We start from the raw sequence: 144,179 nt of genomic DNA on the forward strand, positions 1-144,179 counted from the left end.
CACCGGAGCCGCCGGAATCTCCTCCCATCACCGCCGAGCCGTCTACACCGGAGCCGCCGGAATCTCCTCCATTCTCCTCCCGTCACCGCCGAGCCGTCTACAGAGGAGCCGCCGGAATCTCCTTCATTTTCCTCCCGTCACCGCCGAGCCGTCTACACCGGAGCCGCCGGAATCTCCTCCATTCTCCTCCCGTCACCGCCGAGCCGTCTACACCGGAGCCGCCGGAATCTCCTCCAATCTCCTCCCGTCACCGCCGAGCCGTCTACACCGGGGCCGCCGGAATCTCCTCCGATCTCCTCCCGTCACCGCGAGAGCCGTCTACACCGGAGCCGCCGGAATCTCCTCTATTGTCCTCCCGTCACCGCCGAGCCGTCTACACCAGAGCTGCCGGAATCTCCTCCATTCTCCTCCCGTCACCGCCGAGCCGTCTACAACAGAGCCGCCGAAATCTCCTCCATTCTCCTCCCGTCACCGCCGAGCCGTCTACACCGGAGCTGCCAGTATCTCCTCCATTCTCCTCCCGTCACCGCCGAGCCGCCTACACTGGAGCCGCCGGAATCTCCTCCATTCTCCTCCCGTCACCGCCGAGCCGTCTACACCAGAGCTGCCGGAATCTCCTCCATTCTCCTTCCGTCACCGCCGAGCCGTCTACACCAGAGCCGCCGGAATCTCCTCCATTCTCCTCCCGTCACCGCCGAGCCGTCTACACCGGAGCTGCCGGAATCTCCTCCGTTCTCCTCCTATCACCGCCGAGCCGACTACACCGGAGCCGCCGGAATCTCCTCCATTCTCCTTCCGTCACCGCCGAGCCATCTACACCGGAGCCGCCGGAATCTCCTCCATTCTCCTCCAGTCACCGCCGAGCCACCTACACCGGAGCTGCCGGAATCTCTTCCATTCTCCTCACGTCACCGCCGAGCCGTCTACACCGGAGCCGCCGGAATCTCCTCCATTATCCTTCCGTCACCGCCGAGCCGCCGGAATCTCCTCCATTCTCCTACCGTCACCGCTGAGCCATCTACACCGGAGCCGCCGGAATCTCCTCCCGTCACCGCCGAGCCGCCTACACCGGAGCCGCCGGAATCTCCTCCATTATCCTCCCGTCACCGCCGAGCCGTCTACACCGGAGCCGCCGGAATCTCCTCCGTTCTCCTCCCTTCACCGCCTACACCGGAGCTGCCGGAATCTCCTCCGTTCTCCTCCCGTCACCGCCGAGCCGCCTACACCGGAGCCGCCAGAATCTCCTCCATTCTCCCGTCACCGCCGAGCCGCCTACACCGGAGCCGCCAGAATCTCCTCCATTCTCCTCTCGTCGCCGCCGAGCCGTCTACACCGGAGCCGCCGGAATCTCCTCCATTCTCCTTCCGTCACCGCCGAGCCGTCTACACCGGAGCTGCCGGAATCTACTCCATTCTCTTCCCATCACCGCCGAGCCGCCTACACCGGAGCCGCCGGAATCTCCTCCATTCTCCTCCCGTCACCGCTGAGCCGTCTACACCGGAGCTGCCGGAATCTCCTCCCATCACCGCCGAGCCGTCTACACCGGAGCCGCCGGAATCTCCTCCATTCTCCTCCCGTCACCGCCGAGCCGTCTACACCGGAGCCGCCGGAATCTCCTCCATTCTCCTTCCGTCACCGCCGAGCCGTCTACACCAGAGCCGCCGGAATCTCCTCCATTCTCCTTCCGTCACCGCCGAGCCGTCTACACCGGAGCCGCCGGAATCTCCTCCATTCTCCTCCTATCACCGCCGAGCCGTCTACACCGGAGCCGCCGGAATCTCCTCCATTCTCCTCCCGTCACCGCCGAGCCGTCTACACCGGAGCCGCCGTAATCTCCTCCATTCTCCTCCCGTCACCGCCGAGCCGTCTACATCGGAGCCGCCGGAATCTCCTCCATTCTCCTCCCGTCACCGCCGAGCCGCCTACACCGGAGCCGCCGGAATTTCCTCCATTCTCTTCCCGTCACCGCCGAGCCGTCTACACCGGAGCCGCCGGAATTTCCTCCATTCTCTTCCCGTCACCGCCGAGCCGCCTACACCGGAGCTGCCGGAATCTCCTCCATTCTCCTCCCGTCACCGCCGAGCCGTCTACACCGGAGCCGCCGGAATCTCCTCCATTCTCTTCCCGTCACCGCCGAGCCGTCTACACCGGAGCCGCCGGAATCTCCTCCATTCTCCTCCCGTCACCGCCGAGCCGTCTACACCGGAGCCGCCGGAATCTCCTCCATTCTCCTCCCGTCACCGCCGAGCCGTCTACACCGGAGCCGCCGGAATCTCCTCCATTCTCTTCCCGTCACCGCCGAGCCGTCTACACCGGAGCCGCCGGAATCTCCTCCATTCTCTTCCCGTCACCGCCGAGCCGTCTACACCGGAGCCGCCGGAATCTCCTCCATTCTCCTCCCGTCACCGCCGAGCCGTCTACACCGGAGCCGCCGGAATCTCCTCCATTCTCCTCCCGTCACCGCCGAGCCGTCTACACCGGAGCCGCCGGAATCTCCTCCATTCTCCTCCCTTCACCGCCGAGCCGTCTACACCGGAGCCGCCGGAATCTCCTCCATTCTCCTCCCGTCACCGCCGAGCCGTCTACACCGGAGCCGCCGGAATCTCCTCCATTCTCTTCCCGTCACCGCCGAGCCGTCTACACCGGAGCCGCCGGAATCTCCTCCATTCTCCTTCCGTCACCGCCGAGCCGTCTACACCGGAGCCGCCGGAATCTCCTCCATTCTCCTCCTGTCACCGCCGAGCCGCCTACACCGGAGCCGCCGGAATCTCCTCCATTCTCCTCCCGTCACCGCCGAGCCGCCTACACCGGAGCCGCCGGAATCTCCTCCATTCTCCTCCAGTCACCGCCGAGCCGCCTACACCGGAGCCGCCGGAATCTCACAGGAGACAGAACAAGATGGAAATGTCTGCTGCACTGCGAGGAGGGGGAGGAGCACAGGTGACGTCACCAGAGGTCAATAACGACTTCTCTCCTGAGCCCCGCCCCCTGATCACATGACGATGACGTCACCACAGGTCCTTCACCTCCTTTCTCCTGAGCTCCACCCCCTGATCACATGACGATGACGTCACCACAGGTCCTTCACCTCTTCTCTCCTGAGCCCCGCCCCCCTGATCACATGACGGTGACGTCACCACAGGTCCTCCCGCGCTCAGTGCAGCCGCTCCGTCCCGGGTGTGCGCAGCTCGTGTTCTCTGGGGTCAGCCAGCAGCAGATTTCCGGTTCCCGCCATTCCGGTGAGATGACAGGAGGGTTTGTGGTGAATCTGTGAGAGGAGAGTGTGGGGGGAGATCAGAGCTGTTCCTGTGGAGGCTCCTGCTCCATGTGACTGCGGCTCCTCAGTGTTGGGGACGGGCAGCATTGTATGGGGGATGTGCAGCGTCTCCTCCTCACCTCACGGCCCCCGCTGGAGGTGTAGTTGCCACGGTGACCGTCCCCCGCTGGAGGTGTAGTTACCACGGTGACCGTCCTCCGCTGGAAGTGTAGTTACCACGGTGACCGTCCCCCGCTGGAGGTATAGTTACCACGGTGACCGTCCCCCGCTGGTGGTGTAGTTGCCACGGTGACCGTCCCCCGCTGGCGGTGTAGTTACCACGGTGACCGTCCCCCGCTGGAGGTGTAGTTACCACGGTGACCGTCCCCCGCTGGCGGTGTAGTTACCACGGTGACCGTCCCCCGCTGGCGGTGTAGTTGCCACGGTGACCGTCCTCCGCTGGAGGTGTAGTTACCACGGTGATCGTCCCCCGCTGGAGGTGTAGTTACCACGGTGACCGTCCCCCGCTGGTGGTGTAGTTGCCACGGTGACCGTCCTCCGCTGGAGGTGTAGTTACCACGGTGACCGTCCCCCGCTGGAGGTGTAGTTACCACGGTGACCGTCCCCCGCTGGCGGTGTAGTTACCACGGTGACCGTCCCCCGCTGGCGGTGTAGTTACCACGGTGACCGTCCCCCGCTGGTGGTGTAGTTACCCCGGTGACCGTCCCCCGCTGGAGTTACCACGGTGACCGTCCCCCGCTGGAGCTGTAGTTACCACGGTGACCGTCCCCCGCTGGAGCTGTAGTTACCACGGTGACCGTCCCCCGCTGGAGCTGTAGTTACCACGGTGACCGTCCCCCCGCTGGAGGTGTAGTTACCACGGTGACCGTCCCCCGCTGGAGGTGTAGTTACCACGGTGACCGTCCCCCGCTGGTGGTGTAGTTACCACGGTGACCGTCCCCCGCTGGAGCTGTAGTTACCACGGTGACCGTCCCCCCGCTGGAGGTGTAGTTACCACGGTGACCGTCCCCCGCTGGAGGTGTAGTTACCACGGTGACCGTCCCCCGCTGGTGGTGTAGTTACCACGGTGACCGTCCCCCGCTGGTGGTGTAGTTACCCCGGTGACCGTCCCCCGCTGGCGGTGTAGTTACCACGGTGACCGTCCCCCGCTGGTGTTGTAGTTACCCCGGTGACCGTCCCCCGCTGGAGTTACCACGGTGACCGTCCCCCGCTGGAGCTATAGTTACCACGGTGACCGTCCCCCGCTGGAGCTGTAGTTACCACGGTGACCGTCCCCCCGCTGGAGGTGTAGTTACCACGGTGACCGTCCCCCCGCTGGAGGTGTAGTTACCACGGTGACCGTCCCCCGCTGGTGGTGTAGTTACCACGGTGACCGTCCCCCGCTGGTGGTGTAGTTACCACGGTGACCGTCCCCCGCTGGTGGTGTAGTTACCCCGGTGACCGTCCCCCGCTGGAACTGTAGTTACCACGGTGACCGTCCCCCGCTGGAGCTGTAGTTACCACGGTGACCGTCCCCCGCTGGAGCTGTAGTTGCCACGGTGACCGTCCCCCCGCTGGAGGTGTAGTTACCACGGTGACCGTCCCCCGCCTACGAGGCTGATAATGAGCGGTCAGATCGGCAGAGGAGGCCACGGTGGAGTTTTTTGGCTTTTCCTACAGATTCTTCCTGATAAATGTTTATATTTGGGCAGAATTTAGTGATTGTCGTTCTCTCGTCCCCTGTGATTTCCATCTTCCCCTCCATCATGAAGACGCCGGCAGGACGAGATCCCTCCAGCTGATCCAGTGCTCATCCCTCCTCTCCTGAATGACCCCCGAGGATGGACGAGGACAGGAATGAGACCACCAGGAGATTATTCCACTGCGCCCTGGAGATCATCTCCCTGTTGAGCGGAGAGGTAACTCCTCTACATTTCTATCAGCTTTATTGTGTGATGTGACGAGTCCGACACCGGGAGGAGGAAATCCAGAATAGGAGAGAAGGATTCTCTACTGTAAGAGCAGGGATTCTGTGGAGCTCTCTGCCCGGAGGAGTTGTCATGGGGATTCCCTATAAGAGCTGTAGAGGGGCCGGGATGTCTGTCCGGAGTGTAATAATATTCCCGGTTATGGCCCCAGATTACTGGAGACGGTTATTGATCCCGGGATTTCTACTGATTGTCAGATCTGAAGTCGGGAAGGAATTCTTCTCCCTAAGTGTCTCTCTCCATACACAGGATTACACAATAGTGAGGAAGACACCGGGGGACTGTGTGACTCCCATCATCCATCTCCAGGAGTCAGGAGGGCGGAGCCCGGGCCCCATCACAGAGCCTCCCCCGCACTCCCCGATACATGAGAGGAACAAGAAGATCCTGGAGCTCAGCAACAAGATGATCGAGCTGCTGAGCGGAGAGGTGACTGCTGGGACATTATACAGGACTGGAGGATTCTGGGTGATGAGCGGAGAGGTGACTGCTGGGACATTATACAGGATGGCACTGGAGGATTCTGGGTGATGAGCGGAGAGGTGACTGCTGGGACATTATACAGGACGGCACTGGAGGATTCTGGGTGATGAGCGGAGAGGTGACTGCTGGGACATTATACAGGACGGCACTGGAGGATTCTGGGTGAGGAGAGGTGACTGCTGGGACATTATACAGGACGGCACAGGAGGATTCTGGGTGAGGAGAGGTGACTGCTGGGACATTATACAGGACGGCAATGGAGGATTCTGGGTGATGAGCGGAGAGGTGACTGCTGGGACATTATACAGGACGGCACTGGAGGATTCTGGGTGATGAGCGGAGAGGTGACTGCTGGGACATTATACAGGACGGCACTGGAGGATTCTCGTGAGGAGAGGTGACTGCTGGGACATTATACAGGACGGCATTGGAGGATTCTGGGTGATGAGCAGAGAGGTGACTGCTGGGACATTATACAGGACGGGACTGGAGGATTCTGGGTGATGAGGGGAGAGGTGACTGCTGGGACATTATACAGGACGGCACTGGAGGATTCTGGGTGAAGAGCGGAGAGGTGACTGCTGGGACATTATACAGGACAGCACTGGAGGATTCTGGGTGATGAGCGGAGAGGTGACTGCTGGGACATTATACAGGACGGCACTGGAGGATTCTGGGTGATGAGCGGAGAGGTGACTGCTGGGACATGATACAGGACGGCACTGGAGGATTCTGGGTGAGGAGAGGTGACTGCTGGGACATTATACAGGACGGCACTGGAGGATTCTGTGTGTTGAGGGGAGAGGTGACTGCTGGGACATGATACAGGACGGCACTGGAGGATTCTGGGTGAGGAGAGGTGACTGCTGGGACATTATACAGGACGGCACTGGAGGATTCTGGGTGATGAGAGGAGAGGTGACTGCTGGGACATTATACAGGACGGCACTGGAGGATTCTGGGTGATGAGCGGAGAGGTGACTGCTGGGACATTATACAGGACGGCACTGGAGGATTCTGGGTGATGAGCGGAGAGGTGACTGCTGGGACATTATACAGGACGGCACTGGAGGATTCTGGGTGATGAGCGGAGAGGTGACTGCTGGGACATTATACAGGACGGCACTGGAGGATTCTCGTGAGGAGAGGTGACTGCTGGGACATTATACAGGACGGCATTGGAGGATTCTGGGTGATGAGCAGAGAGGTGACTGCTGGGACATTATACAGGACGGGACTGGAGGATTCTGGGTGATGAGGGGAGAGGTGACTGCTGGGACATTATACAGGACGGCACTGGAGGATTCTGGGTGATGAGCGTAGAGGTGACTGCTGGGACATTATACAGGACGGCACTGGAGGATTCTGGGTGATGAGCGGAGAGGTGACTGCTGGGACATGATACAGGACGGCACTGGAGGATTCTGGGTGATGAGCGGAGAGGTGACTGCTGGGACATTATACAGCACTGGAGGATTCTGGGTGATGAGCGGAGAGGTGACTGCTGGAACATTATACAGGACGGCACTGGAGGATTCTAGTTGAGGAGAGGTGACTGCTGGGACATTATACAGGACGGCACTGGAGGATTCTGGGTGAGGAGAGGTGACTGCTGGGACATTATACAGGACGGCACTGGAGGATTCTGGGTGAGGAGAGGTGACTGCTGGGACATTATACAGGACGGCACTGGAGGATTCTGGGTGAGGAGAGGTGACTGCTGGGACATTATACAGGAGGGCACTGGAGGATTCTGGGTGATGAGCGGAGAGGTGACTGCTGGGTCATGATACAGGACGGCACTGGAGGATTCTGGGTGAGGAGAGGTGACTGCTGGGACATTATACAGGACGGCACTGGAGGATTCTGGGTGATGAGCGGAGAGGTGACTGCTGGGACATTATACAGGACGGCACTGGAGGATTCTGGGTGATGAGCGGAGAGGTGACTGCTGGGACATTATACAGGACTTCTCTGGAGGATTCTGGGTGATGAGCGGAGAGGTGACTGCTGGGACATTATACAGGACGGCACTGGAGGATTCTGGGTGATGAGCGGAGAGGTGACTGCTGGGACATTATGCAGGACGGCTCTGGAGGATTCTGGGTGATGAGCGGAGAGGTGACTGCTGGGACATTATACAGGACGGCTCTGGAGGATTCTGGGTGATGAGCGGAGAGGTGACTGCTGGGACATTATACAGGACGGCACTGGAGGATTCTGGGTGATGAGAGGAGAGGTGACTGCTGGGACATTATACAGGACAGCACTGGAGGATTCTGCGTGATGAGAGGAGAGGTGACTGCTGGGACATTATACAGGACGGCACTGGAGGATTCTGGGTGATGAGCGGAGAGGTGACTGCTGGGACATTATACAGGACGGCACTGGAGGATTCTTGGTGATGAGCGGAGAGGAGAATGCTGGGACATTATACAGGACGGCACTGGAGGATTCTGGGTGATGAGAGGAGAGGTGACTACTGGGACATTATACAGGACGGCACTGGAGGATTCTGGGTGATGAGCGGAGAGGTGACTGCTGGGACATTATACAGGACGGCACTGGAGGGTTCTGAGTGATGAGCGGAGAGGTGACTGCTGGGACATTATACAGGACGGCACTGGAGGATTCTGAGTGATGAGAGGAGAGGTGACTGCTGGGACATTATACAGGAGGGCACTGGAGGATTCTGGGTGATGAGCAGAGAGGTGACTGCTGGGACATTATACAGGACGGCACTGGAGGATTCTGGGTGATGAGCGGAGAGGTGACTGCTGGGACATTATACAGGAGGGCACTGGAGGATTCTGGGTGATGAGCAGAGAGGTGACTGCTGGGACATTATACAGGACGGCACTGGAGGATTCTGGGTGATGAGAGGAGAGGTGACTGCTGGGACATTATACAGGACGGCACTGGAGGATTCTAGGTGATGAGCGGAGAGGTGACTGCTGGGACATTATACAGGAGGGCACTGGAGGATTCTGGGTGATGAGCAGAGAGGTGACTGCTGGGACATTATACAGGACGGCACTGGAGGATTCTGGGTGATGAGAGGAGAGGTGACTGCTGGGACATTATACAGGACGGCACTGGAGGATTCTAGGTGATGAGCGGAGAGGTGACTGCTGGGACATTATACAGGACGGCACTGGAGGATTCTAGGTGATGAGCAGAGAGGTGACTGCTGGGACATTATACAGGACGGCACTGGAGGATTCTGGGTGATGAGCAGAGAGGTGACTGCTGGGACATTATACGGGACGGCACTGGAGGATTCTGAGTGATGAGCGGAGAGGTGACTGCTGGGACATTATACAGGACGGCACTGGAGGATTCTGGGTGATGAGCAGAGAGGTGACTGCTGGGACATTATACAGGACGGCACTGGAGGATTCTGGGTGATGAGCGGAGAGGTGACTGCTGGGACATTATACAGGACGGCACTGGAGGATTCTGGGTGATGAGCAGAGAGGTGACTGCTGGGACATTATACAGGACGGCACTGGAGGATTCTGGGTGATGAGCGGAGAGGTGACTGCTGGGAAATTATACAGGACGGCACTGGAGGATTCTGAGTGATGAGAGGAGAGGTGACTGCTGGGACATTATACAGGACGGCACTGGAGGATTCTGGGTGATGAGAGGAGAGGTGACTGCTGGGACATTATACAGTACGGCTCTGGAGGATTCTGAGTGATGAGAGGAGAGGTGACTGCTGGGACATTATACAGGAGGGCACTGGAGGATTCTGGGTGATGAGCGGAGAGGTGACTGCTGGGACATTATACAGGACGGCACTGGAGGATTCTGAGTGATGAGAGGAGAGGTGACTGCTGGGACATTATACAGGACGGCACTGGAGGATTCTGGGTGATGAGCGGAGAGGTGACTGCTGGGACATTATACAGGACGGCACTGGAGGATTCTGAGTGATGAGAGGAGAGGTGACTGCTGGGACATTATACAGGACGGCACTGGAGGATTCTGGGTGATGAGCGGAGAGGTGACTGCTGGGACATTATACAGGACGGCACTGGAGGATTCTGAGTGATGAGCGGAGAGGTGACTGCTGGGACATTATACAGGACGGCACTGGAGGATTCTGGGTGATGAGCGGAGAGGTGACTGCTGGGACATTATACAGGACGGGACTGGAGGATTCTGGGTGATGAGGGGAGAGGTGACTGCTGGGACATTATACAGGACGGCACTGGAGGATTCTGGGTGATGAGCGGAGAGGTGACTGCTGGGACATTATACAGGACGGCACTGGAGGATTCTGGGTGATGAGCGGAGAGGTGACTGCTGGGACATGATACAGGACGGCACTGGAGGATTCTAGTTGAGGAGAGGTGACTGCTGGGACATTATACAGGACGGCACTGGAGGATTCTGGGTGAGGAGAGGTGACTGCTGGGACATTATACAGGACGGCACTGGAGGATTCTGGGTGAGGAGAGGTGACTGCTGGGACATTATACAGGAGGGCACTGGAGGATTCTGGGTGATGAGCGGAGAGGTGACTGCTGGGACATGATACAGGACGGCACTGGAGGATTCTGGGTGAGGAGAGGTGACTGCTGGGACATTATACAGGACGGCACTGGAGGATTCTGGGTGATGAGCGGAGAGGTGACTGCTGGGACATTATACAGGACGGCACTGGAGGATTCTGGGTGATGAGCGGAGAGGTGACTGCTGGGACATTATACAGGACTTCTCTGGAGGATTCTGGGTGATGAGCGGAGAGGTGACTGCTGGGACATTATACAGGACGGCACTGGAGGATTCTGGGTGATGAGCGGAGAGGTGACTGCTGGGACATTATGCAGGACGGCTCTGGAGGATTCTGGGTGATGAGCGGAGAGGTGACTGCTGGGACATTATACAGGACGGCACTGGAGGATTCTGGGTGATGAGAGGAGAGGTGACTGCTGGGACATTATACAGGACAGCACTGGAGGATTCTGTGTGATGAGAGGAGAGGTGACTGCTGGGACATTATACAGGACGGCACTGGAGGATTCTGGGTGATGAGCGGAGAGGTGACTGCTGGGACATTATACAGGACGGCACTGGAGGATTCTTGGTGATGAGCGGAGAGGAGAATGCTGGGACATTATACAGGACGGCACTGGAGGATTCTGGGTGATGAGAGGAGAGGTGACTACTTGGACATTATACAGGACGGCACTGGAGGATTCTGGGTGATGAGCGGAGAGGTGACTGCTGGGACATTATACAGGACGGCACTGGAGGATTCTGGGTGATGAGCGGAGAGGTGACTGCTGGGACATTATACAGGAGGGCACTGGAGGATTCTGGGTGATGAGCAGAGAGGTGACTGCTGGGACATTATACAGGACGGCACTGGAGGATTATAGGTGATGAGCGGAGAGGTGACTGCTGGGACATTATACAGGACGGCACTGGAGGATTCTGGGTGATGAGCGGAGAGGTGACTGCTGGGAAATTATACAGGACGGCACTGGAGGATTCTGAGTGATGAGAGGAGAGGTGACTGCTGGGACATTATACAGGACGGCACTGGAGGATTCTGGGTGATGAGCGGAGAGGTGACTGCTGGGACATTATACAGGATGGCACTGGAGTATTCTGAGTGATGAGCGGAGAGGTGACTGCTGGGACATTATACAGGAGAGCACTGGAGGATTCTGAGTGATGAGAGGAGAGGTGACTGCTGGGACATTATACAGGACGGCACTGGAGGATTCTGGGTGATGAGCGGAGAGGTGACTGCTGGGACATTATACAGGACGGCACTGGAGGATTCTGAGTGATGAGAGGAGAGGTGACTGCTGGGACATTATACAGGACGGCACTGGAGGATTCTGGGTGATGAGCGGAGAGGTGACTGCTGGGACATTATACAGGACAGCACTGGAGGATTCTGGGTGATGAGAGGAGAGGTGACTGCTGGGACATTATACAGGACGGCACTGGAGGATTCTGGGTGATGAGCGGAGAGGTGACTGCTGGGACATTATACAGGACAGCACTGGAGGATTCTGGGTGATGAGCGGAGAGGTGACTGCTGGGACATTATACAGGAGGGCTCTGGAGGATTCTGAGTGATGAGAGGAGAGGTGACTGCTGGGACATTATACAGGACAGCACTGGAGGATTCTGGGTGATGAGCGGAGAGGTGACTGCTGGGACATTATACAGGACGGCACTGGAGGATTCTGAGTGATGAGAGGAGAGGTGACTGCTGGGACATTATACAGGACAGCACTGGAGGATTCTGAGTGATGAGAGGAGAGGTGACTGCTGGGACATTATACAGGACGGCACTGGAGGATTCTGAGTGATGAGAGGAGAGGTGACTGCTGGGACATTATACAGGACGGCACTGGAGGATTCTGAGTGATGAGAGGAGAGGTGACTGCTGGGACATTATACAGGACAGCACTGGAGGATTCTGGGTGATGAGCGGAGAGGTGACTGCTGGGACATTATACAGGACGGCACTGGAGGATTCTGAGTGATGAGCGGAGAGGAGACTGCTGGGACATTATACAGGACGGCACTGGAGGGTTCTGAGTGATGAGCGGAGAGGTGACTGCTGGGACATTATACAGGACGGCACTGGAGGATTCTGGGTGATGAGCGGAGAGGTGACTGCTGGGACATTATACAGGACGGCACTGGAGGATTCTGGGTGATGAGCGGAGAGGTGACTGCTGGGACATTATACAGGACGGCACTGGAGGATTCTGGGTGATGAGCGGAGAGGTGACTGCTGGGACATTATACAGGACGGCACTGGAGGATTCTGGGTGATGAGAGGAGAGGAGAATGCTGGGACATTATACAGGACGGCACTGGAGGATTCTGGGTGATGAGAGGAGAGGAGACTGCTGGAACATTATACAGGACGGCACTGGAGGATTCTGAGTGATGAGCGGAGAGGAGACTGCTGGGACATTATACAGGACGGCACTTGAGGATTCTGGGTGATGAGCGGAGAGGTGACTGCTGGGACATTATACAGGACGGCACTGGAGGATTCTGGGTGATGAGAGGAGAGGAGACTGCTGGGACATTATACAGGACGGCACTTGAGGATTCTGGGTGATGAGCGGAGAGGTGACTGCTGGGACATTATACAGGACGGCACTTGAGGATTCTGGGTGATGAGAGGAGAGGAGACTGCTGGAACATTATACAGGACGGCACTGGAGGATTCTGAGTGATGAGCGGAGAGGAGACTGCTGGGACATTATACAGGACGGCACTTGAGGATTCTGGGTGATGAGCGGAGAGGAGACTGCTGGGACATTATACAGGAGGGCACTGGAGGATTCTGGGTGATGAGCGGAGAGGTGACTGCTGGGACATTATACAGGACGGCACTGGAGGATTCTGGGTGATGAGAGGAGAGGAGACTGCTGGGACATTATACAGGACGGCACTGGAGGATTCTGAGTGATGAGCGGAGAGGTGACTGCTGGGACATTATACAGGACGGCACTGGAGGATTCTGGGTGATGAGCGGAGAGGTGACTGCTGGGACATTATACAGGACGGCACTGGAGGATTCTGAGTGATGAGCAGAGAGGTGACTGCTGGGACATTATACAGGACGGCACTGGAGGATTCTGGGTGATGAGAGGAGAGGTGACTGCTGGGACATTATACAGGACGGCACTGGAGGATTCTGAGTGATGAGAGGAGAGGAGAATGCTGGGACATTATACAGGACGGCACTGGAGGATTCTGAGTGATGAGAGGAGAGGAGAATGCTGGGACATTATACAGGACGGCACTGGAGGATTCTGAGTGATGAGCAGAGAGGTGACTGCTGGGACATTATACAGGACGGCACTGGAGGATTCTGGGTGATGAGAGGAGAGGTGACTGCTGGGACATTATACAGGACGGCACTGGAGGATTCTGGGTGATGAGAGGAGAGGAGAATGCTGGGACATTATACAGGACGCACTGGAGGATTCTGAGTGATGAGAGGAGAGGAGAATGCTGGGACATTATACAGGACGGCACTGGAGGATTCTGGGTGATGAGCGGAGAGGTGACTGCTGGGACATTATACAGGACGGCTCTGGAGGATTCTAGGGGATGAGCGGAGAGGTGACTGCTGGGAGATTATACAGGATGGCACTGGAGGATTCTGGGTGATGAGGGGAGAGGTGACTGCTGGGACATTATACAGGACGGCACTGGAGGATTCTGGGTGATGAGCGGAGAGATGACTGCTGGGACATTATACAGGACGGCTCTGGAGGATTCTGGGTGATGAGCGGAGAGGTGACTGCTGGGACATTATACAGGACGGCACTGGAGGATTCTGGGTGATGAGCGGAGAGGTGACTGCTGGGACATTATACAGGAGGGCACTGGAGGATTCTGGGTGATGAGCGGAGAGGTGACTGCTGGGACATTATACAGGACGGCACTGGAGGATTCTGGGTGATGAGCGGAGAGGTGACTGCTGGGACATTATACAGGACGGCACTGGAGGATTCTGAGTGATGAGAGGAGAGGTGACTGCTGGGACATTATACAGGACGGCACTGGAGGATTCTGGGTGATGAGCGGAGAGGTGACTGCTGGGACATTATACAGGACGGCACTGGAGGATTCTGGGTGATGAGCGGAGAGGTGACTGCTGGGACATTATACAGGACGCACTGGAGGATTCTGGGTGATGAGCGGAGAGGACACTGCTGGGACATTATACAGGACGGTACTGGAGGATTCTGAGTGATGAGAGGAGAGGTGACTGCTGGGACATTATACAGGACGGCACTGGAGGATTCTGGGTGATGAGCGGAGAGGTGAATGCTGGGACATTATACAGGACGGCACTGGAGGATTCTGGGTGATGAGCGGAGAGGTGACTGCTGGGACATTATACAGGACGCACTGGAGGATTGTGGGTGATGACCGGAGAGATGACTGCTGGGACATTTAACAGGACGGCATTGGAGGATTCTGGGTGATGAGCGGAGAGGTGACTGCTGGGACATTATACAGGACGGCACTGGAGGATTCTGGGTGATGAGCGGAGAGGTGACTGCTGGGACATTATACAGGACGGCACTGGAGGATTCTGGGTGATGAGCGGAGAGGTGACTGCTGGGACATTATACAGGACGCACTGGAGGATTCTGGGTGATGAGCGGAGAGGAGACTGCTGGGACATTATACAGGACGGTACTGGAGGATTCTGAGTCATGAGAGGAGAGGTGACTGCTGGGACATTATACAGGACGGCACTGGAGGATTCTGGGTGATGAGCGGAGAGGTGACTGCTGGGACATTATACAGGATGGCACTGGAGGATTCTGGGTGATGAGCGGAGAGGTGACTGCTGGGACATTATACAGGACGCACTGGAGGATTGTGGGTGATGACCGGAGAGATGACTGCTGGGACATTTAACAGGACGGCACTGGAGGATTCTGGGTGATGAGCGGAGAGGTGACTGCTGGGACATTATACAGGACGGCACTGGAGGATTCTGGGTGATGAGCGGAGAGGTGACTGCTGGGACATTATACAGGACGGCACTGGAGGATTCTGGGTGATGAGCGGAGAGGTGACTGCTGGGACATTATACAGGACGGCACTGGAGGATTCTGGGTGATGAGCGGAGAGGTGACTGCTGGGACATTATACAGGACGGCACTGGAGGATTCTGGGTGATGAGCGGAGAGGTGACTGCTGGGACATTATACAGGACGGCACTGGAGGATTCTGAGTGAGCGGAGAGGTGACTGCTGGGACATTATACAGGACGGCACTGGAGGATTCTGGGTGATGAGCGGAGAGGAGAATGCTGGGACATTATACAGGATGGCACTGGAGGATTCTGGGTGATGAGCGGAGAGGTGACTGCTGTGACATTATACAGGACGGCACTGGAGGATTCTGGGTGATGAGCGGAGAGGTGACTGCTGGGACATTATACAGGACGGAACTGGAGGATTCTGGGTGATGAGCGGAGAGGTGACTGCTGGGACATTATACAGGACGGAACTGGAGGATTCTGGGTGATGAGCGGAGAGGAGACTGCTGGGACATTATACAGGACGGCACTGGAGGATTCTGGGTGATGAGCGGAGAGGAGAATGCTGGGACATTATACAGGACGGCACTGGAGGATTCTGGGTGATGAGCGGAGAGGAGAATGCTGGGACATTATACGGGACGGCACTGGAGGATTCTGGGTGATGAGAGGAGAGGTGACTGCTGGGACATTATACAGGACGGCACTGGAGGATTCTGGGTGATGAGCGGAGAGGAGACTGCTTGGACATTATACAGGACGGCACTGGAGGATTCTGGGTGATGAGAGGAGAGGTGACTGCTGGGACATTATACAGGACGACACTGGAGGATTCTGAGTGATGAGGGGAGAGGAGACTGCTTGGACATTATACAGGACGGCACTGGAGGATTCTGGGTGATGAGCGGAGAGGTGACTGCTGGGACATTATACAGGACGGCACTGGAGGATTCTGAGTGATGAGAGGAGAGGTGACTGCTGGGACATTATACAGGACGGCACTGGAGGATTCTGGGTGATGAGCGGAGAGGAGAATGCTGGGACATTATACAGGACGGCACTGGAGGATTCTGGGTGATGAGCGGAGAGGTGACTGCTGGGACATTATACAGGACGGCACTGGAGGATTCTGGGTGATGAGCGGAGAGGAGAATGCTGGGACATTATACAGGACGGCACTAGAGGATTCTGGGTGATGAGAGGAGAGGTGACTGCTGGGACATTATACAGGACGGCACTGGAGGATTCTGGGTGATGAGCGGAGAGGAGACTGCTTGGACATTATACAGGACGGCACTGGAGGATTCTGGGTGATGAGAGGAGAGGTGACTGCTGGGACATTATACAGGACGGCACTGGAGGATTCTGGGTGATGAGCGGAGAGGAGAATGCTGGGACATTATACAGGACGGCACTAGAGGATTCTGAGTGATGAGCGGAGAGGTGACTGCTGGGACATTATACAGGACGGCACTGGAGGATTCTGGGTGATGAGCGGAGAGGTGACTGCTGGGACATTATACAGGACGGCACTGGAGGATTCTGAGTGATGAGAGGAGAGGTGACTGCTGGGACATTATACAGGACGGCACTAGAGGATTCTGAGTGATGAGCGGAGAGGTGACTGCTGGGACATTATACAGGACAGCACTGGAGGATTCTGGGTGATGAGCGGAGAGGTGACTGCTGGGACATTATACAGGACAGCACTAGAGGATTCTGGGTGATGAGCGGAGAGGTGACTGCTGGGACATTATACAGGACGGCACTGGAGGTTTCTGAGTGAGCGGAGAGGTGACTGCTGGGACATTATACAGGACGGCACTGGAGGATTTTGGGTGATGAGCGGAGAGGTGACTGCTGGGACATTATACAGGATGGCACTGGAGGATTCTGGGTGATGAGCGGAGAGGTGACTGCTGTGACATTATACAGGACAGCACTGGAGGATTCTGGGTGATGAGCGGAGAGGTGACTGCTGTGACATTATACAGGACAGCACTGGAGGATTCTGGGTGATGAGCGGAGAGGTGACTGCTGGGACATTATACAGGACGGAACTGGAGGATTCTGGGTGATGAGCGGAGAGGAGAATGCTGGGACATTATACAGGACGGCACTGGAGGATTCTGAGTGATGAGAGGAGAGGTGACTGCTGGGACATTATACAGGACGGCACTGGAGGATTCTGGGTGATGAGCGGAGAGGTGATTGCTGGGACATTATACAGGACGGCACTGGAGGATTCTGAGTGATGAGCGGAGAGGAGAATGCTGGGACATTATACAGGACGGCACTGGAGGATTCTGAGTGATGAGAGGAGAGGTGACTGCTGGGACATTATACAGGACGGCACTGGAGGATTCTGGGTGATGAGCGGAGAGGTGACTGCTGGGACATTATACAGGACGGCACTGGAGGATTCTGGGTGATGAGCGGAGAGGTGACTGCTGGGACATTATACAGGACGGCACTGGAGGATTCTGGGTGATGAGAGGAGAGGAGACTGCTGGGACATTATACAGGACGGCACTGGAGGATTCTGGGTGATGAGCGGAGAGGAGAATGCTGGGACATTATACAGGACGGCACTGGAGGATTCTGGGTGATGAGAGGAGAGGTGACTGCTGGGACATTATACAGGACGGCACTGGAGGATTCTGAGTGATGAGAGGAGAGGTGACTGCTGGGACATTATACAGGATGGCACTGGAGGATTCTGGGTGATGAGCGGAGAGGAGAATGCTGGGACATTATACAGGACGGCACTGGAGGATTCTGGGTGATGAGAGGAGAGGTGACTGCTGGGACATTATACAGGACGGCACTGGAGGATTCTGAGTGATGAGAGGAGAGGTGACTGCTGGGACATTATACAGGACGGCACTGGAGGATTCTGGGTGATGAGCGGAGAGGAGAATGCTGGGACATTATACAGGACGGCACTGGAGGATTCTGAGTGATGAGAGGAGAGGTGACTGCTGGGACATTATACAGGACGGCACTGGAGGATTCTGAGTGATGAGAGGAGAGGTGACTGCTGGGACATTATACAGGACGGCACTGGAGGATTCTGGGTGATGAGCGGAGAGGTGACTGCTGGGACATTATACAGGACGGCACTGGAGGATTCTGGGTGATGAGAGGAGAGGTGACTGCTGGGACATTATACAGGACGGCACTGGAGGATTCTGGGTGATGAGCGGAGAGGTGACTGCTGGGACATTATACAGGACGGCACTGGAGGATTCTGGGTGATGAGAGGAGAGGTGACTGCTGGGACATTATACAGGACGGCACTGGAGGATTCTGAGTGATGAGAGGAGAGGTGACTGCTGGGACATTATACAGAACGGCACTGGAGGATTCTGGGTGATGAGCGGAGAGGTGACTGCTGGGACATTATACAGGACGGCACTGGAGGATTCTGGGTGATGAGCGGAGAGGTGGCTGCTGGGACATTATACAGGACGGGACTGGAGGATTCTGGGTGATGAGCGGAGAGGTGACTGCTGGGACATTATACAGGACGGCACTGGAGGATTCTGAGTGATGAGCGGAGAGGAGACTGCTGGGACATTATACAGGACGGCACTGGAGGATTCTGGGTGATGAGCGGAGAGGTGACTTCTGGGACATTATACAGGACTGCACCGGAGGATTCTGGGTGATGAGCGGAGAGGTGACTGCTGGGTCATTATACAGGACGGCACTGGAGGATTCTGAGTGATGAGCGGAGAGGAGACTGCTGGGACATTATACAGGACGGCACTGGAGGATTCTGGGTGATGAGCGGAGAGGTGACTGCTGGGACATTATACAGGACGGCACTGGAGGATTCTGAGTGATGAGCGGAGAGGAGACTGCTGGGACATTATACAGGAGGGCACTGGAGGATTCTGAGTGATGAGCGGAGAGGTGACTGCTGGGACATTATACAGGACGGCACTGGAGGATTCTGAGTGATGAGCGGAGAGGTGACTGCTGGGACATTATACAGGACGGCACTGGAGGATTCTGGGTGATGAGCAGAGAGGTGACTGCTGGGACATTATACAGGAGAGCACTGGAGGATTCTGAGTGATGAGAGGAGAGGTGACTGCTGGGACATTATACAGGACGGCACTGGAGGATTCTGAGTGATGAGAGGAGAGGTGACTGCTGGGACATTATACAGGACGGCACTGGAGGATTCTGGGTGAGGAGTGGAGAGGTGACTGCTGGGACATTATACAGGACGGCACTGGAGGATTCTGAGTGATGAGAGGAGAGGTGACTGCTGGGACATTATACAGGACGGCACTGGAGGATTCTGGGTGAGGAGTGGAGAGGTGACTGCTGGGACATTATACAGGAGAGCACTGGAGGATTCTGGGTGATGAGTGGAGAGGTGACTGCTGGGACATTATACAGGACGGCACTGGAGGATTCTGAGTGATGAGAGGAGAGGTGACTGCTGGGACATTATACAGGACGGCACTGGAGGATTCTGAGTGATGAGAGGAGAGGTGACTGCTGGGACATTATACAGGAGAGCACTGGAGGATTCTGGGTGAGGAGTGGAGAGGTGACTGCTGGGACATTATACAGGAGAGCACTGGAGGATTCTGAGTGATGAGAGGAGAGGTGACTGCTGGGACATTATACAGGAGAGCACTGGAGGATTCTGGGTGATGAGTGGAGAGGTGACTGCTGGGACATTATACAGGACGGCACTGGAGGATTCTGAGTGATGAGAGGAGAGGTGACTGCTGGGACATTATACAGGACGGCACTGGAGGATTCTGGGTGAGGAGTGGAGAGGTGACTGCTGGGACATTATACAGGAGAGCACTGGAGGATTCTGAGTGATGAGAGGAGAGGTGACTGCTGGGACATTATACAGGAGAGCACTGGAGGATTCTGGGTGATGAGCAGAGAGGTGACTGCTGGGACATTATACAGGAGAGCACTGGAGGATTCTGAGTGATGAGAGGAGAGGTGACTGCTGGGACATTATACAGGACGGCACTGGAGGATTCTGAGTGATGAGAGGAGAGGTGACTGCTGGGACATTATACAGGACGGCACTGGAGGATTCTGGGTGAGGAGTGGAGAGGTGACTGCTGGGACATTATACAGGACGGCACTGGAGGATTCTGAGTGATGAGAGGAGAGGTGACTGCTGGGACATTATACAGGACGGCACTGGAGGATTCTGGGTGAGGAGTGGAGAGGTGACTGCTGGGACATTATACAGGAGAGCACTGGAGGATTCTGGGTGATGAGTGGAGAGGTGACTGCTGGGACATTATACAGGACGGCACTGGAGGATTCTGAGTGATGAGAGGAGAGGTGACTGCTGGGACATTATACAGGACGGCACTGGAGGATTCTGAGTGATGAGAGGAGAGGTGACTGCTGGGACATTATACAGGACGGCAGTGGAGGATTCTGGGTGAGGAGTGGAGAGGTGACTGCTGGGACATTATACAGGACGGCACTGGAGGATTCTGAGTGATGAGAGGAGAGGTGACTGCTGGGACATTATACAGGACGGCACTGGAGGATTCTGGGTGAGGAGTGGAGAGGTGACTGCTGGGACATTATACAGGAGAGCACTGGAGGATTCTGGGTGATGAGTGGAGAGGTGACTGCTGGGACATTATACAGGACGGCACTGGAGGATTCTGAGTGATGAGAGGAGAGGTGACTGCTGGGACATTATACAGGACGGCACTGGAGGATTCTGAGTGATGAGAGGAGAGGTGACTGCTGGGACATTATACAGGACGGCACTGGAGGATTCTGAGTGATGAGTGGAGAGGTGACTGCTGGGACATTATACAGGACGGCACTGGAGGATTCTGAGTGATGAGAGGAGAGGTGACTGCTGGGACATTATACAGGACGGCACTGGAGGATTCTGGGTGATGAGCGGAGAGGTGACTGCTGGGACATTATACAGGACGGCACTGGAGGATTCTGAGTGATGAGAGGAGAGGTGACTGCTGGGACATTATACAGGACGGCACTGGAGGATTCTGAGTGATGAGAGGAGAGGTGACTGCTGGGACATTATACAGGACGGCACTGGAGGATTCTGGGTGAGGAGTGGAGAGGTGACTGCTGGGACATTATACAGGAGAGCACTGGAGGATTCTGGGTGATGAGTGGAGAGGTGACTGCTGGGACATTATACAGGACGGCACTGGAGGATTCTGAGTGATGAGAGGAGAGGTGACTGCTGGGACATTATACAGGATGGCACTGGAGGATTCTGAGTGATGAGTGGAGAGGTGACTGCTGGGACATTATACAGGAGAGCACTGGAGGATTCTGGGTGAGGAGCGGAGAGGTGACTGCTGGGATATTATACAGGACGACACTGGAGGATTCTGGGTGATGAGCGGAGAGGTGACTGCTGGGACATTATACAGGACGGCACTGGAGGATTCTGGGTGATGAGCGGAGAGGAGACTGCTGGGACATTATACAGGACGGCACTGGAGGATTCTGGGTGATGAGCGAAGAGGTGACTGCTGGGACATTATACAGGACGGCACTGGAGGATTCTGGGTGATGAGCGGAGAGGTGACTGCTGGGACATTATACAGGACGGCACTGGAGGATTCTGAGTGATGAGCGGAGAGGTGACTGCTGGGACATTATACAGGACGGCACTGGAGGATTCTGAGTGATGAGCGGAGAGGTGACTGCTGGGACATTATACAGGACGGCACTGGAGGATTCTGGGTGATGAGCGGAGAGGTGACTGCTGGGACATTATTCAGGACGGCTCTGGAGGATTCTGGGTGATGAGCGGAGAGGTGACTGCTGGGACATTATACAGGACGGCACTGGAGGATTCTGGGTGATGAGCGGAGAGGTGACTGCTGGGACATTATACAGGACGGCACTGGAGGATTCTGAGTGATGAGCGGAGAGGTGACTGCTGGGACATTATACAGGACGGCACTGGAGGATTCTGGGTGATGAGCGGAGAGGTGACTGCTGGGACATTATACAGGACGGCACTGGAGGATTCTGAGTGATGAGCGGAGAGGAGACTGCTGGGACATTATACAGGAGAGCACTGGAGGATTCTGGGTGATGAGAGGAGAGGTGACTGCTGGGACATTATACAGGACGGCTCTGGAGGATTCTGGGTGATGAGCGGAGAGGTGACTGCTGGGACATTATACAGCACTGGAGGATTCTGGGTGATGAGCGGAGAGGTGACTGCTGGGACATTATACAGCACTGGAGGATTCTGGGTGATGAGCGGAGAGGTGACTGCTGGGACATTATACAGGATGGCACTGGAGGATTCTGGGTGATGAGCGGAGAGGTGACTGCTGGGACATTATACAGGACGGCACTGGAGGATTCTGGGTGATGAGCGGAGAGGTGACTGCTGGGACATTATACAGGACGGCACTGGAGGATTCTGGGAGAGGAGAGGTGACTGCTGGGACATTATACAGGACGGCACAGGAGGATTCTGGGTGAGGAGAGGTGACTGCTGGGACATTATACAGGACGGCACTGGAGGATTCTGGGTGATGAGCGGAGAGGTGACTGCTGGGACATTATACAGGACGGCACTGGAGGATTCTGGGTGATGAGCGGAGAGGTGACTGCTGGGACATTATACAGGACGGCACTGGAGGATTCTCGTGAGGAGAGGTGACTGCTGGGACATTATACAGGACGGCATTGGAGGATTCTGGGTGATGAGCATAGAGGTGACTGCTGGGACATTATACAGGACGGGACTGGAGGATTCTGGGTGATGAGGGGAGAGTTGACTGCTGGGACATTATACAGGACGGCACTGGAGGATTCTGGGTGATGAGCGGAGAGGTGACTGCTGGGACATTATACAGGACGGCACTGGAGGATTCTGGGTGATGAGCGGAGAGGTGACTGCTGGGACATGATACAGGACGGCACTGGAGGATTCTGGGTGAGGAGAGGTGACTGCTGGGACATTATACAGGACGGCACTGGAGGATTCTGTGTGTTGAGGGGAGAGGTGACTGCTGGGACATTATACAGGACGGCACTGGAGGATTCTGGGTGATGAGCGGAGAGGTGACTGCTGGGACATTATACAGGACGGCACTGGAGGATTCTGGGTGATGAGCGGAGAGGTGACTGCTGGGACATTATACAGGACGGCACTGGAGGATTCTCGTGAGGAGAGGTGACTGCTGGGACATTATACAGGACGGCACTGGAGGATTCTCGTGAGGAGAGGTGACTGCTGGGACATTATACAGGACGGCATTGGAGGATTCTGGGTGATGAGCAGAGAGGTGACTGCTGGGACATTATACAGGACGGGACTGGAGGATTCTGGGTGATGAGGGGAGAGGTGACTGCTGGGACATTATACTGGACGGCACTGGAGGATTCTGGGTGATGAGCGGAGAGGTGACTGCTGGGACATTATACAGGACAGCACTGGAGGATTCTGGGTGATGAGCGGAGAGGTGACTGCTGGGACATTATACAGGACGGCACTGGAGGATTCTGGGTGATGAGCGGAGAGGTGACTGCTGGGACATGATACAGGACGGCACTGGAGGATTCTGGGTGAGGAGAGGTGACTGCTGGGACATTATACAGGACGGCACTGGAGGATTCTGGGTGATGAGAGGAGAGGTGACTGCTGGGACATTATACAGGACGGCACTGGAGGATTCTGGGTGATGAGCGGAGAGGTGACTGCTGGGACATTATACAGGACGGCACTGGAGGATTCTGGGTGATGAGAGGAGAGGTGACTGCTGGGACATTATACAGGACGGCACTGGAGGATTCTGGGTGATGAGCGGAGAGGTGACTGCTGGGACATTATACAGGACGGCACTGGAGGATTCTCGTGAGGAGAGGTGACTGCTGGGACATTATACAGGACGGCATTGGAGGATTCTGGGTGATGAGCAGAGAGGTGACTGCTGGGACATTATACAGGACGGGACTGGAGGATTCTGGGTGATGAGGGGAGAGGTGACTGCTGGGACATTATACAGGACGGCACTGGAGGATTCTGGGTGATGAGCGGAGAGGTGACTGCTGGGACATTATACAGGACAGCACTGGAGGATTCTGGGTGATGAGCGGAGAGGTGACTGCTGGGACATTATACAGGACGGCACTGGAGGATTCTGGGTGATGAGCGGAGAGGTGACTGCTGGGACATGATACAGGACGGCACTGGAGGATTCTGGGTGAGGAGAGGTGACTGCTGGGACATTATACAGGACGGCACTGGAGGATTCTGTGTGTTGAGGGGAGAGGTGACTGCTGGGACATGATACAGGACGGCATTGGAGGATTCTGGGTGAGGAGAGGTGACTGCTGGGACATTATACAGGACGGCACTGGAGGATTCTGGGTGATGAGAGGAGAGGTGACTGCTGGGACATTATACAGGACGGCACTGGAGGATTCTGGGTGATGAGCGGAGAGGTGACTGCTGGGACATTATACAGGACGGCACTGGAGGATTCTGGGTTATGAGCGGAGAGGTGACTGCTGGGACATTATACAGGACGGCACTGGAGGATTCTGGGTGATGAGCGGAGAGGTGACTGCTGGGACATTATACAGGACGGCACTGGAGGATTCTCGTGAGGAGAGGTGACTGCTGGGACATTATACAGGACGGCATTGGAGGATTCTGGGTGATGAGCAGAGAGGTGACTGCTGGGACATTATACAGGACGGGACTGGAGGATTCTGGGTGATGAGGGGAGAGGTGACTGCTGGGACATTATACAGGACGGCACTGGAGGATTCTGGGTGATGAGCGTAGAGGTGACTGCTGGGACATTATACAGGACGGCACTGGAGGATTCTGGGTGATGAGCGGAGAGGTGACTGCTGGGACATGATACAGGACGGCACTGGAGGATTCTGGGTGATGAGCGGAGAGGTGACTGCTGGGACATTATACAGCACTGGAGGATTCTGGGTGATGAGCGGAGAGGTGACTGCTGGAACATTATACAGGACGGCACTGGAGGATTCTAGTTGAGGAGAGGTGACTGCTGGGACATTATACAGGACGGCACTGGAGGATTCTGGGTGAGGAGAGGTGACTGCTGGGACATTATACAGGACGGCACTGGAGGATTCTGGGTGAGGAGAGGTGACTGCTGGGACATTATACAGGACGGCACTGGAGGATTCTGGGTGAGGAGAGGTGACTGCTGGGACATTATACAGGAGGGCACTGGAGGATTCTGGGTGATGAGCGGAGAGGTGACTGCTGGGACATGATACAGGACGGCACTGGAGGATTCTGGGTGAGGAGAGGTGACTGCTGGGACATTATACAGGACGGCACTGGAGGATTCTGGGTGATGAGCGGAGAGGTGACTGCTGGGACATTATACAGGACGGCACTGGAGGATTCTGGGTGATGAGCGGAGAGGTGACTGCTGGGACATTATACAGGACTTCTCTGGAGGATTCTGGGTGATGAGCGGAGAGGTGACTGCTGGGACATTATACAGGACGGCACTGGAGGATTCTGGGTGATGAGCGGAGAGGTGACTGCTGGGACATTATGCAGGACGGCTCTGGAGGATTCTGGGTGATGAGCGGAGAGGTGACTGCTGGGACATTATACAGGACGGCTCTGGAGGATTCTGGGTCATGAGCGGAGAGGTGACTGCTGGGACATTATACAGGACGGCACTGGAGGATTCTGGGTGATGAGAGGAGAGGTGACTGCTGGGACATTATACAGGACAGCACTGGAGGATTCTGCGTGATGAGAGGAGAGGTGACTGCTGGGACATTATACTGGACGGCACTGGAGGATTCTGGGTGATGAGCGGAGAGGTGACTGCTGGGACATTATACAGGACGGCACTGGAGGATTCTGGGTGATGAGCGGATAGGTGACTGCTGGGACATTATACAGGACGGCACTGGAGGATTCTTGGTGATGAGCAGAGAGGAGAATGCTGGGACATTATACAGGACGGCACTGGAGGATTCTGGGTGATGAGAGGAGAGGTGACTACTGGGACATTATACAGGACGGCACTGGAGGATTCTGGGTGATGAGCGGAGAGGTGACTGCTGGGACATTATACAGTACGGCACTGGGGGATTCTGGGTGATGAGCGGAGAGGTGACTACTGGGACATTATACAGGACGGCACTGGAGGATTCTTGGTGATGAGCGGAGAGGTGACTGCTGGGATATTATACAGGACAGCACTGGAGAATTCTGGGTGATGAGCGGAGAGGTGACTACTGGGACATTATACAGGACGGCACTGGAGGATTCTGGGTGATGAGCGCAGAGGTGACTGCTGGGACATTATACAGGACGGCACTGGAGGATTCTGGGTGATGAGCGGAGAGGTGACTGCTGGGACATTATACAGGAGGGCACTGGAGGATTCTGGGTGATGAGCAGAGAGGTGACTGCTGGGACATTATACAGGACGGCACTGGAGGATTCTAGGTGATGAGCGGAGAGGTGACTGCTGGGACATTATACAGGAGAGCACTGGAGGATTCTAGGTGATGAGTGGAGAGGTGACTGCTGGGACATTATACAGGACGGCACTGGAGGATTCTAGGTGATGAGCAGAGAGGTGACTGCTGGGACATTATACAGGACGGCACTGGAGGATTCTGGGTGATGAGCAGAGAGGTGACTGCTGGGACATTATACGGGACGGCACTGGAGGATTCTGAGTGATGAGCGGAGAGGTGACTGCTGGGACATTATACAGGACGGCACTGGAGGATTCTGGGTGATGAGCGGAGAGGTGACTGCTGGGACATTATACAGGACGGCACTGGAGGATTCTGGGTGATGAGCAGAGAGGTGACTGCTGGGACATTATACAGGACGGCACTGGAGGATTCTGGGTGATGAGCGGAGAGGTGACTGCTGGGAAATTATACAGGACGGCACTGGAGGATTCTGAGTGATGAGAGGAGAGGTGACTGCTGGGACATTATACAGTACGGCTCTGGAGGATTCTGAGTGATGAGCGGAGAGGTGACTGCTGGGACATTATACAGGAGGGCACTGGAGGATTCTGGGTGATGAGCGGAGAGGTGACTGCTGGGACATTATACAGGAGGGCACTGGAGGATTCTGGGTGATGAGCGGAGAGGTGACTGCTGGGACATTATACAGGACGGCACTGGAGGATTCTGAGTGATGAGAGGAGAGGTGACTGCTGGGACATTATACAGGACGGCACTGGAGGATTCTGGGTGATGAGCGGAGAGGTGACTGCTGGGACATTATACAGGACGGCACTGGAGGATTCTGAGTGATGAGCGGAGAGGTGACTGCTGGGACATTATACAGGACGGCACTGGAGGATTCTGAGTGATGAGAGGAGAGGTGACTGCTGGGACATTATACAGGACGGCACTGGAGGATTCTGGGTGATGAGCGGAGAGGTGACTGCTGGGACATTATACAGGACGGCACTGGAGGATTCTGAGTGATGAGCGGAGAGGTGACTGCTGGGACATTATACAGGACGGCACTGGAGGATTCTGGGTGATGAGCGGAGAGGTGACTGCTGGGACATTATACAGGACGGGACTGGAGGATTCTGGGTGATGAGGGGAGAGGTGACTGCTGGGACATTATACAGGACGGCACTGGAGGATTCTGGGTGATGAGCGGAGAGGTGACTGCTGGGACATTATACAGGACGGCACTGGAGGATTCTGGGTGATGAGCGGAGAGGTGACTGCTGGGACATGATACAGGACGGCACTGGAGGATTCTAGTTGAGGAGAGGTGACTGCTGGGACATTATACAGGACGGCACTGGAGGATTCTGGGTGAGGAGAGGTGACTGCTGGGACATTATACAGGACGGCACTGGAGGATTCTGGGTGAGGAGAGGTGACTGCTGGGACATTATACAGGACGGCACTGGAGGATTCTGGGTGAGGAGAGGTGACTGCTGGGACATTATACAGGAGGGCACTGGAGGATTCTGGGTGATGAGCGGAGAGGTGACTGCTGGGACATGATACAGGACGGCACTGGAGGATTCTGGGTGAGGAGAGGTGACTGCTGGGACATTATACAGGACGACACTGGAGGATTCTGGGTGATGAGCGGAGAGGTGACTGCTGGGACATTATACAGGACGGCACTGGAGGATTCTGGGTGATGAGCGGAGAGGTGACTGCTGGGACATTATACAGGACTTCTCTGGAGGATTCTGGGTGATGAGCGGAGAGGTGACTGCTGGGACATTATACAGGACGGCACTGGAGGATTCTGGGTGATGAGCGGAGAGGTGACTGCTGGGACATTATGCAGGACGGCTCTGGAGGATTCTGGGTGATGAGCGGAGAGGTGACTGCTGGGACATTATACAGGACGGCTCTGGAGGATTCTGGGTGATGAGCGGAGAGGTGACTGCTGGGACATTATACAGGACGGCACTGGAGGATTCTGTGTGATGAGAGGAGAGGTGACTGCTGGGACATTATACAGGACGGCACTGGAGGATTCTGGGTGATGAGCGGAGAGGTGACTGCTGGGACATTATACAGGACGGCACTGGAGGATTCTTGGTGATGAGCGGAGAGGAGAATGCTGGGACATTATACAGGACGGCACTGGAGGATTCTGGGTGATGAGAGGAGAGGTGACTACTTGGACATTATACAGGACGGCACTGGAGGATTCTGGGTGATGAGCGGAGAGGTGACTGCTGGGACATTATACAGGACGGCACTGGAGGATTCTGGGTGATGAGCGGAGAGGTGACTGCTGGGACATTATACAGGAGGGCACTGGAGGATTCTGGGTGATGAGCAGAGAGGTGACTGCTGGGACATTATACAGGACGGCACTGGAGGATTATAGGTGATGAGCGGAGAGGTGACTGCTGGGACATTATACAGGACGGCACTGGAGGATTCTGGGTGATGAGCGGAGAGGTGACTGCTGGGACATTATACAGGACAGCACTGGAGGATTCTGGGTGATGAGCGGAGAGGTGACTGCTGGGACATTATACAGGACGGCACTGGAGGATTCTGGGTGATGAGCAGAGAGGTGACTGCTGGGACATTATACAGGACGGCACTGGAGGATTCTGGGTGATGAGCGGAGAGGTGACTGCTGGGAAATTATACAGGACGGCACTGGAGGATTCTGAGTGATGAGAGGAGAGGTGACTGCTGGGACATTATACAGGACGGCACTGGAGGATTCTGAGTGATGAGAGGAGAGGTGACTGCTGGGACATTATACAGGACGGCACTGGAGGATTCTGGGTGATGAGCGGAGAGGTGACTGCTGGGACATTATACAGGACGGCACTGGAGGATTCTGGGTGATGAGCGGAGAGGTGACTGCTGGGACATTATACAGGACGGCACTGGAGGATTCTGGGTGATGAGAGGAGAGGTGACTGCTGGGACATTATACAGGACGGCACTGGAGGATTCTGGGTGATGAGCGGAGAGGTGACTGCTGGGACATTATACAGGACGGCACTGGAGGATTCTGGGTGATGAGCAGAGAGGTGACTGCTGGGACATTATACAGGACGGCACTGGAGGATTCTGGGTGATGAGCGGAGAGGTGACTGCTGGGAAATTATACAGGACGGCACTGGAGGATTCTGGGTGATGAGAGGAGAGGTGACTGCTGGGACATTATACAGGACGGCACTGGAGGATTCTGAGTGATGAGAGGAGAGGTGACTGCTGGGACATTATACAGGACGGCACTGGAGGATTCTGGGTGATGAGCGGAGAGGTGACTGCTGGGACATTATACAGGACGGCACTGGAGGATTCTGAGTGATGAGCGGAGAGGAGACTGCTGGGACATTATACAGGACGGCACTGGAGGATTCTGGGTGATGAGCGGAGAGGTGACTGCTGGGACATTATACAGGACGGCACTGGAGGATTCTGGGTGATGAGCGGAGAGGTGACTGCTGGGACATTATACAGGACGGCACTTGAGGATTCTGGGTGATGAGCGGAGAGGTGACTGCTGGGACATTATACAGGACGGCACTGGAGGATTCTGGGTGATGAGAGGAGAGGAGACTGCTGGGACATTATACAGGACGGCACTGGAGGATTCTGAGTGATGAGCGGAGAGGTGACTGCTGGGACATTATACAGGACGGCACTGGAGGATTCTGGGTGATGAGCGGAGAGGTGACTGCTGGGACATTATACAGGACGGCACTGGAGGATTCTGAGTGATGAGCAGAGAGGTGACTGCTGGGACATTATACAGGACGGCACTGGAGGATTCTGGGTGATGAGAGGAGAGGTGACTGCTGGGACATTATACAGGACGGCACTGGAGGATTCTGAGTGATGAGAGGAGAGGAGAATGCTGGGACATTATACAGGACGGCACTGGAGGATTCTGAGTGATGAGAGGAGAGGAGAATGCTGGGACATTATACAGGACGGCACTGGAGGATTCTGAGTGATGAGCAGAGAGGTGACTGCTGGGACATTATACAGGACGGCACTGGAGGATTCTGGGTGATGAGAGGAGAGGTGACTGCTGGGACATTATACAGGACGGCACTGGAGGATTCTGGGTGATGAGAGGAGAGGAGAATGCTGGGACATTATACAGGACGCACTGGAGGATTCTGAGTGATGAGAGGAGAGGAGAATGCTGGGACATTATACAGGACGGCACTGGAGGATTCTGGGTGATGAGCGGAGAGGTGACTGCTGGGACATTATACAGGACGGCACTGGAGGATTCTGGGTGATGAGCGGAGAGGTGACTGCTGGGACATTATACAGGACGGCTCTGGAGGATTCTGGGTGATGAGCGGAGAGGTGACTGCTGGGACATTATACAGGACGGCACTGGAGGATTCTGGGTGATGAGCGGAGAGGTGACTGCTGGGACATTATACAGGAGGGCACTGGAGGATTCTGGGTGATGAGCGGAGAGGTGACTGCTGGGACATTATACAGGACGGCACTGGAGGATTCTGGGTGATGAGCGGAGAGGTGACTGCTGGGACATTATACAGGACGGCACTGGAGGATTCTGAGTGATGAGAGGAGAGGTGACTGCTGGGACATTATACAGGACGGCACTGGAGGATTCTAGGGGATGAGCGGAGAGGTGACTGCTGGGAGATTATACAGGATGGCACTGGAGGATTCTGGGTGATGAGGGGAGAGGTGACTGCTGGGACATTATACAGGACGGCACTGGAGGATTCTGGGTGATGAGTGGAGAGGTGACTGCTGGGACATTATACAGGACGGCTCTGGAGGATTCTGGGTGATGAGCGGAGAGGTGACTGCTGGGACATTATACAGGACGGCACTGGAGGATTCTGGGTGATGAGCGGAGAGGTGAATGTTGGGACATTATACAGGACGGCACTGGAGGATTCTGGGTGATGAGCGGAGAGGTGACTGCTGGGACATTATACAGGACGCACTGGAGGATTGTGGGTGATGACCGGAGAGATGACTGCTGGGACATTTAACAGGACGGCACTGGAGGATTCTGGGTGATTAGCGGAGAGGTGACTGCTGGGACATTATACAGGACGGCACTGGAGGATTCTGGGTGATGAGCGGAGAGGTGACTGCTGGGACATTATACAGGACGGCACTGGAGGATTCTGGGTGATGAGAGGAGAGGTGACTGCTGGGACATTATACAGGACGGCACTGGAGGATTCTGGGTGATGAGCGAAGAGGTGACTGCTGGGACATTATACAGGACGGCACTGGAGGATTCTGAGTGAGCGGAGAGGTGACTGCTGGGACATTATACAGGACGGCACTGGAGGATTCTGGGTGATGAGCGGAGAGGAGAATGCTGGGACATTATACAGGATGGCACTGGAGGATTCTGGGTGATGAGCGGAGAGGTGACTGCTGTGACATTATACAGGACAGCACTGGAGGATTCTGGGTGATGAGCGGAGAGGTGACTGCTGGGACATTATACAGGACGGAACTGGAGGATTCTGGGTGATGAGCGGAGAGGAGACTGCTGGGACATTATACAGGACGGCACTGGAGGATTCTGGGTGATGAGCGGAGAGGAGAATGCTGGGACATTATACAGGACGGCACTGGAGGATTCTGGGTGATGAGCGGAGAGGAGAATGCTGGGACATTATACAGGACGGCACTGGAGGATTCTGGGTGATGAGAGGAGAGGTGACTGCTGGGACATTATACAGGACGGCACTGGAGGATTCTGGGTGATGAGCGGAGAGGAGACTGCTTGGACATTATACAGGATGGCACTGGAGGATTCTGGGTGATGAGAGGAGAGGTGACTGCTGGGACATTATACAGGACGACACTGGAGGATTCTGAGTGATGAGGGGAGAGGAGACTGCTTGGACATTATACAGGACGGCACTGGAGGATTCTGGGTGATGAGCGGAGAGGTGACTGCTGGGACATTATACAGGACGGCACTGGAGGATTCTGAGTGATGAGAGGAGAGGTGACTGCTGGGACATTATACAGGACGGCACTGGAGGATTCTGGGTGATGAGCGGAGAGGAGAATGCTGGGACATTATACAGGACGGCACTGGAGGATTCTGGGTGATGAGCGGAGAGGTGACTGCTGGGACATTATACAGGACGGCACTGGAGGATTCTGGGCGATGAGCGGAGAGGAGAATGCTGGGACATTATACAGGACGGCACTAGAGGATTCTGGGTGATGAGAGGAGAGGTGACTGCTGGGACATTATACAGGACGGTACTGGAGGATTCTGGGTGATGAGCGGAGAGGAGACTGCTTGGACATTATACAGGACGGCACTGGAGGATTCTGGGTGATGAGAGGAGAGGTGACTGCTGGGACATTATACAGGACGGCACTGGAGGATTCTGGGTGATGAGCGGAGAGGTGACTGCTGGGACATTATACAGGACGGCACTAGAGGATTCTGAGTGATGAGCGGAGAGGTGACTGCTGGGACATTATACAGGACAGCACTGGAGGATTCTGGGTGATGAGCGGAGAGGTGACTGCTGGGACATTATACAGGACAGCACTAGAGGATTCTGGGTGATGAGCGGAGAGGTGACTGCTGGGACATTATACAGGACGGCACTGGAGGTTTCTGAGTGAGCGGAGAGGTGACTGCTGGGACATTATACAGGACGGCACTGGAGGATTTTGGGTGATGAGCGGAGAGGTGACTGCTGGGACATTATACAGGATGGCACTGGAGGATTCTGGGTGATGAGCGGAGAGGTGACTGCTGTGACATTATACAGGACAGCACTGGAGGATTCTGGGTGATGAGCGGAGAGGTGACTGCTGTGACATTATACAGGACAGCACTGGAGGATTCTGGGTGATGAGCGGAGAGGTGACTGCTGGGACATTATACAGGACGGAACTGGAGGATTCTGGGTGATGAGCGGAGAGGAGAATGCTGGGACATTATACAGGACGGCACTGGAGGATTCTGAGTGATGAGAGGAGAGGTGACTGCTGGGACATTATACAGGACTGCACTGGAGGATTCTGGGTGATGAGCGGAGAGGTGATTGCTGGGACATTATACAGGACGGCACTGGAGGATTCTGAGTGATGAGCGGAGAGGAGAATGCTGGGACATTATACAGGACGGCACTGGAGGATTCTGAGTGATGAGAGGAGAGGTGACTGCTGGGACATTATACAGGACGGCACTGGAGGATTCTGGGTGATGAGCGGAGAGGTGACTGCTGGGACATTATACAGGACGGCACTGGAGGATTCTGGGTGATGAGCGGAGAGGTGACTGCTGGGACATTATACAGGACGGCACTGGAGGATTCTGGGTGATGAGAGGAGAGGAGACTGCTGGGACATTATACAGGATGGCACTGGAGGATTCTGGGTGATGAGCGGAGAGGAGAATGCTGGGACATTATACAGGACGGCACTGGAGGATTCTGGGTGATGAGAGGAGAGGTGACTGCTGGGACATTATACAGGACGGCACTGGAGGATTCTGGGTGATGAGCGGAGAGGAGACTGCTTGGACATTATACAGGACGGCACTGGAGGATTCTGGGTGATGAGAGGAGAGGTGACTGCTGGGACATTATACAGGACGGCACTGGAGGATTCTGGGTGATGAGCGGAGAGGAGACTGCTTGGACATTATACAGGACGGCACTGGAGGATTCTGGGTGATGAGAGGAGAGGTGACTGCTGGGACATTATACAGGACGGCACTGGAGGATTCTGGGTGATGAGCGGAGAGGTGACTGCTGGGACATTATACAGGACGGCACTAGAGGATTCTGAGTGATGAGCGGAGAGGTGACTGCTGGGACATTATACAGGACAGCACTGGAGGATTCTGGGTGATGAGCGGAGAGGTGACTGCTGGGACATTATACAGGACAGCACTAGAGGATTCTGGGTGATGAGCGGAGAGGTGACTGCTGGGACATTATACAGGACGGCACTGGAGGTTTCTGAGTGAGCGGAGAGGTGACTGCTGGGACATTATACAGGACGGCACTGGAGGATTTTGGGTGATGAGCGGAGAGGTGACTGCTGGGACATTATACAGGATGGCACTGGAGGATTCTGGGTGATGAGCGGAGAGGTGACTGCTGTGACATTATACAGGACAGCACTGGAGGATTCTGGGTGATGAGCGGAGAGGTGACTGCTGTGACATTATACAGGACAGCACTGGAGGATTCTGGGTGATGAGCGGAGAGGTGACTGCTGGGACATTATACAGGACGCAACTGGAGGATTCTGGGTGATGAGCGGAGAGGAGAATGCTGGGACATTATACAGGACGGCACTGGAGGATTCTGAGTGATGAGAGGAGAGGTGACTGCTGGGACATTATACAGGACGGCACTGGAGGATTCTGGGTGATGAGCGGAGAGGTGATTGCTGGGACATTATACAGGACGGCACTGGAGGATTCTGAGTGATGAGCGGAGAGGAGAATGCTGGGACATTATACAGGACGGCACTGGAGGATTCTGAGTGATGAGAGGAGAGGTGACTGCTGGGACATTATACAGGACGGCACTGGAGGATTCTGGGTGATGAGCGGAGAGGTGACTGCTGGGACATTATACAGGACGGCACTGGAGGATTCTGGGTGATGAGCGGAGAGGTGACTGCTGGGACATTATACAGGACGGCACTGGAGGATTCTGGGTGATGAGAGGAGAGGAGACTGCTGGGACATTATACAGGATGGCACTGGAGGATTCTGGGTGATGAGCGGAGAGGAGAATGCTGGGACATTATACAGGACGGCACTGGAGGATTCTGGGTGATGAGAGGAGAGGTGACTGCTGGGACATTATACAGGACGGCACTGGAGGATTCTGAGTGATGAGAGGAGAGGTGACTGCTGGGACATTATACAGGACGGCACTGGAGGATTCTGGGTGATGAGCGGAGAGGAGAATGCTGGGACATTATACAGGACGGCACTGGAGGATTCTGGGTGATGAGAGGAGAGGTGACTGCTGGGACATTATACAGGACGGCACTGGAGGATTCTGAGTGATGAGAGGAGAGGTGACTGCTGGGACATTATACAGGACGGCACTGGAGGATTCTGGGTGATGAGCGGAGAGGAGAATGCTGGGACATTATACAGGACGGCACTGGAGGATTCTGAGTGATGAGAGGAGAGGTGACTGCTGGGACATTATACAGGACGGCACTGGAGGATTCTGAGTGATGAGAGGAGAGGTGACTGCTGGGACATTATACAGGACGGCACTGGAGGATTCTGGGTGATGAGCGGAGAGGTGACTGCTGGGACATTATACAGGACGGCACTGGAGGATTCTGGGTGATGAGAGGAGAGGTGACTGCTGGGACATTATACAGGACGGCACTGGAGGATTCTGGGTGATGAGCGGAGAGGTGACTGCTGGGACATTATACAGGACGGCACTGGAGGATTCTGGGTGATGAGAGGAGAGGTGACTGCTGGGACATTATACAGGACGGCACTGGAGGATTCTGAGTGATGAGAGGAGAGGTGACTGCTGGGACATTATACAGAACGGCACTGGAGGATTCTGGGTGATGAGCGGAGAGGTGACTGCTGGGACATTATACAGGACGGCACTGGAGGATTCTGGGTGATGAGCGGAGAGGTGGCTGCTGGGACATTATACAGGACGGGACTGGAGGATTCTGGGTGATGAGCGGAGAGGTGACTGCTGGGACATTATACAGGACGGCACTGGAGGATTCTGAGTGATGAGCGGAGAGGAGACTGCTGGGACATTATACAGGACGGCACTGGAGGATTCTGGGTGATGAGCGGAGAGGTGACTTCTGGGACATTATACAGGACGGCACCGGAGGATTCTGGGTGATGAGCGGAGAGGTGACTGCTGGGTCATTATACAGGACGGCACTGGAGGATTCTGAGTGATGAGCGGAGAGGTGACTGCTGGGACATTATACAGGACGGCACTGGAGGATTCTGAGTGATGAGCGGAGAGGAGACTGCTGGGACATTATACAGGAGGGCACTGGAGGATTCTGAGTGATGAGCGGAGAGGTGACTGCTGGGACATTATACAGGACGGCACTGGAGGATTCTGAGTGATGAGCGGAGAGGTGACTGCTGGGACATTATACAGGACGGCACTGGAGGATTCTGAGTGATGAGCGGAGAGGTGACTGCTGGGACATTATACAGGACGGCACTGGAGGATTCTGAGTGATGAGCGGAGAGGTGACTGCTGGGACATTATACAGGAGGGCACTGGAGGATTCTGAGTGATGAGCGGAGAGGTGACTGCTGGGACATTATACAGGAGGGCACTGGAGGATTCTGGGTGATGAGCGGAGAGGTGACTGCTGGGACATTATACAGGAGGGCACTGGAGGATTCTGGGTGATGAGCGGAGAGGTGACTGCTGGGACATTATACAGGACGCCACTGGAGGATTCTGAGTGATGAGCGGAGAGGTGACTGCTGGGACATTATACAGGACGGCACTGGAGGATTCTGAGTGATGAGCGGAGAGGTGACTGCTTGGACATTATACAGGAGGGCACTGGAGGATTCTGGGTGATGAGCGGAGAGGAGACTGCTGGGACATTATACAGGACGGCACTGGAGGATTCTGAGTGATGAGCGGAGAGGTGACTGCTGGGACATTATACAGGAGGGCACTGGAGGATTCTGGGTGATGAGCGGAGAGGTGACTGCTGGGACATTATACAGGAGGGCACTGGAGGATTCTGGGTGATGAGCGGAGAGGTGACTGCTGGGACATTATACAGGACGCCACTGGAGGATTCTGGGTGATGAGCGGAGAGGTGACTGCTGGGACATTATACAGGACGGCACTGGAGGATTCTGGGTGATGAGCGGAGAGGTGACTGCTGGGACATTATACAGGATGGCACTGGAGGATTCTGAGTGATGAGCGGAGAGGTGACTGCTGGGACATTATACAGGACGGCACTGGAGGATTCTGGGTGATGAGCGGAGAGGTGACTGCTGGGACATTATACAGGACGGCACTGGAGGATTCTGGGTGATGAGCGGAGAGGTGACTGCTGGGACATTATACAGGACGGCACTGGGGGATTCTGGGTGATGAGCGGAGAGGTGACTGCTGTGACATTATACAGGACGGCACTGGAGGATTCTGGGTGATGAGCGGAGAGGTGACTGCTGGGACATTATACAGGACGGCACTGGAGGATTCTGGGTGATGAGCGGAGAGGTGACTGCTGGGACATTATACAGGACGGCACTGGAGGATTCTGAGTGATGAGCGGAGAGGTGACTGCTGGGACATTATACAGGACGGCACTGGGGGATTCTGGGTGATGAGCGGAGAGGTGACTGCTGGGACATTATACAGGACGGCACTGGAGGATTCTGGGTGATGAGCGGAGAGGTGACTGCTGGGACATTATACAGGACGCCACTGGAGGATTCTGGGTGATGAGCGGAGAGGTGACTGCTGGGATATTATACAGGACGGCACTGGAGGATTCTGAGTGATGAGTGGAGAGGTGACTGCTGGGACATTATACAGGAGAGCACTGGAGGATTCTGGGTGATGAGTGGAGAGGTGACTGCTGGGACATTATACAGGACGGCACTGGAGGATTCTGAGTGATGAGTGGAGAGGTGACTGCTGGGACATTATACAGGACGGCACTGGAGGATTCTGGGTGAGGAGCGGAGAGGTGACTGCTGGGATATTATACAGGACGACACTGGAGGATTCTGGGTGATGAGCGGAGAGGTGACTGCTGGGACATTATACAGGACGGCACTGGAGGATTCTGAGTGATGAGCGGAGAGGTGACTGCTGGGACATTATACAGGAGAGCACTGGAGGATTCTGGGTGATGAGCAGAGAGGTGACTGCTGGGACATTATACAGGACGACACTGGAGGATTCTGGGTGATGAGCGGAGAGGTGACTGCTGGGACATTATACAGGACGGCACTGGAGGATTCTGAGTGATGAGTGGAGAGGTGACTGCTGGGACATTATACAGGACGGCACTGGAGGATTCTGAGTGATGAGCGGAGAGGTGACTGCTGGGACATTATACAGGACGGCACTGGAGGATTCTGAGTGATGAGAGGAGAGGTGACTGCTGGGACATTATACAGGACGGCACTGGAGGATTCTGGGTGAGGAGTGGAGAGGTGACTGCTGGGACATTATACAGGAGAGCACTGGAGGATTCTGGGTGATGAGTGGAGAGGTGACTGCTGGGACATTATACAGGACGGCACTGGAGGATTCTGAGTGATGAGAGGAGAGGTGACTGCTGGGACATTATACAGGATGGCACTGGAGGATTCTGAGTGATGAGTGGAGAGGTGACTGCTGGGACATTATACAGGAGAGCACTGGAGGATTCTGGGTGAGGAGCGGAGAGGTGACTGCTGGGATATTATACAGGACGACACTGGAGGATTCTGGGTGATGAGCGGAGAGGTGACTGCTGGGACATTATACAGGACGGCACTGGAGGATTCTGGGTGATGAGCGGAGAGGAGACTGCTGGGACATTATACAGGACGGCACTGGAGGATTCTGGGTGATGAGCGAAGAGGTGACTGCTGGGACATTATACAGGACGGCACTGGAGGATTCTGGGTGATGAGCGGAGAGGTGACTGCTGGGACATTATACAGGACGGCACTGGAGGATTCTGAGTGATGAGCGGAGAGGTGACTGCTGGGACATTATACAGGACGGCACTGGAGGATTCTGAGTGATGAGCGGAGAGGTGACTGCTGGGACATTATACAGGACGGCACTGGAGGATTCTGGGTGATGAGCGGAGAGGTGACTGCTGGGACATTATTCAGGACGGCTCTGGAGGATTCTGGGTGATGAGCGGAGAGGTGACTGCTGGGACATTATACAGGACGGCACTGGAGGATTCTGGGTGATGAGCGGAGAGGTGACTGCTGGGACATTATACAGGACGGCACTGGAGGATTCTGAGTGATGAGCGGAGAGGTGACTGCTGGGACATTATACAGGACGGCACTGGAGGATTCTGGGTGATGAGCGGAGAGGTGACTGCTGGGACATTATACAGGACGGCACTGGAGGATTCTGAGTGATGAGCGGAGAGGAGACTGCTGGGACATTATACAGGAGAGCACTGGAGGATTCTGGGTGATGAGAGGAGAGGTGACTGCTGGGACATTATACAGGACGGCTCTGGAGGATTCTGGGTGATGAGCGGAGAGGTGACTGCTGGGACATTATACAGCACTGGAGGATTCTGGGTGATGAGCGGAGAGGTGACTGCTGGGACATTATACAGCACTGGAGGATTCTGGGTGATGAGCGGAGAGGTGACTGCTGGGACATTATACAGGACGGCACTGGAGGATTCTGGGTGATGAGCGGAGAGGTGACTGCTGGGACATTATACAGGACGGCACTGGAGGATTCTGGGTGATGAGCGGAGAGGTGACTGCTGGGACATTATACAGCACTGGAGGATTCTGGGTGATTAGCGGAGAGGTGACTGCTGGGACATTATACAGGAGAGCACTGGAGGATTCTGGGTGATGAGCGGAGAGGTGACTGCTGGGACATTATACAGGACGGCACTGGAGGATTCTGGGTGATGAGCGGAGAGGTGACTGCTGGGACATTATACAGGACTGCTCTGGAGGATTCTGGGTGATGAACGGAGAGGTGACTGCTGGGACATTATACAGGACGGCTCTGGAGGATTCTGGGTGATGAGCGGAGAGGTGACTGCTGGGACATTATACAGGACGGCACTGGAGGATTCTGGGTGATGAACGGAGAGGTGACTGCTGGGACATTATACAGGACGGCTCTGGAGGATTCTGGGTGATGAGCGGAGAGGTGACTGCTGGGACATTATACAGGACGGCTCTGGAGGATTCTGGGTGATGAGCGGAGAGGTGACTGCTGGGACATTATACAGGACGGCACTGGAGGATTCTGGGTGATGAGCGGAGAGGTGACTGCTGGGACATTATACAGGACGGCTCTGGAGGATTCTGGGTGATGAGCGAAGAGGTGACTGCTGGGACATTATACAGGACGGCACTGGAGGATTCTGGGTGATGAGCGGAGAGGTGACTGCTGGGACATTATACAGGACGGCTCTGGAGGATTCTGGGTGATGAGCGAAGAGGTGACTGCTGGGACATTATACAGGACGGCACTGGAGGATTCTGGGTGATGAGCGGAGAGGTGACTGCTGGGACATTATTCAGGACGGCTCTGGAGGATTCTGGGTGATGAGCGGAGAGGTGACTGCTGGGACATTATACAGGACGGCACTGGAGGATTCTGGGTGATGAGCGGAGAGGTGACTGCTGGGACATTATTCAGGACGGCTCTGGAGGATTCTGGGTGATGAGCGGAGAGGTGACTGCTGGGACATTATACAGGACGGCTCTGGAGGATTCTGGGTGATGAGCGGAGAGGTGACTGCTGGGACATTATACAGGACGGCACTGGAGGATTCTGGGTGATGAGCGGAGAGGTGACTGCTGGGACATTATTCAGGACGGCTCTGGAGGATTCTGGGTGATGAGCGGAGAGGTGACTGCTGGGACATTATACAGGACGGCACTGGAGGATTCTGGGTGATGAGCGGAGAGGTGACTGCTGGGACATTATACAGGACGGCACTGGAGGATTCTGAGTGATGAGCGGAGAGGTGACTGCTGGGACATTATACAGGACGGCACTGGAGGATTCTGGGTGATGAGCGGAGAGGTGACTGCTGGGACATTATACAGGACGGCACTGGAGGATTCTGAGTGATGAGCGGAGAGGAGACTGCTGGGACATTATACAGGAGAGCACTGGAGGATTCTGGGTGATGAGAGGAGAGGTGACTGCTGGGACATTATACAGGACGGCTCTGGAGGATTCTGGGTGATGAGCGGAGAGGTGACTGCTGGGACATTATACAGCACTGGAGGATTCTGGGTGATGAGCGGAGAGGTGACTGCTGGGACATTATACAGCACTGGAGGATTCTGGGTGATGAGCGGAGAGGTGACTGCTGGGACATTATACAGGACGGCACTGGAGGATTCTGGGTGATGAGCGGAGAGGTGACTGCTGGGACATTATACAGGACGGCACTGGAGGATTCTGGGTGATGAGCGGAGAGGTGACTGCTGGGACATTATACAGCACTGGAGGATTCTGGGTGATTAGCGGAGAGGTGACTGCTGGGACATTATACAGGAGAGCACTGGAGGATTCTGGGTGATGAGCGAAGAGGTGACTGCTGGGACATTATACAGGACGGCACTGGAGGATTCTGGGTGATGAGCGGAGAGGTGACTGCTGGGACATTATACAGGACGGCACTGGAGGATTCTGAGTGATGAGAGGAGAGGTGACTGCTGGGACATTATACAGGACGGCACTGGAGGATTCTGGGTGATGAGCGAAGAGGTGACTGCTGGGACATTATACAGGACGGCACTGGAGGATTCTGGGTGATGAGCGGAGAGGTGACTGCTGGGACATTATACAGGACGGCACTGGAGGATTCTGGGTGATGAGCGGAGAGGTGACTGCTGGGACATTATACAGGACGGCTCTGGAGGATTCTGGGTGATGAGCGGAGAGGTGACTGCTGGGACATTATACAGGACGGCACTGGAGGATTCTGAGTGATGAGCGGAGAGGTGACTGCTGGGACATTATACAGGACGGCTCTGGAGGATTCTGGGTGATGAGCGGAGAGGTGACTGCTGGGACATTATACAGGACGGCTCTGGAGGATTCTGGGTGATGAGCGGAGAGGTGACTGCTGGGACATTATACAGGACGGCTCTGGAGGATTCTGGGTGATGAGCGGAGAGGAGACTGCTGGGACATTATACAGGACGGCACTGGAGGATTCTGGGAGATGAGCGGAAAGGTGACTGCTGGGACATTATACAGGACGGCACTGGAGGATTCTGGGTGATGAGCGGAGAGGTGACTGCTGGGACATTATACAGGACGGCACTGGAGGATTCTGGGTGATGAGCGGAGAGGTGACTGCTGGGACATTATACAGGACGGCACTGGAGGATTCTGGTTGATGAGCGGAGAGGTGACTGCTGGGACATTATACAGGACGGCACTGGAGGATTCTGGGTGATGAGCGGAGAGGTGACTGCTGGGACATTATACAGGACGGCACTGGAGGATTCTGGGTGATGAGCGGAGAGGTGACTGCTGGGACATTATACAGGACGGCACTGGAGGATTCTGGGTGATGAGCGAAGAGGTGACTGCTGGGACATTATACAGGACGGCACTGGAGGATTCTGGGTGATGAGCGGAGAGGTAACTGCTGGGACATTATACAGGACGGCACTGGAGGATTCTGGGTGATGAGCGGAGAGGTGACTGCTGGGACATTATACAGGACGGCACTGGAGGATTCTGGGTGATGAGCGGAGAGGTGACTGCTGGGACATTATACAGGACGGCACTGGAGGATTCTGGGTGATGAGCGGAGAGGTGACTGCTGGGACATTATACAGGACGGCACTTTAGGATTCTGGGTGATGAGAGGAGAGGTGACTGCTGGGACATTATACAGGACGGCACTTTAGGATTCTGGGTGATGAGAGGAGAGGTGACTGCTGGGACATTATACAGGACGGCACTGGAGGATTCTGGGTGATGAGCGGAGAGGTGACTGCTGGGACATTATACAGGACGGCACTTTAGGATTCTGGGTGATGAGAGGAGAGGTGACTGCTGGGACATTATACAGGACGGCACTGGAGGATTCTGGGTGATGAGCGGAGAGGTGACTGCTGGGACATTATACAGGACGGCACTGGAGGATTCTGGGTGATGAGCGGAGAGGTGACTGCTGGGACATTATACAGGACGGCTCTGGAGGATTCTGGGTGATGAGCGAAGAGGTGACTGCTGGGACATTATACAGGACGGCACTGGAGGATTCTGGGTGATAAGCGGAGAGGAGACTGCTGGGACATTATACAGGACAGCACTGTAGGATTCTGGGTGATGAGCGAAGAGGTGACTGCTGGGACATTATACAGGACGGCACTGGAGGATTCTGGGTGATAAGCGGAGAGGAGACTGCTGGGACATTATACAGGACAGCACTGGAGGATTCTGGGTGATGAGCGAAGAGGTGACTGCTGGGACATTATACAGGACGGCTCTGGAGGATTCTGGGTGATGAGCGGAGAGGTGACTGCTGGGACATTATATAGGACGGCTCTGGAGGATTGACAGAATAACAGATCTGCAGGTGGTCGGGCATCTAGGAAATAGCGACCAGAATATTGTACATTGTCACTTGTGTTTCGCTAGGGGGACTTGTCAGGGAGTCACAAAAACACTGAACTTTAGGAAGGCAAAGTCTCACCAGCTTAGAGATGCCCTTAATCTGGTGACTGGGACAATGTCCTCAGAAATAAGAATACAGATAATAAATGGGAATGTGTAAGAACATCCTTAACCCCTTCACCCCCAAGGGTGGTTTGCACATTCATGACCGGGCCAATTTTTACAATTCTGACCACTGTACCTTTATGAGGTCATAACTCTGGAACGCTTTCATGGATCCCGGTGATTCTGACATTGTTTTCTCGTGACATATTGTCCTTCATGTTAGTGGTAAAATTTCATTCAAATAACTTGCGTTTATTTGTGAAAAAAATGGAAATTTGGCAAAAATTTTGAAAATTTCGCAATTTTCCAACTTTGAATTTTTATGCCCTTAAATCACAGAGATACGGCACACAAAAAACTTTATAACTAACATTTCCCACATGTTTACTTTACATCAGCACAATTTTGGAACCAAAATTTTTTTTTGTTAGGAATTTATAAGGTTTAAAAGTTGACCAGCGATTTCTCATTTTTACAACACCATTTTATTTTTAGGACCACATCACATTTGAAGCCACTTTGAGGGGTCTATATGATAGAAAATACCCAAAAGTGACACCATTCTAAAAACTGAACCCCTTAAGGTGCTCAAAACCACATTCAAGAAGTTTATTAACCCGTTAGGTGCGTCACAGGAATTTTTTTGAATATTTAAAAAGAAATGAGCATCTAACTTTTTTTCACAAAAAAAATACTTCAGGTTCATTTTTTTTTATTTTACCAAGGGTAACAGGAGAAATTGGACTGCAAAAGTTATTGTGTAATTTGTCCTGAGTACGCTGATACCTGATTTGTGGGGGGGAACGACTGTTTCGGCGCATGGCAGAGCTCGGAAGGGAAGGAGCGCCGTTTGACTTTTTCAATGCAAAATTGGCTGGAATTCAGATCGGACGCCATGTCACGTTTGGAGAGTCCCTGATGTACCTAAACAGTGGAAACCCCCTACAAGTGACCCCATTTTGGAAACTAGACCCCCCAAGGAACTCATCTAGATATGTGGTGAGAACTTTGAACCCCCATGGGCTTCACAGAAGTTTATAACATACAGCCATACAATTAAAAAATCATATTTTTTCCACAAAAATGATCTTTTCACCCTCAATTCTTATTTTTCCAAGGGTAACAGGAACGTAAAAGTTATTGTGCAATTTGTTCTGAGTACGCTGATACCCCACATGTGGGGGTAAACCACTATTTGGGCGCATGGCAGAGCTCGGAAGGGAAGCAGCGCCATTTGACGTTTTTGGCTGGAATTGAGATCGGACACCATGTCGCGTTTGGAAAACTCCTGATGTACCAAAACAGTGGAAACCCCCCACAAATGACACCATTTTGGAAACTAGACCCCCTAAGGAACTTATCTAGATGTGTGGTGAGCACTTTGACCCCCCCAGTGCTTCACAGAAGTTTATAATGCCCGGGCGTCAAAATAAATAATTCGTATTTTTTCCACAAACATGATCTTTTAGTCACCATTTTTTTATTTTCCCAAGGGTACCAGGAGAAATTGGACCCCAAAAGTTGTTGTCCAATTTGTCCTGAGTATGCTAATACCCCATATGTGGGAGAAAACTACTGTATGGGCACACGTCGGGGCTCGGAAGGGAAGTAGTGACGTTTTGGAATGCAGACTTTGATGGAATGGTCTGCGAGTGTCATGTTGCCTTTGGAGAGCCCCTAATGTACCTAAACAGTGGAAACCCCCCACAAATGACCCCATTTTGAAAACTAGACCCACTAAGGAACTTATCTAGATGTGAGGTGAGCACTTTGAACCCCCAAGGGCTTCACAGAAGTTTATAATGCCAGGGCATGAAAATAAAAAAATCGTATTTTTTCCAGAAACATGATCAATTAGTCCCCAATTTTTTCATTTTCCCAAGGGTAACAGGAGAAATTGGACCCCAAAAGTTGTTGTCCAATTTGGCCTGAGTACGCTGACACCCCATATGTGGGAGAAAACTACTGTATGGAAACACGTTGGGGCTCGGAAGGGAAGCAGTGACGTTTTGGAATGCAGACTTTGATGGAATGGTCTGCGGGTGTCGTGCGTTTGGAGAGCCCCTGATGTACCTAAACTATTGAAACTCCCCACAAGTGACCCCATTTTGGACACTAGACCCCCCACGGAACTTATCTAGATGTGTGGTGAGCACTTTGAACCCTCAAGTGCTTCACAGAAGTTTATAACACTCGGACGTGAAAATAAAAAAATAATTTTTTTCCACAAAAATGATATTTTTGCCCCCAATTTTTTATTTTCCTAAGGGTAACAGGAGAAATTGGACCCCAAAAATTGTTTTGCAATTTGTCCTGAGTAGGCTGATACCCTACATGTGGGGGTAAAACACTGTTTGGGCGCATGGCAGAGCTTGGAAGGGAAGGAGCACCATTTGACTTTTTCAACTCAGAATTGGCTGGAATTGAGATCAGACGCCATGTTGCATTTGGAGAGCCCCTGATGTGCCCAAACAGTGGAAACCCCCAATTATAACTCCAACCCTAACCCCAACACACCCCTAACCCGAGCCCTAACCCTAGCCCTAACCCTAAGGCTGTGTGCACACGCTGCGGATTTTGCTGCGGTTCCGCAGCGGTTTTGGCTGCTGCGGACCCCAGTACCATGATTCCCTATGGGAATCAAAAACCGCAGTGCAGACGGTGCGGAATTTTCCGCGCGGATTATTTGCGGTTTTCAATCCACAGAAAGAATTGACATGTCAATTCTTTCTGCGGATTCTCCTGCGGTTTGCCATCTCCTCTAATGAGGAGATGAAAAACCGCAGGACAAAACCGCAGAGCAATCTGCAGGTAAAACCGCAGGTCTTTTGACTTGCGGTTTCACCTGCGGATTTTACAGAATCCGCACCTAATCCGCAGCGTGTGCACACAGCCTTACCCTAACGGGAAAATGGAGATAAATACTTTTTTTTTAGTTTTATTATTTTTCCCTAACTAAGGGGGTGATAACGGGGGGTTTGATTTACTATTTATGGCGGTTTTTATGTTTGGCGGCTGTCACACGCTAAAAGACGCTTTTTATTGTAAAATAGTTTTTGCATCACCACATTTTGAGAGCTATAATTTTTCCGTATTTTGACCCACTGAGTCATGTGAGGTCTTATTTTTTGCGGGACGAGTTGACGTTTTTATTGGTACCAATTTCGGGCACGTGACATTTTTTGATCGCTTTTTATTCCTAATTTTGGTACGCAGAATGAACAAAAACCAGCGTTTCATGAATTTCTTTTGGGGGGGTGCGTTTACACCATTCCGCGTGCGGTAAAATCGATAAAGCGGTTTTATTCTTCGGGTCAGTACGGTTACAGCGATACCTCATTTAGGTAGTTTTTTTATGTTTTTGTCGGTTTTATGCAATGAAAACTATTTTATATAAAAAATAATTATTTTTGCATCGCTTTATTCTGCGAGCTATAACTTTTTTATTTTTTCGCTGATGATGCTGTGTGGCGGCTCGTTTTTTGCGGGACAAGATGACGTTTTCAGCGGTACCATGGATATTTATATGCGTCTTTTTGATCGCGCGTTATTGCACTTTTTGTTTGGCGGTATGATAATAAATCATTATTTTTTGCTTCGTTTTTTATTTTTATTTTTTAAGGGGTTCGCTAAAAGGGTTAACTAATGGGACAGTTTTATAGGGCGGGTCATTACGGACGCGGCGATACCTAATATGTGTACTTTTATTGTTTTTTTTTTTTTTATTTTCAAAAAATGAATTTATTGGGGAATATTTTTTTTTTTTTTCTTTACTAATTTATTTGGCGATTTTTTTTTTTTTTTTAATTTATTTTTACATTTTTTTTTAATTTTTTTTTTTACTTTATTACATAGTCCCAGGTGGGACATCACTGTCCTGTGACAGATCGCTGATCTGTCACATGACAGATCACTGTGACAGATCAGCAATCTGTCACAGGCATTGAAGAAGACTTCCTCTTGCCTGCGCTTTGCAGGCACTGAGGAAGCCAGCTTCCTCAGGTCCCCGAAGACCCCCGTCGCCATCTTGGATTCGGGGGCCTGGAGGATAGGAGCCCCCCGCAGCAGCGCTGTACATTGCGCTGCCGTGGGGGGCTCAGGGAAGCACGGAGGGAGCCCCCTCCCTGCCGATGCTTCCCTTTAACTCCCGGTACACCGCGATCATGTTTGATCGCGGTGTGCAAGGGGTTAACGTTTTGGGGGGCGGTCCGTGACCGCCCCTGACACATAGTGCCGGGTGTCAGCTGTGATAATCAGCTGACACCCGGCCGCGATTAGCGGCGCTCACCACGTGGGCGCCGCTGATCGCGGTAGACGTACTATCCCGTCCATGGGCATAGGGGCCCGGGCCCCATGGACGGGATAGTACGTCTGATGTCAGGAAGGGGTTAATAGGCGCTGTAAGCGGTTTATACCTTGTGGGAATAAAAGGACAAGAAATAGGAAAAACCCAATGTGGCCAAACAAAGAAGTAAGAGGGGCGATTACCAGTAACAAGAAAGCATTTACACTACTAAAGCAGGATGGCCCCGCTGTAGATCTAAAAAACTATAAGGAGAAAAATTCTCTATCTAAAAAAATAATTAAAGCTGCCAAAAAGGAAACAGAGAAGCACAAAGGAGAGTAACACTAATCCCAAGCTGTTCCTCAACTATATCATAGAATCGTAGAGTTGGAAGGGACCTCCTGGGCCATCTGGTCCAACCCCCTGCTCAAAGCAGGATTCGCTAAATCATCCCAGTCAGAAGTCTGTCCAGCCTCTGTAGACTTCCATTGAAGGAGAACTCACCACTTCTCGTGGCAGCCTGTTCCACTCATTGATCACTCTAACTGTCAAAAAGTTTTTTCTAATATCTAATCTGTGTCTCCTCCCATTCAGTTTCATCCCATTGCTTCTAGTCTTTCCTTGTGCAAATGAGAATAAAGTTGATCCTTCTACAATGTGACAGCCCTTTAGATATTTGTAGACAGCAATTAAGTCTCCTCTCAGTCTTCTCTTTTGCAAACTAAACATTCCCAAATCCTGCAACCTTTCCTCATAAGACAGGGTTTGCAGACCGGTCACCATTCTGGTCGCTCTTTTCTGAACTTGCTCCAGTTTGTTGATGTCTTTTTTAAAATGTGGTGCCCAAAACTGGACACAATATTCCAGATGAGGTCTGACCAAAGAGGAGTAGAGGGAAATAATGACTTCACGTGATCTAGACTGTATGCTTCTGTTAATACATCCTAGAACTGCATTTGCCTTTTTTGCTGCTGCATCACACTGTTGACTCATATTCAGTCTGTGATCTATTAGTATACCCAAGTCTTTTTCACATGTGCTGTTGCTTAGCCCTATTCCTCCCATTCTGTATATGCTTTTTTCATTTTTATTGCCCAGATGTAGTACTTTGCATTTCTCCCTGTTAAAAACCATTCTGTTAGTTACTGCCCACTTCTCCAGTTTATTTAAATCTTTTTGAATCCTCTCTCTCTCTTCTCTAGTATTAGCTATCCCTCCTAGCTTTGTGTCATCAGCAAATTTAATCAGTTTACCCTCAATTCCTTCATCTAAATCGTTGATAAAGATGTTGAACAATACAGGGCCCAGGACAGAGCCCTGTGGTACCCCACTTGAGACATTCTTCCAACTGGATGTGCAGCCATTTACGACCACTCTTTGGGTCCGATCACTAAGCCAGCTATGAATCCACCTAACAGTTGCCTTGTCCATTCCATACTTAGTCATTTTTTCAATAAGGATTGTATGAGAGACTTTGTCAAATGCTTTGCTGAAGTCAAGATATACTATATCTACAGCATTTCCTTGATCCACCCAATCAGTGATACCGTCATAGAAGGAAATTAAGTTAGTCTGACATGACTTATTAGTTACAAACCCATGCTGACTCTGTTTGATCACTTCATTCTTATCCAGGTATTGACTTACATGTTGTTTAATAATTTGGTCAAATAATTTGTTGTTTAATAATTTGTTCAAATATCAATAGTAACAGAATCATAAGTGACAGTGTAGGCCCATTAAACCTTGTGAGGAAAGAATGGTTGTAGATGACGAGGAAAAAGCGAATATATTACCCACCTTCTTCTTCACGGTGGAAAATGAAATGCCGAGAGACAAAGAAAACCCGATATTAATGGTCACCAATCTAACCCAAGAAGAGGGGCGAAACCGGCTAAATAAGATTACAATAGATAAATCTCCGGGTCCGGATGGCATACACCCACGAGTACTAAGAGAACTAAGTAATGTAATAGACAAACCATTATTTCTTATATTTAGAGACTCTATAGCGACGGGGTCTGTTTCACAGGACTGGCGCATAGCAAATGTGGTACCAACATTCAAAAAGACTCTAAAAGTGAACCTGGGAATTATAGGCCAGTAAGTCTAACCTATATTGTTGGTGAGATATTTGAAGGGTTTCTGAGGGATGTTATTCTGGATGATCTCACTGAGAATAACTGTGTAACGCCATATCAGCATGGGTTTATGAGGAATCGCTCCTGTCACCCCAATCTAATCAGTTTTTATGAAGAGGTAAGCTATAGACTGGACCAAGGTGAGTCATTGGACGTGGTAGATCTTGATTTTTCCAAAGCGTTTGATACTGTGCCGCACAAGAGGTTGGTACACAAAATGAGAATGCTGGGTCTGGGGGAAAATGTGTGTAAATGGGTAAGTAACTGGCTTAGTGATAGAAAGCAGAGGGGGGTTATAGATGGTATATTCTCTAACTGGGTCACTGTGACCAGTGGGGACCGCAGGGGTCGGTGTTGGGACCTCTTCTCTACAACATATTTATTAACGATCTGGTAGAAGGTTTGCACAGTAAAATATCGATATTGGCAGATGATACAAAACTATGTAAAGCAGTCAGTACAAGAGAAGATGGTATTCTGCTACAGATGGATCTGGATAAGATGGGAACTTGGGCTGAAAGGAGGCAGATGCGGTGTAACAATGATAAATGTAAGGTTATACTCATGGGAAGAAGGAATCCATATCACCATTACACACTGAACGGTAAACCACTGGGTAAATCTGACCTGGAGAAGGACTTGGGGATCCTAGTTAATGATAAACTTACCTGGAGAAGCCAGTGCCAGGCAGCGGCTGCCAAGCCATACAGGATCATGGGGTGCATTAAAAGAGGTCTGGATACACATGATGAGAGCATTATTGTCATGATCCACACTGGATATGACAGGTTTTGAATAAGTTACCTTTTTTTTTTCCTTTGAGCTGGTTGCTTGGAGTTGGTTTTGCCCCCGGTGGTCATTGGGGTTCTTGCACAGTGGTATCTTTTGTTCTAGTTTTCCCCCGGTGGTGGTGAGCGTTATTGCACGGGAATCTCTTAACAGGTGTGAGACTTTGGCTTCTAACTATAAAGGTGTGTCAGGTGTTCTCACTCACTGTTGGTGATATTGGTGTTTTCCAACCATCCTTGGTGAAGGAAGGAACTTGAGAAGAGTCCCGGGCAGCCCAGTCAGAATCCTGGAGTGGCAGGTATGGTGTCTATGGTGAAAGCTGCACTCAGATGCTGGACTCTGTTGCTGGAAGAGAGCTGCACTCAGATGCTGGACTCTGTTGCTGGAAAGCTGCACTCAGGTGTTGGATCCGGTTGGAGGAAAAGATGCACTCAGGTGTTGGACTCTGTTGCTTGGAGCATTAGCAACAGAGCAAAGCTAAGTGGTGTTTCCCTGTTTGTCACTTTCCTCAATGTGTGTTTTAGTGCAGTGGTGGGATTAGTTTCTGCACCGTCCACTTCACTAGTAAGGGATTGCTTCAGGGCGAGTTAGGGATTTCAGGTATCCTGATCGGCGCCCGGTGCGGAACCGGCCTAGGGATCATTAGGAGTGTAGAGACACTGACTCAGGGGAGTGCAGGAGGTCTCCACGTCCCTGTTCCCTATCGCAGGGCCACCATTGTAATTGTTTTCCTGGTTTTCCCCTTTATTCTGAAATTCGCCCTGCTGGAGGCGGTGTATCCGGCTGCACATTTTATTATTTAAATTCGCCCAGCTGGAGGCGGTGTATGCAGGTTCAAGCGTGTCATATAAATTGGCCCTGCTGGAGGCGGTGTGTCCAGTCACACGTGACCATGACATTTACACTGCCTGTGTACAAATCTCTGGTTAGACTGCACATGGAGTACTGTGTACAGTTTTGGGCACCAGTGCTCAGGAAGGATATAATGGAACTAGAGCGGGTACAAAGGAGGGCAACAAAATTAATGAAGGGGATGGGGGAACTACAATACCCAGAGAGATTAGCAAAATTAGGATTATTTAGTCTAGAAAAAAGACGACTGAGTGGAGATCTAATAACCATGTATAAGTATATAAGGGGACAATACAAATATCTCTCCGAGGATCTGTTTATACCAAGGAAGGTGACGGTCACAAGGCGGCATTCTCTGCGTCTGGAGGAGAGAAGGTTTCTCCACCAACATAGAAGAGGATTCTTTACTGTTAGGGCAGTGAGAATCTGGAATTCCCTGCCTGAGGAGGTGGTGATGGCGAACTCAGCCGAGGGGTTCAGGAGAGGCCGGGATGTCTTCCTGGAGCGTAACAATATTGTATCTTACAGTTATTGTTAGGTTCTTTAAAAGGACGTAGATCTCGGGATTTATTCTGACGGAATATAGGCTGAGCTGGATGGACTAATGTCTTTTTTCGGCCTTACTAACTATGTTACTATGATTCTGGGTGATGAGCGGAGAGGTGACTGCTGGGACATTATTCACGACGGCACTGGAGGATTCTGGGTGATGACCGGAGAGGTGACTGCTGGGGCATATACAGGATGGCACTGGAGGATTCTGGGTGATGAGCAGAGAGGTGACTGCTGGGACATTATACAGGAGGGCACTGGAGGATTCTGGGTGATGAGCGGAGAGGTGACTGCTGGGACATTATACAGGACAGCACAGGAGGATTCTGGGTGATGAGCGGAGAGGTGACTGCTGGGACATTATACTGGACGGCACTGGAGGATTCTGGGTGATGACCGGAGAGGTGACTGCTGGGACATTATACAGGATGGCACTGGAGGATTCTGGGTGATGAGCGGAGAGGTGACTGCTGGGATATTATTCAGCACTAGAGGATTCTAGGTGATGACCGTGTTGTTGTTGTCAGGTTCCTATAAGGTGTCAGGACGTCGCTGTCTATCTCTCCATGGAGGAGTGGGAGTATCTAGAAGGACACCAGGATCGGTACCAGGAGGTGATGATTGAGGAGCTCTGGCCTCTTACACCACGAGGTGAGAGGACCCTTCTGACATCAGATCGTCTCGTCAGCGTTGGTCGGTTGCTATTAGTGATGTGTCCTCAGATATTTCCGTGATCGTTTTCTCTCAGGGATGAATCTTTTCTATGACTCCTGATTGGACCTCACATTCGGGTTGTGCTGATGTTTCTCTGCTGCTGATGGAGATTTTATTTGTCACCTCAGTGGTTTTCTTTCCTAGAGAAAAGGAAATTTGGAGGATGAAACGTCCTTATTGTAGGTTCTTTATCTGATGGCGCCACAGACTGCAAAATGCCATCAACCTGCCAGACATATTCAGCTCAGCACAAGTGGTAGTGAGGACCACAACAATGACTCTTGGGCCCTGTTAAAAAAAAAAAACATAGAGCTAATGGTGTTAAGAGACATGTAAGAGAGAGTCAGTCAACAAGGTTGTGTCTCCACAGATGGGTCCAAGAGGAGAAATCCACCAGAGAGATGTCCCCGTCCTCTGTATCCCCAGGACTGTCTAGAGGAGAATCACAACATCCCAGAGGATCATCAGGTAGATGACACTGAAGCCCCCACAACATCTGACCATGAAGTGATGGGACCTGAGCTCATCTTACATTTTACTTTTTAGGATGAAGATCTGATTGATATTAAGGTTGAGGTTATAGATGACGCAGAAGAGACGATGGATGAATGGGCCGATCAGCAGGGTGAGGAGGGGAGACTGTCATGTCTGTTCTGTGGTCACCTACTACTACTCCCGTCATCTCATCATCACATGACACAATCTATTTCATCACTGTGTGTTTTTTTACAGATGGATCCAGGAGGAGAAATCCACCAGAGAGATGTCCCCGCCCTCTGTATTCCCAGGACTGTCCAGAGGAGAATCACAACATCCCGGAGGATCATCAGGTAGACGGCGTTGAGCCCTGTACCGGATCTGTTTATGGGGGAACATTTCTGATCGAGGTCATGAAAGTCACAGATTTTGGTGGTTTCTTGTATTTTGCTGATTGTTGCATCTGATATATCAGGAGGAAGATCCGACTAAGAATAAAGTGAAGGATGACACAGAAGAAGAAGAGATGACGAGGGGGGATCAGCCGTGTGTGAGTGACGGGAAGGAGGAGTTTGTGGGAGATGTTTGCACAGGTATTTAACAATGACCGGTGTGTGACGATGATGAAGATGACCGGTGTGTGATATCGTGTGAAGTCTCTGGTGCAGTGAAGCCTTATCCACTGTCCACATCACAGCAGTAGTGTCCGGTGATGGCGCGGCTGCTCCTGTACAGAGTCCGGCGGTGCACCGATGAATAACAGGGCCGCCTTCACACCTCTTCTTAATCATTTAGGAAGCACAGATTTAGTTTTCCTTTACCTTTGTGAATATTACTTCCATCCTTTCCATCCATATTTTTCCTCCACAAGTCCCGTGCTGTGTTATAAATGACTGAGCTTGTGTTACAGGTTATGAATCGCCCCGTCCTATGGATCTCAGTGATGTAGCAGCCTCTGCCTGGTGCTGACGAGTGACGACACATCACATGTAGAGTCGTCCTACCTGTCCCCTCTGTTTGCCTCCCACTGTCTCCTACACTGAGGTCAGCATTCTTGTTCTTCTACATCCAGGCCGGCCGCCCGGTGGTATGAAGAGCCCTGTGGTAAATCGGTATGTCCCTCTGACACTATAGAGGCCATCTTGGATGTAGGAGAACCAGAACACAGTTGGAGGACACCAGGTAGATGATGGTACATGACAAGTGTTTCGTCACTCCTCTGTGCTGGGGTGGAGAATTGCTTTATCGTAAGGGATTACAAGCTTGTATGTACAAACAGCTGCGATGGCCACATCTAGAGTTGTCGTTATCTGACAACCATGTTGGTTTTTGAGACCTGGTGCAATCAATGTATAAACATGGAGGAGACGAGATCCTGCTCAGAGCGGGCACCCTTTACCATGCACGGATTATTTTCAGTTATGTCTAATATTGTAATATGGATAGATTCGCTATAGAGAGAAGAGTATTGGGCCGCCCGCATCAATCACTGCATTCTAGATTCTCCTTCAGACGCCAATGCCCTCCCCCCGTGTATAACATCCAGCCCTGTTGCCCCCTTGTGTATAACATCCAGCACCATTGCCCCCGGCATGCAACATGAGGCTCCTCGCTATATATTGGTTCCGTTGGCAACAGATGGGTACATAGACCCTGGAGGGGCGCACTGAGGGGCTGATATATGCAGAACAGGCCAGATATTAAATATGGGTTATATTGACAAAAAAAAGGGTTCACTTTATTATAAGACCACGTAGTGATTTTGAGATCGCCCCTTTAGAAGAACCTTCACTCCCGGTCTCTCCAGACTAACAAAATGTCGTCTAGAAATCGTCTCTAACGTGAATAAATAATTCTTTTCCTAATGACAACATACATAAATTCCCAAAAGAAGGCGTTTTCATCAATGTTCCAAAAATTTTTTAATTTTTTTTTACCTTTATAAATAGAATAAAATTATTTTCTGACAAGAATTGTGTTTCCAAAGAAATAAACTCCTGCCCAGATTCCCGGTGGTTCCTCCTCAATTTGTGAATAACGGGGTGTTACCATTCTCCATGCATGCGTCCCCACACTTTCTGATGCTCGGCACTGATTGGACTGATGACTTGCATTACATGAGTGATATCTATTGTAAATTCTTCAATAGTTCGGAAACCGGACAGTATCGTTCTCCATACAGTATAATGAGCCCCATATATTGCTCCATACAGAATTATGAACCCCATATATTGCTCCATACCGTATTGTGGACACCACATAGAGCTCCATACAGAATGAGCCCCATATAATGTTCCATACAGTATTATTAACGGCACCACATTGTGCTCCGTACAGAATAATGAGCCCCATATATTGCTGCATACATCATGAACCCCATATAATGCTCCATACATATGATGTGCCCTATATAATTCTCCATACAGAAAAATAGCCCCATATAATGCTCCATACAGTATAATGAGCCCCATATAGTGCTCCATACAGAATAATGGATCCCATATAATGCTCCATACACTATATTATTGGACCCAATTACTGCTCCATACAGTATATGATGGTCACTATATAATGCTCAAAAAAAATGCCTCTCCTTGCTGGCCGCTGCTCTGCTCCGGACTCCTCAGCGTCGCTGTCTTCCGGATCTCTGCACTGTCACTGGACAGGCAGCGGGCACCCTGTAGTGACGTCATCGCGCCATCTAACCTGAAACGTCACAGAGTGAGGAGATGGGGAAGACTACGCAGCGCAGGAATGGGGAGAGGTAAGTATCAAAGTCCCATGAGCAAGAGGCACCCTGCTCAGAGCCACGGCACTTGCCCGGTTACGGATGCAGATTCTGGTAATGCCCCACAGTTAAGGGAGGTGATCAGGAACTAAGTAGTAGATTTTCACAGGAGAAAAGCGAGAATATACAAAATGAACAAACAAATGTATGGGAACGGGGGAAAATATCAGCAGTATTTACCTGCCCAGGTCTCAGAACTAATGCAGCAAAGGTAACACAGGTGCAAAGTAATGATGGGACAACTACTCACAACCTACCAATCCGTGGAGGGGGATTGCTTAGTATTAAACTGGCCAAGATATTGACCAATACCTCATATATTTTTGTATATTTTCTTGCATGTCATTTTTCAGGGTGCAGGGAGGCCCAGCTTTTTTGGCGCTGTAAACTGTGGTGTCTGTTCTCATGGGATGCACTTATATAGAGCTGGGCAGCCGCCTGATCTAATAGTATGGGCGTCACTAGTAGACTGTCAGCAGGATGCTGTGCATTACCTGTGTGTGACCAGAGCCCTATACAAGCCGCTTTTCTGCAATTTAATACTTAGCAATCGCCCCCTCCATGTACTGGTATGTAAATAGTATGGGCGGTACGGTGGCTCAGTGGTTAGCGCTGGAGTCCTGGGTTCAAATCCCGCCAAGGACAACATCTGCAAGGAGTTTGTATGTTCCCCCCGTGTTTGTGTGGGTTTCTCCGGTTTCCTCCTACATTCCAAAGACATACTGATGGGGCTCACAATCTAAATTCCCTATCGGGGACAGTGATGATAATGTGTGCAAACTGTAAAGCGCTGCAAAATATGTTAGCGCTATATAAAAATTATTATTATTATTAAATAAAGGGGAAAAAATATTAATAAAAACACGAGATCAGAGTGATAATTCAAGTCCATAGGCGAGCGTGCATTAAAAGGAACCTGTCAGCAGGATTGTGCTCAGTAACTACAGACAGTGTCAGGTCGGCGCCCGTTATACTGAATACACTGACACCTGGTGATGAAATCCGCCTTGTGGTTGTTGTGTAATGTTTATTTTCAGTTTTGAGGTAATGACATGCTTGTGCTCCAGGGCGGGGCTTCATGTGCTCTGCTTACATATTCATCTGTATGGCTTATGACAGGTCACTGATCCCTCCCTGACTCGCCCCTTATTTTACATACTATATATGTTATTCTTTTGGAAAACAAAAAAAATTTACATTCATCATGCAGTTGGCGGTGCCTGCACTGAGGCATGATCGGGTCTATAATATCCATATTTTTATTTTATTTTGTGATAGAAATTGCTTGAGAAAAAAAATTTCTTCTTCAAATTGGCGCCGGCTGTGTCGCCGATAGATGCTACTGTGCTGGCGCCATCTTGGTGGAGACTTTTTTTTTCCTCTAGCAAAATGGCGCCAGTGGCGGCGCATGTGCAATAACGTGACATGTTCCAAATCATGTTACTGCGCATATGCACAGCCAGCCCCATTTTTGAGGAAGAAATTTTTTTATCAAACAATTTATATCACAAGATAAAAATATGGATATTCTAGATCAGGGGTCTCAAACTCAATTTACCCGGGGGCCGCTGGTGGTAGAATCTTGGTGAGGCTGGGCCACATCAGGTTTTCCACAAGAAAAGCTCTTACAAAAACATTCCAATGTTATCAAATGTCTTTATTTTTTCATCTTAATTTGTGTTAAAAAATAAATTCCAATGCACCGCACAGGAGATATTTCACCAGCTGTGTGATGCCATTGAGAATGCCGGTTTACCTTGGAGGAGGTTTGTCTGAATAACAACTGATGCTTCTGAGCCCGGGGTAATGGCGCAAGTCCGCAATAAGGCCGGCTGATGTCCCGCCTCAGAGAGCAATATACCACACCGCCCCACTGATCATTCTGAACCCGGAGCACCTGAGTCTGTGGCGCAGTCCGGTCCCTGCTCGGCTGCTCCTGCTGCATGTGTTGTGAGTGTGACTCATTCGCCTTGCCTGCTGATAGCAGGCTGCTGTGACTGTCTAGCCATCATCATACTCACCACCTCCTGCTGCAGCTCCGATGGTCCAGCGCCGACAGTGGTACGGCTCATTAAGCTCATGAATATGGACGCCACGCCTATGAGAGTGGAGTATGAAGAGGAGGATGAATGAACTCATGGAGATCAACATCCGACACTGCAGAGACACCATCACGTGTTTCTCAACACAGTGATTCTAGAGCACTGCCCCCATCCCTTATGGGAAATATGTAAAACATGCAAAACAGAAGCCGCGGAGACACCATCACGTGTTTCTCAACGCAAGCAATGACCAGCCAGGTCTTTGCCCGGGAAAGAACAACCACGGGAAGGGCAGTCTCCAATGAAGAAAACCACCTATGCCAAAACATGGTGGTTGTTCCTTCCCGGGCAAAGACCTGGCTGGTCATTGCTTGCGTTGAGAAACACGTGATGGTGTCTCCGCAGCTTCTGTTTTGCATGTTTTACATATTTCCCATAAGGGATGGGGGCAGTGCTCTAGAATCACTGCGTTGAGAAACACGTGATGGTGTCTCCGCAGTGTCGGATGTTGATCTCCATGAGTTCATTCATCCTCCTCTTCATAGTCTTTTTACTAGGCATTGCTCCTACCAGCCAGTTTCCTACTCCACACTGATGAGGGGCAATACCCCGAAACAGCTGTATGTGGATGGATACCATGTTTTGGCATAGGTGGTTTCCTTCATTGGAGACTGCCCTTCCCGTGGTTGTTCCTTCCCGGGCAAAGACCTGGCTGGTCATTGCTTGTGTTGAGAAACACGTGATGGTGTCTCCGCGGCTTCTGTTTTGTATGAGTGGAGTGGCGTCCATATTCATGACCTTAATGAGCGGTACTATGTGTGACTGGGATTTCACATGCGAGACTCGGCCGTGTTTCTCGCATGTGTGATCCCGACTGAGGTGAGGGCCGCAAACTATTGTCCCGAGGGCCCATGAGGTGAGGGCCGCAAACTACTGTCCCGAGGGCCCATGAGGTGAGGGCCGCAGTTGGCCGCGAGTTTGAGGCCCCTGTTCTAGATTCATCATGCTTACACAGCACTTATTACCTCCACATTGGAAGGATCCCTTCAGGTCAAAACACAGATATTTATAAGCATCATCACTGGGGAAAAAGTCTAAGTGACAGCAAATTACCGATGTTCGGGGCTTCCCTAGCTGCACATGTAATGCCCCCTGAGAGGATATTACACAGGCTCTACTCTTGATAAAGTACAGGTAATTTAGTGATATCTGAATAACCTGTTCTGAAAGGAATGGAGAAAGGAACCTGTGCTTTATTCATCATTTTATCCTCATTATTATTCTTATTTCTATGATTGTGATTGTCCATTTAGAGGGAGGCACGTGGTGTATGACAAGTGATGGACAAGGCCCTCCCTATTCTTTATATCCCATCTTGAAAAAACATTTTTTTATTTTTGTTTATTCAAGTTGGTAATCCGATTGAACAGAACCTGCACGACAGGCCCTGGTGAATGCACCAATCGGTAAACTACGGCCAATATGGGGGGGGGGCGACCGCTTGTGGCATGTAAAGTGGAGTTACCACTGGTAGGTTTCTTATGTAATGTAGTCTGAATGACACCATTGTCACCAATAAGAGGGACGTCCATAAGATGTGCAGTGTCATTGACCTCATCAACAGTGAAGTGGGGATTTACATTATTTAAATATTCCTTGAAGGGTGCAGCAGTTTTTACCCACAAATTTTGAGGTCCATTTTCTCCTGTTACCCTTGTGAAAATTAAAAATTTGGGGCTTGAATAAATTGTTCATTAATTCCTGTGAAGGGTTAAATGTAAAGTAGACATGTGGTAAATGTTATTTTTTAACTATTTTACGTGACTTAATTCTCTGGTTTAAGGGCATAAGAATTAAAATTTTGTTTTTAAAATTGCAAAATTTTCACCAAATTTCTGATATTTTCACAAATAAACGCAAGTCCTATCCATCAGATGTTCCCACTGTCATGAAGTTCAATATATCACAAAAAAAGTCTCGGAATCCGTGGCATCCATTGAAGCGTTCCAGTTATTACCACATAAAGTGTCAGATTTATAAAATGAGGCCCAGTCATTAACCTGCAAAGTGGCTCGGTCCTTGAGGGGGTCAATGGACAAACACAACAATATAAAGAAGAATAATAATGAGGATAAAAATATGAAAAAATCATGGGTTACTTCACTCCTTTCAGTCAATTTTTTTCTATATTTTTCTCATTGGTGCTGGAATTTTTTCTTTTTTTGGTTCCTGTGCTGGGGACACTGGCCCTGTTAGTTCCAAGTATCACCACATGGACTGCATTTTGCCATGACCTACTTCGGTGAGCTGATATTATTTCCCTTTTTTTTCTTATGTGACGTCTCCTCTCTGCCGTCCAGCTGGGCTTTTTTCAGAGTCTTCTCTGGGGACATTCGCTTTCACCCCTCCAAGACGCTGCTAATCACAGCTCGGCATCTGATCTAGGCTACCAAGCTGTGATTATCAGCATCTGGGAAGACTGGGTGAGAGCACATATCCCCAGAGACGGCTGATGAACACCCAGTTGCACTGAAAAGCAGAAATTTCACATAGTGCGCTCCAGGAGGAACAAATGTAAATATCTCTGCAATGGAGTCACTTAGCGTGGAGCAGAAAATAGCGGTAGAATCATAGAATCGTAGAGTTGGAAGGGACCTCCTGGGCCATCTGGTCCAACCCCCTGCTCAAAGCAGGATTCGCTAAATCATCCCAGTCAGATGTCTGTCCAGCCTCTGTTTGAAGACTTTCATTGAAGGAGAACTCACCACTTCTTGTGGCAGCCTGTTCCACTCATTGATCACTCTAACTGTCAAAAAGTTTTTTCTAATATCTAATCTGTGTCTCTTCCCATTCAGTTTCATCCCATTGCTTCTAGTCTTTCCTTGTGCAAATGAGAATAAAGTTGATCCTTCTACAATGTTACAGCCCTTTAGATATTTGTAGACAGCTATTAAGTCTCCTCTCAGTCTTCTCTTTTGCAAACTAAACATTCCCAAATCCTGCAACCTTTCCTCATAAGACAGGGTTTGCAGACCGGTCACCATTCTGGTCGCTCTTTTCTGAACTTGCTCCAGTTTGTTGATGTCTTTTTTAAAATGTGGTGCCCAAAACTGGACACAATATTCCAGATGAGGTCTGACCAAAGAGGAGTAGAGGGAAATAATGACTTCACGTGATCTAGACTGTATGCTTCTGTTAATATATCCTAGAATTGCATTTGCCTTTTTTGCTGCTGCATCACACTGTTGACTCATATTCAGTCTGTGATCTATTAGTATACCCAAGTCTTTTTCACATATGCTGTCACTTAGCCCTATTCCTCCCATTCTATATATGCTTTTTTCATTTTTATTGCCCAGATGTAGTACTTTGCATTTCTCCCTGTTAAAAACCATTCTGTTAGTTGCTGCCCACTTCTCCAGTTTATTTAAATCTTTTTGAATCCTCTCTCTCTCTTCTCTAGTATTAGCTATCCCTCCTAGCTTTGTGTCATCAGCAAATTTAATCAGTTTAGCCTCAATGCCTTCATCTAAATCGTTGATAAAGATGTTGAACAATACAGGGCCCAGGACAGAGCCCTGTGGTACCCCACTTGAGACATTCTTCCAACTGGATGTGCAGCCATTTACGACCACTCTTTGGGTCCGATCACTAAGCCAGTTATGAATCCACCTAACAGTTGCCTTGTCCATTCCATACTTAGTCATTTTTTCAATAAGGATTGTATGAGAGACTTTGTCAAATGCTTTGCTGAAGTCAAGATATACTATATCTACAGCATTTCCTTGATCCACCCAATCAGTGATACCGTCATAGAAGGAAATTAAGTTAGTCTGACATGACTTATTAGTTAGAAACCCATGCTGACTCTGTTTAATCACTTCATTCTTATCCAGGTATTGACATACATGTTGTTTAATAATTTGTTCAAAGATCTTTCCTGGTATAGAAGTCAGACTCACCGGCCTATAGTTGCCTGGGTCCACCTTCTTCCCCTTTTTGAAGATAGGAACAACATTTGCTCTTCTCCAGTCTTCTGGCACTTCTCCTGTTCTCCAAGAATTTTCAAAGATTATGGAGAGGGGTTCAAAAATGTCTTCTGCTATCTCCTTCAGTACTCTGGGGTGTAATTCATCTGGACCTGGAGACTTGAATTCATTTAGGTTAGCTAAGTGTTTCCTCACTATCTTTCTGTTTATAGATATCCTGGATTCTTCTATTCCCTTAATAGGACAGTGAATAACAGTTGATGTTGCATTTCCTTTCTGAGAGAAAACAGATTCAAAATAGGAATTTAAAAGTTCAGCCTTCTCAACATCCTGTCTTACCATTTCATCATTTTCATCCTGTAAAAATCCTATAGCATCTTTGACTTTTCTTTTACTTTTGACATATCCCCAAAATCCTTTATTATTGCTTTTGACATCTCTTGCAAGCCTCAGTTCATTTTCAGCTTTAGATAATCTGATTTGTGCCCTGCAGGTTCTGCAGACAGCATTATATTCTTCTTTAGATATGCCTCCCTCTTTCCATTTTATAAACATTTTTTTCTTCCTTTTTAGCATGTGCTTAAGTTCTGTGTTCATCCATCCTGGTTTCCTTAAATGCTTCCTATTCCCTCTTTTCGGAATTGTTAACAACTGTGCTTTGAGAATTTCATTTTTCAAGATTTCCCATCCTTCCTGGACATTTTTGTCTTTAAGGATATCCAGCCATTGGATCCCTCCAATTCTCTTTCTGAATCCCTTAAAATCTGCCTTTCTGAAATCTAACCTTGACGTCTGAGTCTTCACAGGTCTTCCACCTCTAGTAATCCAAAATTCTAAAATAGCATGGTCGCTACCTCCTAGGGTCCCAGCCACTTTTACCTCCTCAACCATTTCCTCCCTGTTTATAAGGATTAGATCCAAGGTAGCAGTTCCCCTTGTTTTCTCCCTTACCTTTTGGAAGATAAAGTTGTCAGCAAGAGAGGATAAGAATTTCCTTGACCTGTTAGTTTTGCCTGAGAGAGATTCCCAACAAATGTCTGGATAGTTGAAATCTCCCATGACAACTATGTCATATTTTTTGGAGAACTTGGCCATCTGATGCATAAAGAGTTCATCTATATCTTCGGCTTGCACAGGCGGCCTGTAGTAAATGCCTACAATGGTGTCCTTTCCATTGTTCTGTCCTTGTATTCTTACCCAAACAGTTTCCACAGAACTCCCAGTCTCTGAAGCTTCAATCTCTGTGCAGATATACGCGTTTCGAACATACAATGCGACACCCCCTCCTCGTTTATCAAGTCTGTTTCTTGCAAATAAGTTGTATCCTTCTAGTCTTGTATTCCAATCATGTGTATTGTCCCACCAAGTTTCAGTGATTCCAATTACATCATATTTCTTTTCCTGTGTTAGTAGTTCCAATTCTCCTTGTTTGTTGCCCATGCTTTGTGCATTAGTATAGAAACATTTTAGTTTGTGATTGGTTTCTCTTTCTCCAATATTTTTATTAATTAGATTCTTTCGTCTTTGTTCTTCCTTTCCACTTCTAATAGCAGAGTTCTCAATAGCATTTGTCAGGTGTATGGCTTTTTCTGGTCTTTTGCTTCCCTTCCCATGTTGTTCTAGTTTAAAGCTCTCCTTACAAGTGTAGCAAGGCGACTTCCAAATACATGCTTTCCAGTCTTCGTAAGGTGCACCCCATCTCTAGCAAGTAGTCCATCGTATAAGTAGTTCACTCCGTGATCCAGAAATCCAAATCGTTGCTGACGGCACCATCGACGTAGCCAGTTGTTCACCTGCAGAATCTTATTCCACCTCCTTGTTCCATGGCCATCCACTGGGAGGATGGAAGAGAAGACCACCTGCGCTCCCAGTTCTTTCACTTTCTTGCCTAAGTCTTCAAAGTCTCTGCAGATGGTTTCCAGGTCGTTTCTTGCGGTGTCATTTGTCCCCACATGTAGTAGCAGGAATGGGTAGTCATCTGTAGGTCTGAAGAGTCCTGATATCCTGTCAGACACATCTTTAATTTTTGCACCTGGAAGACAGCACATTTCTCTTGTAGTTATATCCGGTCTGCAGATAGCGGCCTCTGTTCCTCTCAGCAGGGAATCCCCCATGACCACCACTCTCCGTTTCTTCTTCACAACATTTTTCTTTCTCCATCCAGGAGGACTCTGAGGGCGTACAAGGTTGCTGTTTGTTGGCAAAGTCTTATCCTGATGTATTTCTTCATCGTTTCTTCATCGTTTTCCTGCGTGAGAGCCTGGTACTGATTCCTGGGAATCGTCAGAGCTCGGGAATTTGTACAACGTATTTAACTTATTTATTTTTTAGCAAGTGACAAGTCCTTTTTAAAGGGGGCATGTAAAGATTTCTATCATGCCCTTAGACATATTGAGGACATGATTATGGTGGCTGGAGCTCGGCTACTCGCAGATGTAAGGTCACCTTTGTGACTAGTCAATCTCATTTGCATACGGTACTGAAATATTAAAACTCCATTTTTAATTGTGTGGACACTTTTCTACACTAAGGGCTTCATAGGAAGCTTGACAGGGTGAAATGGCACTGGTGGTACATTAATGGGGTAATCCCTGATGGCAGGTTCCCTTTAAGTACTGTCTATTTGCTGTCTAATCTCTGCCACCCCTGACTTGTGCCAATGTCACCAGTTTATGTGTTATTCATTTTACCCGTCATTGTGTTAATGCTATGGCATGTAGTTGTCTTCCTTATTACCGGGACTTCCATTATTGAAATTTAGAAATGCCTTTTGTGTTGTAGAAAAAAGTCACATCTAATCTATCTTTGTTCCTTATAGGAAATCCTTGTGAGAATAACGGTTTATCACTAAATTGTAAAAAAGAAGATATCAGGAAGCATTCTAATGGAGAAAACCTCATTACCCTTCATGGAGCTCCTGGACTTCACAGCACTTCACTTTCTTATACTCCTCCTAATCATGAGGAGCCCACTCCTGAGCAATCTCACATTGTTACCACAATTCCAGGTGACAAGAAATTTACTGAAAGCTTAGATACTTTAACACAAAGAAAGCACAAAGGAGAGAAGCCATACTCCTGTTCAGAATGTGGGAAATGCTTTATAACCAAGTCAAAATTTGTTATACATGACAGGATTCACACAGGAGAGAAGCCATTTTCATGCTCAGAATGTGGGAAGGCCTTCACCGATAAAGGGAATCTTAATAGACATCAGAGAATTCACACAGGAGAGAAGCCGTATTCATGTTCAGAATGTGGGAAATGCTTTACATGTAAAGGGAAACTTATTACACATCAGAGAAGTCACACAGGAGAGAAGCCATTTTCATGTTTGGAATGTGGGAATTCTTTTACAGATAAAGACAGTCTTAATAGACATCAGAGAATTCATACAGGTGAGAAGCCATATTCATGTTCAGAATGTGGGAAATGTTTTAGAGCTCAAGCAAATTTTGTTAAACATCTAAGAACTCACACTGGGGAGAAACCGTTTTCATGTTTACAATGTGGAAAAAGCTTTACAGATACATCACAGCTTAATAAACATCAGAGAATTCACACAGGAGAAAAGCCGTATTCATGCTCACTCTGTGAGAAATGCTTTACAGAAAAATCTAGTCTTGTGAGACACGAAAGACACCACACAGGAGAAAAGCTGTATGCATGTCCAGAATGTGGGAAATCTTTTATAAATAAATCAAGTCTTATTACACATGAGAGAAATCACACAGAAGAGAAGCCGTATTCATGTTCACTGTGCGGGAAAGCTTTTGTAAATGAATCAAATCTTGTTAGACATGAGAGAAATCATACACAAAAAAAACTGTATTAATATTCAGAATGTGGGAAGTCTTTGTCACCGCTTCATCTTTACTGTTGGCTAGGGCCGCTGTGAGTGACAGAGCAGCCGCCCTATGGGTTCTTGAATGTGCTGGACTGTCAATGTTGTGAGTGACAATCCAATAATCCTATCAGATCCTGGGGCGTGCCGGGCTCTCAGCATTTTGATTGACAGCCCAGTAGTTCAATCTGGCCTTCTGTCATTTTCTCAGATACCTCCCGTCCTTGGTGATTTGTTAGATGTGAGCAGATTGGTGTCTTGTTGCCGGGCTAAAGCCCCCGTCTCACATAGCGAGATCGCTAGTGAGATCGCTGTTGCATCACCGATTTTGTGACGCAACAGCAATCTCGCCACGTGACACATAGCGGCGATCAGGCCCCTGCTGCGATGTCGCTGATCGTGCTCGAATGTCCTGGGCCATTTTTTTGATCGCTGGTGTCCCGCTGGCTAGCATGCATCGCTGTGTTTGACAGGGACAACGACGAACGACCTCAATACTACAGGTCTGAGAGACAGGGTCCCAACAACCATCGTATCGTTCCGTATCGTTGCTGCGTCGCTGTTGAGATCTGACTGTTTGACATCTCACAAGCGACCTCGTAGAGACGCACCAGCGATCCCTACAGGTCGCATCATTGTCGGGATCGCTGGTGCGTCGCCAAGTGTGACGGTACCCTTAGGATTTGTCGTGACCATTCGTGTGGATTATCCCTTCTGCTCTTGACGTTCTCTGACTGCAGGTACCTGACCCCGGACTGTTTTTCTTCCTCCCTTGTCTTGACGTACCCTCCTGGTATCTGACCTCGGACCTGCTGACTTCCTTGTGTCATGGCTTTTCTTTGAGTAGTGGCTCAGCGTCACAGAAGTCATACAATATAGAAACTGTAATTATGTTCACTGTGTTTTATAAATTTTAAACAGTGTTAAGCATAAATGAGTACACTCACTTTGATAAGTAAGATTTTAATTAAAGGGAATCTGTCAGCGTGATTGTGCTGAGTAACCTACAGTCAGGTTGGCGCTGTTATACTGATTAAAATGACCCCTGGGTTGATGAAATCCGTCTTGTGGTTGTTTAATCTTTATTGTCAGTTAATGATATGCTCCTCCTCCGGGGCGGCCTGTGGGCGAGGCTTCATGTGGTGCTCTGCTTACATATTCACCTGTATGGCATATGACAGGTCAGTGATCCCTCACTGAACTGCATATAATAGGTTTTGAAAAATAAAAATCACATTCGGTGGGCAGGCGGTGGCGCCAGCATAATCGCATCTATAATATACGTATAATTATTATATATGGTAACATTAATTCAGAAAAAAATTCTCTCTCAAAATGTCCCCGGCTGCACCTGCGCAGTATCATCTATCGGCGATCTGATAGATGCTACTGCGCTGGTGCCGAATCCCACCTGCATTGCGATAATAACGATGTCCAGAGATGAGAGTTTGGTGGGATTGCACCACTCTCCAATCTTATCTGGAGAAACATATGATTCCTCGGGGCCTTAGATTAAAGAAAATGGCCACAACTGTGTATTCAGATTGTTTTAAGCAGAAATGGCGGGATACCCTCACAGCTCATTTCAACTCATGAAATTGATTATTGAGGAAGAGGAACATACTCTTACTGAAATTAAAAAAGAGATCTTGGATTTGAGAACTATTATGAAGGATTATTCATCTTCCAAACAATATGACATTCTCAATAAATCCATGCAAGAAAAGATTTTACATCTAGAGAAAAAAATTATGGCCACTAAAAAACACAAGTTTGAAAGCGATCACAATGATTCCATTAAGGATGAAGTCTACTTGTGGAAATGTAATGGACCTAATAAATTCTCCTCGAAATCTATTCTTAAGAGGCATGGGCATAATAGACACACTCAACTGGATAAAAACTCAAATAAAAAGTCAGCTTTAATAATACAGATTCTTCAGTAGACGGTTCTGAATACTCTGTGAAAGGATCTTTCAGATTCTTCGTCAGAATACCCACCTTCCAGCGTTACGAGACGCAATATGGTTTTCAACAAAGGGGCTCACAAGGATCTTCGTCCAAATTTGGATTCAAAAAATGGAAAAGGAGGCGGAGAGGTGGGAAGAAACATAAAAAGAACTTCATTAAACTTCAGTAAAAAGATACAGAGAATGTGTCATGATATGTGACTGGCCCTGCGTGACGCGACCCGACGATCTGTCGGTCACCAATTAACAAGACAAACAAGCAAGGGAACACCGGGGACACAATTACAGCGGTGGGCTCTGCTATAGGGAACGGGGAAAGGGACAACCTCCTGCACTCTGCTGTGGCTGAGTCCTAGACTAACCTGACGTCCCTATACAGGGTTTTTCAACCTGTCGCTGAGCAGGATACCTTGTCCCTCACTTATCCTGCACCTATCCCTCACTAGGGAATTGGTAAGTGCGGACACTGGTCCCACCGCTGCACTAATAAACACCAAGGAAACATAACAGACATGCTAAGACAAATAACACTTGGCTTTATCTGCTGCAATGCACCGAGCAGCAGAGTAAGGCACCAGATCAGCAGAAGCCCCACTGCTCTCAGCCCGCTCCTGTTTTGACCACGGTTGGTAACCAAAAGGAAGAAGTGTATCACCAACACCAGGTGATGCCTCAGGTGACCTTTTATAGGAAGGTGGGAGTGGTCACCATCAGCAGACTCGGACTAGCCAAACATGTAGTAACACCAGCAGCCTCCGGGGGGGAAAAACTAATATTAACAACTGATGACCTGAGAGGAAAAAAGTTTATGTAAGAGAATTCAGAATCTGACACAGATCCTAAAATGGATCGTGACAGTACCCCTCCTTCAATGTGGGGCCTCTGGACCTGCAACACTGCACCTCACCAGAAAGCCACCTTCGATGAGGACACATAGATCCACCAGAGTTCACCTCAGCAACCACCTGACTCTCAGGGTCATGGCAAATGTGGGCTGATGGAGGTGACAACGTATGCTCAGGAGGCACCACAAATCTCCAGAGCACCGACCTTGGGAATGAGTTGAGTCTGGGCATTACTGGGGGTTACTCCAGCTGGTAAGTCCCCGGGCCGAGGATGGCCGACACCCGATACGGCCCGATCACCCGAGAGCTCCAGACCCCAGCAGCACACTTCCAATGGATGTTTTTGGTGGACACCCATACACACTCGTTCACACACAGGTCCAGACCTGAATGTTTATTGCCATGCATGCGTTTGCCACAAGGCGGTGAACTCTTCAAGGAACTGACAACAGAGGCGTCCCCCTGTGTCGTCGCCCTCACACCCCCAACATGCTCAGAGGGAACTACCACCTTCCTCTGACCCTTCCTACGAGGATTCCGACACTCAGGGTTAGCATGTGGTGGGGGTAGAGACTTGCCCCTACTCCCTGGCAGCACCTCTGCTGCCCCCACTGGAGAAGGGGACGGTTGTAGAAAGACGGCAGAGACAGTAGTCCCCAGGCAGCAGCCCTCAAGCAACTTACCCCAGCTGACTATTTCCCTGGACCGCCAATCTATCACCGGGTTGTGTTTTTTCAACAAGGGAGGCCTAAAACGATGGGTGTTGGCATTTCCCCCAAGACGTAGCATGACAGGGACTCTTCATGATGAGTCCTTATACGCAGATGTACGTTACCCACTACCTGGGTCAACCTCCCCTGGCTCAGTGGGACAGAGTCAATGGCCTGGATGCTTAGGGGTTTGGCTAGAGTCCTACACCTTAGGCCATGGGTCTGGACAAAGTGATCATCCACCAGATTGCCTCCTGCTCCACTGTCCACAAGCACCGGTAGACCCTCAGTTTCCCCGCCAAGCACCACTTCAGCAGACAGGGTACACCAATGGGTCAAAATGGAGGAAATATACACTCCCTGGTCTCCCTCCACATGACCAGGGGGATGCGGCTTCTTAGCTGGTACAGATGATTTGGTGCACGCTGGGCAGACCCCAATGAAATGATCAGTCTGCCCACAGTAAAAACATGCCCCCACACCACTACAAACCGCAGGCAACCCCGTTTGGGGACCAACTACTCCCACCTGCATGGGTTCGTCCGTCTGCACCGGTGTGTCCTCCTCCCTAGCAAGGACTACAGGGGGCACATTTGGTGTATGCCTCTCCTTTAGGCATCTATCCACCTGGATGGCAAGGGACATGGCATTCTCAATGACCTGGGGGCGGTGTACTGCACCAGAGTATCCTGCAACTTTGGGGACAGACCCTGCACAGTGACTCCTAAGGGCAGGGTCATTCCACTGTGTCAGTGGCCCACCTCCTAAACTCTGAGCAGTACTCCTCAGCAGGCCGGCCCCCCTGCTTGATCTTACGGAGTCAGGTTTCAGCCAGGGAGACACCATCAGGATCCCCATACACCAGCGCCAATGCCGCAAAAAAACTCGTCCACTGATCATAGAGATGGTGAATCGACCAGCATGGAGAAGGCCCAGGATTGGGGATCACCCTTGAGAAGGGACATAATAATACCCACCCGGTGTTCCTCACTCCCTGATGAACAAGGACGGAGCCTGAAGTATAACTTACAGGCCTCCTGAAAAACCAGAAATTTATCTCTCCCTCCAGAAAACCTGTCAGGGAGAGATATCTTGGGTTCTGGTTGAGCCTGATCCTGAACCAAGGCCCCAAACCCCACCAACTGCTGCAGCTGCTGCACCACCTCACCACGCAGCACCCTAAGCTCATCAGTGAGGGTCTGAAGTAGTTGCGCAAAGGCCTGCATTTGGTCCATGGCTCACCAGACAAAATGGGACAGTTGGTGATAATGTCACGATATGTGACTGACCCTGCGTAACGCGACCTGACGATCAGTCGGTCACCAAATAACAAGACAAACAAGGGAACACCGGGGACACAATTACAACGGTGGGCCCTGCTATAGGGAATGGGGAAAGGGACACCTCCTGCACTCTGCTGCAGCTGAGTCCTAGACTAACCTGACATCCCTATACCGGGTCTTTAAACCTGTCGCCGAGCAGGATACCTTGTCCCTCACCCTGCACCTATTTCTCACTAGGGAATTGGTAAGTGCGGACACTGGTCCCAACAGTGCACTAATAAACACCAAGGAAAGATAACAGACAAGATAAGACAAACAACATTTGGCTTTATCTGCTGCAATGCACCGAGCAGCAGAGTAAGGCACCAGATCAGCATTCAGCAGAAGCCCCACTGCTCTCAGCCAACTCCTGTCTTGACCACGGTTGGTAACCAAAAGGAAGTGTATCACCAACACCAGGTGATGCCTCAGGTGACCTTTTATAGGAAGGTGGGAGTGGTCACCATCAGCAGACTCAGACTAGCCAAACATGTAGTAACACCAGCGGCCACCGGGGGGAAAAACTAATATTAACCCCCGATGGCCTGAGAGGAAAAACGTTTATATAAAAGAATCCAGAATCTGACACAGATCCAAAAATGGATCGTGGCAGAATGAATTCAATCTGAATCTTCCAGTAGTTAATTTGTCAAGTTATATCATCAGTGATCCTCAGCTTCAGCTATTATCCAAAGGATTATCGTTTTCACCAACCAATGAATTCGATGTACATAAGTCTATTCTACAGTCATGGCCAAAAGTTTTGAGAATGACACAAATATTATATTTTCACATGATCTGCTGGCCTCTGGTGTTTATGTGTGTTTGTCAGATGTTTTTATCACATACAGAAATATAATTGCAATCATATTATGAGTAACAAAAGGTTATATTGACAGTTAGAATGAGTTAATGCAGCAAGTCAATATTTGCAGTGTTGACCCTTCTTCTTCAGGACCTCAGCAATTCTCCCTGGCATGCTCTCAATCAACGTCCATTCTTGCAAAATCAATGCTTTTATTTTGTCTGAATTTGAAGGTTTTTGTTTGTCCACCCGTCTCTTGATGATTGACCACAAGTTCTTAATGGGATTAAGATCTGGGGAGTTTCCAGGCCATGGTCCCAAAATCTCTATGTTTTGTTCCCTGAGCCATTTAGTTATTACCTTTGCTTTATGGCAAGGTGCTCCATCATGTTGAAAAAGGCATTGTTGATCGCCAAACTGCTCTTGGACGGTTGAGAGAAGTTGCTCTTGGAGGACATTCTGGTACCATTCTTTTCATGGCTGTGTTTTTAGGCAAGACTGAGAGAGAGCCCATTCCCTTGGCTGAGAAGCAACCCCACACATGAATGGTTTCAGGATGCTTGACAGTTGGCATGAGACAAGACTGGTGGTAGCGCTCACCTGGTCTTCTCCGAATAAGCCGTTTTCCAGATGTCCCAAACAATCGAAAAGGGGATTCATCAGAGAAAATGACTTTACCCCAGTCCTCAGCAGTCCACTCCCTGTACCTCTTGCAGAATATCAGTCTGTCCATGATGTTTTTCCTGGAGAGAAGTGGCTTCTTTGCTGCCCTCCTTAAGACCAGGCCTTGCTCCAAGAGTCTCCGCCTCACAGTGCGTGCAGATGCACTCACACCTGCCTGCTGCCATTCCTGAGCAAGCTCTGCACTGCTGGTAGCCCGATCCCGCAGCTGAATCACTTAAGAGACGGTCCTGGCGCTTGCTGGTCTTTCTTGGGCGCCCTGGAGCCTTTTTGGCAACGAGGGAACCTCTCTCCTTGAAGTTCTTGATGATGCGATAGATTGTTGACTGAGGTGCAATCTTTCTAGCAGCGATACTCTTCCCTGTTAGGCCATTTTTGTGCAGTGCAATGATGACTGCACGTGTTTCTTTAGAGATAACCATGGTTAACAGAAGAGAAACAATGATGCCAAGCACCAGCCTCCTTTTAAAGTGTCCAGTGGTGTCATTCTTACTTAATCATGACAGATTGATCTCCATCCCTGTCCTCATCAACACCCACACCTGTGTTAATGGAGCAATCACTGAAACGATGTTAGCTGGTCCTTTTAAGGCAGGGCTGCAATGATGTTGAAATGTGTTTTGGGGGATAAAATTCATTTTCTAGGCAAATATTGACTTTGCAAGTAATTGCTGTTAAGCTGATCACTCTTTATAACATTCTGGAGTATATGCAAATTGCCATTAGAAAAAATGAAGCAGTAGACTTTGTAAAAATTAATATTTGTGTCATTCTCAAAACTTTTAGCCATGACTGTAGATATCAATAAATTTGCTAGGAACCTTTGTGCTGCCACTTTCCAGAGGATGCAGATGGATCGTAAATTATTTCCAATGAATCCTACAAAGAAGATGCAGATGTTTGCAATATTCTTAGCTTTGAGAAACAAAGTTTAATTCACACCCTGCAACAATTGGCTACGGATTCTCTGGATAACACACTAGATATGAATTCTCGTTATAGAATAAAAAAAAACCTATATTTTTGTCCCCTGCAGTCCCGCCCAGCCGTCCTTGATGATTTTCAGGAATTAGTAGAAAAAGACCCACATATATTGAAAGAGAAAATCTGAAAAGAACAATCCAAATCTAATTTGTTATAAAAAAAAAAAAAGCATTGAAAGAACTTTCAGATAATAAGGACCTGGTGATAGGAAGAGCTGATGAGGGGGAGCAGTAGTAATTCTGAATTCAGGACTATATGAAACATTAAATATGGAAAAGTTAGTGAAATGTATCAAAGCTTGACCATTGATATTACTACTAAGTTCCTAAAGGCTTTGGAAAATATATTACAGGAGGGTGTTGAAATGGAGCTTTCACAGATAAATTGTCAGAAGATTTGTTAGTACATTTTTCCGTTACCCCCATTTTTCACTCCCTCCCTACAATTGATACGGGTCAGTTTCCTCCCCCTCTATGCTGTATGGTGGCAGGGATAGGTAGTTGAGGAGAAAAACTTATTTCTTGGTAAGATATGTACTTCAGCCCTTAGTAAAAAATGTTCCTAGTTACTTGGGAGACACCAAAGATGTAATTTCATCCCTGGATGGTTGGCGTTGGCCAGAACATTGCATGTGGTTATCATGCGATGTCATTAGCCAATATCCCAGTATTCCTCATACCTTGGCGATTAAATCTTTGGCTTTTTTTTAATTATATAGTAATTATACTGTGTCCATAAATAATTTATCTTAAGGGCTACAGAATTTTTGTTATCACACAACTATTTTTCCTTTAATGGTATTTTTTACATTCAGAAACAGGGAGCCCTAATGGGCGCAGACTTTTCACTATCTATAGCGAATATTTACATGGCAATTTGGGAGGAGGCATTTATTTTCTCGGCAGCATCTGACCTCCGCTCCCGTATCAGGTGGTATTGCTGTTATTTTGACAACCTCCTCCTGATAATATTATTATTATACATTTATATAGCGCCATTTATTCCTTGGCGCTTTACATGTGAAAAGGGGAAATATAGACAAGTACAATAAACATGTGTAAGACAAGGGACACACAAGTACAGGAGGAGAGAGGTCCCTGCCCGCGAGGGCTCACAGTCTACAGGGATGGGTGAGGATACACTGGGAGAGGGTAGAGCGGGTCATGCGGTGGTTCAGTAGACCGAGGATCATTGCAGGCTGTAGGCTTGTCGGAACAGGTGGGTCTTCAGGTTCTTCTTGAAGGTTTCCGTTGATGGTGAGAGTCTGATGTGTTGCGGTAGGGAGTTCCGGAGTATGGGGGAAGCACGGGAGAAGTCTTGTATGCGGTTGTGGGAAGAAGAGATAAGGGGAAGTAGAGAAGGAGATCTTGGGACGATCAAAGGTTGCGTGCGGGTAAGTACTTAGAGACCATGTCACAGATGTATGGAGGAGACAGGTTGTGGATGGCTTTGTATGTCATGGTTAGGGTTTTGATTTGGATCCTCTGGGCAATAGGAAGCCAGTGAAGGGCCTGGCATAGGGGGGAGGCTGGGGAATAGCGGGGAGACAGGTGGATTAGTCGGGCAGCAGAGTGTAGGATGGACTGGAGCGGTATGGGAGGGGATGGAGGAGGCAGTCGTAGAATTGGTGGCATAGATGAACCATAATGATATGAATTTGGGTTTTGCATTTAGCATAAAAAAAACTAAAAAAAAATGATTTTCTTGATAATTCTTTGTATTTTTCGCCAGAGGGACTAAGAGTTCTCCCATTGAGGAAAAGTGCAACCACTAATTCCCCACTTTATGCTACATCTTGTCACTCAAAACAAACAATAAAAAATATCCCACCGGGCGAATTTATCCGCACCAGGAGAAATACTTCTCAGGACGTCACCTTCAATGAGGAAGCTCTGAAAGTGAACAATAGACTCCGAGAACGAGGATTCGCCCAGTGGATGATGGAGCAGGCGAGAACTGCAGTAACACAGAGCAACAGAGACAATAGGTGGAAAGAGAAAAATAACTGTACAAAAGAAAATGACTCTGTTCACCATCCGGTGTCATTTGTTACACAGTATATGAGATGGAGTGACGTGTGCCCAACCGGTGGAAGGTGCCAGAGTAGGTTCCCACACCATGAGTATGTAACAAGAAACTCAGCACTCAACTTAATGTGATCAAAAATTGGCAAATTTAATGATGTCAGATTGTGTGAAAAAGATAACCTGCTCCTTAACCCCAAAGCAGTTCCATGACTGCCATCCAAAATACAAATCACACACCTGGACCGAGCGCCAAAATACCACCAGAACGGATGCTCAATCCACAGAAAAACATGAAATCAGATTGTATGAAAAAGATAAAGGACGGCACTCCCCATTCTTTCGTGGAAATTCTTTATTGATTAAAAGGCATTGGCTCGGGAGGAATGTACAGAGGGTATAGGACGACGGCCGTTTCACGCACTTGCGCTTCAACGGGTCCTGAGACTGGAATGCAGGCAGGTGAGAATTAAGGCGCACACACATGTGGAGACACCTCCTGATTTCCGACTCACATTCCCACAGAGTGAAACATGAACAAATTAGTCAAGAAAAGAAAATTAAAAACAAAGATAAAAAATCTCTATCAAGATAAAGTATGGAAATACAAATACTGAATAATTCCTACAGAAAAACCGCCATATCTATTTTCTCATTTAACCCTAAAGGTCCTGTGGCATTCGTTCCTAGAATCCATTTAGATTCCCTTTGTAAGAGAATTCTATGATGGTTCCCCCCCTTGAGCTGGCAGCGATACTTTTTCTACACCTGTGAACCGCAGCGACTCTGCATTGCCCCCATGCATTTTTCTAACCTGCTCAATCAAACGAGGGACCCCTTTTCCAGTAGAAATGGACTGAAAGTGCTCTCTGAACGGATAGATTTTCCTAAATAATAAAAACCGCAGGGACAGAAGATGACCTACACAACATGGGTTGTTTTACATGAAATAAAGTTCTGGATCTCATGCTGAATTGTTCCCATTTTGAGGGATTTTCCTGTCAGCTTAAAGGGGCAGAAGGGGCAGTTCTTACACTTATAATTGCCTACAGAACTGTTCAGACCTAAGAGTTCCCACACTGAGGAAAAGTGCAACCACTAATTCCACACTTTATGCTACATCTTGTCACTCAAAACAAACAATAAAAAATATCCCACTGGGCGAATTTATCCGCAGCAGGAGAAATACTTCTCAGGACGTCACCTTCAATGAGGAAGCTCTGAAAGTGAACAATAGACTCCGAGAACGAGGATTCGCCCAGTGGATGATGAAGCAGGCGAGAACTGCAGGGACACAGAGCAACAGAGACAATAGGTGGAAAGAGAAAAATAACTACAAAAAAAAAATTACTCTGTTCACCATCCGGTGTCATTTGTTACACAGTATATGGGGAGGAGTGACGTGTGCACAACCGGAGGAAGGTACCAGAGTAGGTTCCCACACCATGAGTATGTAACAAGAAACTCAGCACTCAACTTAGTATGATCAAAAATTGGCAAATTTAATGATGTCCACAACGTAGTAAACAGAAACGTTTCGGTCTTAAAGCAAGACCTTCATCAGTCACTACAAAATAAATTCAAAAATAACAAATAAATAAAGATAAACGCAATCAAGGTATATGCAAAAGTAGTGGTCGGTTTGAGTAATAGACAATATGCAAAAATGCAGATAATCAAGTTTCATAGACCAGAATCAAAGAAGTAAGGCTGATATTCTAAATGGAAAGCAGGAATATCAATGGAAAAAGTCTAGTAAGGTGTGGAATAGACGAGAGAGGACGTACCCGATTACTGTTACTTAGGGATAAAGGTGGACCAATAGAGTCACTTGCATTATAAATAAATCTGTAATGGGAAAAAAGGGAAGATCCTTGGAAACAGTGGTAGCGGAAGTAAGGTAGGCAAAATGTGGATAGGGTAACATACCAGGGTATTGTAGGGGTTGCTGTTGTGAATTCTCTTGCTTGGAGTTCTGAGCCAGAGCTCCCTCTGGTGGTTACTGAGAATAGTGGTGCTGGCCAGGTGGATGTAAGTTCCCCACCTGATGACAATAATTGGAAACCTGTGATTACTGGCTGGGAGCATATAATTGAGCTGGCTGCTCTTGAAGGTTGCTGGTTATTTCCTTTGTGTGCATCTGGAGTTCTTTTGTCTCCTGCCTAACCTGCATGGTTCAGCTAAGTGATTCTTTTGCTAATCCTTTGCATCTAATCCGGTTGTGTTTTTTTTTTTTGCTTTCTGTTTTGCGACTAGAGTTCAGCATGCTCCCTGCTGGGAGCAGCGCTGGGCCCTGCTTCATATGTTGCAGCTTGTTCAGTCCCCTGTTATGTTAGTGTCTTTTTGCTTTGCTGCCAGTTTATACCAGAGTGCTGATCTAGTGGGAGTGTGAAGTCGTGTGACCTCAGGTTTTTTGTATATCAGAAGTGTTGGACTTTTTCAGGGTTTTGTGCGTGATGGCAGACAGTATCTTTTCTGTCCTGTCCTGTCTAGACAGCTTCGGCCCCACCGTTTGCTCAGTCTGTTCTCTGCCTCTGTTTGTGTCTCATCTTGTCTCACCGACAATATATGTTTGGGGGCTGTCAATTCCTTTGGGGATCTGCACCGGGGCAGTTTAGATTTCACCTTTCTGTCTTTAGGCTTAGTTAGTTCGGCTGTGATGAAGCTTCTAGGGCATCGTATGTACGCTCCACAGCTACTACTAGTTGTGTGGATAGGATCAGGGGTCTGCAATCTGCTTAGTTACCATCTTCTCTGGGTCTTCTGTGGCTTAGTCTGTTCCTGCCATCCTCCTCGGTGACCCATTCATAACAGGTTGCCACCTGAAATAAAGGTGGTATAGCCAAAATAGATATGGCAAATCTGTGGACAAATGCAGATAAGATTTATGATGTGGAGCGTTTAGCAGGTTAGCCGCTGGTAAAAAAGGTGGATAACTAACCTGAATATAGATTGTGAGGTGTGTGCTGTGCCAGTGTGGCCTGGTGGACGCGGTATCCACCGCTAGTCCCGTATAAGAAAGCGCTATGTCAGACTAAGTAAAATAAGGAAGGGGAGGGATCCAGTGGCTGCTTAGAGCCAATGAGTGTCCGGTATGCAAATCCGGATGTGACGTCACCGGATGCTAATGGCCATGCGTGTCAGCGGAGTCTGGTGCGTTCCACCTGCATTAATCTGCGTTCCAGGTGACGGAAGAGAGTGGCAGTGCGTGTCTAAGAGAAGTAGGGGGATATTATTGCGTGTGGAGATGAAAAAGCAAGAAGTCCAGAGTGTGGATAAGACACTTGTGTCTAATACAAACGGCTCTAAAAGAGATGGAAAGAGAAAAACAGGATTATTGTTTGAGCATAGCAATTAATCTATAGAGATAGCATATAATAATTACACTGGACCATCTGATGAGAGCAACTCACAATATAGCACAAACATGATGATGCATACAGCGTGACAAATAATTCTTTAACCATTTTATGGTGAACATATTACATAAAGTATCTACATGAAGGTGGGGATAACATATAATTATAAATGATAAGAGATCGTACTCCCTGTGAAGACCTTTATAAAGTATCCTGGGTGTGGATCCAAAAGGCTTCACGTCGCTTTAGTTGCCTGATACGATCACCACCCGGCCTAGGTTGTGGTACCTGTTCTAGGATCTGAAATCTGAGTTGGGCTATTTTATGTTCAGAGGTGATAAAATGATGTGGAATGGGGAGTAATAGGTTTTTGCACCGAATTGTAGACTCGTGCTTTGATATGCGATCTTTAACAGACTGTGTCTTTTCCCCGACGTATAATAGCCCACAGGGGCACTTGATCACATAAATGGCAAAAGAGGTGTCACAGGTGAAGAAGCCCCGGATTTTACATGTTTTCCCAGTGTAGGGGTGGTGGATGCAGTCACCTTTTTGTACATTGCTGCATTGTGTGCAGTTGAGACAAGCGAATGTGCCTTGCTTAGGGCGTTGCCGGAACAGTTGTGCTGTAATGAGTTTATTGGGTCCTATGTCTGCCCTGACCAAAGAGCCCCTGAAATTGGGTGCCCGTCTGAAGCATGGTAAAAATGGTCTGGTAAATTCGGGATATCAGGATGTGCCATATGTAGAAGTGGCCAGTGTTTACGGATGGATTAGTGAAGAATGTATGCAAACGGATGATATGAGTGAAGAAAAACGATTCTGTTCCCTGTCTTATGGTCTGTATTGGTTCTTGTTGTTTTGGATTTATTGAGTATATTCTGTGGATATCCTCTTTCCCTGAATTTGGAGTTCATTTCCTCTAGTTGGACTTCACAAGTATCCCTATCGGAGACAATCCGTTTGATGTGCTGAAATTGGGATTTGGGAATGGAGCATTTAATCGGAGTAGGATGGAAACTATCAAAATGTAATAGGCTATTACGGTCAGTGGCCTTGGTGTACAGGTCAGTGGAGAGTGTCCCATAGTGGTCCATACTAACCATTGTGTCTAGGAAATTAATCCTGGATTTATCATGGGAAATGGTTAAACTAAGGCCAGGCCAGGAATGATTGAGTAGGTCGTGGAATTCAGAGAGGGACTCAAACGTGCCCCCCATATGCAGAATACATCATCGATGTACCGTTTCCAAACAATGACATTGTCCAGAAAGAGGGAACATGTGTAAATGATGGATTCCTCAAAATTGGCCATATAATAGTTTGCATAGGGGTGCTACGTTCGAGCCCATCGCAGTACCACGGATCTGTAAGAAGAAGTCATACTGGAATATAAAGTAATTCTTAGTTAATACCAGAGTGAGGAGCTCCACACACATATTGACCCGTGCTGCGTTAAAGTTTGAGGATGCGAGAAGGCGTTTAGCCGAGAGTATACCATGCTCGTGGGGAATTGAAGTATAAAGATCCTTAACATTTAGTGGTTTTAATCAGCGAAGTAAGAATTTTCTCTAGATAAATGGAGATGGGCGAAAGGATAGACTCAGTAGAGGCTACTATGGGCCTACCAGGAGGGTGTTGGAGATTCTTATGGATTTTGGGAAATGTGTAAAAAACCGGGATCACCGGATTTTGTTTGGTGAGAAACTCACTTTTTTTTGTCAAGAATGCCCATGTCCGTGTGTCTTTTGAGGACCTGCGTAATGTGTGATCTTATATTGCTGGTAGGATCATGTTGTAACCTTCTATAGATGGTGGTATCATCCAATTGTCAAAGGGCCTCTTTGATGTAGTAAGACGGATCTATTACAACTATGGCACCCCCTTTATCTGCTGGTTTTATCATAAGGTTGCCATTGTCTTGTAGAGACCGTAATACATGGTGATATACTGCTGCTAGGTTAGGGGGGTAAAATAATTTACCTTTCTCTATATCGGATTTGAGGTCTTGGAAAGAGGTCTGTATGAAACCTATAAAAGTTTCCAAGGTGTTGGATCCAAGTGGTGGCTTGTAGAAACTTTGTCACAAATCTTGGTTTGAGGTCAGAGAGATGGCCTGTGTCGGGAATGACCTCTGTAGTAGTGGGTTGGTTTCCTAAAGGTTTGGAAAAATAGACCCTCAACATTAGAGAATGAAAAAAACGCTGTAGATCCATTTGTAGAGCAAATGTCTTGTACCTGTAAGATAGACAAAACGATAGTCCTTTCTGGAGGACATTATACTCTGCAATTCCCAATGTCCGTGAGGAAATGTTTATCACTAGTGAGGCACATACCTGTGACCGAGTTGTTCATGCATGAGCTAGATTGCCCCTTTGGTCTGCGCCCCCATCTAGTCCTCTTCATCTTTGGGGCCTCCTTCTTTGACCTAAAAAAGGTGGTTAAACAGGTGATGAACCGCCATGCTCTTGTTCTGAACCAGAAGTCGAGAGTTCGGGGGAGGATCTGTGACCAGGTCTTGAGGAAGTACGCCATGTAGATGGTTTATCCCGCCACTTAAAGACACGGTCCAATTTGTAGTCTTCCTGATCCTTAGCGAACTTGTTTCGTTTTTGATTCTCGGTGTCCCTCCTGTGTTCTTCAATGTTGGTTTTAATTTGTGTCTTGAGGGTGGTGAGCTCCTCTGGTTTACCCGTAGATGCTAATTGTGCCTCAATGGATTTGATGGATTCAGAGCTGATGCCAATAGCTTTTTGTAGATGCTTTACGGTCAGAATCATCAAATCAAAAGAACATTTATTTAGGATATGTTCATACTTAGTACAGTACTCAGAGGATTCACAAAAAAGAGTGGGATGTAGTGGTACACGTAGGCCGCGAGGGATTCTTTGTACCCGAGAAAAAACAAAAGGTTCCAGCTCACCGCTTCTGCATCTTGGTAATGCCTGGAGCACGGACGCGCTGTGTCAGGGCGTGGGTAATCCAAATGAAGAATGTCCAGCTCAACAGCGTAGTGAAAAGCAGTTTTTTATTCTCTACAAACACATTCCATAGAGAGGATAAAACATCAGCATGACACCTTACACATAGTCGGATCGACGCGTTTCTGGAGACCAAGCTCCCTTAATCATGATGACCGACATTTGAAAATACAGCAGTTTTATGCTGAAATCCGGGATACACACCGGTGAAATAATTAAGACAAATTGAACAAGGTGAAAACACAACAGTGAAATGTGTCTACATAAAACATACAAAATAAGACATTGAAGCACATAAAATAAAACAATAAAATCTTATCATGATTATAGCAGCAAGTTCCACAATGCAACTCCAAATTGGTATGATGACTGAGTTCATGTTCTAAATAAATCTCTACCACGGGTCTCCCCCGGGGGGAGGGGGCATTCAAAAATTCGGCCTGCCGTGGGTCGGGCTCCTCTGGGGGTCTCTCCTTTGCTCCCGGCTTGGCAGGCGCATTGGGGCTCCCATCCGTCGGGTGCGCACACCTGGCTGCTTAGGCCACGGTCGCACGCCTCCTCTGCTACTTATGCAGTCTGACCCGGAAGTACCCTCCTCCGGGCAGCTGCAACAGGTACATCAGGCTGCTTCTTGTTTTAGGAAGTGCCTGATTATTACCTTTGCATCTGTGCTAGAGCAGTCTTGGTTCCAGCACAAGTGCTCCTGTGTTTTCAGGTCCCAGTGTGCATCTTAGTGCACTGCTTTCCCTGAATCCAGTGTGCTTCACAGTGCACGCTCTGCGCTTCCCTGTATCCAGCGTGCTTCCCAATGCGCGCTCTGCGCTTCCCTCTATCCAGCGTGCTTCCCGGTGCGCACTTTGTGCTTCCCTGTATCCAGCGTGGTTCCCACTGCGCGCTCTGTGCTTCCCTGTATCCAGCATGCTTCCCAGTGGGTGCTCTGTGCTTCCCTCTATCAAGCGTGGTTCCCAGTGCGTGCGCTGCGCTTTCCTGTATCCAGCGTGCTTCCCACTGCGCGCTCTGTGCTTCCCTGTACCCAGCGTTCTTCCCAGTGTGCGCTCTGTGCTTCTCTGTATCCAGCGTGCTTCCCAGTGCGGGCTCTGCGCTTCCCTGTATCCAGCTCGCTACCCATTACTCGCTCTGTGCATCCCTGAATCCAGTGCGCATCCTGTACTCTCCTGTACCCGGCGTGCTTCCTAGTGCATGCTCTACACTCTCCCGTACTTACTCTGCACGCTCCTGTACTCCACATGCTCTCTCCGGAACCCAGTGTGCTTCTCCATACTCGCCCTGCTAACTTAGGTTTCTCGCGTGCCTACCACCCTAGCCTCCTTCGAGCCAGCCTCTTGGTACCAGCAGTCGTGGTCCTCACAAAGTCAGCTCGCCCAGGGTGGGTTGGTATCTTGGTCCAGAGGGTCCACTCCAGGAGACGTTACCATGTGCTAACCAGAGGTACTCTGACTGCCATTAGGTACTGGAATGAGATACTCAGACCCATTAACCCCCCACATCCGATCACTGGCTCGTTCTTGTTATCTGCACCTCAAATACATTTCTCGAATTTGACCCTTTCTTACTTTCGACTCTGCAAAAACTCTTACTGATTCTCTTATTCATTCTCGTCTGGAGTATTGTAACTCTCTACTAATCGGTCTCCCTCTTACCAAACTCTCCCTCCTCCAATCCAACCTGAATGCTGCAACTAGGATCATATTCCTCACCAATCGTTATACCATTGCCTCTACCTTGTGCCAGTCCTTACACTGGTTACTCATCCACTCCAGAATTCAGTATAAACTTATTACCCTCACCCACAAAGCTCTCCATGGCTCAGCACCACCCTACATCTCCCTTGTTTCAGCCTACCACCCTACCCGTGCCCTCCGTTCTGCTAATGACCTGAGGTTAACATCCTCAATAATCAGAACCTCCCACTCCCGTCTCCAAGACTTTTCACGTGCTGCGTCAATTCTTTGGTATGCACTACCCAGGTTAATACGATTAATCCCCACAGTTTTAAGCGTGCCCTAAAAACGCATTTGTTCAGACTGGCCTATCGCTTCAACGCATTAACCTAAATATCCCTGTGTGGCTAATTCAAGTTTGTTTTTTTTACCATAACCAGGTTCCTCGCATCATGTTCTCACATGCTTTATGCATTTAATAGCCCTCTGTGTCTGTACTGTTACATATTTAGACTGTTAACTGGTTCATGCAGCATCACAGGAACACCCGCTTCTTACACTATGGCTTGTCCGAACAATAAAAGCAATTGTTACCATCCTCCTTTCGTGTCTCCCCTTTTTCCTTATAGATTGTAAGCTTGCGAGCAGGGCCCTCACTCCTCTTAGTATCTGTTTTGATCTATGTGTTTATTGCTATGCTGTAATGTCTATTGTCTGTAGAAGCCCCCTCTATAATTTAAAGTGCTGTGGAATATATTGGCACTATAGAAATACAATTATTATTAATTATTATTGTGATACCATATGCAGGTGCACTGGACCCTGAGTTCCTTCTAATGCATGACAATGTTAGGCTTCATGTGGCTGAAGTGTCTCAGCAGTTCCTGCATGATGAAGGCATTGATGCTATTGACTGGCCTGTCCATTCCCCAGATCTGAATCCAATCAGGCACATCTGGGACATCATGTCTTGTTCCATCCACCAATGCCACGTTACACCACAGACAGTCCAGAGTTGACTGATGCTTTAATCCAGGTCTGGGAGGAGATCCCTGAGGAAAACGTCCGCTGCTTCATCAGAAGCATGCCCAGGCATTGTAGGAAGGTCATACAGGCACGTGGAGGCCACACAGACTACTCAGCATCATTTTCCTTGTCTTGAGACTTTTCAACTGAAGTTGGATCATCCTGTAATTTGATTTTCCACTCTGATTTTGAGTATAATTTCAAATTCAGACCTCCATGGGATATTGTGATTTATATTGATCATTTTTATGTTTTATTGTTCTCAGCGCATTCCACTATGTATTGAATAAAGATTTGCAACTGAAATATTTCATTCAGTGATATCTAGAATGTGGGATTTTAGTGTTCCTGTCACGAACACCAGGGGGAGTAAGGAGGGAGGCAGCAGTCTCGAGTTACAGCGTGCGGACGCTGCTCAGTGCGAGCCATACGAGCGCAGGACCTGAGACATACTGTGACGGACTCAGCTCCTGCTGAGCCCATTTTTTGAGTGGACCCTCTGGGTCGTGGCACCCACCCACCGAGGGCGAGCTGACCTTGTGAGAATCCACCCCCTATACAGGGAGTGTCAGGGGCAAGACCAAGGGGGTGAGCCACCACGACTGCTGGGACCAGACGGCCGGCTCAGGGGACACTAGACGAGTGTCTGACGACAAGGACGAGCAGGAAGCAAGACGAGACTAGACGTAGGTGCAAGGTATCTTCATTAGAATAACACAAGATCACATACAGAGAAAACAAGCAAAACGTGCAAGGTGCGCGCGTGGGCACGCCAAGGTCCATAACATGGTACGTGCCAGATGGCACGCCTAGGCACAGGTAATGGCATAATGGCATCGGACTCCAGACTGCTGGAAAACCGACAGGGTCCAGGGATCAGGCTGCGGACGTCAGCTCCGGACATCAGGCCGTAGTCATCTGGTTCCGGACCTCTGGCAACGGTCGGCAGGTTCCGGGCATCCGGCAGGCAAACCAGGGTTCAGGCAAGGAGGCACGACAGATATCCAAGCAGGTTGCGTGTTTAGGGAACACGCCAAGGTCCGAGGCTAGGTGCGTGTGTAGGGGACACGCCAGGGTCCAAGGCTAGGTGCGTGTGTAGGGGACACGCCAGGGTCCAAGGCTAGGTGCGTGTGTAGGGGACACGCCAGGGTCCAAGGCTAGGTGCGTGTGTAGGGGACACGCCAGGGTTCAAAGCGAGGTGCGTGTGTAGGGGACACGCCAGGGTTCAAAGCGAGGTGCGTGTGTAGGGGACACGCCAGGGTTCACAAACGAGACAGGGTGCGTGTGTAGAGCCACGCCAAAGCATAGGATAAGACAGAGTGCGTGTAGAGACACGCCAAGGCACAAGGTACAAGACAGAGTGCGTGTAGAGACACGCCAAGGTACAAGACAGAGTGCGTGTAGAGACACGCCAAGGTTCAGAGCAGGGCTGCGCGCTAGGAGCCACGCAGGGACGCACACCTCACTGGCCAATGCACACGGCTGTAACGCCAGCACGAGGCACGACTAAGGCACAGGAGGGGGCAAAGGAACCTTCGTGCTAGGAGCCACGCCAGGTTCAGGGCAGGGTGCGTGCTAGGAGCCACGCCAGGGTTCAAGGCAGGGTGCGTGCTAGGAGCCACGCCAGGGTTCAAGGCAGGGTGCGTGCTAGGAGCCACGCCAGGGCACAAGGAAGGGCTGCGTGCTAGGAGCCACGCAGGGGGCACGCCACACTGGCCAGTGCACACGGCTGTACACAAACACGTGGCACTTACCACGGCACAGGAGACGGCCAAGGGGAACCCACGCCGGGGTTCAATGCAAGGACAAGGCAGGGAACAAGGCAAGGAACACAAGCAGAAACAGAGCCAGGTCAGAGCGAGGACAGAGTCTAGCAGCGGAGCGTAGGCAGAAGCCCAGAGCCGGGCCAAGGGAAGACCTTGGGACTAGACAAAGAAACGAGCACTAAGGAGAGGAGAAATGGTGCGTGTGCCAGGGAGCACTACAGAGCACCATAGGAGAGAGCGAGGCAGAGCAAGCAAAGACTGAGACCATAGGGAGGAACACAAAGCAAGGAATAGCAAGGCAGAGAACACAGGGAGGACTACAAGTCAAAGCATAGCAAAAGCAAGACATGGCAAAACAGGCGAGGCAGAGAACAAAGGAAGGACTACAAGTCAAAGCATAGCTAAGGCGAGACAAAGCAAAACAGACTAAGACAAAGAACAGCAGAAGGACTACAAGGCAAAGCAAGGCAAAGACAAACATGGCACGAGAGACAACACAAGACATGGCACAAGACAAGAGGCGGAATACGAGCACGGAGCGTGTGCAGAGACGCACTACAGAGCAAAGTGCAAGGGCACAGAATAGAGGGAGCGACCCCACAGACCCAGAGCCTTGCAGGGAAGCAACACAATAATCAGGCCCTGAGCATAGGAAGAGGCGGCCTGATATAGGGCATAGCACCTCCTCCTCCAGGTCAGGACCAGGGGAGCACTTCCGGGATTCTAGACATGACGAGATGATAGCAGAACCAGACAGTGCAGGATCTTAGGAAACGTCACATGATCAGGGTTTCAGACATGACGAGATGATCACCGAACCAACCAGTGCAGGATCCTAGGAAGAACACATGATCCGTGATTCTAGATGTGACGAGATGATTGCAGAACCAGACAGTGCAGGATCTTAGGAAACGTCACATGATCAGGGTTTCAGACATGACGAGATGATCACCGAACCAACCAGTGCAGGATCCTAGGAAGAACACATGATCCGGGATTCTAGACATGACGAGATGATTGCAGAACCAGACAGTGCAGGATCTTAAGAAACATCACATGATCAAGGACTCCAGACATGACGAGAAGATCACAGAAGGCAGAGCAGAAACGCAGGGATCCTGCAGCTCAGACATGAGGTGAGTCTGCACACAGCTCTAGCGAACATGCAGGACAGCAGACAAAACATGCGCATGCACATCGCTCCAGGAGTTCTTGAGACAAACAGACATGGTGGACGTGACACATATGACCTAGAGTTGGAGCTAACTCCCACACGGGAGAGAAATTGAAAGCAGGAGCCGGTGACGACAGGAGCGAGGTCAGACTTAGCCAAGTTCAGTAACCAGAGGGTAGCGCAGTGTCCTAGGGATCAGGCATAGGTATGGTGCAATACAAGCCAAAGTCAGAAACCAACAGGAACGCAGTAACCAGGGGAGCAAACAGGAGGGAAGTCAGAGAACTTAGCCAATGTCAGAACCGGAGCTATATTAGAAGTTCCGAACCACAAAGCAGACACAAAACGAGGGACAAGCCAAATCATACACAGTACAAGCACACAGAGGAACACGTGGTATACACTAGAGTCACTAAGATCAGCTGCTCAGCCGAGCCCGGAAGTATCACTGACAAAGAGCCCAGCCCCAGAGCGGGTTATAATAGCCCTCCCCAAACCAAAGGGAGGTCATGCAGAGTTAACCCCAACAGGCCCAGGACAGGGTTTATTTTTTTTAGCAGTGTATATGTAAGAGGGTGAAGAGGAAGAAGAGCCACAAGGGGGTTACCTCTCCTGCTCCGTGTCCGGAACCACATAGCAGGGTTGCCAGGGGGGAAGACTTTTTGACCTTGACTAACTGCACCATGTGACTGTAAGGGGCAGTGAGGGAAGAGAAGGGGCGGTGGACCGGAGGGTGTGCAGGCTGAGGATGCAAAAGCAGAGCGCGCCAGAGACAGAGCAGCGTGTGTCAGGTAAAAAGCAGGCTGCAGCACTGCACTCCAAGAGGGAGAGAACTTCCCGTCAGAGGACTGGGACGGAAGGACAAGATATAGAAAGCGCTGTATGTGAGTATGTGGACTCGGTAGCCTCCGTGACCAGAGGAGACTCCCCCTCCTGACAGTGCAGACAGTGACCCAAAAGCACAGCCCCGATGCCCGCGGTGACAAGCCGGAGCCCCTGAGTGTGGTAGAGACTTCCCAGTGTGCGCAGATTTGTCCATGCGGAAAGACAGACATTGTGTTTTACAGAGACTCAGAGCAGGGGAGACTCAGGTTCACAACGTCTCCCTGCTCTTTCCATTAACTTCTGAGGTTCCAGCTTCATCCAGAGGACAGACTACAGAGACTGCAAGCGCCGCTTTTACCGGTTCCAACGTGGGAGAAAGAGACCCTGCAATCAAGCTATCCCCGGACTGATAAGTTTCAAGAATTCCAGTTTAACGGTTTCAACTCTGCATAACTGTTTAATAGCTTTCCCTAGCTTTTGTACTGTTTACCGTTTTACTCTGTCATTTTTATCCCCCACTGCTTCTCCCTGCGTGGAGAATCTATCTATCCCCTGTAAATAAACCTTTTAACTTTTGGTCTGTCTCTGATCCGTGGCGACATCCTCAGTACCTGCAGTATATTACATATACATACTAGAACCACTACATCATCCCTCCCCCATAAACTAGGACACTGTCTTTTCTCATGAACAATAACTGTCAAACCATACTCCCTTACCTATGGCTTATACCAGCAGTGGCGAAACTTAGGAACGTGTGCCAGAGTAGGCACGCAGAGTCCTCCCAGTGAGCATGCGCCCCATTTCCTTAGCACTAGTGCCGCCATGACTCTCCTCAGGCCACTCGCCATCTCCCTCATCACTAGCGCCGCCGCCACTGTCCTCTGCACACTCACCCTACCATCAGGCTGCGCACCCTTCCTTCAGGCCACAAGCCCTCCCATCAGGCTGCGCACATGCTGAGGAGGGTGAGGGTACTAGTGGTGAGGGGAGTGGCGGCACTAGTGCTGAGGAGATGGCATCCGCAGGTAGGACAGTGATGTATAAAGAGACCAGATCGGCATTGGAACGGGCAGAGGTGAGTAGCTATTTTTTTAATGTGAAGCCATTATACAGTATGGAGCACTACATTGCACCATTATACAGTATGGAGCATCATGTGGGGCCATTATACAGTATGGAGCACTACATGGCACCATTATACAGTATTGAGTATCATGTGGGGCCATTATACAGTATGGAGCACACTACATGGCACCATTATACAGTATTGAGTATCATGTGGGGCCATTATACAGTATGGAGCACTACATGGCACCATTATACAGTATTGAGTATCATGTGGGGCCATTATACAGTATGGAGCACACTACATGGCACCATTATACAGTATTGAGTATCATGTGGGGCCATTATACAGTATGGAGCACTACATGGCACCATTATACAGTATTGAGTATCATGTGGGGCCATTATACAGTATGGAGCATCATCTGGAGCCATTATACAATATGGAGCATCATGTGGGGGCTATTAGACTGTATGGCACATCATGTGGGGCCATTATACAGTATAGAGCATCATCTGGAGCCATTATACAGTATGGAGCATCATGTGGGGGCTATTATACAGTATGGAGCACTATGTGGGGCCATTACACAGTATGTAGAACTATGTGGGGCCATTATACAGTATGTAGAACTATGTGGGGCTATTATACAGTTAGGTCCATATATATTTGGACAGAGACAACATTTTTCTAATTTTGGTTCTAGACATTACCACAATGAATTTTAACAAAACAATTCAGATGCAGTTGAAGTTCAGACTTTCAGCTTTCATTTGAGGGTATCCACATTAACATTGGATGAAGGGTCTAGGAGTTTCAGCTCCTTAACATGGGCCACCCTGTTTTTAAAGGGACCAAAAGTGATTGGACAGATGAAATAATTGTAAATAAAATGTTCATTTCTAGTACTTGGTTGAAAACCCTTGTTGGCAATGACTGCCTGAAGTCTTGGACTCATGGACATCACCAGACTGCTCTTCTCCATCTACAGCTTCGGCCTGAGACAGCTCATAGAATCCCGCGGCCCTCAGTATCGCCTCTATGCCAAGGAAAACACAACACCGGGGACGCGGAGTATGTGATGATGTGTTAATGCACTGGCATTACATTTAGGCACTTGCACTTTATCACCTGCTAGTCTCTATCTCATTTGCTGTATGCATTCTATTTATGCACTTGCACCTTAATATATTACCCCTTACCTCATGTTGTTGCACACAATTCTGATTGTATGCAGTACTTGGTTTTCTTATATGCTGATATATTTGGTTATTAGCTGTGTATTTCAGTGTCCCCAGTGTTGTGTCTGTTTTTCTTGGCATTGGTTCCCAGCTCTTATTTCATTGTATTTTTCACAATAAACATTTTGTAACTATTGGACATTGTTTCAGTTCTTTTCTTCTATCCTGTATGGACTATGTGAAGCCAGTATACTGTATGGAGGACTACAGTGCGCCTGCGCCTGTTGCTGATTGGTTGCGGCCTGGCGGGGGGCCTGGCGGCCGCGACCAATCAGCGCAGCGGGATTTCGGTTACAGACAGACACGATAAGGCGGTTATATATATATAGATTTTTTCTTTTGTGGTGAATGTGCCTATATTGGGACTTGAACTAACGTTTTTTTGGAACAAAATGTCCATTTCTTTGGGAGAGGTGGAGTGTGGGGCCTTTAGCGAGGTTCCCCACTTCTCTTCCCCAATTTAGGTGTAGGTTACCTATCCCAGCTAATGGGAGGTGTCCCTACTACCTACATGGATGATTCCACTTACCGTGAGTCCCTTTTGCTATAAGCTACAAGAATGGCATTGCATTCATCTGTATGATTATTTTCTTTATTGAATTTCTTTTGATTTGCTGCGCTATGATTGGAGCGCCTATATCTCTGAATTATGTCAGATGATGTTATGATTTATCAAACAAAAGACGCCCACAGACTTGTGCTGTATTTCTTTCCCCCATTACAGATGGCGCCGACAGTGTGCCAGTACGCCTGAGTGGGATGAATGGGATGTCTACATGTTGGACTTCCGGTCCTGCGCATTGCGCGGTGTGAGACGCCGATACATGGCGCGATGACGATGGTCACTGTGGCACCCCATGCTCATTCATGTGTGAACACAGCTGCCGCTGATTGGACATTATAGGACATTACTAGATATTCATGGTTTCTAAGCAGAGAGTAATCTCTTTTCATCAGTTCAGGCACTTTTGCACATTGCACTATAAATGCACTTTTTGATTGTGCAATACATAGTTTTACAAAAGATGAATAACAATGTACATTATCTAATTGTTTGTAAACACCTGTAGGATTGGTGAGCTTTAAATAGCACTCACTTTGCATTGTTACACTGCTTGAGAAAGGTCCACAACTCCCAGGACCGAAACGTCGCGGGCTAATAAATAGCACTTTGACTGGATTTCTTTTGGTGTGCTGCTTTCATCTTGAGTACTATATATTAAATAATATATATTTCCTAGGCACATCTTCTTGACCACAACAGGTTACACTGCCTGTGGTGCCCATAGCAACCAATCACTAAGCAGCTTTCATTTCACCAGAGCTGCTTAAAAGATGAAAGCTGAGCTGTGATTGGTCGCAATCAGCAACAGTTTTCCTTGTAGACAGTTGTGGTAACTGAGGCCTATTATTCTTATCATTTCTATGGTGTTATCGTCCTTCTATAAAGCTGAAAATAACACAATTTATTACCGTGCCAACACAGACCACCCTCTGACACAGACTGCAGGGGGAGCCCAGAATCAGGAACTTCTTTGTCTGAATTTTAAGTTAATGAGATGCTTCATGCCAAACACAGATTAAAAAAAGAAACACAAGACGGATTTCTCCAACCCAGGTATCATTTTAGTCGGTGTAATAGTGCCAACCTGACAATGCCTGGTTCGCGTTAAACTTATTTATACAGCTACAACTAATGCCGCTCTAAAATAATCCTTCTTTATAATTTCCAACCAAATTGTATTACACTCAGGGGGCAGAGCCGCCGCACTGAAATGCTCTGTGCTTTGGGGACACTGCGCCTCCACCGTGTTCAGACGGAAGGGAACCTGGAGGTGACACACAGGTATATACTATATACAGGAGGAGATGACACACAGGTATATACTATATACAGGGGGAGGTGACACACAGGTATATACTATATACAGGAGGAGATGACACACAGGTATATACTATATACAGGGGGAGATGACACACAGGTATATACTATATACAGGGGGAGATGACACACAGATATATACTATATACAGGGGGAGATGACACACAGGTATATACTATATACAGGGGGAGATGACACACAGGTAAATACTATATACAGGGGGAGGTGACACACAGGTATATACTATATACAGGTGGAGATGACACACAGGTATATACTATATACAGGGGGAGATGACACACAGGTATATACTATATACAGGGGGAGATGACACACAGATATATACTATATACAGGGGGAGATGACACACAGGTAAATACTATATACAGGGGGAGGTGACACACAGGTATATACTATATACAGGTGGAGATGACACACAGGTATATACTATATACAGGGGGAGATGACACACAGATATATACTATATACAGGAGGAGATGACACACAGGTATATACTATATACAGGAGGAGATGACACACAGATATATACTATATACAGGAGGAGATGACACACAGATATATACTATATACAGGAGGAGATGACACACAGGTATATACTATATACAGGTGGAGATGACACACAGGTATATACTATATACAGGGGGAGATGACACACAGATATATACTATATACAGGAGGAGATGACACACAGGTATATACTATATACAGGGGGAGATGACACACAGATATATACTATATACAGGTGGAGATGACACACAGGTATACACTATATACAGGAGGAGATGACACACAGGTATATACTATATACAGGGGGAGATGACACACAGGTATATACTATATACAGGGGGAGATGACACACAGATATATACTATATACAGGAGGAGATGACACACAGGTATATACTATATACAGGGGGAGATGACACACAGGTATACACTATATACAGGGGGAGATGACACACAGATATATACTATATACAGGGGGAGATGACACACAGATATATACTATATACAGGAGGAGATGACACACAGGTGTACACTATATACAGGGGGAGATGACAGGTATACACTATATACAGGGGGAGATGACACACAGGTATATACTATATACAGGGGGAGATGACACACAGATATATACTATATACAGGAGGAGATGACACACAGGTGTACACTATATACAGGGGGAGATGACACAGGTATACACTATATACAGGGGGAGATGACACACAGGTATATACTATATACAGGGGGAGATGACACACAGGTATACACTATATACAGGAGAAGACATACAGGTATATACTATATACAGGGGGAGATGACACACAGGTACAGTATATACTATATACAGGGGGAGATGACACACAGGTATACACTATATACAGGGGGAGATGACACACAGGTATATACTATATACAGGAGAAGACATACAGGTATATACTATATACAGGGGGAGATGACACACAGGTACAGTATATACTATATACAGGGGGAGATGACACACAGGTATACACTATATACAGGAGAAGACATACAGGTATATACTATATACAGGGGGAGATGACACACGTACAGTATATACTATATACAGGGGGAGATGACACAGGTATACACTATATACAGGGGGAGATGACACACAGGTATATACTATATACAGGGGGAGATGACACACAGGTATACACTATATACAGGAGAAGACATACAGGTATATACTATATACAGGGGGAGATGACACACAGGTACAGTATATACTATATACAGGGGGAGATGACACACAGGTATACACTATATACAGGACAAGATGACACACAGGTGTACACTATATACAGGGGGAGATGACACACAGGTATACACTATATACAGGGGGAGATGACACACAGGTATATACTATATACAGGGGGAGATGACACACAGGTATACACTATATACAGGAGAAGACATACAGGTATATACTATATACAGGGGGAGATGACACACAGGTATACACTATATACAGGAGGAGATGACACACAGGTATATACTATATACAGGAGGAGATGACACACAGGTATATACTATATACAGGGGGAGATGACACACAGGTATATACTATATACAGGGGGAGATGACAAACAGGTATACACTATATACAGGAGAAGACATACAGGTATATACTATATACAGGGGGAGATGACACACAGGTATATACTATATACAGGGGGAGATGACACACAGATATACTATTTACAGGGGGAGATGACACACAGGTATATACTATATACAGGAGGAGATGACATACAGGTATACACTATATACAGGAGGAGATGACACACAGGTATATACTATATACAGGAGGAGATGACACACAGATATACTATATACAGGGGGAGATGACATGCAGGTATACACTATATACAGGAGATGACACACAGGTATATACTATATACAGGAGGAGATGACATACAGGTATACACTATATACAGGAGGAGATGACACACAGGTATATACTATATACAGGAGGAGATGACACACAGATATACTATATACAGGGGGAGATGACATGCAGGTATACACTATATACAGGGGGAGATGACACACAGGTATATACTATATACAGGAGAGATGACACACAGGTATATACTATATACAGGAGGAGATGACACACAGATATACTATATACAGGGGGAGATGACATGCAGGTATACACTATATACAGGGGGAGATGACACAGGTATATACTATATACAGGGGGAGATGACACACAGGTATACACTATATACAGGGGGAGATGACACAGGTATATACTATATACAGGAGAGATGACACACAGGTATATACTATATACAGGTGGAGATGACACACAGGTGTATACTATATACAGGGAGAGATGACATACAGGTATATACTATATACAGGGGGAGATGACACACAGATATATACTATATACAGGGAGAGATGACACATAGGTATATACTATATACAGGGGGAGATGACACGCAGGTATACACTATATACAGGAGATGACACACAGATATACACTATATACAGGAGGAGATGACATACAGGTATATACTATATACAGGGGGAGATGACACACAGGTATACACTATATACAGGGGATATGACACATAGGTATATACTATATACAGGGAGAGATGACACACAGGTATATACTATATACAGGGGGAGATGACATACAGGTATACACTATACACAGGGGGAGATGACATACAGGTATACACTATATACAGGGGATATGACACACAGGTATATACTATATACAGGGGATATGACACAGGTATATACTATATACAGGGAGAGATGACACACAGGTATATACTATATACAGGGGGAGATGACATACAGGTATACACTATATACAGGGGGAGATGACATACAGGTATAGTATATACTATATACAGAGGAGATGACATACAGGTATATACTATATACGGGATATGACACACAGGTATACAGTATATACAGGGGGAGATGACACACAGGTATATACTATATACAGGGGATATGACACAGGTATATACTATATACAGGAGATGACACACAGATATATACTATATACAGGGGGAGATGACACACAGGTATATACTATATACAGGGTGATATGACAGACAGGTATATACTATATACAGGGGATATGACACACAGGTATATACTATATACAGGGGAGATGACACACAGGTATATACTATATACAGGGAGAGATGACACACAGGTATATACTCTATGCAGGGGGAGATGACATACAGGTATAGTATATACTATATACAGAGGAGATGACATACAAGTATATACTATATACAGGGGATGACACACAGGTATACAGTATATACAGGGGGGAGATGACACAGAGGTATATACTATATACAGGGGATATGACACACAGGTATATACTATATACAGGGGATATGACACACAGGTATATACTATATACAGGGGGAGATGACATACAGGTATATACTATATACAGGGGGAGATGACACACAAGTATACACTATATATAGGGGGAGATGACACACAGGTATACACTATATACAGGGGAGATGACACACAGGTATATACTATATACAGGGGATATGACACACAGGTATACACTATATACAGGGGAGATGACACACAGGTATACACTATATACAGGAGGAGATGACACACAGGTATACACTATATACAGGGGAAGATGACACGCAGGTATAAACTATATACAGGGGATATGACACACAGGTATACACTATATACAGGGGGAGGTGACGCACAGGTATATACAATATACAGGGGGAGATGACACACAGGTATACACTATATACAGGGGGAGATGACAGGCAGGTATACACTATATACAGGGGGAGATGACATGCAGGTATACACTATATACAGGGGGAGATGACACGCAGGTATACACTATATATAGGGGGAGATGACACAGGTATACACAATATACGGGAAGAGATGACATGCAGCTATACACTATATACAGGGGGAAATGACAGGCAGGTATATTCTATATACAGGAGAAGATGACATACAAGTATAAACTATATATGGGAGGAGATGATACACAGATATATACTATATACAGAGGAGATGATACACAGGTATATACTATATACAGAGGAGATGACACACAGGTATACACTATATACAGTATATATACAACGCGTATATCTGCACAGAGATTGAAGCTTCAGAGACTGGGAGTTCTGTGGAAACTGTTTGGGTAAGAATACAAGGACAGAACAATGGAAAGGACACCATTGTAGGCATTTACTACAGGCTGCCTGTGCAAGCTGAAGATATGGATGAACTCTTTATGCATCAAATGGCCAAGTTCTCCAAAAAATATGACATAGTTGTCATGGGAGATTTCAACTATCCAGACATTTGTTGGGAATCTCTCTCAGGCAAAACTAACAGGTCAAGGAAATTCTTATCCTCTCTTGCTGACAACTTTATCTTCCAAAAGGTAAGGGAGAAAACAAGGGGAACTGCTACCTTGGATCTAATCCTTATAAACAGGGAGGAAATGGTTGAGGAGGTAAAAGTGGCTGGGACCCTAGGAGGTAGCGACCATGCTATTTTAGAATTTTGGATAACTAGAGGCGGAAGACCTGTGAAGACTCAGACGTCAAGGTTAGATTTCAGAAAGGCAGATTTTAAGGGATTCAGAAAGAGAATTGGAGGGATCCAATGGCTGGATATCCTTAAAGACAAAAATGTCCAGGAAGGATGGGAAATCTTGAAAAATGAAATTCTCAAAGCACAGTTGTTAACAATTCAGAAAAGAGGGAAGAATAGGAAGCAGTTAAGGAAACCAGGATGGATGAACACAGAACTTAAGCACATGCTAAAAAGGAAGAAAAAAATGTTTATAAAATGGAAAGAGGGAGGCATATCTAAAGAAGAATATAATGCTGTCTGCAGAACCTGCAGGGCACAAATCAGATTATCTAAAGCTGAAAATGAATTGAGGCTTGCAAGAGATGTCAAAAGCAATAATAAAGGATTTTGGGGATATGTCAAAAGTAAAAGAAAAGTCAAAGATGCTATAGGATTTTTACAGGATGAAAATGATGAAATGGCAAGACAGGATGTTGAGAAGGCTGAACTTTTAAATTCCTATTTTGCATCTGTTTTCTCTCAGAAAGGAAATGTAACATCAACTGTTATTCACTGTCCTATTAAGGGAATAGAAGAATCCAGGATATCTATAAACAGAAAGACAGTGAGGAAACACTTAGCTAGCCTAAATGAATTCAAGTCTCCACGTCCAGATGAATTACACCCCAGAGTACTGAAGGAGATAGCAGAAGAAATTTTTGAACCCCTCTCTATAATCTTTGAAAATTCTTGGAGAACAGGAGAAGTGCCAGAAGACTGGAGAAGAGCAAATGTTGTTCCTATCTTCAAAAAGGGGAAGAAGGTGGACCCAGGCAACTATAGGCCGGTGAGTCTGACTTCTATACCAGGAAAGATCTTTGAACAAATTATTAAACAACATGTATGTCAGTACCTGGATAAGAATGAAGTGATTAAACAGAGTCAGCATGGGTTTGTAACTAATAAGTCATGTCAGACTAACTTAATTTCCTTCTATGACGGTATCACTGATTGGGTGGATCAAGGAAATGCTGAAGATATAGTATATCTTGACTTCAGCAAAGCATTTGACAAAGTCTCTCATACAATCCTTATTGAAAAAATGACTAAGTATGGAATGGACAAGGCAACTGTTAGGTGGATTCATAACTGGCTTAGTGATCGGACCCAAAGAGTGGTCGTAAATGGCTGCACATCCAGTTGGAAGAATGTCTCAAGAAGGGTACCACAGGGCTCTGTCCTGGGCCCTGTATTGTTCAACATCTTTATCAACGATTTAGATGAAGGCATTGAGGGTAAACTGATTAAATTTGCTGATGACACAAAGCTAGGAGGGATAGCTAATACTAGAGAAGAGAGAGAGAGGATTCAAAAAGATTTAAATAAACTGGAGAAGTGGGCAGCAACAAACAGAATGGTTTTTAACAGGGAGAAATGCAAAGTACTACATCTGGGCAATAAAAATGGAAAAAGCATATATAGAATGGGAGGAATAGGGCTAAGTGACAGCACATGTGAAAAAGACTTGGGTATACTAATAGATCACAGACTGAATATGAGTCAACAGTGTGATGCAGCAGCAAAAAAGGCAAATGCAATTCTAGGATGTATTAACAGAAGCATACAGTCTAGATCACGTGAAGTCATTATTTCCCTCTACTCCTCTTTGGTCAGACCTCATCTGGAATATTGTGTCCAGTTTTGGGCACCACATTTTAAAAAAGACATCAACAAACTGGAGCAAGTTCAGAAAAGAGCGACCAGAATGGTGACCGGTCTGCAAACCCTGTCTTATGAGGAAAGGTTGCAGGATTTGGGAATGTTTAGTTTGCAAAAGAGAAGACTGAGAGGAGACTTAATAGCTGTCTACAAATATCTAAAGGGCTGTCACATTGTAGAAGGATCAACTTTATTCTCATTTGCACAAGGAAAGACTAGAAGCAATGGGATGAAACTGAATGGGAGGAGACACAGATTAGATATTAGAAAAAACTTTTTGACAGTTAGAGTGATCAATGAGTGGAACAGGCTGCCACGAGAAGTGGTGAGTTCTCCTTCAATGGAAGTCTTCAAACAGAGGCTGGACAGACATCTGACTGGGATGATTTAGCGAATCCTGCTTTGAGCAGGGGGTTGGACCAGATGGCCCAGGAGGTCCCTTCCAACTCTACGATTCTATGATTCTATGATTCTATGATACAGGAGGAGATGACACACAGGTATATACTATATACAGGGGGAGATGACATACAGGTATACACTATATACAGGGGGAGATGACATACAGGTACAGTATATACTATATACAGAGATGACATACAGGTATATACTATATACAGGGGATATGACACACAGGTATACACTATATACAGGGGGAGATGACACACAGGTATATACTATAAACAGGGGGAGATGACATACAGGTACAGTATATACTATATACAGAGGAGATGACATACAGGTATATACTATATACAGGGGATATGACACACAGGTATACACTATATACAGGGGGAGATGACACACAGGTATATACTATATACAGGGGGAGATGACACACAGGTATACACTATATACAGGAGGAGATGACATACAGGTATATACTATATACAGGGGATATGACACACAGGTATACACTATATACAGGGGGAGATGACACACAGGTATATACTATATACAGGGGGAGATGACAAACAGGTATACACTATATACAGGAGGAGATGACATACAGGTATATACTATATACAGGGGAGATAACACACAGGTATATACTATATAAAGGGGAGATGACACACAGGTATATATATACAGGGGGAGATGACGCACAGGTATATACTATATACAGGGGGAGATGACACAGATATATATTATATTCATGGGGAGATGATGCACAGGTATATACTATATACAGGGGGAGATGACGCACAGGTATATACTATATACAGGGGGAGGTGACGCACAGGTATATACTATATACAGGGGGAGATGACGCACAGGTATATACTATATACAAGGGGAGATGATGCACAGGTATATACTATATCCATGGGGAGATGACGCACAGGTATATACTATATACAGGGGGAGATGACACACAGGTATATACTATATACAGGGGGAGATGACACGCACGTATACACTATATACAGGGGGAGATGACACGCAGGTATACACTATATACAGGGGGAGATGACAGGCAGGTATACACTATATACAGGGGGAGATGACACGCAGGTATACAGTACACTATATATAGGGGGAGATGACAGGCAGGTATACACTATATACAGGGGGACATGACACGCAGGTATACACTATATACGGGAAGAGATGACATGCGGGTATACACTATATACAGGGGGAAATGACACACAGGTATTTACTATATACAGGGGATATGATACACAGGTATATACTATATACAGGGGAGATTACACACAGGTATATACTATATACAGAGGAGATGACATACAAGTATACACTATATGTGGAGGAGATGATACACAGGTATATACTATATACAGAGGAGATGATACACAGGTATATACTATATACAGGGGGAGATGACACACAGATATATACTATATACAGGGGAGATGACACACAGGTATATACTATATACAGGGGGAGATGACACACAGATATATACTATATACAGGGGAGATGACACAGGTATATACTATATACAGGGGAGATGACACACAGGTACAGTGGGGAAAAAAAGTTTTTAGTCAGTCAGCAATAGTGCAAGTTCCACCACTTAAAAAGATGAGAGGCGTCTGTAATTTACATCATAGGTAGACCTCAACTATGGGAGACAAACTGAGAAAAAAAAATCCAGAAAATCACATTGTCTGTTTTTTTTCATTTGATTTGCATATTATGGTGGAAAATAAGTATTTGGTCAGAAACAAGCAAACAAGATTTCTGGCTCTCACAGACCTGTAACTTCTTCTTTAAGAGTCTCCTCTTTCCTCCACTCATTACCTGTAGTAATGGCACCTGTTTAAACTTGTTATCAGTATAAAAAGACACCTGTGCACACCCTCAAACAGTCTGACTCCAAACTCCACTATGGTGAAGACCAAAGAGCTGTCAAAGGACACCAGAAACAAAATTGTAGCCCTGCACCAGGCTGGGAAGACTGAATCTGCAATAGCCAACCAGCTTGGAGTGAAGAAATCAACTGTGGGAGCAATAATTGGAAAATGGAAGACATACAAGACCACTGATAATCTCCCTCGATCTGGTGCTCCACGCAAAATCCCACCCCATGGGGTCAGAATGATCACAAGAACGGTGAACAAAAATCCCAGAACCACGCGGGGGGACCTAGTGAATGAACTGCAGAGAGCTGGGACCAATGTAACAAGGCCTACCATAAGTAACACACTACGCCACCATGGACTCAGATCCTGCAGTGCCAGACGTGTCCCACTGCTTAAGCCTGTACATGTCCGGGCCCATCTGAAGTTTGCTAGAGAGCATTTGGATGATCCAGAGGAGTTTTGGGAGAATGTCCTATGGTCTGATGAAACCAAACTGGAACTGTTTGGTAGAAACACAACTTGTCGTGTTTGGAGGAAAAAGAATACTGAGTTGCATCCATCAAACACCATACCTACTGTAAAGCATGGTGGTGGAAACATCATGCTTTGGGGCTGTTTCTCTGCAAAGGGGCCAGGACGACTGATCCGGGTACATGAAAGAATGAATGGGGCCATGTATCGTGAGATTTTGAGTGCAAACCTCCTTCCATCAGCAAGGGCATTGAAGATGAAACGTGGCTGGGTCTTTCAACATGACAATGATCCAAAGCACACCGCCAGGGCAACGAAGGAGTGGCTTCGTAAGAAGCATTTCAAGGTCCTGGAGTGGCCTAGCCAGTCTCCATATCTCAACCCTATAGAAAACCTTTGGAGGGAGTTGAAAGTCCGTGTTGCCAAGCGAAAAGCCAAAAACATCACTGCTCTAGAGGAGATCTGCATGGAGGAATGGGCCAACATACCAACAACAGTGTGTGGCAACCTTGTGAAGACTTACAGAAAACGTTTGACCTCTGTCATTGCCAACAAAGGATATATCACAAAGTATTGAGATTAAATTTTGTTTCTGACCAAATACTTATTTTCCACCATAATATGCAAATCAAATGAAAAAAAAACAGACAATGTGATTTTCTGGATTTTTTTTTTCTCAGTTTGTCTCCCATAGTTGAGGTCTACCTATGATGTAAATTACAGACGCCTCTCATCTTTTTAAGTGGTGGAACTTGCACTATTGCTGACTGACTAAATACTTTTTTTCCCCACTGTATATACTATATACAAGGAGAGATGACACACAGGTATATACTATATACAGGGGGAGATGACATACAGGTATACACTATATGCAGGGGGAGATGACATACAGGTACAGTATATACTATATACAGGAGAAGACATACATGGAATATATTATATACAGGGGATATGACACACAGGTATACACTATATACAGGGGGAGATGACACACAGGTATATACTATATACAGGGGGAGATGACACACAGGTATACACTATACACAGGAGGAGATGACATACAGGTATATACTATATACAGGGGAGATGACACACAGGTATATACTATATACAGGGGAGATGACACACAGGTATATATTATATTCATGGGGAGATGACGCACAGGTATATACTATATACAGGGGGAGATGATGCACAGGTATATACTATATACAGGGGGAAGTGACGCACAGGTATATACTATATACAGGGGGAGATGACATACAGGTATATACTATATACAGGGGGAGATGACGCACAGGTATATACTATATACATGGGGAGATGACGCACAGGTATATACTATATACAGGGGGAGATGACGTACAGGTATATACTATATACAGGGGGAGGTGACGCACAGGTATATATTATATACAGGGGGAGATGACACGCAGGTATACACTATATACAGGGGGAGATGATTCAAGATTCAAAGATTCAAAGAAGCTTTATTGGCAGGACTAAATACACATTAGTTTTGCCAAAGCAAGTGTAGAGAAGGGAATAGGGATAGGGACTGTAGGGATGTTGGGAAGGGGCTGTAGGAAAGGTGGATGGGGGCAGATCCAGGATGGGGCTATAGAAGTCCATGGCATAGGGAAGGTGGATGGCGGCATGGGGGCAGATCCAGGATGAGGCTATAGAAGTCCATGGCATAGGGAAGGTGGATGGGGGTTGGGGCATATCCAGGGTGGGGGCCATAGAAGTCCATGGCATATCATAGTTCTCTTTCTCGCAGTCTATGGCATTCGCTCACATATTGCGCTGCTATCTCCACTGCTCTCTCTTCTTCCCCCAGCAGGATGTATGTTTTCTCTTCCTCCTTCATGGTGGTGAAATCCGGGAAGAGATGTGAGAGTCTCCTGAAGTGAGTGTCCCTCACTGCTGAGTACTTGGAGCAGTGTAGCAGGAAGTGGGTCTCATCCTCCAGGGCCTCCTGTTCACAGTGTTGGCACAGTCTTTCCTCCCTGGGCTTGTAGCTCTGCCTGTGTCGGCCGGATTCGATGGCCAGACTGTGGGCACTGAGTCTATACCGGCTCAGGATCTTGCGGTCTTTGGGGTCCTGGAGTTTCTCCAGGTATGGAGCCAGTCTGTAGTCTCTCTGTAGACTCTGGTACATGGTCAGTTTCTGTGAGCTGATGATGTCGTTCTTCCAGTCACTTACGTACCTCTCCTGGTCTTCGTCTACCATCTTCATGATTCCGGCTTTTGTCAGGTTGTTGTGATTGGTTTTCTGGTCAGGTTGGGTTTGGGTGAGCTGTTCCGAGGGTCCTGGTTTTTCTGTTTCCCCTACATGTGTCAGGGCTTTATGGTGATGGGAGCTTGGATTGCTCCTACGTAGGTGAGCCCGGAATGACAGTGCCCTCTTTAGAACCGTTAGGTGTAGAGGGAATCTGCCCAGCTCGGCCCGGCAAGCACTGTTGGAGGTGCTCCGATGGACTTGGAGAAGGTGCTTGCAGAATTCCAGGTGGAATATTTCTGTTGGGCTTGAATCCCACCTTGACCAGTCTGGGTAGGTGTGAGGACCCCAGACTTCGCTGCCATACAGGAGGATTGGGGCGATGATAGAATCGAAGATTTTTAACCAGACCCTCACTGGTGGCTTTAGATGGTAGAGTTTCCTTCGGATGGCATAGAAGGTTTTGCATGCCTTGTCTTTCAGGGTCTCTATGGCTTGTTTGAAGCTCCCTGATCGGTGAATCTCCAGGCCCAGGTAGGTATATTTGTCCGTTCCTGTAAGGGCGCAGTTGTTGAGGATAAATGAAGGGTGCTGGTCTGATTTTCTCTTTCTCTTCTGGAACACCATGATGTTGGTTTTCTTTAGGTTGACCGGTAGAGCCCAGGTGGAGCTGAATTTCTCTAAGATTTTCAGGTTGTCTTGGAGGCCTTTCTCGGTTGGTGACAGAAGCAGCAAGTCATCTGCATACAGCAGGAATTTCACCTGCACGTCGTGGAGGGTGAGACCTGGTGCTGTGGAAGATTCCAGAGCGGTAGCCAGCTCATTGATGTAAATGTTGAAGAGCGTTGGGCTTAGGCTGCAGCCTTGTCTGACTCCCCGGCTCTGCTGGAAATAAGCCGTTCTTCTGCCGTTCACACTCACACTGCAGAGGTTCTCGGTGTAGGAGCTTTTGATAACATCATAGGTCTTTCCTCCTATTCCGCTCTCCAGCAGTTTCAGGAATAAGCCTGGGTGCCACACCGAATCAAAGGCCTTTTTAAAGTCCACGAAACAGGCGTATATCTTCCTGTTCTTTGTATTGTGGACGTGGCTCTGAATGAGGCTGTGCAGGGTGTAGATGTGGTCAGTAGTGCGGTGGTTTGGCATGAACCCTGCTTGGCTCTTGCTGAGGACGTTGTGCTCGGTGAGGAAACTGAGGATCCTCTTTTTCAGGATGCTGTTGAACAGTTTTCCCAGGTTGCTGCTGACACATATTCCTCTGTAGTTGGCAGGGTCATACCTGTCCCCATTCTTGTGGATGGGTGTGATGAGGCCTTGATTCCAGGTAGGAGGGAAGTAGCCGGCACTTAGCACAATATTGAAGAGTTTAACCATTGCGGCCTGTATTTCTGGTGGGCTGTACTTCAGCATTTCTGGTGGGATTCCATCCAGGCCACCGGCTTTTCTACATCTTATGGAAGAGATTCTCTCTGCTACTTCCTGTAATGTAATAGGTGCATCCACGGGGTTTTGGAAATTTTTTACTTTTTCCTCCATTGCTTTTAGTTTTGCCATTATGTTTTCCTGTTCTTGGCTTAGTTCTTCCTTTGGAATGTCTTTATAGAGGTCTCTGAAGTACTGGAGCCAGATGTTGCCATTTTGGATATGGATGTTGTTTTTCTTGTCTTTTGTGCCCATGTGGTTCCATAGTTCCCAGAAGGAGTTGTCTTGGAGGGCGTCTTGGAGTTGGTTAAGTTTGGTGGAGATGTAACTCTGCTTCTTCCTCCTGAGGATGGTTTTGTACTGCCTTTGTATGGTTTCATAGGCTTCCCTCAGACCCGGGTGGTTGGGGTCTCTGTGTTTCTTGTTTGAGGCTGTTCTCAGGGTCTTCCGTACGGCTTTACATTCTCTGTCAAACCATCCATTGATCTGTTTTTCTTTTGGTCTCTTGTAGTTGACTTTTTTAAGGTCGGACAGTCTGGCCATTGCATAGAATATATTGTTGAGGTCTTTTGCAGCTTGACTCACTCCCTTTGGGTTAGGCTGGTACTCGTAGTTGTAGAAGTGGTGGAGCAACCGCTGTATTTCAGGTCTGCTGGGAACCTCTTTATACTTTAATGCCGACGTTTTGTGCCATTTATAGGATGGAGGCCGCTCTGCTGTGGCTTTTGAGTGGATGGTTTCTCTGTAGATTTCAGGTACAGAAGAAGTTGGTTGTGGTCTGACAGGTGCGTTTGTGGGGAGACTATGAAGGCGCTGATATTTGCCAGGATCATATCTGTAATGGCATAATCTACTACACTCCTCCCTACATGGGAGTTTAGTGTGCACCTCCCTAAGGAGTCTCCTTTGGTTCGTCCGTTAAGAATATGAAGTCCTAAACTTCTGCATACGTTCAGGAGCTTTTTACCACTTTTGTTGACTGTACTGTCATAGCTGTTTCTCTCTGTGACTACTGAGTCTTGGCCGTTATTCTCTGCTCCAAATATGTAGATGTTCCCATCCGTGGTCAGGAAGTCGTTTTCTCTCCCTGTTCTTGCATTGAGGTCTCCAAAGATGAGAACTTTGCCCAGGCCCTGATAGTGGGCGGCTTCTCTTTGTAAGATCTCGAAGCAGTCTGGATTGAAGTAGGGTGACTCTGGCGGTGGTATATAGGTGGCGCAGAGATAGACATCAGACTGAGAGGTGAGGATGGAGCTGCTGATCCTGATCCATATGTGGCTGCCTCCTCTCTTCACCGGTTTGATGTACTGGTGGAGCTCCTCTTTATACCAGATCAGTATTCCTCCTGAGCTCCGACCCTGTTTGATGTTTTTTGTTTTTCAGGGCAGGGACAGAGATTTCCCTGTATCCGATGGGCACCAGAGATTCGTCTTCGGCTCTGGTCCATGTTTCCAGGAGGATCTGAATGTCTATATTTCTCAGTCTTTGTATAAAGTCAGAGTCATTTGTTTTACATCCAAAGGCCGAGGTGTTGAGACCCTGAATATTCCAGCTGCTGATTGTAAATGAGGTCATTTTTTTTTTTTCTATATATCTTAGGTGTATATACCTTGTAATGAGTGTGGCTGTGTAGGACACACCGGATCTCTGACTGGTTTATTAATGGTGTTGTTTCCGTCCAGTCACATTAGTTTCCTGCACACTGTGTTGAGTAGAGTCTTTATCTCCTCCATATCTCTGCTCTGACACACAGGTATACACTATATACAGGGGGAGATGACATACAGGTATATACTATATACAGGGGGAGATGACATACAGGTATATACTATATACAGGAGGAGATGACATACAGGTATATACTATATACAGGGGGAGATGACACACAGGTATATACTATATACAGGGGGAGATGACATACAGGTATATACTATATACAGGAGGAGATGACACGCAGGTATATATTATATACAGGGGGAGATGACATACAGGTATATACTATATACAGGGGGAGATGACACACAGGTATATACTATATACAGGGGGAGATGACATACAGGTATATACTATATACAGGGGGAGATGACACACAGGTATATACTATATACAGGGGGAGATGACATACAGGTATATACTATATACAGGAGGAGATGACACGCAGGTATATATTATATACAGGGGGAGATGACACACAGGTATATATTATATACAGGAGGAGATGACATACAGGTATATACTATATACAGGGGGAGATGACATACAGGTATATACTATATACAGGAGGAGATGACACGCAGGTATATATTATATACAGGGGGAGATGACATACAGGTATATACTATATACAGGGGGAGATGACACACAGGTATATACTATATACAGGGGGAGATGACACACAGGTATACACTATATACAGGGGGAGATGACATACAGGTATACACTATATACAGGGGGAGATGACACACAGGTATATACTATATACAGGAGGAGATGACACACAGGTATACACTATATACAGGGGGAGATGACATACAGGTATATACTATATACAGGAGGAGATGACACACAGGTATATATTATATACAGGAGGAGATGACACGCAGGTATATACTATATACAGGAGGAGATGACACACAGGTATATACTATATACAGGGGGAGATGACACACAGGTATATATTATATACAGGGGGAGATGACATACAGGTATATACTATATACAGGGGGAGATGACATACAGGTATTTTCTATATACAGGGGGAGATGACATACAGGTATATACTATATACAGGGGGAGATGACATACAGGTATATACTATATACAGGGGGAGATGACATACAGGTATATACTATATACAGGGGGAGATGACACACAGGTATACACTATATACAGGGGGATATGACACACAGGTATATACTATATACAGGAGGAGATGACACACAGGTATATATTATATACAGGAGGAGATGACATACAGGTATATACTATATACAGGGGGAGATGACATACAGGTATATACTATATACAGGGGGATATGACACACAGGTATATACTATATACAGGGGGAGATGACACACAGGTATATACTATATACAGGGGGATATGACACACAGGTATATATTATATACAGGAGGAGATGACATACAGGTATATACTATATACAGGGGGAGATGACATACAGGTATATACTATATACAGGGGGATATGACACACAGGTATATACTATATACAGGGGGAGATGACACACAGGTATATACTATATACAGGGAGAGATGACACACAGGTATATATTATATACAGGAGGAGATGACACACAGGTATATACTATATACAGGAGGAGATGACATACAGGTATATACTATATACAGGAGGAGATGACACACAGGTATATACTATATACAGGGGGAGATGACACACAGGTATATACTATATACAGGGAGAGATGACACACAGGTATATATTATATACAGGAGGAGATGACACACAGGTATATACTATATACAGGAGGAGATGACATACAGGTATACACTATATACAGCAGGAGATGACACACAGGTATATACTATATACAGGAGGAGATGACACACAGGTATATATTATATACAGGAGGAGATGACGCACAGGTATATATTATATACAGGGGGAGATGACATACAGGTATACACTATATACAGGAGGAGATGACATACAGGTATATACTATATACAGGGAGAGATGACACACAGGTATATACTATATACAGGAGGAGATGACACACAGGTATATATTATATACAGGGAGAGATGACACACAGGTATATACTATATACAGGAGGAGATGACATACAGGTATATACTATATACAGGAGGAGATGACACACAGGTATACACTATATACAGGGGGATATGACACACAGGTATATACTATATACAGGAGGAGATGACACACAGGTATATATTATATACAGGAGGAGATGACATACAGGTATATACTATATACAGGGGGAGATGACACACAGGTATATATTATATACAGGAGGAGATGACATACAGGTATATACTATATACAGGGAGAGATGACACACAGGTATATACTATATACAGGGGGAGATGACATACAGGTATTTTCTATATACAGGGGGAGATGACATACAGGTATATACTATATACAGGGGGAGATGACATACAGGTATATACTATATACAGGGGGAGATGACACACAGGTATACACTATATACAGGGGGATATGACACACAGGTATATACTATATACAGGAGGAGATGACACACAGGTATATATTATATACAGGAGGAGATGACATACAGGTATATACTATATACAGGGGGAGATGACATACAGGTATATACTATATACAGGGGGATATGACACACAGGTATATACTATATACAGGGGGAGATGACACACAGGTATATACTATATACAGGGGGATATGACACACAGGTATATACTATATACAGGGGGAGATGACACACAGGTATATACTATATACAGGGAGAGATGACACACAGGTATATATTATATACAGGAGGAGATGACACACAGGTATATACTATATACAGGAGGAGATGACATACAGGTATATACTATATACAGGAGGAGATGACACACAGGTATATACTATATACAGGGGGAGATGACACACAGGTATATACTATATACAGGGAGAGATGACACACAGGTATATATTATATACAGGAGGAGATGACACACAGGTATATACTATATACAGGAGGAGATGACATACAGGTATACACTATATACAGCAGGAGATGACACACAGGTATATACTATATACAGGAGGAGATGACACACAGGTATATATTATATACAGGAGGAGATGACGCACAGGTATATATTATATACAGGGGGAGATGACATACAGGTATACACTATATACAGGAGGAGATGACATACAGGTATATACTATATACAGGGAGAGATGACACACAGGTATATACTATATACAGGAGGAGATGACACACAGGTATATATTATATACAGGGAGAGATGACACACAGGTATATACTATATACAGGAGGAGATGACATACAGGTATATACTATATACAGGAGGAGATGACACACAGGTATATATTATATACAGGAGGAGATGACGCACAGGTATATATTATATACAGGGGGAGATGACACACAGGTATATATTATATACAGGAGGAGATGACGCACAGGTATATATTATATACAGGGGGAGATGACATACAGGTATACACTATATACAGGAGGAGATGACATACAGGTATATACTATATACAGGGGGATATGACACACAGGTATATACTATATACAGGAGGAGATGACACGCAGGTATACACTATATACAGGGGGAGATGACATACAGGTATAATATATACTATATACAGAGGAGATGACATACAGGTATATACTATATACGGGATATGACACACAGGTATACAGTATATACAGGGGGAGATGACACACAGGTATATACTATATACAGGGGATATGACACAGGTATATACTATATACAGGAGATGACACACAGATATATACTATATACAGGGGGAGATGACACACAGGTATATACTATATACAGGGTGATATGACAGACAGGTATATACTATATACAGGGGATATGACACACAGGTATATACTATATACAGGGGAGATGACACACAGGTATATACTATATACAGGGAGAGATGACACACAGGTATATACTCTATGCAGGGGGAGATGACATACAGGTATAGTATATACTATATACAGAGGAGATGACATACAAGTATATACTATATACAGGGGATGACACACAGGTATACAGTATATACAGGGGGGAGATGACACAGAGGTATATACTATATACAGGGGATATGACACACAGGTATATACTATATACAGGGGATATGACACACAGGTATATACTATATACAGGGGGAGATGACATACAGGTATATACTATATACAGGGGGAGATGACACACAAGTATACACTATATATAGGGGGAGATGACACACAGGTATACACTATATACAGGGGAGATGACACACAGGTATATACTATATACAGGGGATATGACACACAGGTATACACTATATACAGGGGAGATGACACACAGGTATACACTATATACAGGAGGAGATGACACACAGGTATACACTATATACAGGGGAAGATGACACGCAGGTATAAACTATATACAGGGGATATGACACACAGGTATACACTATATACAGGGGGAGGTGACGCACAGGTATATACTATATACAGGGGGAGATGACACACAGGTATACACTATATACAGGGGGAGATGACAGGCAGGTATACACTATATACAGGGGGAGATGACACGCAGGTATACACTATATACAGGGGGAGATGACACGCAGGTATACACTATATATAGGGTGAGATGACACAGGTATACACAATATATGGGAAGAGATGACATGCAGCTATACACTATATACAGGGGGAAATGACAGGCAGGTATATTCTATATACAGGAGAAGATGACATACAAGTATAAACTATATATGGGAGGAGATGATACACAGATATATACTATATACAGAGGAGATGATACACAGGTATATACTATATACAGAGGAGATGACACACAGGTATACACTATATACAGTATATATACAACGCGTATATCTGCACAGAGATTGAAGCTTCAGAGACTGGGAGTTCTGTGGAAACGGTTTGGGTAAGAATACAAGGACAGAACAATGGAAAGGACACCATTGTAGGCATTTACTACAGGCCGCCTGTGCAAGCTGAAGATATGGATGAACTCTTTATGCATCAAATGGCCAAGTTCTCCAAAAAATATGACATAGTTGTCATGGGAGATTTCAACTATCCAGACATTTGTTGGGAATCTCTCTCAGGCAAAACTAACAGGTCAAGGAAATTCTTATCCTCTCTTGCTGACAACTTTATCTTCCAAAAGGTAAGGGAGAAAACAAGGGGAACTGCTACCTTGGATCTAATACTTATAAACAGGGAGGAAATGATTGAGGAGGTAAAAGTGGCTGGGACCCTAGGAGGTAGCGACCATGCTATTTTAGAATTTTGGATAACTAGAGGCGGAAGACCTGTGAAGACTCAGACGTCAAGGTTAGATTTCAGAAAGGCAGATTTTAAGGGATTCAGAAAGAGAATTGGAGGGATCCAATGGCTGGATATCCTTAAAGACAAAAATGTCCAGGAAGGATGGGAAATCTTGAAAAATGAAATTCTCAAAGCACAGTTGTTAACAATTCAGAAAAGAGGGAAGAATAGGAAGCAGTTAAGGAAACCAGGATGGATGAACACAGAACTTAAGCACATGCTAAAAAGGAAGAAAAAAATGTTTATAAAATGGAAAGAGGGAGGCATATCTAAAGAAGAATATAATGCTGTCTGCAGAACCTGCAGGGCACAAATCAGATTATCTAAAGCTGAAAATGAATTGAGGCTTGCAAGAGATGTCAAAAGCAATAATAAAGGATTTTGGGGATATGTCAAAAGTAAAAGAAAAGTCAAAGATGCTATAGGATTTTTACAGGATGAAAATGATGAAATGGTAAGACAGGATGTTGAGAAGGCTGAACTTTTAAATTCCTATTTTGCATCTGTTTTCTCTCAGAAAGGAAATGTAACATCAACTGTTATTCACTGTCCTATTAAGGGAATAGAAGAATCCAGGATATCTATAAACAGAAAGACAGTGAGGAAACACTTAGCTAGCCTAAATGAATTCAAGTCTCCAGGTCCAGATGAATTACACCCCAGAGTACTGAAGGAGATAGCAGAAGAAATTTTTGAACCCCTCTCTATAATCTTTGAAAATTCTTGGAGAACAGGAGAAGTGCCAGAAGACTGGAGAAGAGCAAATGTTGTTCCTATCTTCAAAAAGGGGAAGAAGGTGGACCCAGGTAACTATAGGCCGGTAAGTCTGACTTCTATACCAGGAAAGATCTTTGAACAAATTATTAAACAACATGTATGTCAATACCTGGATAAGAATGAAGTGATTAAACAGAGTCAGCATGGGTTTGTAACTAATAAGTCATGTCAGACTAACTTAATTTCCTTCTATGACGGTATCACTGATTGGGTGGATCAAGGAAATGCTGAAGATATAGTATATCTTGACTTCAGCAAAGCATTTGACAAAGTCTCTCATACAATCCTTATTGAAAAAATGACTAAGTATGGAATGGACAAGGCAACTGTTAGGTGGATTCATAACTGGCTTAGTGATCGGACCCAAAGAGTGGTCGTAAATGGCTGCACATCCAGTTGGAAGAATGTCTCAAGAAGGGTACCACAGGGCTCTGTCCTGGGCCCTGTATTGTTCAACATCTTTATCAACGATTTAGATGAAGGCATTGAGGGTAAACTGATTAAATTTGCTGATGACACAAAGCTAGGAGGGATAGCTAATACTAGAGAAGAGAGAGAGAGGATTCAAAAAGATTTAAATAAACTGGAGAAGTGGGCAGCAACTAACAGAATGGTTTTTAACAGGGAGAAATGCAAAGTACTACATCTGGGCAATAAAAATGGAAAAAGCATATATAGAATGGGAGGAATAGGGCTAAGTGACAGCACATGTGAAAAAGACTTGGGTATACTAATAGATCACAGACTGAATATGAGTCAACAGTGTGATGCAGCAGCAAAAAAGGCAAATGCAATTTTAGGATGTATTAACAGAAGCATACAGTCTAGATCACGTGAAGTCATTATTTCCCTCTACTCCTCTTTGGTCAGACCTCATCTGGAATATTGTGTCCAGTTTTGGGCACCACATTTTAAAAAAGACATCAACAAACTGGAGCAAGTTCAGAAAAGAGCGACCAGAATGGTGACCGGTCTGCAAACCCTGTCTTATGAGGAAAGGTTGCAGGATTTGGGAATGTTTAGTTTGCAAAAGAGAAGACTGAGAGGAGACTTAATAGCTGTCTACAAATATCTAAAGGGCTGTCACATTGTAGAAGGATCAACTTTATTCTCATTTGCACAAGGAAAGACTAGAAGCAATGGGATGAAACTGAATGGGAGGAGACACAGATTAGATATTAGAAAAAACTTTTTGACAGTTAGAGTGATCAATGAGTGGAACAGGCTGCCACGAGAAGTGGTGAGTTCTCCTTCAATGGAAGTCTTCAAACAGAGGCTGGACAGACATCTGACTGGGATGATTTAGCGAATCCTGCTTTGAGCAGGGGGTTGGACCAGATGGCCCAGGAGGTCCCTTCCAACTCTACGATTCTATGATTCTATGATTCTATGATACAGGAGGAGATGACACACAGGTATATACTATATACAGGGGGAGATGACATACAGGTATACACTATATACAGGGGGAGATGACATACAGGTACAGTATATACTATATACAGAGATGACATACAGGTATATACTATATACAGGGGATATGACACACAGGTATACACTATATACAGGGGGAGATGACACACAGGTATATACTATAAACAGGGGGAGATGACATACAGGTACAGTATATACTATATACAGAGGAGATGACATACAGGTATATACTATATACAGGGGATATGACACACAGGTATACACTATATACAGGGGGAGATGACACACAGGTATATACTATATACAGGGGGAGATGACACACAGGTATACACTATATACAGGAGGAGATGACATACAGGTATATACTATATACAGGGGATATGACACACAGGTATACACTATATACAGGGGGAGATGACACACAGGTATATACTATATACAGGAGGAGATGACAAACAGGTATACACTATATACAGGAGGAGATGACATACAGGTATATACTATATACAGGGGAGATGACACACAGGTATATACTATATAAAGGGGAGATGACACACAGGTATATATATACAGGGGGAGATGACGCACAGGTATATACTATATACAGGGGGAGATGACACAGGTATATATTATATTCATGGGGAGATGATGCACAGGTATATACTATATACAGGGGGAGATGACGCACAGGTATATACTATATACAGGGGGAGGTGACGCACAGGTATATACTATATACAGGGGGAGATGACGCACAGGTATATACTATATACAAGGGGAGATGATGCACAGGTATATACTATATCCATGGGGAGATGACGCACAGGTATATACTATATACAGGGGGAGATGACACACAGGTATATACTATATACAGGGGGAGATGACACGCACGTATACACTATATACAGGGGGAGATGACACGCAGGTATACACTATATACAGGGGGAGATGACAGGCAGGTATACACTATATACAGGGGGAGATGACACGCAGGTATACAGTACACTATATATAGGGGGAGATGACAGGCAGGTATACACTATATACAGGGGGACATGACACGCAGGTATACACTATATACGGGAAGAGATGACATGCAGGTATACACTATATACAGGGGGAAATGACACACAGGTATTTACTATATACAGGGGATATGATACACAGGTATATACTATATACAGGGGAGATTACACACAGGTATATACTATATACAGAGGAGATGACATACAAGTATACACTATATGTGGAGGAGATGATACACAGGTATATACTATATACAGAGGAGATGATACACAGGTATATACTATATACAGGGGGAGATGACACACAGATATATACTATATACAGGGGAGATGACACACAGGTATATACTATATACAGGGGGAGATGACACACAGATATATACTATATACAGGGGAAATGACACAGGTATATACTATATACAGGGGAGATGACACACAGGTATATACTATATACAAGGAGAGATGACACACAGGTATATACTATATACAGGGGGAGATGACATACAGGTATACACTATATGCAGGGGGAGATGACATACAGGTACAGTATATACTATATACAGGAGAAGACATACATGGAATATATTATATACAGGGGATATGACACACAGGTATACACTATATACAGGGGGAGATGACACACAGGTATATACTATATACAGGGGGAGATGACACACAGGTATACACTATACACAGGAGGAGATGACATACAGGTATATACTATATTCAGGGGAGATGACACACAGGTATATACTATATACAGGGGAGATGACACACAGGTATATATTATATTCATGGGGAGATGACGCACAGGTATATACTATATACAGGGGGAGATGATGCACAGGTATATACTATATACAGGGGGAAGTGACGCACAGGTATATACTATATACAGGGGGAGATGACATACAGGTATATACTATATACAGGGGGAGATGACGCACAGGTATATACTATATACATGGGGAGATGACGCACAGGTATATACTATATACAGGGGGAGATGACGTACAGGTATATACTATATACAGGGGGAGGTGACGCACAGGTATATATTATATACAGGGGGAGATGACACGCAGGTATACACTATATACAGGGGGAGATGATTCAAGATTCAAAGATTCAAAGAAGCTTTATTGGCAGGACTAAATACACATTAGTTTTGCCAAAGCAAGTGTAGAGAAGGGAATAGGGATAGGGACTGTAGGGATGTTGGGAAGGGGCTGTAGGAAAGGTGGATGGGGGCAGATCCAGGATGGGGCTATAGAAGTCCATGGCATAGGGAAGGTGGATGGCGGCATGGGGGCAGATCCAGGATGAGGCTATAGAAGTCCATGGCATAGGGAAGGTGGATGGGGGATTGGGGCATATCCAGGGTGGGTGCCATAGAAGTCCATGGCATATCAGAGTTTTCTTTCTCGCAGTCTATGGCATTCGTTCACATATTGCGCTGCTATCTCCACTGCTCTCTCTTCTTCCCCCAGCAGGATGTATGTTTTCTCTTCCTCCTTCATGGTGGTGAAATCCGGGAAGAGATGTGAGAGTCTCCTGAAGTGAGTGTCCCTCACTGCTGAGTACTTGGAGCAGTGTAGCAGGAAGTGGGTCTCATCCTCCAGGGCCTCCTGTTCACAGTGTTGGCACAGTCTTTCCTCCCTGGGCTTGTAGCTCTGCCTGTGTCGGCCGGATTCGATGGCCAGACTGTGGGCACTGAGTCTATACCGGCTCAGGATCTTGCGGTCTTTGGGGTCCTGGAGTTTCTCCAGGTATGGAGCCAGTCTGTAGTCTCTCTGTAGACTCTGGTACATGGTCAGTTTCTGTGAGCTGATGATGTCGTTCTTCCAGTCACTTACGTACCTCTCCTGGTCTTCGTCTACCATCTTCATGATTCCGGCTTTTGTCAGGTTGTTGTGATTGGTTTTCTGGTCAGGTTGGGTTTGGGTGAGCTGTTCCGAGGGTCCTGGTTTTTCTGTTTCCCCTACATGTGTCAGGGCTTTATGGTGATGGGAGCTTGGATTGCTCCTACGTAGGTGAGCCCGGAATGACAGTGCCCTCTTTAGAACCGTTAGGTGTAGAGGGAATCTGCCCAGCTCGGCCCGGCAAGCACTGTTGGAGGTGCTCCGATGGACTTGGAGAAGGTGCTTGCAGAATTCCAGGTGGAATATTTCTGTTGGGCTTGAATCCCACCTTGACCAGTCTGGGTAGGTGTGAGGACCCCAGACTTCGCTGCCATACAGGAGGATTGGGGCGATGATAGAATCGAAGATTTTTAACCAGACCCTCACTGGTGGCTTTAGATGGTAGAGTTTCCTTCGGATGGCATAGAAGGTTTTGCATGCCTTGTCTTTCAGGGTCTCTATGGCTTGTTTGAAGCTCCCTGATCGGTGAATCTCCAGGCCCAGGTAGGTATATTTGTCCGTTCCTGTAAGGGCGCAGTTGTTGAGGATAAATGAAGGGTGCTGGTCTGATTTTCTCTTTCTCTTCTGGAACACCATGATGTTGGTTTTCTTTAGGTTGACCGGTAGAGCCCAGGTGGAGCTGAATTTCTCTAAGATTTTCAGGTTGTCTTGGAGGCCTTTCTCTGTTGGTGACAGAAGCAGCAAGTCATCTGCATACAGCAGGAATTTCACCTGCACGTCGTGGAGGGTGAGACCTGGTGCTGTGGAAGATTCCAGAGCGGTAGCCAGCTCATTGATGTAAATGTTGAAGAGCGTTGGGATTAGGCTGCAGCCTTGTCTGACTCCCCGGCTCTGCTGGAAATAAGCCGTTCTTCTGCCGTTCACACTCACACTGCAGAGGTTCTCGGTGTAGGAGCTTTTGATAACATCATAGGTCTTTCCTCCTATTCCGCTCTCCAGCAGTTTCAGGAATAAGCCTGGGTGCCACACCGAATCAAAGGCCTTTTTAAAGTCCACGAAACAGGCGTATATCTTCCTGTTCTTTGTATTGTGGACGTGGCTCTGAATGAGGCTGTGCAGGGTGTAGATGTGGTCAGTAGTGCGGTGGTTTGGCATGAACCCTGCTTGGCTCTTGCTGAGGACGTTGTGCTCGGTGAGGAAACTGAGGATCCTCTTTTTCAGGATGCTGTTGAACAGTTTTCCCAGGTTGCTGCTGACACATATTCCTCTGTAGTTGGCAGGGTCATACCTGTCCCCATTCTTGTGGATGGGTGTGATGAGGCCTTGATTCCAGGTAGGAGGGAAGTAGCCGGCACTTAGCACAATATTGAAGAGTTTAACCATTGCGGCCTGTATTTCTGGTGGGCTGTACTTCAGCATTTCTGGTAGGATTCCATCCAGGCCACCGGCTTTTCTACATCTTATGGAAGAGATTCTCTCTGCTACTTCCTGTAATGTAATAGGTGCATCCACGGGGTTTTGGAAATTTTTTACTTTTTCCTCCATTGCTTTTAGTTTTGCCATTATGTTTTCCTGTTCTTGGCTTAGTTCTTCCTTTGGAATGTCTTTATAGAGGTCTCTGAAGTACTGGAGCCAGATGTTGCCATTTTGGATATGGATGTTGTTTTTCTTGTCTTTTGTGCCCATGTGGTTCCATAGTTCCCAGAAGGAGTTGTCTTGGAGGGCGTCTTGGAGTTGGTTAAGTTTGGTGGAGATGTAACTCTGCTTCTTCCTCCTGAGGATGGTTTTGTACTGCCTTTGTATGGTTTCATAGGCTTCCCTCAGACCCGGGTGGTTGGGGTCTCTGTGTTTCTTGTTTGAGGCTGTTCTCAGGGTCTTCCGTACGGCTTTACATTCTCTGTCAAACCATCCATTGATCTGTTTTTCTTTTGGTCTCTTGTAGTTGACTTTTTTTAGGTTGGACAGTCTGGCCATTGCATAGAATATATTGTTGAGGTCTTTTGCAGCTTGACTCACTCCCTTTGGGTTAGGCTGGTACTCGTAGTTGTAGAAGTGGTGGAGCATCCGCTGTATTTCAGGTCTGCTGGGAACCTCTTTATACTTTAATGCCGACGTTTTGTGCCATTTATAGGATGGAGGCCGCTCTGCTGTGGCTTTTGAGTGGATGGTTTCTCTGTAGATTTCAGGTACAGAAGAAGTTGGTTGTGGTCTGACAGGTGCGTTTGTGGGGAGACTATGAAGGCGCTGATATTTGCCAGGATCATATCTGTAATGGCATAATCTACTACACTCCTCCCTACATGGGAGTTTAGTGTGCACCTCCCTAAGGAGTCTCCTTTGGTTCGTCCGTTAAGAATATGAAGTCCTAAACTTCTGCATACGTTCAGGAGCTTTTTACCACTTTTGTTGACTGTACTGTCATAGCTGTTTCTCTCTGTGACTACTGAGTCTTGGCCGTCATTCTCTGCTCCAAATATGTAGATGTTCCCATCCGTGGTCAGGAAGTCGTTTTCTCTCCCTGTTCTTGCATTGAGGTCTCCAAAGATGAGAACTTTGCCCAGGCCCTGATAGTGGGCGGCTTCTCTTTGTAAGATCTCGAAGCAGTCTGGATTGAAGTAGGGTGACTCTGGCGGTGGTATATAGGTGGCGCAGAGATAGACATCAGACTGAGAGGTGAGGATGGAGCTGCTGATCCTGATCCATATGTGGCTGCCTCCTCTCTTCACCGGTTTGATGTACTGGTGGAGCTCCTCTTTATGCCAGATCAGTATTCCTCCTGAGCTCCGACCCTGTTTGATGTTTTTTGTTTTTCAGGGCAGGGACAGAGATTTCCCTGTATCCGATGGGCACCAGAGATTCGTCTTCGGCTCTGGTCCATGTTTCCAGGAGGATCTGAATGTCTATATTTCTCAGTCTTTGTATAAAGTCAGAGTCATTTGTTTTACATCCAAAGGCCGAGGTGTTGAGACCCTGAATATTCCAGCTGCTGATTGTAAATGAGGTCATTTTTTTTTTTTCTATATATCTTAGGTGTATATACCTTGTAATGAGTGTGGCTGTGTAGGACACACCGGATCTCTGACTGGTTTATTAATGGTGTTGTTTCCGTCCAGTCACATTAGTTTCCTGCACACTGTGTTGAGTAGAGTCTTTATCTCCTCCATATCTCTGCTCTGACACACAGGTATATACTATATACAGGGGGAGATGACATACAGGTATTTTCTATATACAGGGGATATGACACACAGGTATATATTATATACAGGGGGAGATGACATACAGGTATATACTATATACAGGGGGAGATGACACACAGGTATATACTATATACAGGGGGATATGACACACAGGTATATACTATATACAGGGGGAGATGACACACAGGTATATATTATATACAGGAGGAGATGACGCACAGGTATATATTATATACAGGGGGAGATGACATACAGGTATACACTATATACAGGAGGAGATGACATACAGGTATATACTATATACAGGGGGATATGACACACAGGTATATACTATATACAGGAGGAGATGACACGCAGGTATACACTATATACAGGGGGAGATGACATACAGGTATACACTATATACAGGGGGAGATGACACACAGATGTATACACTATATACAGGAGGAGATGACGCACAGGTATACACTATATACAGGGGGAGATGACACACAGGTATATACTATATACAGGAGGAGATGACACACAGGTATACACTATATACAGGGGGAGATGACACACAGATGTATACACTATATACAGGAGGAGATGACACACAGGTATACACTATATACAGGGGGAGATGACACACAGGTATATACTATATACAGGAGGAGATGACACACAGGTATATACTATATACAGGAGGAGATGACACACAGGTATATACTATATACAGGAGGAGATGACACACAGGTATATACTATATACAGGAGGAGATGACGCACAGGTATACACTATATACAGGGGGAGATGACACACAGGTATATACTATATACAGGGGGAGATGACGCACAGGTATATACTATATACAGGAGGAGATGACACACAGGTATATACTATATACAGGAGGAGATGACACACAGGTATATACTATATACAGGAGGAGATGACGCACAGGTATATACTATATACAGGAGGAGATGACACACAGGTATATACTATATACAGGAGGAGATGACACACAGGTATATACTATATACAGGAGGAGATGACGCACAGGTATATACTATATACAGGAGGAGATGACACACAGGTATATACTATATACAGGAGGAGATGACACACAGGTATATACTATATACAGGAGGAGATGACACACAGGTATATACTATATACAGGAGGAGATGACGCACAGGTATATACTATATACAGGAGGAGATGACACACAGGTATACACTATATACAGGAGGAGATGACACACAGGTATACACTATATACAGGAGGAGATGACACACAGGTATATACTATATACAGGAGGAGATGACGCACAGGTATATACTATATACAGGAGGAGATGACACACAGGTATATACTATATACAGGAGGAGATGACACACAGGTATATACTATATACAGGGGGAGATGACACACAGGTATATACTATATACAGGAGGAGATGACACACAGGTATATACTATATACAGGGGGAGATGACACACAGGTATATACTATATACAGGAGGAGATGACACACAGGTATATACTATATACAGGGGGAGATGACACACAGGTATATACTATATACAGGAGGAGATGACACACAGGTATACACTATATACAGGGGGAGATGACACACAGGTATATACTATATACAGGAGGAGATGACACACAGGTATATACTATATAAAGGAGGAGATGACACACAGGTATATACTATATACAGGGGGAGATGACACACAGGTATATACTATATACAGGAGGAGATGACACACAGGTATACACTATATACAGGAGGAGATGACACACAGGTATATACTATATACAGGAGGAGATGACGCACAGGTATATACTATATACAGGAGGAGATGACACACAGGTATATACTATATACAGGAGGAGATGACACACAGGTATATACTATATACAGGGGGAGATGACACACAGGTATATACTATATACAGGAGGAGATGACACACAGGTATACACTATATACAGGGGGAGATGACACACAGGTATATACTATATACAGGAGGAGATGACACACAGGTATATACTATATACAGGAGGAGATGACACACAGGTATATACTATATACAGGAGGAGATGACACACAGGTATATACTATATACAGGAGGAGATGACACACAGGTATATACTATATACAGGAGGAGATGACACACAGGTATACACTATATACAGGGGGAGATGACACACAGGTATATACTATATACAGGAGGAGATGACACACAGGTATATACTATATACAGGAGGAGATGACACACAGGTATATACTATATACAGGAGGAGATGACACACAGGTATACACTATATACAGGAGGAGATGACACACAGGTATACACTATATACAGGAGGAGATGACACACAGGTATATACTATATACAGGAGGAGATGACGCACAGGTATATACTATATACAGGAGGAGATGACACACAGGTATACACTATATACAGGGGGAGATGACACACAGGTATACACTATATAAAGGAGGAGATGACACACAGGTATATACTATATACAGGGGGAGATGACACACAGGTATACACTATATACAGGAGGAGATGACACACAGGTATACACTATATACAGGAGGAGATGACACACAGGTATATACTATATACAGGGGGAGATGACGCACAGGTATATACTATATACAGGAGGAGATGACACACAGGTATATACTATATACAGGAGGAGATGACGCACAGGTATATACTATATACAGGAGGAGATGACACACAGGTATATACTATATACAGGGGGAGATGACACACAGGTATATACTATATACAGGAGGAGATGACGCACAGGTATATACTATATACAGGAGGAGATGACACACAGGTATATACTATATACAGGAGGAGATGACACACAGGTATACACTATATACAGGAGGAGATGACGCACAGGTATATACTATATACAGGAGGAGATGACACACAGGTATATACTATATACAGGAGGAGATGACGCACAGGTATATACTATATACAGGAGGAGATGACACACAGGTATACACTATATACAGGAGGAGATGACGCACAGGTATATACTATATACAGGAGGAGATGACACACAGGTATATACTATATACAGGAGGAGATGACGCACAGGTATATACTATATACAGGAGGAGATGACGCACAGGTATATACTATATACAGGAGGAGATGACACACAGGTATATACTATATACAGGAGGAGATGACACACAGGTATATACTATATACAGGAGGAGATGACGCACAGGTATATACTATATACAGGAGGAGATGACACACAGGTATATACTATATACAGGAGGAGATGACACACAGGTATATACTATATACAGGAGGAGATGACACACAGGTATATACTATATACAGGAGGAGATGACGCACAGGTATATACTATATACAGGAGGAGATGACACACAGGTATATACTATATACAGGAGGAGATGACGCACAGGTATATACTATATACAGGAGGAGATGACACACAGGTATATACTATATACAGGAGGAGATGACACACAGGTATACACTATATACAGGAGGAGATGACACACAGGTATATACTATATACAGGAGGAGATGACACACAGGTATACACTATATACAGGAGGAGATGACACACAGGTATATACTATATACAGGAGGAGATGACGCACAGGTATATACTATATACAGGAGGAGATGACACACAGGTATATACTATATACAGGAGGAGATGACACACAGGTATATACTATATACAGGAGGAGATGACACACAGGTATACACTATATACAGGAGGAGATGACACACAGGTATATACTATATACAGGAGGAGATGACGCACAGGTATATACTATATACAGGAGGAGATGACGCACAGGTATATACTATATACAGGAGGAGATGACACACAGGTATATACTATATACAGGAGGAGATGACGCACAGGTATATACTATATACAGGAGGAGATGACACACAGGTATATACTATATACAGGAGGAGATGACACACAGGTATACACTATATACAGGAGGAGATGACGCACAGGTATATACTATATACAGGAGGAGATGACACACAGGTATATACTATATACAGGAGGAGATGACGCACAGGTATATACTATATACAGGAGGAGATGACACACAGGTATACACTATATACAGGAGGAGATGACGCACAGGTATATACTATATACAGGAGGAGATGACGCACAGGTATATACTATATACAGGAGGACATGACACACAGGTATACACTATATACAGGAGGAGATGACACACAGGTATATACTATATACAGGAGGAGATGACGCACAGGTATATACTATATACAGGAGGAGATGACACACAGGTATATACTATATACAGGGGGAGATGATATACAAGTATATACTATATACAGGGGGAGATGACGCACAGGTATATACTATATACAGGGGGAGATGACGCACAGGTATATACTATATACAGGGGGAGATGATATACAAGTATATACTATATGCAGGGAGAGAAGACACACAGGTATATACTATATACAGGAGGAGATGACACACATGTATACACTATATACAGGAGGAGATGACACACAGGTATATACTATATACAGGAGGAGATGACACACAGGTATATACTATATACAGGAGGAGATGACATACAGGTATATACTATATACAGGGGGAGATGACACAGGTGTATACTATATACAGGAGGAGATGACACACAGATATATACTATATACAGGGGGAGATGACGCACAGGTATTTTCTATATACAGGGGAGATGACATACAGGTATATACTATATACAGGAGGAGAAGACATACAGGTATATACTATATACAGGAGGAGATGACACACAGGTATATACTATATACAGCAGGAGATGACACACAGGTATATACTATATACAGGGGGAGATGACACAGGTGTATACTATATACAGGAGGAGATGACACACAGATATATACTATATACAGGGGGAGATGACGCACAGGTATTTTCTATATACAGGGGAGATGACATACAGGTATATACTATATACAGGAGGAGAAGACATACAGGTATATACTATATACAGGAGGAGAAGACATACAGGTATATACTATATACAGGAGGAGATGACGCACAGGTATATACTATATACAGGGGGAGATGATATACAAGTATATACTATATACAGGGGGAGATGACGCACAGGTATATACTATATACAGGGGGAGATGACGCACAGGTATATACTATATACAGGGGGAGATGATATACAAGTATATACTATATACATGGGGAGATGACATACAGGTATATACTATATACAGGGGGAGATGACACACAGGTATATACTATATACAGGAGGAGAAGACATACAGGTATATACTATATACAGGAGGAGATGACACACAGGTATATACTATATACAGGAGGAGATGACACACAGGTATACACTATATACAGGAGAGATGACGCACAGGTATATACTATATACAGGAGGAGATGACACACAGGTATATACTATATACAGGAGGAGATGACACACAGGTATACACTATATACAGGAGAGATGACGCACAGGTATATACTATATACAGGAGGAGATGACACACAGGTATACACTATATACAGGAGAGATGACGCACAGGTATATACTATATACAGGAGGAGATGACACACAGGTATATACTATATACAGGAGGAGATGACACACAGGTATACACTATATACAGGAGAGATGACGCACAGGTATATACTATATACAGGGGGAGATGACGCACAGGTATATACTATATACAGGAGGAGATGACACACAGGTATATACTATATACAGGAGGAGATGACACACAGGTATATACTATATACAGGAGGAGATGACGCACAGGTATATACTATATACAGGGGGAGATGATATACAAGTATATACTATATACAGGGGGAGATGACATACAGGTATATACTATATACAGGGGGAGATGACATACAGGTATTTTCTATATACAGGAGGAGATGACACACAGGTATATACTATATACAGGAGGAGATGACACACAGGTATACACTATATACAGGGGGAGATGACACACAGGTGTATACTATATACAGGGGGAGATGACACACAGGTATATACTATATACAGGAGGAGATGAAACACAGGTGTATACTATATACAGGAGAGATGACACACAGGTATATACTATATACAGGGGGAGATGACACACAGGTATATACTATATACAGGAGAGATGACACACAGGTGTATACTATATACAGGGGGAGATGACACACAGGTATATACTATATACAGGAGGAGATGAAACACAGGTGTATACTATATACAGGAGAGATGACACACAGGTATATACTATATACAGGAGGAGATGACACACAGGTATATACTATATACAGGGGGAGATGACATACAGGTATATACTATATACAGGGAGAGATGACATACAGGTATATACTATATACAGGAGGAGAAGACACACAGGTATATACTATATACAGGAGGAGATGACACACAGGTATACACTATATACAGGGGGAGATGACACACAGGTGTATACTATATACAGGGGGAGATGACACACAGGTATATACTATATACAGGAGGAGAAGACACACAGGTATATACTATATACAGGAGGAGAAGACACACAGGTATATACTATATACAGGAGGAGAAGACACACAGGTATATACTATATACAGGAGGAGATGACACACAGGTATACACTATATACAGGGGGAGATGACACACAGGTATATACTATATACAGGAGGAGATGAAACACAGGTGTATACTATATACAGGAGAGATGACACACAGGTATATACTATATACAGGAGGAGATGACACACAGGTATATACTATATACAGGAGGAGATGACACACAGGTATATACTATATACAGGAGAGATGACGCACAGGTATATACTATATACAGGAGGAGATGACACACAGGTATATACTATATACAGGAGGAGATGACACACAGGTATACACTATATACAGGAGAGATGACGCACAGGTATATACTATATACAGGGGGAGATGACGCACAGGTATATACTATATACAGGAGGAGATGACACACAGGTATATACTATATACAGGAGGAGATGAAACACAGGTGTATACTATATACAGGAGAGATGACACACAGGTATATACTATATACAGGAGGAGATGACACACAGGTATATACTATATACAGTGGGAGATGACACACAGGTATATACTATATACAGGAGAGATGACGCACAGGTATATACTATATACAGGAGGAGATGACACACAGGTATATACTATATACAGGAGGAGATGACACACAGGTATACACTATATACAGGAGAGATGACGCACAGGTATATACTATATACAGGGGGAGATGACGCACAGGTATATACTATATACAGGAGGAGATGACACACAGGTATATACTATATACAGGAGGAGATGACACACAGGTATATACTATATACAGGAGGGGATGACACACAGGTATATACTATATACAGGAGGAGATGACACACAGGTATATACTATATACAGGGGGAGATGAAACACAGGTGTATACTATATACAGGAGAGATGACACACAGGTATACACTACATACAGGAGGAGATGACACACAGGTATACACTATATACAGGAGGAGATGACACACAGGTATATACTATATACAGGGGGAGATGACACACAGGTATATACTATATACAGGAGGAGATGACACACATGCCATGGACTTCTATGGCACCCACCCTGGATATGACCCAATCCCCCATCCACCTTCCCTATGCCATGGACTTCTATAGCCCCAACCTGGATCTGCCCCATCCACCTTTCCTACAGCCCCTTCCCAACATCCCTACAGTCCCTATCCCTATCCCCTTCTGTACACCTGCTTTGGCAAAACTAATGTATATTTAGTCCTGCCAATAAAGCTTCTTTGAATCTTGAATCTATATACAGGGGGAGATGACACACAGGTATATACTATATACAGGGGGAGATGACACACAGGTATATACTATATACAGGGGAGATGAAACACAGGTATATACTATATACAGGGGGAGATGATATACAAGTATATACTATATACAGGGGGAGATGACACACAGATATATACTATATACAGGGGGAGATGACACACAGGTATATACTATATACAGGGGGAGATGAAACACAGGTGTATACTATATACAGGAGAGATGACACACAGGTATATACTATATACAGGGGGAGATGATATACAAGTATATACTATATACAGGGGGAGATGACACACAGATATATACTATATACAGGGGGAGATGACACACAGGTATATACTATATACAGGGGGAGATGAAACACAGGTGTATACTATATACAGGAGAGATGACACACAGGTATATACTATATACAGGGGGAGATGATATACAAGTATATACTATATACAGGAGGAGATGATACACAGGTATATACTATATACAGGGGGAGATGACATACAGGTATATACTATATACAGGAGGAGATGACACACAGGTATATACTATATACAGGGGGAGATGACACACAGGTATATACTATATACAGGGGGAGATGACACACAGATATATACTATATACAGGGGGAGATGACACACAGATATATACTATATACAGGAGGAGATGACACACAGGTATATACTATATACAGGGGGAGATGACATACAGGTATATACTATATACAGGAGGAGATGACACACAGGTATATACTATATACAGGGGGAGATGACACACAGGTATATACTATATACAGGGGGAGATGACACACAGATATATACTATATACAGGGGGAGATGACACACAGGTATATACTATATACAGGAGGAGATGACACACAGGTATATACTATATACAGGGGGAGATGACACACAGGTATATACTATATACAGGGGGAGATGACACACAGATATATACTATATACAGGGGGAGATGACACACAGGTATATACTATATGCAGGGAGAGATGACATACAGGTATATACTATATACAGGGGGAGATGACACACAGATATATACTATATACAGGGGGAGATGAAACACAGGTGTATACTATATACAGGAGAGATGACACACAGGTATATACTATATACAGGGGGAGATGATATACAAGTATATACTATATACAGGGGGAGATGACACACAGATATATACTATATACAGGGGGAGATGACACACAGGTATATACTATATACAGGAGGAGATGAAACACAGGTGTATACTATATACAGGAGAGATGACACACAGGTATACACTATATACAGGAGGAGATGACACACAGGTATACACTATATACAGGAGGAGATGACACACAGGTATATACTATATACAGGGGGAGATGACACACAGGTATATACTATATACAGGAGGAGATGACACACATGCCATGGACTTCTATGGCACCCACCCTGGATATGACCCAATCCCCCATCCACCTTCCCTATGCCATGGACTTCTATAGCCCCAACCTGGATCTGCCCCATCCACCTTTCCTACAGCCCCTTCCCAACATCCCTACAGTCCCTATCCCTATCCCCTTCTGTACACCTGCTTTGGCAAAACTAATGTATATTTAGTCCTGCCAATAAAGCTTCTTTGAATCTTGAATCTATATACAGGGGGAGATGACACACAGATATATACTATATACAGGGGGAGATGACACACAGGTATATACTATATACAGGGGGAGATGAAACACAGGTATATACTATATACAGGGGGAGATGATATACAAGTATATACTATATACAGGGGGAGATGACACACAGATATATACTATATACAGGGGGAGATGACACACAGGTATATACTATATACAGGGGGAGATGAAACACAGGTGTATACTATATACAGGAGAGATGACACACAGGTATATACTATATACAGGGGGAGATGATATACAAGTATATACTATATACAGGGGGAGATGACACACAGATATATACTATATACAGGGGGAGATGACACACAGGTATATACTATATACAGGGGGAGATGAAACACAGGTGTATACTATATACAGGAGGAGATGATATACAAGTATATACTATATACAGGAGGAGATGACACACAGGTATATACTATATACAGGGGGAGATGACATACAGGTATATACTATATACAGGAGGAGATGACACACAGGTATATACTATATACAGGGGGAGATGATATACAAGTATATACTATATACAGGAGGAGATGACACACAGGTATATACTATATACAGGGGGAGATGACATACAGGTATATACTATATACAGGAGGAGATGACACACAGGTATATACTATATACAGGGGGAGATGACACACAGGTATATACTATATACAGGGGGAGATGACACACAGATATATACTATATACAGGGGGAGATGACACACAGATATATACTATATACAGGAGGAGATGACACACAGGTATATACTATATACAGGGGGAGATGACATATAGGTATATACTATATACAGGAGGAGATGACACACAGGTATATACTATATACAGGGGGAGATGACACACAGGTATATACTATATACAGGGGGAGATGACACACAGATATATACTATATACAGGGGGAGATGACACACAGATATATACTATATACAGGAGGAGATGACACACAGGTATATACTATATACAGGGGGAGATGACATATAGGTATATACTATATACAGGAGGAGATGACACACAGGTATATACTATATACAGGGGGAGATGACACACAGGTATATACTATATACAGGGGGAGATGACACACAGATATATACTATATACAGGGGGAGATGACACACAGGTATATACTATATACAGGGGGAGATGACACACAGATATATACTATATACAGGAGGAGATGACACACAGGTATATACTATATACAGGGGGAGATGACATATAGGTATATACTATATACAGGAGGAGATGACACACAGGTATATACTATATACAGGGGGAGATGAAACACAGGTGTATACTATATACAGGAGGAGATGACACACAGGTATATACTATATACAGGGGGAGATGATATACAAGTATATACTATATACAGGAGGAGATGACACACAGGTATATACTATATACAGGGGGAGATGACATACAGGTATATACTATATACAGGAGGAGATGACACACAGGTATATACTATATACAGGGGGAGATGACACACAGGTATATACTATATACAGGGGGAGATGACACACAGATATATACTATATACAGGGGGAGATGACACACAGATATATACTATATACAGGAGGAGATGACACACAGGTATATACTATATACAGGGGGAGATGACATATAGGTATATACTATATACAGGAGGAGATGACACACAGGTATATACTATATACAGGGGGAGATGACACACAGGTATATACTATATACAGGGGGAGATGACACACAGATATATACTATATACAGGGGGAGATGACACACAGGTATATACTATATACAGGGGGAGATGACACACAGATATATACTATATACAGGAGGAGATGACACACAGGTATATACTATATACAGGGGGAGATGACATATAGGTATATACTATATACAGGAGGAGATGACACACAGGTATATACTATATACAGGGGGAGATGACACACAGGTATATACTATATACAGGAGGAGATGACATACAGGTATATACTATATACAGGAGGAGATGACACACAGGTATATACTATATACAGGGGGAGATGACACACAGGTATATACTATATACAGGGGGAGATGACACACAGATATATACTATATACAGGGGGAGATGACACACAGGTATATACTATATGCAGGGAGAGATGACATACAGGTATATACTATATACAGGGGGAGATGAAACACAGGTGTATACTATATACAGGAGAGATGACACACAGGTATATACTATATACAGGGGGAGATGATATACAAGTATATACTATATACAGGGGGAGATGACACACAGATATATACTATATACAGGGGGAGATGACACACAGGTATATACTATATACAGGAGGAGATGACACACAGATATATACTATATGCAGGGGGAGATGACACACAGGTATACACTATATACAGGGGGAGATGACACAGGTATATACTATATACAGGAGGAGATGACACACAGGTGTATACTATATACAGGAGGAGATGACACACAGGTATACACTATATACAGGGGGAGATGAAACACAGGTATATACTATATACAGGGGGAGATGACACACAGGTATATACTATATACAGGGGGAGATGACACACAGGTATATACTATATACAGGAGGAGATGACACACAGGTATATACTATATACAGGAGGAGATGACACACAGGTATATACTATATACAGGAGAGATGACACACAGGTATATACTATATACAGGGGGAGATGACACACAGGTATACACTATATACAGGGGGAGATGAAACACAGGTATATACTATATACAGGGGGAGATGACACACAGGTATATACTATATACAGGGGGAGATGACACACAGGTATATACTATATACAGGAGGAGATGACACACAGGTATATACTATATACAGGAGGAGATGACACACAGGTATATACTATATACAGGAGAGATGACACACAGGTATATACTATATACAGGGGGAGATGACACACAGGTATATACTATATACAGGGGGAGATGACACACAGGTATATACTATATACAGGAGGAGATGACACACAGGTATATACTATATACAGGAGGAGATGACAGACAGGTGTATACTATATACAGGAGGAGATGACACACAGGTATATACTATATACAGGAGGAGATGACACACAGGTATATACTATATACAGGGGGATATGAAACACAGGTATATACTATATACAGGAGGAGATGATATACAAGTATCTACTATATACAGGAGGAAATGACATACAGGTATATACTATATACAGGGGGAGATGACACACAGGTATATACTATATACAGGGGGAGATGATATACAAGTATCTACTATATACAGGAGGAGATGACACACAGGTATATACTATATACAGGGGGAGATGACACACAGGTATATACTATATACAGGGGGAGATGATATACAAGTATCTACTATATACAGGAGGAGATGACATACAGGTATATACTATATACAGCAGGAGATGACACACAGATATATACTATATACAGGGGGAGATGACACAGGTGTATACTATATACAGGAGGAGATGACATACAGGTATATACTATATACAGGAGGAGATGACACACAGGTATATACTATATACAGGGGGAGATGACACAGGTGTATACTATATACAGGAGGAGATGACACACAGGTATATACTATATACAGGGGGAGATGACATACAGGTGTATACTATATACAGGGGGAGGTGACATACAGGTATATACTATATACAGGAGGAGATGACACACAGGTATATACTATATACAGGGGGAGATGACACACAGGTATATACTATATACAGGAGGAGATGACATACAGGTATATACTATATACAGGAGGAGATGACACACAGGTATACACTATATACAGGTGGAGATGACACACAGGTATATACTATATACAGGGGGAGATGACACACAGGTATATACTATATACAGGGGGAGATGACACACAGGTATATACTATATACAGGAGGAGATGACACACAGGTGTATACTATATACAGGAGGAGATGACATACAGGTATACACTATATACAGGTGGAGATGACACACAGATATATACTATATACAGGTGGAGATGACACACAGGTATACACTATATACAGGGGGAGATGACACACAGGTATACACTATATACAGGTGGAGATGACACACAGGTATATACTATATACAGGGGGAGATGACACACAGGTATATACTATATACAGGTGGAGATGACACACAGGTATATACTATATACAGGAGGAGATGACACACAGGTATATACTATATACAGGTGGAGATGACACACAGGTATATACTATATACAGGAGGAGATGACACACAGGTATATACTATATACAGGAGGAGATGACACACAGGTGTATACTATATACAGGGGGAGATGACACACAGGTATACACTATATACAGGAGGAGATGACATACAGGTATACACTATATACAGGTGGAGATGACACACAGGTATATACTATATACAGGAGGAGATGACATACAGGTATACACTATATACAGGAGGAGATGACATACAGGTATACACTATATACAGGTGGAGATGACACACAGGTATATACTATATACAGGGGGAGATGACACACAGGTATATACTATATACAGGAGGAGATGACACACAGGTATACACTATATACAGGTGGAGATGACACACAGGTATATACTATATACAGGGGGAGATGACACACAGGTATATACTATATACAGGGGGAGATGACACACAGGTATATACTATATACAGGTGGAGATGACACACAGGTATACACTATATACAGGAGGAGATGACACACAGGTATACACTATATACAGGTGGAGATGACACACAGGTATATACTATATACAGGTGGAGATGACACACAGATATATACTATATACAGGTGGAGATGACACACAGGTATATACTATATACAGGTGGAGATGACACACAGATATATACTATATACAGGTGGAGATGACACACAGGTATTTACTATATACAGGAGGAGATGACACACAGGTGTATACTATATACAGGGGGAGATGACACACAGGTATACACTATATACAGGAGGAGATGACATACAGGTATACACTATATACAGGTGGAGATGACACACAGGTATATACTATATACAGGAGGAGATGACATACAGGTATACACTATATCCAGGAGGAGATGACATACAGGTATACACTATATACAGGTGGAGATGACACACAGGTATATACTATATACAGGGGGAGATGACACACAGGTATATACTATATACAGGAGGAGATGACACACAGGTATACACTATATACAGGTGGAGATGACACACAGGTATATACTATATACAGGGGGAGATGACACACAGGTATATACTATATACAGGGGGAGATGACACACAGGTATATACTATATACAGGTGGAGATGACACACAGGTATACACTATATACAGGAGGAGATGACACACAGGTATACACTATATACAGGTGGAGATGACACACAGGTGTATACTATATACAGGTGGAGATGACACACAGGTGTATACTATATACAGGTGGAGATGACACACAGATATACACTATATACAGGTGGAGATGACACACAGGTATATACTATATACAGGTGGAGATGACACACAGGTATATACTATATACAGGAGGAGATGACACACAGGTATACACTATATACAGGTGGAGATGACACACAGATATATACTATATACAGGTGGAGATGACACACAGATATATACTATATACAGGAGGAGATGACACACAGGTATACACTATATACAGGTGGAGATGACACACAGGTATATACTATATACAGGGGGAGATGACACACAGGTATATACTATATACAGGGGGAGATGACACACAGGTATATACTATATACAGGGGGAGATGACACACAGGTATATACTATATACAGGTGGAGATGACACACAGATATATACTATATACAGGGGGAGATGACACACAGGTATATACTATATACAGGGGGAGATGACACACAGGTATATACTATATACAGGGGGAGATGACACACAGATATATACTATATACAGGGGGAGATGACACACAGGTATATACTATATACAGGGGGAGATGACACACAGGTATATACTATATACAGGAGGAGATGACACACAGGTATATACTATATACAGGGGGAGATGACATACAGGTATATACTATATACAGGAGGAGATGACATACAGGTATATACTATATACAGGAGGAGATGACACACAGGTATATACTATATACAGGGGGAGATGACACACAGGTATATACTATATACAGGGGGAGATGACACACAGGTATATACTATATACAGGTGGAGATGACACACAGATATATACTATATACAGGGGGAGATGACACACAGGTATATACTATATACAGGGGGAGATGACACACAGGTATATACTATATACAGGAGGAGATGACACACAGGTATATACTATATACAGGGGGAGATGACATACAGGTGTATACTATATACAGGGGGAAGTGACATACAGGTATATACTATATACAGGAGGAGATGACACACAGGTGTATACTATATACAGGGGGAGATGACATACAGGTATATACTATATACAGGGAGAGATGACATACAGGTATACACTATATACAGTGGGAGATGACACACAGGTATATACTATATACAGGAGGAGATGACACACAGGTGTATACTATATACAGGGGGAGATGACATACAGGTGTATACTATATACAGGGGGAGATGACATACAGGTGTATACTATATACAGGGGGAGATGACACACAGGTATATACTATATACAGGAGGAGATGACACACAGGTGTATACTATATACAGGGGGAGATGACATACAGGTATATACTATATACAGGGAGAGATGACACACAGGTGTATACTATATACAGGTGGAGATGACACAGGTATATACTATATACAGGGGGAGATGACACACAGGTATATACTATATACAGGAGGAGATAACACACAGGTGTATACTATATACAGGGGGAGATGACACACAGGTAAATACTATATACAGGAGGAGATGACATACAGGTGTATACTATATACAGGGGGAGATGACATACAGGTGTATACTATATACAGGAGGAGATGATATACAAGTATATACTATATACAGCAGGAGATGACACACAGATATATACTATATACAGGGGGAGATGACACACAGGTATACACTATATACAGGAGGAGATGACATACAGGTGTATACTATATACAGGGGGAGATGACATACAGGTGTATACTATATACAGGAGGAGATGATATACAAGTATATACTATATACAGCAGGAGATGACACACAGATATATACTATATACAGGGGGAGATGACACACAGGTATACACTATATACAGGGGGAGATGACACACAGATATATACTATATACAGGGGGAGATGACACACAGGTATACACTATATACAGGAGGAGATGACACACAGGTATATACTATATACAGGGGGAGATGACACAGGTGTATACTATATACAGGAGATGACACACAGGTATATACTATATACAGGGGGAGATGACACACAGGTATACACTATATACAGGTGGAGATGACATACAGGTATACACTATATACAGGAGGAGATGATATACAAGTATATACTATATACAGGAGGAGATGACACACAGGTATATACTATATACAGGGGGAGATGACACACAGGTATATACTATATACAGGAGGAGATGACACACAGGTATATACTATATACAGGAGGAGATGACATACAGGTATATACTATATACAGGAGGAGATGACATACAGGTATACACTATATACAGGTGGAGATGACATACAGGTATACACTATATACAGGAGGAGATGATATACAAGTATATACTATATACAGGGGGAGATGACACACAGGTATACACTATATACAGCAGGAGATGACACACAGGTATATACTATATACAGCAGGAGATGACACACAGGTATATACTATATACAGCAGGAGATGACACACAGGTATATACTATATACAGGGGGAGATGACACAGGTGTATACTATATACAGGAGATGACACACAGGTATATACTATATACAGGGGGAGATGACACACAGGTATACACTATATACAGCAGGAGATGACATACAGGTGTATACTATATACAGGGGGAGATGACACACAGGTATATACTATATACAGGAGGAGATGACATACAGGTATATACTATATACAGGAGGAGATGACACACAGGTATACACTATATACAGGTGGAGATGACATACAGGTATACACTATATACAGGAGGAGATGATATACAAGTATATACTATATACAGGGGGAGATGACACACAGGTATACACTATATACAGCAGGAGATGACACACAGGTATATACTATATACAGCAGGAGATGACACACAGGTATATACTATATACAGCAGGAGATGACACACAGGTATATACTATATACAGGGGGAGATGACACAGGTGTATACTATATACAGGAGATGACACACAGGTATATACTATATACAGGGGGAGATGACACACAGGTATACACTATATACAGCAGGAGATGACATACAGGTGTATACTATATACAGGGGGAGATGACATACAGGTATACACTATATACAGGAGGAGATGACATACAGGTGTATACTATATACAGGAGGAGATGATATACAAGTATATACTATATACAGCAGGAGATGACACACAGATATATACTATATACAGGGGGAGATGACACACAGGTATACACTATATACAGGGGGAGATGACACACAGATATATACTATATACAGGGGGAGATGACACACAGGTATACACTATATACAGGAGGAGATGACACACAGGTATATACTATATACAGGGGGAGATGACACACAGGTATACACTATATACAGGGGGAGATGACACACAGATATATACTATATACAGGGGGAGATGACACACAGGTATACACTATATACAGCAGGAGATGACATACAGGTGTATACTATATACAGGGAGAGATGACATACAGGTATACACTATATACAGCAGGAGATGACACACAGATATATACTATATACAGGGGGAGATGACACACAGGTATACACTATATACAGGGGGAGATGACACACAGATATACACTATATACAGCAGGAGATGACACACAGATATATACTATATACAGGGGGAGATGACACACAGGTATACACTATATACAGCAGGAGATGACACACAGATATATACTATATACAGGGGGAGATGACACACAGGTATACACTATATACAGGGGGAGATGACATACAGGTATACACTATATACAGCAGGAGATGACACACAGATATATACTATATACAGGGGGAGATGACACACAGGTATACACTATATACAGCAGGAGATGACACACAGATATATACTATATACAGGGGGAGATGACACACAGGTATACACTATATACAGGGGGAGATGACACACAGATATATACTATATACAGGGGGAGATGACACACAGGTATACACTATATACAGCAGGAGATGACATACAGGTGTATACTATATACAGGGAGAGATGACATACAGGTGTATACTATATACAGGGAGAGATGACATACAGGTGTATACTATATACAGGGAGAGATGACATACAGGTATACACTATATACAGCAGGAGATGACACACAGATATATACTATATACAGGGGGAGATGACACACAGGTATACACTATATACAGGGGGAGATGACACACAGATATACACTATATACAGCAGGAGATGACACACAGATATATACTATATACAGGGGGAGATGACACACAGGTATACACTATATACAGCAGGAGATGACACACAGATATATACTATATACAGGGGGAGATGACACACAGGTATACACTATATACAGGGGGAGATGACATACAGGTATACACTATATACAGCAGGAGATGACACACAGATATATACTATATACAGGGGGAGATGACACACAGGTATACACTATATACAGCAGGAGATGACACACAGATATATACTATATACAGGGGGAGATGACACACAGGTATACACTATATACAGGGGGAGATGACACACAGATATATACTATATACAGGGGGAGATGACACACAGGTATACACTATATACAGCAGGAGATGACATACAGGTGTATACTATATACAGGGAGAGATGACATACAGGTGTATACTATATACAGGGGGAGATGACATACAGGTGTATACTATATACAGGGGGAGATGACACACAGGTATACACTATATACAGCAGGAGATGACATACAGGTGTATACTATATACAGGGAGAGATGACATACAGGTGTATACTATATACAGCAGGAGATGACACACAGATATATACTATATACAGGGGGAGATGACACACAGGTATACACTATATACAGGGGGAGATGACACACAGATATATACTATATACAGCAGGAGATGACACACAGATATATACTATATACAGGGGGAGATGACACACAGGTATACACTATATACAGGGGGAGATGACATACAGGTATATACTATATACAGCAGGAGATGACACACAGATATATACTATATACAGGGGGAGATGACACACAGGTATACACTATATACAGGGGGAGATGACACACAGATATATACTATATACAGGGGGAGATGACACACAGGTATACACTATATACAGGAGGAGATGACACACAGGTATATACTATATACAGGGGGAGATGACACAGGTGTATACTATATACAGGAGATGACACACAGGTATATACTATATACAGGGGGAGATGACACACAGGTATACACTATATACAGGTGGAGATGACATACAGGTATACACTATATACAGGAGGAGATGATATACAAGTATATACTATATACAGGAGGAGATGACACACAGGTATATACTATATACAGGGGGAGATGACACACAGGTATACACTATATACAGGTGGAGATGACATACAGGTATACACTATATACAGGAGGAGATGATATACAAGTATATACTATATACAGGGGGAGATGACACACAGGTATACACTATATACAGCAGGAGATGACACACAGGTATATACTATATACAGCAGGAGATGACACACAGGTATATACTATATACAGCAGGAGATGACACACAGGTATATACTATATACAGGGGGAGATGACACAGGTGTATACTATATACAGGAGATGACACACAGGTATATACTATATACAGGGGGAGATGACACACAGGTATACACTATATACAGCAGGAGATGACACACAGGTATATACTATATACAGGGGGAGATGACACAGGTGTATACTATATACAGGAGATGACACACAGGTATATACTATATACAGGGGGAGATGACACACAGGTATACACTATATACAGGTGGAGATGACATACAGGTATACACTATATACAGGAGGAGATGATATACAAGTATATACTATATACAGGAGGAGATGACACACAGGTATATACTATATACAGGGGGAGATGACACACAGGTATACACTATATACAGGTGGAGATGACATACAGGTATACACTATATACAGGGGGAGATGACACACAGGTATACACTATATACAGCAGGAGATGACACACAGGTATATACTATATACAGCAGGAGATGACACACAGGTATATACTATATACAGGGGGAGATGACACACAGGTATACACTATATACAGGTGGAGATGACACACAGGTATACACTATATACAGGGGGAGATGACACACAGGTATACACTATATACAGGAGGAGATGATATACAAGTATATACTATATACAGGAGGAGATGACACACAGGTATATACTATATACAGGAGGAGATGACATACAGGTATATACTATATACAGGGGGAGATGACACACAGGTATATACTATATACAGGGGGAGATGACACACAGGTATATACTATATACAGGGGGAGATGACATACAGGTATACACTATATACAGGAGGAGATGACACACAGGTATATACTATATACAGGAGGAGATGACATACAGGTATACACTATATGCAGGGAGAGATGACATACAGGTATATACTATATACAGGAGGAGATGACATACAGGTATACACTATATACAGCAGGAGATGACACACAGGTATATACTATATACAGGGGGAGATGACACACAGGTATATACTATATACAGGAGGAGATGACATACAGGTATACACTATATACAGCAGGAGATGACACACAGGTATATACTATATACAGGAGGAGATGACACACAGGTATATACTATATACAGGAGGAGATGACATACAGGTATACACTATATACAGCAGGAGATGACACACAGGTATACACTATATACAGGAGGAGATGACATACAGGTATATACTATATACAGGAGGAGATGACACACAGGTATATACTATATACAGGAGGAGATGACATACAGGTATACACTATATACAGCAGGAGATGACACACAGGTATATACTATATACAGGAGGAGATGACACAGGTATATACTATATACAGGAGGAGATGACACACAGGTATATACTATATACAGGGGGAGATGATATACAAGTATACACTATATACAGGGGGAGATGACACACAGGTATATACTATATGCAGGGGGAGATGACACACAGGTATACACTATATACAGCAGGAGATGACACACAGGTATATACTATATACAGGAGGAGATGACACACAGGTATATACTATATACAGGAGGAGATGACACACAGGTATACACTATATACAGCAGGAGATGACACACAGGTATATACTATATACAGGTGGAGATGACATACAGGTATATACTATATACAGGAGGAGATGATATACAAGTATACACTATATACAGGGGGAGATGACACACAG

The 144,179-nt window shown here is 46.7% G+C and overlaps 1 protein-coding gene across 3 annotated transcripts; it reads left to right on the plus strand.

Moving 5' to 3' along the window:
* The first annotated feature begins 3,049 nt into the window (after positions 1 to 3,049).
* Positions 3,050 to 67,730, plus strand: LOC141073086 (uncharacterized). 3 transcript variants are annotated; one of them, XM_073560415.1, is made up of 9 exons: positions 3,101 to 3,239; positions 5,029 to 5,175; positions 5,494 to 5,673; positions 53,346 to 53,469; positions 53,903 to 54,000; positions 54,079 to 54,157; positions 54,265 to 54,362; positions 54,485 to 54,602; positions 65,647 to 67,730. In XM_073560415.1, the coding sequence occupies exons 2-9, from the start codon at positions 5,098 to 5,100 to the stop codon at positions 66,660 to 66,662; spliced, it is 1,791 nt and encodes a 596-aa protein (XP_073416516.1). In that variant the 5' UTR covers positions 3,101 to 3,239; positions 5,029 to 5,097; the 3' UTR covers positions 66,663 to 67,730. The 3 variants fall into 3 exon arrangements, with proteins under 3 accessions (XP_073416517.1, XP_073416516.1, XP_073416518.1); XM_073560417.1 differs by lacking the exons at positions 5,029 to 5,175; positions 5,494 to 5,673 and having other exon boundaries at positions 3,151 to 3,239; XM_073560416.1 differs by lacking the exons at positions 5,029 to 5,175; positions 5,494 to 5,673; positions 53,346 to 53,469 and having other exon boundaries at positions 3,050 to 3,239.
* Positions 67,731 to 144,179: the final 76,449 nt, after the last annotated feature.

Source organism: Dendrobates tinctorius, unplaced genomic scaffold, assembly GCF_039654945.1.
Source record: "Dendrobates tinctorius isolate UK_male_01 unplaced genomic scaffold, ASM3965494v1 ptg000296l, whole genome shotgun sequence".
NCBI lineage: Eukaryota > Metazoa > Chordata > Amphibia > Anura > Dendrobatidae > Dendrobates > Dendrobates tinctorius.

Coding starts and splice junctions, on each gene's coding strand:
- LOC141073086 (XM_073560415.1), top strand. CDS start 5,098: ATGGACGAGGACAGGAATGAGACCACCAGGAGATTATTCCACTGCGCC. Junction 53,470..53,902: donor CTGGCCTCTTACACCACGAG/GTGAGAGGACCC, acceptor GTGTCTCCACAG/ATGGGTCCAAGAGGAGAAAT. Junction 54,603..65,646: donor TGTGGGAGATGTTTGCACAG/GTATTTAACAAT, acceptor TGTTCCTTATAG/GAAATCCTTGTGAGAATAAC.